The 144,179-nt window shown below is 40.4% G+C and overlaps 9 protein-coding genes across 19 annotated transcripts in view; 3 read left to right on the top strand and 6 right to left on the bottom strand.

Annotated features, from left to right (window-relative positions):
• ndrg4 (NDRG family member 4) overlaps positions 1–27,913 on the bottom strand; it is a 38,980-nt gene extending 11,067 nt beyond the window's left edge. For 2 of the 6 annotated variants that reach the window (XM_087798164.1, XM_087798167.1), the window contains exons 1-5: positions 27,780–27,913; positions 10,869–10,959; positions 9,401–9,574; positions 7,730–7,768; positions 388–493 (exon numbers count right to left, since the gene is read on the bottom strand). In XM_087798164.1, coding sequence (XP_087654290.1) covers positions 388–493; positions 7,730–7,768; positions 9,401–9,574; positions 10,869–10,946 — 397 coding nt within the window. In that variant the 5' untranslated portion in view covers positions 10,947–10,959; positions 27,780–27,913. Of the gene's footprint in view, positions 1–387; positions 494–2,195; positions 2,320–7,729; positions 7,769–9,400; positions 9,575–10,868; positions 10,960–27,779 lie in introns of those variants that run through there. The other 4 variants (XM_087798168.1, XM_087798169.1, XM_087798165.1 and 1 more) reach the window with 3 other exon arrangements.
• An 11,760-nt stretch (positions 27,914–39,673) lies between these two features.
• Positions 39,674–44,663, bottom strand: gins3 (GINS complex subunit 3). The gene is made up of 3 exons (XM_087797464.1): positions 44,420–44,663; positions 41,558–41,791; positions 39,674–40,012 (listed from the first exon to the last, which is right to left on the bottom strand). Exons 1-3 carry the CDS (start codon positions 44,588–44,590, stop codon positions 39,782–39,784), a joined length of 636 nt encoding a protein of 211 aa, XP_087653590.1. The 5' UTR covers positions 44,591–44,663; the 3' UTR covers positions 39,674–39,781.
• A 1,610-nt stretch (positions 44,664–46,273) lies between these two features.
• On the bottom strand, positions 46,274–82,275 carry znrf1 (zinc and ring finger 1). Its single transcript, XM_087797925.1, has 5 exons — positions 81,511–82,275; positions 56,769–56,864; positions 49,846–49,951; positions 49,695–49,759; positions 46,274–48,541 (listed from the first exon to the last, which is right to left on the bottom strand). Exons 1-4 carry the CDS (start codon positions 81,914–81,916, stop codon positions 49,702–49,704), a joined length of 666 nt encoding a protein of 221 aa, XP_087654051.1. The 5' UTR covers positions 81,917–82,275; the 3' UTR covers positions 46,274–48,541; positions 49,695–49,701.
• A 5,046-nt stretch (positions 82,276–87,321) lies between these two features.
• LOC148074291 (D-lactate dehydrogenase, mitochondrial-like) lies at positions 87,322–93,120 on the bottom strand. The gene is made up of 11 exons (XM_087797336.1): positions 93,007–93,120; positions 91,399–91,511; positions 91,181–91,322; positions 90,955–91,096; positions 90,713–90,872; positions 90,445–90,644; positions 90,167–90,295; positions 89,977–90,104; positions 89,816–89,906; positions 89,265–89,376; positions 87,322–88,226 (listed from the first exon to the last, which is right to left on the bottom strand). The coding sequence occupies exons 1-11, from the start codon at positions 93,088–93,090 to the stop codon at positions 88,037–88,039; spliced, it is 1,491 nt and encodes a 496-aa protein (XP_087653462.1). The 5' UTR covers positions 93,091–93,120; the 3' UTR covers positions 87,322–88,036.
• An 869-nt stretch (positions 93,121–93,989) lies between these two features.
• LOC148074290 (D-lactate dehydrogenase, mitochondrial-like) lies at positions 93,990–101,731 on the bottom strand. Of its 5 annotated transcripts, none has more exons than XM_087797337.1 (12): positions 101,646–101,731; positions 101,540–101,591; positions 99,238–99,350; positions 99,021–99,162; positions 98,789–98,930; positions 98,519–98,678; positions 97,152–97,351; positions 96,400–96,528; positions 96,206–96,333; positions 96,043–96,133; positions 95,684–95,795; positions 93,990–94,352 (listed from the first exon to the last, which is right to left on the bottom strand). In XM_087797337.1, the coding sequence occupies exons 1-12, from the start codon at positions 101,651–101,653 to the stop codon at positions 94,157–94,159; spliced, it is 1,473 nt and encodes a 490-aa protein (XP_087653463.1). In that variant the 5' UTR covers positions 101,654–101,731; the 3' UTR covers positions 93,990–94,156. The 5 variants fall into 5 exon arrangements, with proteins under 5 accessions (XP_087653463.1, XP_087653465.1, XP_087653466.1 ...); XM_087797339.1 differs by lacking the exons at positions 101,540–101,591; positions 101,646–101,731 and adding exons at positions 99,420–99,553; positions 101,464–101,525; XM_087797340.1 differs by lacking the exons at positions 101,540–101,591; positions 101,646–101,731 and adding exons at positions 99,420–99,550; positions 101,464–101,514.
• Positions 101,732–102,189: 458 nt separating this feature from the next.
• arpin (actin related protein 2/3 complex inhibitor) lies at positions 102,190–106,427 on the bottom strand. Its single transcript, XM_087797300.1, has 6 exons — positions 106,274–106,427; positions 105,498–105,573; positions 103,907–104,039; positions 103,628–103,834; positions 102,557–102,720; positions 102,190–102,482 (listed from the first exon to the last, which is right to left on the bottom strand). The coding sequence occupies exons 1-6, from the start codon at positions 106,363–106,365 to the stop codon at positions 102,474–102,476; spliced, it is 681 nt and encodes a 226-aa protein (XP_087653426.1). The 5' UTR covers positions 106,366–106,427; the 3' UTR covers positions 102,190–102,473.
• Positions 106,428–109,206: 2,779 nt separating this feature from the next.
• slc12a3 (solute carrier family 12 member 3) lies at positions 109,207–129,410 on the top strand. Its single transcript, XM_087798262.1, has 26 exons — positions 109,207–109,438; positions 109,517–109,648; positions 110,058–110,133; positions 110,204–110,299; positions 113,516–113,655; positions 114,659–114,769; positions 114,832–114,943; positions 114,997–115,127; positions 119,203–119,287; positions 119,346–119,503; positions 121,202–121,309; positions 121,372–121,495; positions 121,557–121,658; positions 121,724–121,879; positions 123,329–123,428; positions 123,580–123,691; positions 123,765–123,893; positions 123,946–124,052; positions 125,352–125,434; positions 125,491–125,562; positions 126,637–126,723; positions 126,793–126,904; positions 128,650–128,736; positions 128,802–128,934; positions 129,001–129,068; positions 129,131–129,410. Exons 1-26 carry the CDS (start codon positions 109,247–109,249, stop codon positions 129,267–129,269), a joined length of 2,952 nt encoding a protein of 983 aa, XP_087654388.1. The 5' UTR covers positions 109,207–109,246; the 3' UTR covers positions 129,270–129,410.
• Positions 129,411–131,203: 1,793 nt separating this feature from the next.
• On the top strand, positions 131,204–139,250 carry herpud1 (homocysteine-inducible, endoplasmic reticulum stress-inducible, ubiquitin-like domain member 1). Its single transcript, XM_087797845.1, has 8 exons — positions 131,204–131,526; positions 132,777–132,854; positions 133,504–133,578; positions 135,767–135,951; positions 136,186–136,296; positions 137,028–137,390; positions 137,459–137,567; positions 137,631–139,250. The coding sequence occupies exons 1-8, from the start codon at positions 131,383–131,385 to the stop codon at positions 137,802–137,804; spliced, it is 1,239 nt and encodes a 412-aa protein (XP_087653971.1). The 5' UTR covers positions 131,204–131,382; the 3' UTR covers positions 137,805–139,250.
• Positions 139,251–140,306: 1,056 nt separating this feature from the next.
• The window catches only part of cetp (cholesteryl ester transfer protein, plasma), a 7,455-nt gene continuing 3,582 nt past the window's right edge, over positions 140,307–144,179 (top strand). Inside the window, exons 1-6 of one of the 2 annotated variants that reach the window (XM_087797137.1) lie at positions 140,307–140,385; positions 140,495–140,733; positions 142,418–142,529; positions 142,588–142,719; positions 143,167–143,237; positions 144,078–144,168. In XM_087797137.1, coding sequence (XP_087653263.1) covers positions 140,583–140,733; positions 142,418–142,529; positions 142,588–142,719; positions 143,167–143,237; positions 144,078–144,168 — 557 coding nt within the window. In that variant the 5' untranslated portion in view covers positions 140,307–140,385; positions 140,495–140,582. Of the gene's footprint in view, positions 140,386–140,443; positions 140,734–142,417; positions 142,530–142,587; positions 142,720–143,166; positions 143,238–144,077; positions 144,169–144,179 lie in introns of those variants that run through there. The other variant, XM_087797136.1, reaches the window with a different exon arrangement.

Here is a 144,179-nt window from a genome sequence, read left to right as displayed (position 1 = left end):
GGTTAACATCGTGATCGTGGTTAACATCGTAATAGTACCTAGCATTGCTATAGAAGTAAACATTCATATTATAACTAACACAGTGATTATAAGTAACATCGTGACTGTAGATAAACATTTCGGTCGTTGTGATCATTGTTAAAACGAAACCGTACTTTGCGTTCGTACGAAACACCGTCAAAGATGGAGTTCACTGCAGAAACAAAACTTTTTCTCCATCAACAAACGTTCACACCTGACTGGAGTATCTTAACACCTGTGACACGTCGGCCAATTATCACGTCTGAACAGTGAAGCAACACCTCACACAGAGCAACATCTGCGACACACACACACACACACTCACGCACACACACACACACACTCACACAAAGTATACACACTCACGGTTCAGTCCCACGTCGTGGTAGGTGAGTATGGCGGGCTTGTTCCCCTTCGGAGCGCCGCGGATGACCACGTGAAGCATTCCATACGGAGTCTCGACATCGTGTTCCTGTCGACAAACACATCGTTTTAATTCATTCACACTCATTAGCGCAGACGTCACTTTGATGGATTCATTCTGTGATTAAGAAATATTTAAGTCTCTCGACTGTTCCACAAATTCAACAGCTTATATTATATTATAATAATATATATTGAAGCCTCATTATATTTCTGTCAATCTGTTTGCATAACCTTATCACCTGTATTTGTTCGGGTGACACGTGCTGAGTGTTCTATTCAATAAAGGTCAAGCCCGAACACTCAGGAAACGTGTCAATAACTTCTGTCTGTAACTTTCACCCCATGAGTCAGACATAACACCAACTGAATGTTACCTTATAAGGACTTGTGTGCAACAGTAGACAACGGCCTTGTAAGAATATATGCGCGTGTTTTCACACTCGTAACTCAGAGCTCTGTACACCTCTCGTTGTTATACGTCCTGTGTAACATCTTTAATAAATCTTTTTGCCAGACTATATTGGACCGGACTTTTTCTCTCACTAACTCAAGGATCCCAACGAATCTTCAAGACTACTTCAATATATATAATGACAATAAGAAGGATGAATTGATTCATTCTGTACGTCTTAATCCAGCAAATAAACAATTACAAACTATCATATTATATTATAATGACTGATGATACTATATTAGCTGCAGGTGTTTATACTTAAAACGATCTTCATTATAATGATTCATTTAGACATTTTTAATTGTTTTTGACATTCGACAAAATTAAGTATATTAATACGAAAATATTAATCCATAATAATTATAATTACAAGAAATTAAATAACTTGTTTAAAAAAATAAAAGCTAGTTAATCAAAATAAAATAAAAATCCTATGATAAATATCACAATAAATGAAATCCAATAGTTTAATACATTCTATAATTTAGTGAGATTGTTATTAATTAGTGCTAAAGTAAGTCAAAGGTTAATATTATATCGACAACAGACTCAATAAAGAAATTGTTGATATTATTGTTAAAATGATTTTTTTCCCCCAGAAATCCTTGGAAACTGATCCGATTAAAGATTCATGAATTAAATATTTAAGGAGAAGAAATGACCCACATTTTGTCAGAGAAGCAGCCAAATTTAAAATGGAGGTTTATTTTTGCTGCGCAATAGAGGCACGCACACACAAAGACACACACACGCACACACACACACACACACACACACACACATAACTAAACCATCATCACATCTGTTGAGACTCGTCGTCATCTTCACGCCTGCAAACCATCTTCACACTGCAGCGTCACAACAAAAACAAGGAAGCAGCCAAACATCCTGCAGCAGCAGCTCCTCATCCCTGCATCATCATCATCATCATCATCATCATCATCCCTGACTTAATCTGAGCGGATTATCCAAATAATTCCGCGCTTTGACATGTGCTCTCTGACATTTTTTTGGCAAACGTGAGAAGGCGAACGCAATCATCTGAAAACAAATAAACAAACCTTCAAAGTAAGAGCGTTTGATTCCCTGAACAAACACACCTGGATCCTCTGGATTATCTTAATCTCAGAGCATCTCACAGTAAACACACTGGAGGCGTCGCTCTGCAGCCTCAGCATCTGCAGTGTGTCAGTGTGTCACAGACTCTCCTGACGCAGCACATTTTTTCTCCCCCCTCACCCCCTCAAACACCCCCATAAATAGAGATTATTGACGGGATTAGAAACACACTCACCCCGTCCCAGCACTCGGGCATGGCTGAGCTGTGTGTTCGCTGATGAGGAGGAGGAAGAGGAGGAAGAGGACCTGCTGGCGAGCCCTCGCGGATGCTGCAGTGCCTTTGTCTGCCGAGCCTGGACTCCCTCCCTCCTTTTTACGCCGCTCCTCACCCCTCCTCCCCCCCCTCCTCACCCCTCCTCACCCCTCCTCCCCCCCACCAAATTCCTCCCATTCCCATAAAGCCAGATGACGATTGGCTGAGAGGAGCAGACGCCCCGGTACCAGATTGGGTCTCCTGTCAGTGTTGACTCGCATCAGCACCAAAATGATCATCAACAGAGACCAACACAGCCGGCCGAATCATTATGACCGCCTGCCTAACAGTGTGTTCTTGACAACAGAACTGATTCATCGTCGGTGCAAACAAAGACGACCTCCAGGTAGACTTGAGTTTTAACTCGAATCTGTTGATACGATACGTATCAAGATACAGGGACTACAATACGATATACTGTGATACTGTAGTAACAAGTATATATGTGAAGTATTGTCCAGTACTTGACTCTGGTGTTGTGATAGTGTAGTAACAGGTATATATGTGAAGTATTGTCCAGTACATGACTCTGGTGTTGTGATAGTGTAGTAACAAGTATATAGGTGTAGTATTGTTGAGTACTTGACTCTGGTGTTGTGATAGTGTAGTAACAAGTATATATGTGTAGTATTGTCGAGTACTTGACTCTGGTGTTGTGATAGTGTAGTAACAAGTATATATGTGTAGTATTGTCGAGTACTTGACTCTGGTGTTGTGATAGTGTAGTAACAAGTATATATGTGTAGTATTGTCCAGTACTTGACTCTGGTGTTGTGATAGTGTAGTAACAAGTATATATGTGTAGTATTGTCAAGTACTTGACTCTGTTGTTGAGATAGTGTAGTAACAAGTATATTGTGGAGTACTTGACTCTGGTGTTGTGATAGGGTAGTAAAAAGTATATATGTGTAGTATTGTCAAGTACTTGACTCTGGTGTTGTGATAGGGTAGTAACAAGTATATACTGTATGTGTAGTATTGTCCAGTACTTGACTCTGGTGTTGTGATAGTGTAGTAACAAGTATATATGTGTAGTATTGTCAAGTACTTGACTCTGGTATTGTAGTATTTACAGACCACATGACTCTTGACGAAGTCGTAACTGATTTCATTTGTTTTCAAACCAAAATATGTCCAAACATCAACTTTAAAAGCTGCTGGAGTCACTGTATCCTCTCGTCCTCAGTCATCGCCGTAGTCTTGCAGGACTTAATTATTACTGCAACTGCGGAGGACGTAATGACTGCTGCCATCTAGTGGCTGAAAGTTTCATTTCAACAACAAAAATGAACAAAATATTGTCCTACAACTATGATGTAAATTTAATTTAATTTTTATTTTAACTTTTTCTAAATATAAAGCATAAAATAAGTATGTTTGGGTACTGTTAGTGTAAGAATGAATCCCTATGTTACCATTTACACACAACTGCCCTTTATTTTTCAGTTACAGATGAACCCTCGACAACCTGAGACAAATATGAACCGTCAATTTGACCTGTGCTAACATGCTCACAGTAGAGATAGCATTGCAACACGTCTGATACAGGGACAGGTCAGGGTACGCAGGTGAGGCAGTGCCTCTCAATGCGCAATCCATCACAAACTGTGTTGATACATTCAATTGACACGGTGGCCGTATCTCTAACTGCCAATATAATGCTCACAGATACCTTTATTTGCCTTGATTTTCCACAGTCTGGCTCATGCATTTAACCATAAATGTTTAATGTTTGTAAGTTTCTTATTTAGTTTTGCTGATCGGAAATACAAACACAGTGAAAAGGCAAAGTTTGAGGCACAAACTAACGAGCCTCATCAAACTACGTCACATCTCCATTGAGGCGGAGAGACTTTAAAAACCAAAGAAAATAAGGTTTTACAATAAAGTAACAGAGGTTTGTGTGTCGAAGAACAGAAACATGGACTTAATCTACAGATAAAATTAAGACAAGAAACTGTTTTAATTTCAATCGTATAAAAAAGAGATAAGACTAAGAAAAATACAATAGAATATTTACAAACCAAATTTGTCCTTTAATAAAATACTATTGTTTTTCTCACGCTAATATTGACCCAAGTAATACTCAACATTTATCATTTCACTATAATAAACATTGTTCTGGTTTGCGTTAATCTAGCCAATCAGGGAAGGCCTGACACAATATTAACCAATCAGAAGCAACAAAAGGCGGGTCTATCTGTCATTACAGCTAAAGTTTACGGTAAATTCCCCAAACGCCATTAAATGAGAGGAAATAAACGCTCGGCTTTCAAACGAAGAGTATTGGATCAGTTGTGTCTTCCTTGTAATCCTTTACTTTCACGGTCGTACTCTTTACTGTTTAAATCAACGTTTGCTAATATTTGTTAAATTATTTTTTTTATCTCATTCATTTATTTCTACATCTATTCATTGTTTAAAACGAATTTAGATTTTTAGCCAATTGAAAGATCTCAGATCATTAAATATGGTTAAATATTTTGAAAATACAACTTTAAATACATTGATAATTAAAATGTAATATTTCAGCTACGACTCTTATGTCAACATTAAAGATGAAAGATTTATGAAGCTATGAATTAATATTTATCTACAATCGTTGACTGCCATAGATCTAGAGGACGTAGACCAACGTCCCACAACATATCACAACAATTCAACATAGACTTGTCGAGAAATTTTGGATTAAATCATATATTTTTTAAAGTCAAACATGTGTGAAAAATGCTGTTGAGGTATGAAATAACCAGAAGTCAATTGAATAAGTTTCTGTTTTGAGTTTATACATATGTGTCATAGATGTGCAAATGTGGATTTTCTTTTTTAAATCAGTCAATTTAGATTGAAATTAAAGCATTAAAAAAAGGCATTATTAGTGTTTAAAGTTCTAAATACCCTGCAAGTTTAAAACAAGAAGAAAAACATTTCTGTAATACTTTATTTGACGCCTATATTGATATAGTATATTCATAGTTAGTGATGCTGAGGTGATATTATTGTATAACTACAGTTACATAAAAACTTGTAAATGTTCATAATGCTTCATAACATAAATCATAACATACTATAAATTATTTAATTATATATATTAGAACAGCCATTATTATACATTATTAACAATTGCAATGTCCGTATCGATGAGTGTTATAAATATGTGTATGTACTTTATTTATACTACCCTGTGCAACAATCATTGTAGGCGGACCAACAGCTTATCAATAAAGAGGAAAAGAATGAGAGCAATTAAAAACAGTAGCAATTAAAAACAGTAGAGCAATAAAATAAGATAAAAAGTGTCAGCATACTACTCTTTGGATATATATATACATATAACCTTGTTGAACCTCATTATAACACATTTAAAATACATTTAAAATGTGTAATTATCGTAAAATAATGTCATTTAAAATTTTAAAATCAAATCATTACAATTCATTTAGGTTAAAAAAAACAGTTGAATGAACGTATTTGAAAGCATAATATAAGTATATAGTATATTCTTTAAATCTTAAATGACCCAAATCAAAAAAAACTTAAAAAAGAACTACAAGAAAAAAGCTTAGAAAATAAGGATAAAACTCACTTCAAAAGGAAGATCATCATTAAAAATGTTGAAAGAAAGGAGTGAAGAGTTAGAAAAACACATGCATAACATCTTCTAATTATAAAGCTCAGAGTGAGAAGGCGTGGAGTGAGTGAGGCGAGAGAAGATCTGATGTCGAGCGACGCCTTCACAGTGAAGTAAGTGACGCCCGGTGCACTTGTTACCTGTCGTTACGGTAGTGAGAACAATAACAACTCTGCAGGAATCTTATAAAAGCATTTGTCTGAAGAAAATATACACTTTTGTTCATTTTTGTGTTGCAATTAAACTTCTTAGCAGTTATCATGTGCTCCAAAGCTAAGGGTTCAGTGAGATCCTGGTTGATGACTGAGGACGAGAGGATACAGTGACTCCAGCAATTTTTAAAGTTGATATTTGGACATATTTTGATTTGAAAACAAATGAGCAGTTACGACTTCGTCAAGAAGCATGTGGTCTGTAAATACTACAACACCAGAGTCAAGTACTGGACAATACTACACATATATCCTTGTTACTACACTATCACAACACCAGAGTCAAGTACTGGACAATACTACACATATATACTTGTTACTACACTATCACAACACCAGAGTCAAGTACTGGACAATACTACACATATATACTTGTTACTACACTATCACAACACCAGAGTCAAGTACTGGACAATACTACACATATTTACTTGTTACTTCAGGATCACAACACCAGAGTCAATTACTGGACAATACTACACATATTTACTTGTTACTTCAGGATCACAACACCAGAGTCAATTACTGGACAATAATACACATATATACTTGTTACTACACTATCACAACGCCAGAGTCAAGTACTGGACAATACTACACATATTTACTTGTTACTTCAGGATCACAACACCAGAGTCAATTACTGGACAATACTACACATATTTACTTGTTACTTCAGGATCACAACACCAGAGTCAATTACTGGACAATAATACACATATATACTTGTTACTACACTATCACAACACCAGAGTCAAGTACTGGACAATACTACACATATTTACTTGTTACTTCAGGATCACAACACCAGAGTCAATTACTGGACAATAATACACATATATACTTGTTACTACACTATCCCAACACCAGAGTCAAGTACTGGACAATACTAGACAAATATCCTTGTTACTACACTATCCCAACACCAGAGTCAAGTACTGGACAATACTAGACAAATATCCTTGTTACTACAGTATTACAACACCAGAGTCAAGTACTGGACAATACTACACATATATCCTTGTTACTACACTATCACAACACCAGAGTCAAGTACTGGACAATACTACACAAATATCCTTGTTACTACAGTATCACAACACCAGAGTCAAGTACTCGACAATACTACACATATATACTTGTAACTACACTATCACAACACCAGAGTCAAGTACTGGACAATACTACACATATATACTTGTTACTACACTATCACAACACCAGAGTCAAGTACTGGACAATACTACACATATATACTTGTTACTACACTATCACAACACCAGAGTCAAGTACTGGACAATACTACACATATATACTTGTTACTACAGTATCACTATATATCAGATCGTTGAGCCTGTATTGTTATATGTATGTATGTATACATATCATATTCTTACCAAAACATAGTTGCCATAGTAACGCACACAAACACAACTTTGACACAATAAAAACATCAGCGTTTGAAAACAAAGTCACCGGATGTTACAAACTAATGTGCTTCTCACTCTCCACAGACTCACAATAGCGGTGAACACACAACTGTGATCAGCCTTTGACAACAACAGGTCAGGTTGAGAGACAGAGCTGAGCCAGAGGACAAAAACAAGTTTTACCTTCCAGTCTCCAGGAGGCATCAGCTGCTCACAGCTTTCCTGCAGACACACGAGAGGAAGCGTCAACATTCGTGCAGATTCATTTGTGTTTGGTTTCTGTGACCTTGTGTTTGTCGTGTTTCTGACACAAATGTTTTCATCCGGCAGTGAAGACGTGTAGTTGCTACACTTGGCCACAGGAGGGCGGTCTTCATGTATAGCTCCCTCCCTCTTTTTTTTAGCTCTAGTCAGACAGCGTCCCCTAGTGGTCAGTCGAGATAGTGGCCATGTTTTTCAATATACATATATAAAATACATTTTTTAAAATGTGATAAAATAAAACAATCATCTTTTGAATACAATTTTCTCAAGTTTTCATGATCATAAATATTCATTTGGCGACTAAAATAATTATAATATAGTTGAAAAAAATAATACACAATATATAGTTTAAAGAAGAAAATTAATATTTAACACTTTTTGATGATCAACCATTACTTTGGTCAGAATTATATTTCGCTCGTTTCACCACTAGATGTCACTGCATTTAACCTTCGTTTCGATACTAATCTCGGCCACAAGAGGGCGAACGAGGACCGCGATTTAGAAGGGAGTTGAAAAGAATCTCCATAATTGCATAAATATTTAAATATTCAGAATGCAAACTTGTGTTGGTAGTTTTTTATAAACACAACACAGGATTATTTCTGTGGTGACGTTACAGTGTGTGTGTGTGTCTGTGTTTATGTGTGTGTGCATGCGTGTGTGAGTGCATCTATGTGTATGTGTGTGTCTATGTGTGTGCGTGTGTGTGCATGCGTGTGTGAGTGCATCTTTGTGTAAGTGTGTGTGAATGTGTATGTGTGTGTGTATGTGTGTGTGTGTATGTATGTATGTGTGTGTGTGTGTGCGTGTGTGACTATATGTGTGTTTGTATGTGTGTGTGTGTGTGTGTGTGTGTGTGTGTGTCTATGTGTGTCTATGTGTGTGTGTGTGCGTGCGTGTGTCTATGTGTGTGTGTGTGTGTCTATGTGTGTGTGTGTGTGTCTATGTGTGTGTCTATGTGTGTGTGTGTGTGTCTATGTGTGTGTGTGTATGTGTGTGTCTATGTGTGTGTGTGTGTGTGTCTATGTGTGTGTGTGTGTGTCTATGTGTGTGTGTATGTGTGTGTCTATGTGTCTGTGTGTGTGTCTATGTGTGTGTGTGTGTGTGTGTGTCTATGTGTGTGTGTGTGCGTGCGTGTGTCTATGTGTGTGTGTGTGTCTATGTGTGTGTGTGTCTATGTGTGTGTGTGTGTGTGTGTGTGTGTGTGTCTATGTGTGTGTGTGTGTGTGTGTGTGTGTCTATGTGTGTGTGTGTGTGTGTGTGTGTGTGTGTGTGTGTGTGTGTCTATGTGTGTGTGTGTGTGTGTGTGTGTGTGTGTGTCTATGTGTGTCTATGTGTGTGTGTGTGTGTGTGTGTCTATGTGTGTGTGTGTGTGTGTCTATGTGTGTGTGTGTGTGTGTGTGTGTGTGTGTGTGTGTGTGTGTGTGTCTATGTGTGTCTATGTGTGTGTGTGTGTGTGTGTGTCTATGTGTGTGTGTGTGTGTGTGTGTCTATGTGTGTGTGTGTGTGTGTGTGTCTATGTGTGTGTGTGTGTGTGTGTGTCTATGTGTGTGTGTGTGTGTGTGTGTGTGTGTGTGTTCTACTGACCGATGGAACCCCGGGGCTCCGGCGGCGCGTCTGCTTCAGCCAGTGTCGAGCGATGACGTGCCAGCGGTGAAGAGGTCGGTTGCTGGAGGAGGAGGTGTTGTTAGGAGGAGCAGGAGCAGGAGTGACCGGAGTCTCCCCTGAAGCCTCCTCTGAAGCCTCCTCTGACTTCTCCTGCTGCGGAGGACGACGATCAGTGAGCGATGATATGAAGCATCAGCTACATATCTGTTCAAAACTATATATATTTTCTTAAAGCAAATTCTCATTATTGCATTATTCAAATGATGCTCTTGATACTAAACTATACTATACTATACTTTTTTCAAAATAAAAGTTTGTAACGCTTTCATTTTTGGTTACAAACCCACTGATTCTTTAAGTCACATCACAGATGAGTCAAAGTCTTGCAGGAGCCAAGGTCTCCAGCAGTTTGATGAGGTTTTGTTGGTAGTGAGATAGTGGTGAAGTGAACTAACACATGATAGAAAGTGTTACAATGAAGTTTGTTTTACACTGGAATGTCAAGTGAAGGACATTTGAAACTCAATGCTATACTTGCTAGCTAAGCTAGTGGCTAATAGTGCTAGCTTAGCTCATGGCTAACAGTGCTAGCTTAGCTAGTGGCTAACAGTGCTAGTTTAGTTCTTGGCAAACAGTGCTAGCTTAGCAAGTGGCTAACAGTGCTAGCTTAGCTAGTGGCTAACAGTGCTAGCTACGCGCGTGGCTAATAGTGCTCGCTTAGCTAGTGGCTAACAGTGCTAGCTACGCTCAAGGCTAATAGTGCTCGCTTAGCTAGTGGCTAGCAGGGCTAGCTTAGCTAGTGGCTAATAGGGCTAGCTTAGCTAGTAGCTAACAGTGCTAGCTTAGCTAGTGGCTAACAGTGCTAGCTTAGCTGCAATGAGGTGAAATGTAGCACCCTGTAACACTTTGTATATGTTTAAGATTAGAATGTTAATTGGGTCAAATGACAATGAAATAAGAAAATATAATTTTTAATATCAGACATTTTCATGACAGGAAAACAAGTTGTCTTTATGTGGCACATGAGTCCATCTTCATGTTACGGGGTGCTCACCATGAAGTCACCACAGATGTTCACGGCTGAATGCATGGAGAACGTTAAAATAAAACCAAACATATTTAATGAGTTTGACGTCGACAGTGAAGTGGATCGAACGAGAACATTTGATTGACAGATGCAAGGAAGACGACCGTAAATACATCTCTTTTTTAAAAAAAATGTGAGACTCCCTGTTAGGAGGAGACCACAGGGCAGACCCGGGACCAGAAAGAGAGACACATCTGAATCAGAGACTCGTCGACCTCTGTGAGGACGAAGCATTACATAAGATAAGGAGAGTTTGCCGGTTCAACTCCCTTTAAACGACGAGATAACGACGCCTCTCTTTGTCCTCGCCCAGCGATCTAATGTCTCGCCTCCTCTCACCCACATCTGTCCATCACTGACCATGTCGGCGTCCGGTCCTTTGGGCTCCGGCAGCAGCGGCTTCTCCTCCGTGATCTGTTGCTCCTTCATTCCCGCCATCCTGGACTGCAACCTGCGATCGCCATGGCAACAGAGACGGAGGTTAGAGTCGTCGCGTCAGACGAGCAGCGTCGCCCGCGGAGACGACGAAAAGTCTGAGCACAAGCAAAATCAGAGTCTTTCTCACGCCAGGCTGGTTCAAACCGGATTTCTAACGAATGACACGCAGCAATCAGCCAAAACATTATGACCACATGGAGAGAGGGAAAAAAAACACTTGTTTATTTCAGCTGCTTGTGTTTATGGTGTTCTTTCCGTCACTACAAACTTGTGAGACCAGAGAACCATAAGTCAATGTCAAGTTTTCCGGTGTGGATAGAGCTGAGCTAGAAGGCAGAGTCATCCATCTCAACGCGAACCTCTCGTGTAACTGTAAAGGGTCGTGACCTTTTTTTTTAATTTACAGAGACAGAGACGAGAAGATCATTAATCCTCGAGAACCGAACCCACAGCGTCACTTCAGAAAATCTTAATTCACATGTTGGAATAAAAAATAATAAAACAATACAAGTACGTTTTGATGTTTTTAATTTATCTTAAAATTCTTTCATTTTCTCCCATTTATTTTTCTTCGCATGAAAGCAAATCTATGAGACTACATTTCCCATGAGCACTTGCTTGTAGCAGTTGATTGAATGTTCTGTTTCCAGACTTCCATTGATGAATGAAGGATGAAAGTGATGAAGTCATGAGTCAGATTGTAATGAAATATGATGTGACGGCTTTGTTAGTAACATAACTTTAACTTTGTGTTTTATACGGTAATTACCCCCCCAGTCTCGAAAAGCGCTATATAAATAAATATTACTTACTTACTTACTTACTTACAACCAGTAGATCGTAATCCTGGATTACGGACTATCTTACTGATCGACCACAGTATGTCAGGCTGAAGGACATCAAGTCTGACACTGTGGTGTGCAGTACAGGAGCACCTCAGGGGACAGTACTGGCCCCTCTCCTCTTCACCATCTACACTTCAGACTTCTGCTACAACTCAGAGCTGAGTCTCGTCCAGAAGTATGCTGACGACACTGTTATTGTTGGATGCATCAGGGACAACAGCGAAGACGAGTACAGGAGTCTGATACGTGACTTTGTGGACTGGAGTGAGAGGAACCACTTGCAGCTGAACACCTCAAAAACCAAGGAGCTGGTCTTGGACTTCGGGAGGTCCAGGACAAAGCCACGTCCAGTGTCCATCAGAGGCGACGAGGTGGAGATAGTGGACAACTATAAGTACCTCGGTGTGTGGATGGACAGTAAACTGGACTGGTCCTGCAACACAGACCATGTATATAAGAAGGTTCAGAGTAGACTGTACTTTCTGAGGAGGCTTCGATCATTTAACATCTGCAAGAAGCTCCTCTGCATGTTCTACCAGTCTGTGGTGGCCAGTGTCCTGTTCTATGCTGTGGTGTGTTGGGGTGGAAATGTGTCCAAGAGGAGTGTCAACAGGTTGGACAGGTTGATCAGGAGGGCTGGTTCTGTGGTTGGAATGAAGCTGGACTCACTGGTGACAGTTGCTGAGAGGAGATCATTGAACAAACTACTGTCCATCATGGATGATGACAGTCATCCTCTGAACACTGTCATCAGTGAGCAGAGAAGCAGATGGAGCACGAATGCTCCTACCCAGGTGCAACACTAATAGACTCAGGGACTCATTCATCCCTCGGGCTATTAAATTGTACAATTCTGAGTTCGGGGGCAGGAGTGGAGTGAGAGTATCTGGATGTTCTGTTCCATGTTAGTCTTTGTATCCTTTGTCTTTGTTGTTTTTCTTTGATTATATGTTCTTTATCTTTATCTTTAGACTTAGATTGTGTCATCTTGTTCTTCCTCTTTATGTTCTTCTTCTTCTTTTTTTTTTTTATGTATTATTTTTTATTGTTTATGAAAAATTGCTGGCTATTGGTAAACAACAATTTCCCAAAGGAGACCTCCTGAGGGATCAATAAAGTTTTACCTTACCTTACCTTACCTTAGATATGTAACATGTTCACACCATCAAGAGCTCAAGAGCTTTTACAGTGAAAATAAAAATCACACAAAACACCTCAAGTCACAGTATACGAGTCATTCAACTAGTATCATCACAAGTTATTGTAGTACAAAAATATGAAGGTACTCAAAACTACCCAGAGCTGCTTTAAAATCCCTTAAAATCATTAAAAAACAGCATTTTTATTTTCATAATTGATGTTAAGAATAGGAGTCAAGTTCTCAATGTTTTTATTATAGCGAGAACAATCAGCGAGTGCAGACCTTCTGCAAAACAACTCATCTCCTCTAATCCCTCTCGTTCGGCAGCTTTTTTTGGCATTTGAAATATCGCTGAGAGCAGAAGCTCCAACAACACATTTTAACTAATGCATATCACACGGAATTTCAAAAGATTTGTGGACCCGAAATTGTCATTTCCTGAATGTTGTCATTTTGGGATGGTTCCTCTCACTTTTAATTCAATAAAAAGATCTGAAAGCAAAAATGATGTCCAAAGATCAGCTGGAGTCGACTGTATCCTCTCGTCCACGGTCATTGCCGCGATCGTTTTTATTGTTCCTTTAACCTAATGACTGCTGCCATCTAGCGGTGGGAAGTTTAGTCGGCACACCAAAATGAACAAACACTAAGAATATTTTCACATAATTGTAAATATTTATTGAAATATTTTACAATAACTTAATTGAATATGAATGAACGAGAAAACAATCTATGATACACGGGGCAACAAATACTATAGATGTACTATATGAAGTATGATTTAGTTCCTCAACAATGACTGAAGACAGTGGAAGCATCATCGATGTTCATCAGAGAGTCAGAGACGTAAACAAGAGGAAACAAAAGTGTGTTTGTACGAGTGAGTCAGCGGATCCGTCACTCGAGGTCCGGACTTCAAACCCGGTCGGTCTGCCAGAGCGTCAGTGGGTGAGGAGTTATTTAGCAGCTTCTCACACGAGCGCTGCCAACATCTCTCCGACCCAAAACTGTGTTTTTTGTGCTCCGGCTGCGAGGGAGGCAAAGAAGTCCAGTCAAGTTCACGGACGAGAACAAATTGAACCTGTCCTCTTTTTTCCCTCCTGCTTTTTTTCCCAGACGTGGTTTCCATGACGACGGCGCTCAAGTCCCACAGGGTTTGTTTTTTTTCTGGCTCACCTTCCACTCCCTGTTTTTTTTGTTTTAAATCTCACGCGTTATGAAACGAAATGACACTCCGTCGGCGAAAGCACGACTTCACCGTGACGAGAGACTCCCTGTGGGGGGTCTCCATGATGACGAGCCCCCCAGGTTCACATCAGGTAGCAAGAGCTTCGCTGACCGACCGTGACCGTAGTCGGACGCTTCGTGTCGATCACATCTTTCCACGCCTGAGCAGAGGAGTGACTTCTGAATGGATATGAGACGCAGTGACTCATCGTCAAAAACACAAAAACATTCCACAATATCAGTCCAGTTCTGGTGATTAAAAAACAAGGTCTAATTCCTCTCGGATGTTTTGCACAAATCGGTCTAAATCTGCGACAGCGAGCGCCTTCGCCGAGATAATCCATCGCAACTCACAGGTGTGTTCAAGATGTTGATCAGACACCATGATTACTGCACAGGTGTGCATGAGACGCTCACCCACACACACTTGCTGTGTCTCAAATCGCATACTAGCGTACTAAAAGTTAGTATTTTTAGTGTGTTAGTGCGTCTCAATTCTTAGTATGCGAAATTTAGTGCACCATGCACACTAAATTGGCGTACTAACACGCCCACAAAACTGAGCATGGTTCGATGGATACTAAACACACTAAACGGCTATCTTATTGACGTTTTAAACGGAAGTTACGTCATATATAAATGCATATATATAGTCATATACTTACAGGTGCATTTTCAGCAGCAGTAGGAGGATAAACACGTCTTCGCTGCTGATACCAGCTTAAATATCTCGCGATTATTAAGATTCTCATATTTTTTCTTTATTTCTTTTTCCAAAGTTGCAATACGTGCTGCATGCAGGTGGCGATAGCGTTCCAACAGCTGGTTGAAACATCGTTAAACAGTACTAGAAGAAGAAGCTGTCGCGTCATTTCCTGTTAGTGTGTAGCAGCAGTGTTTGATTTGAGACATACTATCTGTGGAGAATTTGCGTACTAGTTAGTATGTACACTAAACTGATGCATACTAACTTCTAGCATACTAAGAGTAGTATGCGATTTGAGACACAGCACCACACACACTTGCTGTGTCTCAAATCGAATACTTCTCTTAGTATACTAGAAGTTAGTATGCATCAGGATAGTGTACATACTAACTAATTCTCCACAGATAGTATGTCTCAAATCAAACTCTGCTGCTACACACTAACAGGAAATTACGCGACAGCTTCTTCTTCTAGTACTGTTTAACGATGGTTGCAACTAGCTGTAGCAACACTAGCGACACCTGCTGGCAGCACGTTTTTGGAAGTTTGGAAAAAGAAATAAAGAAAAAAATGAGAATTGAAATATTCGGGAGATATTTACGCCGGTATCAGCAGCGAAGACGTGTTTATCCTCCTACTGCTGCTGAAAATACACCTGTTAGTATATGAATATATATATATATATATATATATATATTTATATATATATATATGACGTAACTTCCGATTACAACGTCACTAAGATGGAGCCGTTTAGAGTAGAAAACTAAACTAAAAATACTAACTTTGAGTACGCATGTATGCGATTTGGAGACACAGCATGAGTATTTTTAGCACATAAGTGCGTCTCAATTCTTAGTATGTAAATGTAGTGTTCCATACACACTAATTGTCACTAAAACGCCCACAAAACTGAGTATGGATCGATGGAAACTATCTATCTTAAACGGCTTCATCTTAGCGATGTTGTAGACGGAAGTTACGTCATATACTGTGTGTGTATACTGTATATATATATATATATATATATATATATATATATACACATACATATACTTACAGGTGCATTTTCCGCAGCAGAAGAAGGACGACACGTCTTCGCTGCTGATACCGGCATAAATATCTCACCAATATTTGTAATATTTATTGAAACCAAACGTGCTGCCAGCAGGTGGCGTTAGTGTTCCTAGAGCTGGTTGAAATCATCATTAAATAGTAGTAGAAGAAGAAGCTGTTGTGTCATTTCCTGTTAGTGTGTAGCAGCAGAGTTTGATTTAAGACATACTATCAGTGGAGCATTAGTTACTAGTTAGTACGTACACTATCCTGATGCATACTAACTTCTAGAGAAGTATTCGATTTGAGACACAGCAAGTGAGTCATTGAATGTGAGTCAGGTTGAGACCACGATGAGGCCAGCAAGCATGCAGGTGAGCGACCCAGAGACGCTTCCGGACGGTTTGTGCGGAAATTCTTTGGTTATTGCAAAAATTGTTGCAGGGGTTGGACTGGACTTGGTCCTGGGTTGCTGTGGCTAAAGTCTGCGCTTGTGAGGTGCGTTGAATGTTCTGCCAAATTCTCTGAAATTCCTTTGGAGGCGGCTTATGGTAGATATATGAACATTCAATACAGGAGCAACAGCTCCTGCTGTCACTATGTCGATTGCACACTCCCTCAAAACTGACATCTGTGGTGTCGTGTGATACAAGTGAACGTTTCAGAGCTGCCTTTTATTGTGGCCAGTCCAAGGCACACCTGTGCAATAATCATGGTGTCTAATCAGCATCTTGTCAAGCCACACCTGTCAGGTGGATGGATTTTCTCTGCAAATGAGAAGTATTTTCAAAGATTTAGACATGTTTTTTGAACAATATTTGAGAAAAATGGCTATTTTGTGTATGTAGAACAACAACATTGAATGTTTTCCTGTAATAAAAATGTCTCAGTTTGATATTAGAAATTATATTTTCTTATTTTATTGTCGATCAACACAATTGACATTCTAATCGTCAACATACACAAAGATACAAAGTGTTACGGGGGTGCTACATTTCAGCTCACTGCAGCTAGCACTGGTAGCCACTAGCTAAGCTAGCCCTGTTAGCTACTAGCTAAGCTAGCACTATTAGCCACTAGCTGAGCTAGCACTGTTATTCACTAGCTAAGCTAGCACTGTTAGCCACTAGCTGAGCTAGCACTGTTATTCACTAGCTAAGCTAGCACTGATAGCCACTAGCTAAACTAGCACTGTTAACCACTAGCTAACCTAGCACGGTTAGCCACTTGCTGAGCTAGTACTGTTAACCACTAGCTAACCTAGCACTGTTAGCCACTTGCTGAGCTAGTACCGTTAACCACTAGCTAACCTAGCACTGTTAGCCACTAGCTAAGCTAGCACTGTTAGCCACTAGCTAAGCTAGCAAGTATATCATTGAGTGTCAAATGTCCTTCACTTGACATTCCAGTGTAGAACAAACTTCATTGTAACACTTTCTGTCAGGTGTTAGTTCACTTCCTTTCTATCTCACTACCAACAAAATCAACCTCATCAAACTGCTGGAGACCTCGGCTCCTGCGACCCCTCACATGACCAGCTCCTGGACTGATGAAGCCACGTAACTCTTTGTGAAAGTGTGTCTAACTGCATCTGTCAGGGTCAATACCGGAGCCACGTGGAGGGAATCATCTGATCATCAAATCAATACCTGGAAACTGGGTCGGCCCGAAGAGAAGCTCTGGCCTCACATGAGATTAATTAAAAGCCTCAGTGACGAGGGTCAGTCATTAATCAATTCCAGTTTTTTTTTTTTCCAGAGCAGCGCAGAACTCCTTCCTGGTTCAGCGTGGTCGCCTCACATCAAGAAGGTTGCTGGTTCGACTCCAGGCCGAGCCAACCTTTCTGTGAGGAGTTTGTATGTGGCGTGTATTACTCCGGGCACTCCAGTTTCCTCCCACAGTCCAAAAACAGTTTTATTGAGAACTTTGGGGAAATTGTCCATAGGTATGGGTGTGTGTGTGTGAATCGTTGTCTGTCTTTGTGTGCCCTGCGACAGACTGGCGTCCTGTCCAGGGTGTCCCCTGCCACTCGCTCTATGATACTGGGATAGACTGCGACCGCGGGAAGGGATAAAGCGGTAGAAAATGAAGGAATAAATGCTGTACAAGGCAATACAAACCTTCAAGGGAAGAAGATGGATCACCAAATAAACAAATGTTTAAATGTATTGATTATTCATGAGTTTAAAAAAAATGGCAAACATTTCTTTGGGGTTCAAACGCACATTTTTAAGTTTTATTTATGGTACAAAGTGACCTTAAATTGTTAGACAGTTCACTCATTCAAAATACGCTGGAGATACTAAGTCACTTCAAAATAAATTAGACCAAAAATGGCCATTGTTTACTAAAAATGTAAAGATGGAAATGAGTTCAAAGAGATTAAGATTGCATCATACTTAGAAGTTCTAGTCAACAAGAGCAAATCAATATCACAAATGTGCTTGAGACCTTAGCTCCCACAAGGCTATTAGTTATGTAGTGTCTTTGATATGACTTAAAGAAACAGTGTGTTTGTAACAGAACATGGGAGTGTTTTGTTAAAGTCCAAACATGGTTCTCCAAAGTCTCCAAGTGCTGTCTTTCGTGAGCTTCAAATGACTACTTCTTCTTGTTAGCGTCTGAGATCTCCGTGAACGAGAGAGTCAGGAAGTCTGCACAGATGTAGAGTCTGATGTCAAAATAAAGAAGTCCTGCTGAACGTCATCAGTGAGATTCGGCCGAACAAGTCACTAAATCGTCACGTCGTTTTCCCACACTGTTCTCAAGCCGACCCTAATCTTCACCATGAAGTCCTGAGACTTTCCTGTTCATGATTTTTCAATCAGAGCTGAGTGAGTGACAGACGCTCCATCAGCCTCCCCCACACCTCGCATGGCTGTGTTCACCCAAACATTATCCAGGCTTTGAGATTAACCACACGAGGCAAGTTTCACCTGGTTTTAGGTAAGAATAGACTAAAAAAAACACTGAAATTAAGGCCCCATTGTAAATCTAACTGTGGGCACTACTGTGGTTCAGTAACGTACGCAGGTGCCTTTTCGGTCTGGTTGGGTTTTTGAAGTCTTTATTATGGCTGAGAATATGTATAAAAGTTTGGATTCTGAGTAAAAAACCTTCCAAATGTGGCTGAACAGAATCAAGGATATTTTCTCCGACGCTAACATTTCACCTTGAAGGCAACAGTTCTGTCGGTAAAAGGAAGAACTTGACAAGAGCATGAATTGTCGGGGACTGTGGGTTAAGTTACCGTCTGAATGAAATCTAAACAATTGGAGATGTTTTAAATAATCACCTGACAAACTGGATCATTGCTTTATAAACTAGATAACCTGCTGCTTCTGAGTTTCACAAACATGTTTTTTTTACTCACTCTGGCAACTACCTTTCGTGTCTGTCGATGTTCTTGTAAATATTTGGCTCCCATTCTTTTCACTGTAAAAGTTCTTGATGGTGTGAACATGCTACATATCTACTGGTTGTGCTGGTGGGGCACCTCATCAGTATCATCCTTCATTCATCAATGAAATTAAAACGGAAAATTGGTCCAACTGCTACAAACCGGGACATGGCAACTTTTGCCACGTTTAGCAAGTGCTCATGGGAAATGTAGTCTCCTGCCGGGGCTATACACGACCACTTAAGTCCACTGGCGTCGCTCGACTTCAAATCGCTGCCTTAAAAAAGTATGTCTATTTGCTAGGAGGGGTCTAAAGTTAGTGGAGAGTCAAAATGTCGACTTGAAGAATGCGGTCCTCGTGGACAGTGGCCGGACAATTAAGCTAAACATGTATTTTGATGCGGTCCATCATGGCATCATCGACCACTGTCATCCTGTGTATGGATTTATTTTGTTTGTCATTAAAGTCTGCGACATCAAGGCTTCTGGACTCACGTTAGCTCGGCCTAAGTTAGCTCTTCAATCACCGCTGTCAGGATTGTCAAAAACAAAATCACGGTGATGAACGAGCGACTTTGTTCCACACTTTAAATCACGGAGCCGTCACAGTTAAGTTCATGATAATTAAACCCAAAAAAATGGTTAAAAAAAACTCCAAGAATGAAACGTCTTAAACCCCCTTGACAACCTGTGCCTCTGAGCAAGAGCATCTTTAATGGTCTCTGACCACAGACCAGACCTCTAAGACATTCATCTGACCAAGATACCTTGCAAAAGTGATGGCTGGGAATTTCACCAGGAGGAAGATTTAATTCAACAAAAAAAGATACTTTTAAATTGGTAAAAAAGAAAACCTCTCTGGAGGGTTAAAGAGTCGACGATGAATGTTGAATATTTAAACTGACACAATCCATCACCGGCGGGACGCTATAAAGACAGGGAGGATTCCGTTGGGCAGCGATAAATAATTCAACAATCCATCCCAAAGTGGAAATAGGAACTCATATCAGGAAGTTTGAATCGTTAAATATGGAACTGGCGTGATCTGATCTCATGTAGATCGACTCAAATATTCACACTGTAAATAAAGATGACATATGGATGAACGAGTGAGGAAAAGCTCCCAGAGGCAGGAGTTGAGTAAAAGTATCATGATGTTCTGTTCTATGTTAATCTTTGTATCCTTTGTCTTTGTTATTTTTCTTTGATCGATGTTCTTTATCTTTAGACTTAGATTGTATCATCTTGTTCTTTCTCTTTATTTCTCTTTGTTCTTGTTCTTACTTTATATTTGTTTATTTCTATGAATAATTGCTGTATTACTGTGGCTAATTGGAAAAAACAATTTCCCGCAGGAGACCTCCTGAAGATCATTAAATTTCTAAAGTTCTACCTAAAATGCAAACCTCCACCAATGTCGAAGGAAGCTTTACTCTCCTACTGCTGATGCTTTTGTCGCAGATACCCTTCGCATCAACTAAAGCAGTTTTCCTCGCTAGTTACGGTCGGATTAACTTCTTTTTTATTTTTAAACACGTTTAAAAATCAAGAGAAGTACTTTAACCGATGGCCCACATCCCCCTCGGTGATTCCGGCAGGTCGCCACCAGGACAGATGGACGGACAGCATGTGTGAGCGCCGAGGGGAGAGGATTGTGGTCACCGGACCTTCACCGACAGAACAGGGAACCAGATGTCACAGGGGGCAACGCTCGGAGGCCAGGCCGGGTGGACACGAAAGTCTCTTCTGGCTGAAAAGGATATTTTTAAATCTACGTTCAATCTGACAAATGGTCAATTTGTGACGCGGCGTTAATCTGCGGTGATCTGCTGAAAACCCAACCTGTGCTATTTCTGGTCCGGTCTGTGCAGACCGAAAACTATTTTAGGTCCGCAAATAATCTGATGTTTAAAACCGTCAGCGTTGTTTATGAGGCAGAGCCGTCGAGATTTAAACAACATCCATCTTCCAAACAAGACATAGAACTTTCTGTATTTATATATGGTGCCGACGTTAGGTAGTAAAATGATCATGTCAACGATTTTTACTTTCTAACTAGGGGTGACAACGTTTACCATATTTTTCCACACATGTAAACAGAGCTTCAAACAGTGGAGTAACCGATTACAAGTTGGGTATTTATGATCTCTTTCTTTGTTTTCGCTCTATAACTGCAAGAATTTTCTGTCTCCATCCAAAACCCTACTAATCCTATTAGATCTAAATCTAATGTTAGATTAAAATTAGTATACACTATACGTATACGCAATACTTAAATTAATGCTAAAAGATAATCAAAGTATAAAGCATAAATTACTCGCTTGATCTAAGAGCGGGTACGTGAATACACATTTACAATCAACATACCACTCAGACTGATTCAAACTACGAGGCAAGCTTGGATCAAAATTAGTGATATGAGACCAATCATTTAAAACATCTGTTTATCTGCAAATCACACCTTAAATCGTAGATCAAAGAACGAAGCAAGACACCCGGGAAAGGGGGGCTAAAAGACGGAACCCCCCACCAAGAACATTTGAATGATTAGATTACAAGAAATCAAATTAGTATTGCTTTCAATGGGGGATCGGGACACAGGGAACTTGAAAGGACCATTTGGCAGAAAAGGACGACCCCCTGGGCAGGAAATTTGCCTTAAATATAGCGATGTTTCTACAGATCGGGACCTTTTCTCCCGGGTCTATTGACCTGTACAGTCGCCGGGACAAAGTGTGACCGATCTATCGTAAAGCTTGTATTTTGTTTGACTTGGAGCGGCGAATAAATGATCCGTGACACACTCTTGATTGTCCATCTTTCTCCACGAAGTGAAGTATAAGAACCGGGACGAGAAGTGACGTCGTGTTGGAGCAACGGAACGGACTCCGTATTTTGATCGTTTTACTAATCAAAGCCATTCCAGTAGTTATCAGTGAAAACGTATAGTGTAACATAGAGTAGCCAACACAACAGATGAATCCCATCAGAGTAAAAACTAAAGTGTAAAACAGTGCTTCATTTCAAAGACACCTCGCAAAGATTGGACAAATATCAGTTTATCATGATTAATTCACATGTCAAATATGAGATAATTATGTATTTCATGGGTAATATTTCTTCATCATTAATAGCTGGCTAAACTCAATGTAGTAAATCACTGCTCTGTGCCCCGGGTGTTGGGCTCACGGAGCACTTAAGGGACCATTGCACCGTTTAAACCTTGGTTTCTAGACATGAAGAACGTACATTCCAACACCAACCGTCGCCCCATTACATGGCTGAGAGAGTAGAGCCACAACATAACTGGTATTATCGTCATATATAACCTTCGCAACACGTTGGTATGTACATGACAAGTCGAACGGTTCGAGGCAGATCTCCAGCTCTGGTTCGCTGACCAGCACTGGGCACCAGCTTGCACAGGACAGCAGACCCAGCAGGTGGTTGACGAAGTGCCAACATAACAATCGACCGACCCGTAGTAAAGGTTGAATCAAATATGAACCGTCTTCCAGGCTTCAACATTGAAGTCGACACTCGATAAGCAATACGTCTCCAGAGGATCCGCTTAATGAACCCGCTCGGCTCTCTCTGGCACAGCAAAGGAGAGGATGTCGTGCTGACACTGACCATTAAACATGATCCGGACCCGTCGGACCACCCGCCGCTTTCCACTCCTCGAAACCAAAACATCTACATGTCTCGACGAAAGAGTCTGTAGCACTAAAATTCTGTGGTTCAGACTCACTACATCGTCACAAGGATGGTTGTCTGTTGCTTTTCTAGAACTTATTCTAAACCATCGGCAACATTTTCCATTTGCAACAACGATAGAGCAGCGTCTCTTCCTCCGACTGGTCCTGAAACATTCGGTAAAAGTCAAGTGTTGACGCTGCGTGTTCACCGGCTCTGATTGATGCTTCTGAATGTCAAAGTAATTTTCACCGCGGCGTACCGGCTTCCTGTCTTACTCAAAAGCATGTGCAGCGGTATCGGCTAAAAATACCGTCGTATAAATAGATACTCGCGGATGATCTTCCTCTGTCCTGTTTGTTTAACGACCAGCACACTCCATCCAGGATTTGGGAGCATTGTTGGAGAATGTCCGACACCTGGGCCGAGTCCAGACGGAGGTCCGCGTGGATCTGGCACCGCGGTTGTAGTGGTATCGGCCTCACGAGGTCTACTGAAATGGCATGAAGGATGAAAGATCTTCCAGAACTTTTGTGTCGTCTCACACAAAAGCAGGAGAAACTCTGTGTTCACCGGTGCTGGGGCTTTGAGTCGATAAAGCTTCACTCTTGCTTCGAAACTCAAAATTACATTTTCATCCGGAATGAATGTGTTCCATCAAAAACACAATTTTCATTCAGTCTTTTTGGATTTTTATTTAGGAGAAAGGAGCTCGCCAAAGGGCCACTAATGGTTTTTGCTCAATGGAAATCCATAACTCAACTATTCAGCTTTTTAGTCGTTGCTGCAATGAAAGAAAAATCCACTAGAGATCGTTGTCGTTGAACAGTTTCTAGGAGATTTGGACTTTAGTGAGTTCCTTGAACGCACTTGAGGATCGGTGGCACCTGCTGACAAATATTCTAGGTGGTGCTCTTTTCCAGTATATCTTTCTGCCTATCCTGTATATATCATGTAGAAATCAACACTTTAATCACTTTAAGCTAATGATGGATAATAATGCTTATTATGCTCCTTCTTTAGATTCAAATGGAAACACATTTTAATTATATATACATATATCATCCAGAATAAACTAAATCATTATATAAACTAAATGAAAGCTATTAACAACTTGTCCTCTGGACCAGAACATCAGAGATACTTTTACCAAATTATCCCAAACAAACCCAATGTGGCCCCGGGGCCACATATAGACCACTAGACGAATACATCTCGATTTGGCACTAAATGTTCAAATGACTAGGGGTTTAGAATTTAAAAGTAGAAATTATTAATTTCCTATATAAGCTCAAGAGAGCAAAACACAATAAATAGAAAGAATCAAGAAGTAGAAGAATAAATTAAACAATGTTTCAAATCTTATCAAACCATCCTGACTGGTGTCATGTTGAACATGTTTTTGTTTAGGTTGTTAAAGGAATGAAAAATGTTTATTTTTTCAGAATTTGAATTGTTATCCATAAAAATTAAAAATAAAATGAGTAAACCTGTCATAAATCTATGAGGCTTCACTTATCTTAACCCCAGAATCGTCATTAAAAATGCACCTTAAATGTAAGAATTCTCATTCATAGGGTTAACATGTGTTGGGTTTACCTTTGAGAAGTTATCAGAATGAAATGGGATTAAACATTTATGAAAGAAAAGACATTTAATTTAATTTTAGAAGACTCTCTAAACTATGGAAATCAAAATATCTGACGCAACATTCAAAATATCTCAAACATGGCTCCTACAATGTAATAACTGCACTGGTTCAATGTTAGCATCAAACTCTAAATGAGTTAAGTTGACTTGGCAGGAAATAGTTAAAAAGTAAATAAATTCTTTATTTAGGTGAGAAACGTTCGGAAAGTCTGTCACCATCACCTTAGCTGTTCGGCAGAGAATAAAGCGCTTGATGAAGGTCCGATGAATAAATAATTGGATCTATTCATTAGCGCCATCACACTGTGGCCTCCAGAGAGAGTTGTCGTCTCGCGACGGGAATATCTTGGCGTCGCGGTTGAGACGAATGAAAAGGAAACAATGCTAATAAAGACTCCCAGGAGCTTCGGTTATCAGACCTTCAGCTAATGAACGACCTGAACAGATTGGTGTCGAGGTTCTATGAACATCATTAAGGGGGTGTGGTATGTGGCCCTTTTGGACGGCAGAATCGTGACCCACATCAGACTCTCTTGTTATCTAAACTCACCGACAGCGATAGACGGCGGAAACCTGGAATCATAGAAACGGAATGAGAGATTGCGCTGAAAAACCAGATGCACCGTGGAGAGGGTTTTTTTTCTTTTTGCTCGCACGTCATATTGGAAATGTTATCAGTGGGATGCAGGTGTCTGAGGAACCATCGTAAGCCATTGGTTCCACCGCCTCAGCAGGACGCAGATACTGGCAGATGACTGACGCCACTAATGGGGCTGGGTTTGTGAGGAGCGAGCCCACCGATCCACTCGGTCATGATGACATTTTACGTGAGCGAAACATTTTAATATAAGCAATCACTACGAGTGTTAGATCCTGGGAAATCCGATTAAGTGCAGCACATGCTGGCCTGCTCAGTGTCTGCGAACAACAAGTGTGTGCCAGCGAGATAGCAGTCCGAACTCTACGTTTAGTGTGTTTGATCTGAGATTCATGTAGAATAATAAAAGCACAGAGACGGTGCATACCTCGGCCAACGTCTGAATTTAGTGTTACTTTATGAAAAAAAAAAACTGTGTACATAAAATCAATTAAAGTTTTGAAAGCTCTCCAATTGTTAGAACAAATGTGTAAGACATTAGGTCGACATAGTCACGTGAAAGTTGACTCATTTAAAGGGCACCTAATGTGAAAACCCAACTCTCCTGATTCACATGTAGTAAATGTTGAAGTGTTCAAAATGCAGTAGTTCATTCATCATGAAGTTGCTCCGTTTTGAAGTTATTACTTAATAAAGTTCTCGTCTGAAATCTCGCCAAATGAGTTTACGGTTTAAAGCAAACATTGTGACATCACTCTGGTGCAGTTGTCCTCCCCTAGAAGCTTAAATCAGTTAAGTACCTACATGTTAATAAACTAAATAAATATTTATGTAAACATGGTGAGTTACTTCTGCCTTTAGGTGTTTTTGTAACGTGTACATTTAGCAGCAAACCTTATGTTTATTATTCATTTTTAATGTACAAAACGGGAGTTTTAGAGGTGCGTTTGAAATTTAGTTCGAGTCCTTGAATGCAACTTGTGTTTTTGTGACCAATCAGAGCAGAGTGGGCGTGGCTTCTTGGACGAGACTTCTTCTTAGCCGAAACAGCACATTTTAAGTGGGCGGGGCTTAAGTGTATTTTCTAATGTAAATATCTTTATTAAATGAGGGTTTTGTGCAAAAAGAAACATACTGATGAGTATAATAGAGAACTATTAACTATTAACTATTAACTATTAATTATTAACTATTTAAGACACACTTAAATCAGCACATTAGGTTCCCTTTAATAGCCAATCCTTAAAAAAGTAAGAAAATGCATCCACAACTTGTTACGTTATTATGTTTAAAAACAAACAAATGGGGTTAACTCAGCGTAGGTGATTATAAATGTCACCTATAGCACTCCCCAAAAAAGATCCGAAAACATCAATAGCCGCTTCGGTGACGACACACAAGCTTCCTTTTCTGAACCGTCTGATTCTCACCCACACAAAAAAAGTGTTGGTGGAATTCATTATAATGAGGCGACAACACACTGTGTGTATACGTCGTGCTTCCTTCACCGTTGAATGACACGAACATGAACGTAAGCAGATCATCCGCTTTAATGCTCTTCATGTACCTCCCAAAAAAATACAACGTCACTCAACGAACAGGCGTAGTTTCTGCTATGACATCAACCGAGTGATTTCCCTCAAAGAAAAGGTTTCCTGGTTTTATAGCCTAAGAGATGGTCTGGCCAAGAAAGAAAGGGTCACAGGTGAATTTTCAGGGATCATACTGATAAAAAGCTTCAATATTGGGGACCAGAACAAGAGTGTCGCCCCCTGTTGGTGGCTCGAGCAGCAGACAGGGATCAGAGTGGGGCATCCCTGCTGGTCTACACGGTGCAAAGTCAGAGACACCGTTTTCAGTCTGACACCTGTTACCTTTTTTTTTTAAAAGCCATAACTTTTCTTCTGGATCGTGACTTTTCACACATAAAGAATGCGGCAGCCATGGAAACACTTCTGCAAGAGAAGGTGTGTAACATGGACCCTGGATCTGTTATTCTTGACAAAAAATATTACCCACGACAGCTTCAGCCTTGAGTGACGCCAGCAGAATAAATCGATGGAAGGAAGGATGGCAAAAAAAACTGCTCAACCCAGCCCAGTTTTTAACAGACTTCCTTGACTGTCATCGAGGCAAATGTATGATTGTGTCGCCTCTGGAAGCAGAGGATGGTTTCAAAGAGCTAAAGAAATCCAACGTCAACACCACCAAGTAAGGACATGCATGAAGAGGAATCGTGTCCATCCTTCTGCTGCCACTGTAAATGGATATCTTTGTGTGTCAGTGGTGGCCACGGCCATCAAACACCATTCAGGGAAGAAACTGGCAAAAAGAAGAAGTGTTTGGAAAGGGGGGGGGGGCGCAGAGAAAAAAGTCCAGAACACAAAGCCTTTCACAAACATTCTCCCAATTAAAGCTCTTTTCCTTTTCTAGCGCCGTCGCTCCAATATTTGATCAACAAGCTGCTGGACTCGACACAACATCAAAAATCAAACAGATGGAGATTCTTTCTACCTGCGATGGAATTTCAAGCGTCTCCGCTCGGCGTGGTCGTGCTCGGGCGGCGTTGTTGTTTTGGATTGTTCCCCCTGTGGCGGCCTGAGAGCTGGAGGTGTCTGTGAATGTGTCTGCAGGAGCTCCGGGTGAATGAAGGGAAGAGGAGAGAGAGAGGGGCTGTGTCTACCTCCCTCCCCCTTTTGTGATACACTGAGAGCACGTGGCCTCGGCGGCGGCGAGGAGGCGCTCACGGATGCGAGCGAAAGGGAGGTGACGGGGGGGGGGGAAGAATAAAAATGACTGAAGAGACGAGAGTGATTGTGTGGAGGCTGACGGAGCATGTGTTCACAAACCAGAGATGAGTCGGTGGAGAATGAAGCCATGAATTTTAGAATACTTTTTTTTTTTTCCAGACATGAATCAGACATGAAGCCTCTCCTGCTCATCCAGCCAGAACGCCACGTTAGTGCTTATCAGCTCAGAGAGACGTGGAGCGAGAGAGAGCAACACCACTGCCTACAGGCTAACACAGCTTTTTTTTTGTCTGCACGCTGTCGTCATAATAGTCGAGCACGTTTGGGAAACTGGGGCAGGAAAAGTGACTCGGTGGATCGATGATTTTGTAAATCAATACAGGATGACGCTGCAGACACGTTTTTAAAGTGTGCAAGAGGGGAACGTTTGAGGCAGATGTGCGTTGAGCTTCGGTTTGTTTGTGTCCCTGATGGAGGACACTTCAGTCCGAGTGTGAGGAGGTTGCAGAGGGAACAGAGGTTCTGGTACTTCTGGATGAAGCTGTTGATCAGGACCAGAGGAGAGAAATCCTTCCAGACTGTTGCTCCTAAAGCTTTGGAACCATCTCTGTGTTTGATGATCTACTGACTCCTTCAAGAAACATCTGAAGACTTTCTTATTCGTTCAGGCTTTTCCCTGATTTTCTGGGACACCCGTATTTTTCTCAGTGTTATCCTGATCTTTTTAGTATATATTTTTTGAGTTTTTTTAAATTATTGTTTAAGCGCTTTGTGACCCTGGTCTAAAAAAAAGCGCTCTATAAATATAAATTATTACTTACTAAGTCAGCCATTCATTTAACCAGTATTCCTCATCGCTTTATGTTTCCCAACACCTGCCATGTATACTTTGGATATATATATATATATATATATATATATATATATATATATATATATATATATATTATTTTTGTATAATGATCTATCAAGAGCAATGGTAAGGAATCTACTCATGCAACTCTGACAATCATCTTCTGACCACATTACTGGATATATTTCCTAATATTTAACATTTCATTGATAGCAATAGTTCTTAAAAAAAAAACATCCTCTGAACATTATCAATGATGTTAGTTTGTTGTTTAGAAAATGATTTAAATACAATCCTCTATTCATTGTCTTCTTTTCTAAAATCCAATTCAAATTTTTGTTGAAGATATTTTGCTAATAGTCATAAAGACATACAGAACAGACGTACCCATTACTTCCTAGTTAAAGGTAAAAGTGTATATAAAGTAAATTATTTACATTTGTAAATGAATGTAAATAATTAAACAGGAGCTGAAAGTGAACGTGGAAACATCTCTACGACTTTTGACTCCATCAAGGACCGACTATAGTTCCTCGAGCATATCAATAATATTTAGACAGAAATGGAAGCGAATCGAAGGTGATGTGGGAGTTGCTGATAATGTCTGTAAGTATTTTAAGACTTTTTATGGTCAGGCGTGTCAAACTCAATCAAACAATCTTTCAGCACTTTGGTCACAGGCCAAAGGTATTTTATATTTTTTCAAAATCCCTTTCCTTCAACCTCCTAAAACGTTCAAAACAGGAGTCCATTCCGTCGCTCCATAACCGGGTCTTATACTTCGCTTCATGGAGAAAGATGGACAATTGAGGTTTTAATATAATTGCAAGTCTCGGTATAATAGTTGACATGTTCCGTATCTTACCACTGGAATCTTTATACATCACCAAATCCACATTAATCTACTTTGATTTTGAGCCAACCATCCAATGGGCCACATAAAGGGACTTCAGGGGGGCATATATGGCCCTCTGACACATTTAATTGTCATTTACTGTCCGACACCTCCATGGCTGTGGTCCTGAACCCCACTCACCGACACCCACAGAGGTTCCTGAAGATGATGTCCTGGGCAGGAGGGGCTGAACACCGGCTCTCTTCATCTGATCTGTAGGAAAAGAAAAACCCCACAGGGAGGGAAGCTGCTGAGAAGTTTCTCCAGCAGTTGACGTTTCATTTCTGTTGCTGGAAGGAGACGACTTTGAGCGACGAGACTCTGATGAATTATTACAACATCTGATACCAAAGTCAGATTTATAAACACGTTTTTTTTTCTTTGCAGAAACGTGTGGACTACCTGAGAGCTTAGCTCAGTAGGTTCATTCAACCAATCATAGACTAAAACAGAATAAAAGAGTCGAACATTCCATTTTTCAGTGTGTCCCGTTTTATTGTCACCTTTGTCTCTATTCTGGTTTATTTAATCTGATATGAAGACAAATGACTTTAACCCTGAATTGTTTACCTAATAAAACAAATAGTGATGAGGGTCAGAACCTGATAACTGAGGTTGTAGTTAAACGTCACCGGAGCATCATCTTCAAATGTGAATCATGTTAAAAAAAAATTGATAAATAAAATATTTTAAACCAAATTTTTCAAACAGAGATAAATAGTCTTTCAAATACAACTTTTTAATTTTGAAAATATCCCATTTTCACCACTAGTATTATCTGATCAATACAAAATTCATTTTGAATTTATTCAACTTAATTAAATACATACAAAAACATACTGAGTATCTTGTCATGAAGCCATGATTTTAATAATGAAAAGAACAGACATTTGGTTTGTTGATCCATTCTATTTCAAGATTCATCATATTAAATATAACTACTAATACCTTTCTTCTTCTTGCCAAATGACTGGAGGAGGAAGAAGACATTCTGGTTCAGGAGCTTTATTTTTTATAAAAATAATTGACTGTTTGCAACATTACAATTATTACAGAAATTACAAAAACATGTATGCATTTTTATTTATTGTTTTCAGTTTGTTTTTTTACTTTAACATTCATAAATAATTCACAACATGGACAATTTAAAACATGTCAGTTATTAGCATACACACAGCTAGCATTAGCAAACACACAGCTAGCATTATCATAAACACAGCTAGCATTAGCAAAAACACAGCTAGCATTATTTTTTATGAAAAACGTTGTTTTTTTTTTACAACCGTACAGCATCAAAGCGATCACCAATGGTGATTTAAAAAATGTAGTTAAGTAAAGTTATTTAACTAACTTATTATAAGTAATTATTAATTAACATTATTAATTTGTAAACATGGCTATTATTAACAAATCATGAATACATGTTTTGGGGGAACAGTGACTCCGGGCTGAGCTTTATTTGTATTTAGTGATAATTAAACTAGTCCATTGATGGCGTACAACAGTTTTCAAAGTCAAACGTAAACACAACCTGACGATTCACTGACACTCGTATAGAGGCTAAAAGCAATTAACAGACAAAGCAAATTTTATTCATTAAAAAGACTTGGTTAAAGTCAACATACATGTAGGAAACTGATGTTTTCTCCCTCACAGAGCACACCTTATAGGTGACATTACCACATTTCCAATGAATGGATCCACAGGTCCATTGGAGCGAGCTGGCTCACTGACCGGCCCAACTTTATGGAGAATACAATGCCAGGCTTGCTCTTATACCTCATTCATACTAAAACGACATTTGATTCTGGTACAACCGTGGCTTGTTTAAACTGCCTAGAAATGCTTATTATAACAGGTCTCTCTTAAAAATAAGATCCTGGGTCTCAAGGAAGAATTTAACCTGTATAAATAAAGGTTAATAAAATTAAATAAATCGACCCCCCAGCTATATATACTTCAGAGTCGAAACTGTTTCCTTCAACTCGAAAAAATCTCTAAACTTAGGAAAATGTTGTCATAACATGATCTGGATCTTATAATCCATGCGTTTGTCTCTTCTCGTCTGGACTATTGTAACAGTTATCTGCAGCCCGAATTCTGAGCTGCTCTAGTAGAAGAACTCACATTTCTCCGATCCTTAAAACTCTTCACTGGCTGCCAGTTTCTTTCAGGATCAACTTTAAAATTCTGGTTCTTACTTTCAGATCCATTCATGGTCAGACTTTCCATCAGTGATCTGATCCAGACTTACACCCCAGCTCGGGCTCTGAGGTCTGTGGATCAGAATCTACTGATGGTTCCTGAACACGCTTCAGGACCAGAGGAGAGAAATCCTTCCAGACTGTTGCTCCTAAGCTTTGGAATGATCTTCCTCTCTCTCTGTGTTTGATGATCTACTGACTCCTTCAAGAAACATCTTAAGACGTTTTTATTTGTTCAGGCTTTTCCTTGATTTTCTGGAACTCCTGTTGTGTTATCAGTTTTATCTTGACCTTTAAAGTATATACTTTATTGAATATTGTTTTGATTGTTAGAGCGCTTTGTGACCCTGGTCTGGAAAAGCACTATATAAATAAAAATGATTTACTTACGACCATCTTTTCAGCGATAAACATATTTTAGGAGGATTAATAATCTACCTCAGTGTCTCACTGGATTCTCTGCTTTTTAATAAACTTGGTTATTCCAGCATATGACCACAGTCACAAATAACTGGCAGAGAACTTCTTTGGCTCGGATACAGCTCACAGACCTTCTGATCCTAACAGTGTGTTCATCTCTAATGTTGCATCTCAGGAGATCAAGATCAGTGATGTTGGTAATTGACACGGCATCTTGAGGACAGTGAATGTTTCGGCGTAAAGGAGCTTCTCCTTAAGGTGAGGAGGACTTGTATCGTAAAAAATCAAAAGCAGTTTTATTTTAGGAGTCACTTCAAGCACATGTAGTTCCATCCAAATGACAGTGGAAACTGAACACTCGCACCTTCACGCAGCTTCGTCCGGGCATCAATCTCAACAACCGTTTTCCCTCCTTCCTGTTAGCGTCTTCTTATGACCTACTTTAAACAAAGGGCTCTGTCTCAGCGCCGGGCTGACAGGTTTCTAGCACATTTTAATAAAAAAAAAAGGTTTTGATGTGAAATATTAAAGTCTGCCAAGTACATGTTTTTGTTATCATGAAATGTGTCAGTGAAGCATAATCACACTTAATATCTACAAACTAGCAACATGTTGTTGTGTTTACATATATGCAGGAAAGGGTGAAAGTGAATCCGGCCGAGTCTATAGTATTAGTACCGGTGGCACAGGATCCCAGAAGCAACAGACATCTCTACAACTGGAGCATCCAACATCTTCCTTGTAGTTTCCCTGGGTGTGGTGACAAATGTATACCGCATTTTCCGGACTATAAGTCGCAGTTTTTTTCATAGTTTGGCCGGGGGTGCGACTTATACTCTGGAGCGACTTATGTGTTATATTATTAACACATTATTACCGGTATTATCATTTCACATTTTTTATTTTCACACTAAACCGCAAGAGGGCGCTCTAGGCCTGTGTTGATAATTTCGACGTAGAAGAGGAAGCGCCGCATCTTCTACCTCCGGAGTTAGAGTTGTTTAAAAGTGACACGAGGATGAAGATTTCATTGGATTTTAGTTATTTGGAGTGAAACGGATGGTTTGGTAAACTTCCTAGTTATTTATGCTATAGTTCTCTGAATAACTCTTAATATGTTATGTTAACATACCAGGTTCTCAGTTCATGTAACGTAACATACAATTATTCAGCTGTTGTTGCCTCTATTCTATTTTTATTTTAAATTGACTTTCAAGATGCCATGTCTGTCTTGGTGTTGGATTTTATCAAATAAATTTCCCCCAAAAATGCGACTTATACTCCAGTGCGACTTTTATATGTCTTTTCCTTCTTTATTATAGCATTTTATGTCTGGAGCGACTTGTACTCCGGAGCGACTTATAGTCCGGAAAATACGGTACTTGTCTTTGGCTCACGTATAAATAAAATCATCATAAAATTCTGGATTAGAATTGTGTCCTCATCTTTCTAGGGGCCTCCACCACCATTTCATTTCAGCTACAAAGTAAGACTAACCCTATTGTAAAAGATGATTAGAGAAAGTGAAACAAGTTCCTTGTTTATCCATAAGATGATCTTCAGGCCAGGAAGGTGTATGTTATGTCTTTCGGGATTTTTGAACCTAAAAAATGGTATCTTCGTCTTTACCTAAAACACTAACAAGCTTAAAAGCTAGTTTGTGGATCAAGTGTCGCTTCACACAAAGCTCCTCGACTACCTGGTCAAGGTGACACTTGAATCTACGTTTACAGCAACAGACAATGTCGGGTCCCTACAGGTAAATATGACATCGTAGTCTCTCGCGTAACAGACATGGTACCCACTTGTAACTATCTTGAAATAGTTAAAAACAAAAACCTATCAACAGCTTTTCTTGCCTTTTTCCAAAAGACTTCTTTTAAGTGTGTTTTTCTGCTGCGTACATGAAAGTGTTTCTGTGCGCTGAATGAATTCCTCCAGTGTTCTCGGGCCACAACAGAGGGCCGCCCTGCAGCGAGCCTGGAGACTGTTGCTGCTCAGTAACCAAGCAGCCGCCGACTCAATCTCGGCAATCTCCCCCTGCGTCTATCAACAGTCCCAAAACCACCTGCAGCCAAAAAACAGGGACTCTCTGCAAGTTTAAATTCACCAAAAAAATCATTCTCGGACTTCATGAGAGCCGTTTCCTTTAATAATAAATGTGGAATCTTTGTGACGGGAGAGAAATCTCCTGACCTGAATTTAAACCGAAGCTCACAAAAGTGCAGCTAAGGAACTGGTAAAGCATTCAGCGGCGCGTTTGTCTTTGTGTCGGGATAACGCTCTCCTCAGCTCACAGTAACAACCAGCACAGAGTGTCCCTCACTCAGAGTTCACAACAGCCCCCTCCTCCACGTCCACTCAGAGATGTTTGAAATTCATGGAACTCGAGTGTCCTTTTGACAATGTTCAGGACCAGACTTGACAAAGTTTTTTTTTTACAAGAGTACAGGTCAGAAGAAGTCGATGGACGTATGGAGGTGATGAATGCAGTTTAGCAAATATTTTAGACGCCAGCACACTCTCTTTCTGTCCAGGCAAGAAAGGGTAGGGGCGTCAAAGCTGAACAAGCCCCTGAAGATGTTTTGAGGAGGATCAGGTACAACATGTAGAGCATCAAACCATCACAACCTCGCTGTGATGGTAGATCCGATGGAGGCCCATCGTACACCTTAGATCTTGACTCCTAAAACCAGCAGCAGGAGAATATGTTACAGTGTGTGACCATTGATCATCTCTGAGAACATGAAGCCATTGTCTTGATTATTACTTCCTTTAGTACTTCCTTTAAACCAACATGTACACATGTCTGTAGTTATCATTCTGAAGCGTGCTATTGAACTTTTGCTTGCAGTTCTTATGTGTATGTTATTTACATGCTTTTAATGTGTCATTAATTGTATTGGAATAATAAAATTCCCACATTAGCCACAGGGAGGTGATGGAGCTCAATGGCACCGACAAAGACAAAAGCACTGGGATTGGAGCATAGTGGGCCAAGTTCAAATTGGCCAAGACGGATTAGGCTTTGGAGCAACAACAACAACAACATGGTAGAAGGCTACTGCAGTTCCTTGGTTCACCACCAGGAGGAGGAAGTGGACAGGGGCCCTACGTCGTTTCACAAGCAGAGCGAGGTCACAGGTTAAAATGAATGTTGTTGGGACGAGGAAACAAAGACACATGAAACAAACTTTGAACTGTTGAATGCAACTTGTAACTGGGAAATGCAAGTGAAGGGAAGTCAGAGATTTTCACTTAAAATTGCAGCAAGCAAAAGTAAGTAAGCAATTTATATTTATAGAGCGCTTTTACAGATCAGGGACACAAAGCGCTATAATAATCAAAACAATACTCCAATAAGACAACACCGAGAAAACACATGTGTCCCAGAAAAACAGGGGATAAGCCTGCACGAATAAGAAAGTCTTCAGATGTTTCTTGAAGCAGTCAGTAGATCATCAAACACAGACATCGTTCCAAAGCTTAGGAGCAACAGTCTGGAAGGATTTCTCTCCTCTGGTCCTGAACCGTTCAGGAACCATCAGTAGATTCTGATCCACAGACCTCAGAGCCCGAGCTGGGGTGTAAGTCTGGATCAGATCACTGATGGAAAGTCTGACCATGAATAGATCTGAAAGTAAGAACCAGAATTTTAAAGTTGATCCTGAAAGAAACTGGCAGCCAGTGAAGAGTTTTAAGGATCAGAGAAATGTGAGTTCTTCTACTAGAGCAGGGTCAGAATTCTGGCTGCAGAGTTTTGTATCAACTGCAGGCAAGACAGATCCTTTTTATTAAGACATGTAAACAAACTGTTGCAATAGTCCAGACGAGAAGACACAAACACATGCATATATAGTGCATATAAGGAACCTGTTAAATCCCAGATGGGAGACTATCTTAGCATCTCAACAGGGCCCAGAACTCTTGGTCAACTGGGATGTCTTTTAGAGCGAGAATATCGGAGAACCATAGTTGCATCCTTTTTTTTTTTCCACTCGCTCTAGCCGTGGCTGTTCGGTCAACCCCTTATATCCCTCCAGCTTTGAAATCTATTTTTTCATCCCAGCTTTCTGCCACCTGCTGCAGATAATGAAGCCCGGGCAGCAGCGAGTCCAACACCCTCGTCCTCCTCCTCCTCCTCGTCAGACAGCGTCGCATTGTACGAGCTGCCAATATGGGCGGCTGGGGGGTTGACAGGGGAGATAATACTCATTTGGGGAGCAGAAAGGAGCCACGGCTAATCTTCACACCTCAGCGGATAGATGGTGCTGCTCTTCAACACTGTGTTTTCTAAAGCTTAAAGAACCTGCAGTGAACTTGGGACTGTAACTTTGTGCAGGTATAGCCAATTTAAAACCATTAGAAATGCCTTCTAAGCAAACATATATTTTTTTAAATTGCCATTAGGGCAACATCCAATTTTCAGTTTGGAGATAAACCCCCATGAGGGTCTGATAAATACAGACATGTGGCCCCACAGGCCATACCAGGTCTGCCCTTCCACGATGTGAGCTATGGCCCTAAGTACACCAACGGCGAGAGGAGGTGACGTGGATCTGAAAATAGAAACTGTCAGCACGGAGACGAAGTGATGTGATTACTTGTAACAGTGACAACAGACAGAAAAGAAATGTCCTCACAATGTGGGAAAGAAGCTAGCGGGGATCAGAGAAAGAGTGAGATCCAGCATAGTTCTTCTCATGTACACAAACGATACCACAACAAATACCAAATGTCAGAGGCTCTTAGTGGAGACAAAGGCCAGAGGCAGCATTAATGTCTCATCTGTCAGCTTCTTGGACTCGTGCCCCGAGTGTGTCCTTTACTTCGCCTAAACCTTTGTCCCAAACAAGCTCACCAGGATGCAGACTTACCTAACAGAGGATTTTTGTAGGAGTGCCAGCAGGGAGGTGGAAGATGCCAGTGATGGGTTTTTTTTTTGCCAAGGTGGATTTATGACCCTTTAACACTTGTTGTTTACAAGTTCAGACCAAAAACTTAAGATGATTTAAATTTAAAAAACTTTTTTTTTTAAGAAAAATGAAAACAACAAAGGCTCATTTTTAAAGGGCACCTAATGTGAAAACCCAATTCTCCTGACTTATTCACGTGTTGAAGTCATCTTCTTCAAAATGCAGTAGTTCATTCATCGTGACGTTGTTCCGTTTTGAAGATATTACTTAATAAAGTTCTCGTCTGAAATCTCACCAAACAAGATTACAGTTTAAATCAAACATTATGACATCACTCTGGTGCAGGTGTCCTCCCGTAGAAGCTTAAATCAGTGAAGAACCTACATGTTGATTGTGAATATTGACTTTAAAAAATCAATATTTATGTAAACATGGTGAGAGTTACTTCTGCCTTTAGGTGTTTTTGTAATGTATACATTAAGCAGCAAACCTTATTTTAATTATTAGTTTTTAATGTACAAAACAGGAGTTTCAGGACTGAGTTTGGAATTTACGTGAGTCCTTGAATGCAACTCGTGTTTTTGTGACCAATCAGAGCAGAGTGGGCGTGGTTGCTTGGACGAGACTTCTTCTCAGCCAAAACAGCGCATTTTAAAGTGGGCGGGGCTTAAGCGTATTTTCAAATGTAAATGTCTTTAGTAAATGAGAGTTTTGTGAAAAAAGAAACTGATGAGTATAATAGAGGTCCCTGAACAATTTAAGGCACACTTAAATCAACACATTAGGTGACCTTTAACCATCATGACTGCAGAACTAAATAATTGCAATGGAGCAATTTACTAGACAACTCACTTAATGACCAACATTAGTCTTGCTATGTAGAAAAATGGTTAGAGATGACTGTTGCAATCATTTCCATCATGCCTGAAATAGTGAGAAAATGTTATGAAGAGTACAGGAGAAAAAAAACTGGAAACAGATCCCAAGCTGAGCCTTTCTCTAATTCAGTAAACGAATATGGATCATGGTAGCCTGAGACACTTTACCTTTCACACCAGTTTAAACAACGATTAGAAGGAGTTGGAAACAATTTAAACATCTTAAGTGCTGCTCTTAAAAAAAAGTAATGACCCTGTTTTGTTACCCTTCTCACGAAGCAGGCTTTGTAATCCCTAATACACTTGGAATAGAGCCACTCGGTATCTAAGACCGAAGAGCAAGTTAACATTTTTACTGAAACCCAGGGAACAACTCCTATGTAGCTTGAAGATTAACTCGCTGTGCCATAAACATTTTAAACATTGATTAAGACAAAAAAACAACACTAATGCGTCTAAACAACAACAAAAGGATATGATGAACTGAATCAATACTTGAAACTTCAAAACAAACTTAATTCAAAAGAGAAAAGAGAGGGTTTTTAAAAACAATATAAGGTTTAAAAGGTAGGATCTTGATTTAAAGAGAAAGTATGACTTTGGAATAATTTGGAAAATGCTACCGTACGATAGCATCAGTCTAGAGAAAATGTATCTCCCAATTCTTTCTCAATGCCATTGCATTTCTGAAGGTAAGAGATCTTCCGTTTGTGAACCAGAACATTCAAGATAAAAAGCAAAAGGTTGAAACAAAAGGCCAAAGTCAGAAGTTAGTCTGACAAAAGCGATCAATAGTTGCATCCCGGAGGCACCGATCAATACTTTCATTAGCAACAAGTACCAGCCTTTTATAACAACAGGCAATCCTCTGACCCACAATTGACTTTGGACCTTTGAAAACACCACAGTTCAGAAATGCATGGTCGTCTGCGTACTGACCAATCAAAAATGGACGGACGTCAAACATGTACCGGTCGAGAGCTTCATCCATGAACATCATCGAGAGTGTAAACAATGAACACAAATATAGTCAATAACTCATAATGGGTACCAACAAGATATCCACTGAAAGCGCAACATATTTGCAAAGAAAATAAAGGAAGTCCCTCTAGATAGTTCACAGCTCTCATTTTCACGCTCCAACACTTTAATATCTTCACAGTTCCGACCTAGTGGTGAAGAAACCAGGAGCTTGACCACGTCAATCAAGACCAGCTAACGTTTGGCAGGAAAAGTGTCGCGTTTGACTTTACACTGGCGTCTCTTCCGCACAGTGTTGACTGCTTAACGTGTTAATGCAGCATTCGTATGAATATTGCAACGTAAATATGGATATTAAACCAGTGTGTGATGAAAACATGGTTCAGAACCATCATGAAGCGCTACCATCTCCTAGATAGATTGCAGAACTGAGTAACCTTCCTTTGCACTGGCGTTCATCTTACACCTATGTTGAAACATTATAATCTCAACATCCAATCAAACACGTGTGTTACAAAAAAGGTATTTATTGAACAACATCATCATGAAATACACACACACACACTCACGACAAAGGTCTGTAAAAGAGTTCATGTCCTCAGTCCTGTCCACGAACACATCATTGCGGGACATCGTTGATCTTCCTCTTGCGGTAGTTGAGGACCAGCGTGGAGGCGGTGAGCTGCGACGTCCGGCCCTTCTCCCAGCTCTGGAAGCCGTTGAGGCAGCTCTGACCGGACTTGAACAGAACCTTCTCCAGAGAGTCCAGCCGCTCCTGCAGCGCGGACGTGTCCTCGTTGTAGGCGTTCTGAGACGAGTCCATGGTCCTCCTGAACCGACCGACAAACGTCTGGAGGCGGCACAGTAGGAGGACTGAGAATGACTGATGTTCGTTTGTGTTGTTAGTCGAGGGTTAGTAGTAGAGAAGACAGACTGTCGTGGCTATAAACGTCTGTGTATTGATTTTCCTACCACACACTCGCCGGAGAACTATTTTATCTGGGTGAGCAGACGTTTAAAAATATTTTTTATAGATGAGGAGTAAGTGTTGGACCAAGAAAGAAAGAAAGAAGAAAACCAATGAGGTTCCTGGATATAAAAAAGTTAATAAGTGAGTTACTTAAAGTACAATAATTCCAGTCAAATCAGCTCATGCACAACATTAACAGTAAAGTATTTTTTATGATACAGGAGAAGAAAGTCTGGGGCGCCCCCCGCTGAAGCCCCCGGGGACCCAACCCCATATATAAAGAGGAAGAAGACAAATACTAATAAAACCTGCCAAATGTTCGACTTGATTTCTCATTTAGAGTTTGAAAAGCTGCATTTAATGTAGATTTAGTGATATTAAAATGTAGTAAATAACAGAAGTCAAACCCTTGTAGTAAATCTAAAAATCCTCACACAATAAATGGTAAAAGTATTGGTCCTTGTGAGGATTTTAAAAATAATTTCCGTTCATGCATCATTTTACTCACCTGGTCACAATACTTGCGTGTATATATATATATATAAACTATTTTTTTTAATGATTAACAAACTAAAAGACTCTAACGAACAACAAATATCTGATACACTACATAGAGAGTCGTCAGGAACCACTCTTCATGATTTTAAAAATGATTCATTCAACCCAATTTTGACAGTTTTTTAAAAAAAAAACTTGTATTCAAGACATAAAGGAAAACAATCAGTGTGTTATCAAATACTGTACATCCTTCAAGAAACAACACATATTCCTTCACCGTTCGTGAGACCAGGCCAGCCTTCCCTACAACGAATGTTAAAATGGATTTTCTAATAATATTCATTCATTCAGCAGCAGATTCAATGAGAACGTTTACGCCTCTAGACGTTTTAATTGATCGGGCTGCGCCCCCTGGTGGTACAGCGATGAAATACAATGGCAACAGTCCTGTTTTGTTGTTGGTTTTCTAGGTCAGGGTTACGTAAACGACATGCATGTGTAAAACATAATACAAGGTTGTCTTCTGATCTTTTCTTAGCTTCACGAGGTGTTTAAATATCCTGCTACACATTTTCAATCTGTTTTGGGTTTTTTTTGTTAAACGATTTGTCACGTTGTATGTTTTTTTAATACAAACTGAGAGGAAAACATTCCTTATAAAAATGTGTTTTATATTTATAATGTTACCATAATTTCACCATTAACCATAATATGACACATTATACTCATAATAATAATAATGTCTGAGTGTATTACAAATTAACAATGTACCGTGTATAAATGTAATTATAAATAGTTTATGAGCAGAAGAATAACTTAAAAATAGACATTTGCAACATGGCATACTTTTTCATTTCTGTTAAAAGTTGATGAAAGTTTTGGTTTCCAGACGTATAAAGACTTTTATTATCTGAGCGCGAGTCTCACCTGTAGCAGCGTCTGTGCAATATCTGGGTTCTCTGGAGTTTCAAAGTGCAGCAGCTGAGAGCCCAGGCCGTAATAGTAGGGCCCCATCTTATGAAGGTCCACCACATTGGGGTCAGCATTGAAGACGGTCCTCCAGCCCTCTCTGTAGATCTTCGGGAGCTCCACGGACAACACTCTCCTCTTCTTCTCATACAAACCTTTGGACAGCCACAGCGGGAGCTCCATCTTTGTGTCCTGGAGGGACACAAGTATTTTTAGAAGGATGCCAACTGTGTGAGGCCTTTGTTTTTTATTTAAATTGCACTTCGCCGCAGCCGTCTTGGTGCTTGACTCGTGCTTTTCCATTGCTTATTTTGTATCTTATTTCATCCTTTTATTCTGAACGGACACCACAAATGTCTATGTTGTGTTGACAACACTGGCTACAAATTCTGTTATTTTATTAACATTTCTTTTTCAGTTGCATCTCAGCCACACTGCATTTGTTGTCTTCAATTCAACTTTAATATATACAAATATTATTTATTCTGAGGATGAGGAAGAACATGATAACAGATGGTCTGAAAACCTTTAAAAACATGGGTATGAGTTTTGTGCGAATTTAGGCACTTTATCCTTCGTACATTCCAATCATCGTAGAATTAATCGCAGACTTGTTCGTCCCTTTCCAAGCCCTCATTTGCATATTTAAATCATATTTAAATTAAGCTCATCATTTCTTTCATTTTTTTTCTGAATAGCGTAAAATAGCCGATTAAAATATTCATTATAAAATGATCGATGTTGTTTAAATAAATACAGATCATCAATTTGGTGAATGAGAACGTTTGATCTCGTGTAACTACAACTACTGTGTGTTCATTTATGATCAATATAAAGATCGTTCATGATGAACATCTCAACTTGACTAGTGAGTGACGTGTATCTGATCAGCTGATCTGGGCGTATACGACCTACAGACTTTTTGGGTATGCATGTACTTTTTACCACTTTTTTAAGTATTGATACATAAGGACTTTGACGTAAAAGGTGGCCCAGCACGTTTTTTGTGCGTAAAACCCCCTAGTACATGAGCCCCCCCTGGTCTTTCTCGCTTGACAGAATTATTGGCGTATTTTAAATAAAATGGCGTATTATGCAAACAATATTGGAGTATTACAAGTGTCTGCACAGTAATAATGTACTTTATAACAGTATGGTCTATTATATAATCATCATAATTTACCAATAACTTTCAATTAGTGTGTGTGTGACCATGCTGAAGGTCAAAACCTCTTCATTCAGTGCAAGTTATCAATTTCCAATAATCCATTTCTGTGCAATAATTATTAGCATTAGGCACTTTTGTTCATGTAAGCTTTAACATTTTATTTATTGTATTTTGGGTTAATATCATAATGCACAGTGTTCATTGATGTACATAGTAGATTGTATTTTATTTTTGTTTCATTCTTTTTTATTGTTTCTTGAAGTGTTCTGTTGCTGGTACTGTTACATGTATGTTACTGCACATGTGAATTGACCCACTGTGGGATCAATTAAGTACAATCAATCAATTAATGAAAACAAGGGATTATGGGGCAATTTTTTGAGTGAAACAGTGGCATGTAGGGTTGTAAAAAAAAAAAGGTTGAGATGAATAGCAAGATATAAAGCATTTATAATTTTTCACGATACTGTATTGATATCCGACATGACTGTATCGATTTGTTCATTTTGTTTCAAATCATATTTTATTCTTTACGGTAGTTCTTGAATGGTTTGCGATTCAAAAAAGTGTGTTGAACATAAAATAATTAGATTTTCTTATTTACAATCCAAATACAAAAATATTCACAGTGTTTGTTCATTTTTCTGTTGCAATTAAACTTCAGGCCACTAGTTGGGAGCAGTCATTACGTCCTCTGCAGGTAAAGTAACAATAAAATCCTGCAAGATCCCAGCAATGACTGAGGACGAGAGGATACAGTGACTGCAGCAGATTTTAAAGCTGATGTTTGGACATATTTTGGTTCAAGAGTCAAGTACTGGACAATACTACACATATATACTTGTTACTACACTATCACAACACCAGAGTCAAGTACTGGACAATACTACACGTATATACTTGTTACTACACTATCACAACACCAGAGTCTAGTACTGGACAATACTACACATATATACTTGTTACTACACTATCACAACACCAGAGTCAAGTACTGGACAATACTACACGTATATACTTGTTACTACACTATCACAACACCAGAGTCTAGTACTGGACAATACTACACATATATACTTGGTACTACACTTTCACAACATCAGAGTCAAGTACTGGACAATACTACACATATATACTTGTTACTACACTATCACAACACCAGAGTCAAGTACTGGACAATACTACACACATATCCTTGTTACTACAGTATTATGATATACCATAGTATTGACTCTGTATCGTTAAATGTATCGTATCGCTCGATTCTTGCCAATACAAACTTCGAAGTAGTACTTAGAAAAATAAATAAATAAATCACCATACCAAATTAGAGACGTTCAAAGAAGATTAGAGGAAAATAAAACTTAATTCAGAAATTAAAATTATTTTTTAAAAACTAGGTTATTATAATATGTTTGTTTGTCAAGGGTTGTTTATCAGTTTACATATTATGTTTTATTATTATTCTATTACCCGCCAATAAACATGTTTAGCTAACAACAATCGTAAAGGAGGGGTCAGTGTCGTAAAATGTTGTCTCAAACGCACGGGAGGACAGACGTAAACACAAGAGAAACACAAGATAAACACAAGATAAACACACGGCTGTGACAAACACACCATAATAACTAAAAAAACGACAGATGACGAACCTCCAGGATGTCTGGAGAGTCGTTGGACTTGTCCAGGAAGCCGAGCCGAGGGAAGCTGCACTGAGTGCGGTTCGGGAGCCTCTCGTGCGAGAGCAAGATGTCGTCGAGCGACAGGAAGTTCTCCTGCATGGAGATCCCCGGCGGCACCGGAACGTACGACTGCGTGTCCATGTCGTTGTTTAAAAATAACGAAAATAGTGTTTTTTATTTCAACTCAAAGCTGAACCGAAGCGTCATCTGCTTCTCTTCGGGTTTCACTTCCGGGATTTTATTTTGGCGCCGATTCTTGAGGACCAATCAGAGAGAAGTATGAGCAAGGACCAGAGTAATCAATTCAATATAAATAAATGTGTTCAAATAACGTTTAAATTGATTTTCTTCCATTTAATTATGCTTTTAAAATAGTATTTTAAAAAAATTGCTATGAAACTTATAAAGATGATACAAAGAAAAAGTTAATTTATCTAGTACTGCGTTGATGTATTTCGCCAGCAGAGGTCAGTGTTACACCAGAATTATTACTAACAATAGTTATTTGAGGCGTTAACGCAGCAAATCATCCATCTTTTTTAAATCCTGCATAGCCTCCCACCTTTTATTCTTCAAGTCATTATTTTTCATAACCTACTTTTTCTTCTTTCTCTTCTTCATCTCCAGCTTCGCTCATTTATGTTTCGCTGGGATCTGTTTTTCTTTTCTCCCAAATAGTCTTATCTAGACTGTAGAGTGCCTTAAGATAATTTTCTTATGATTTGACACTTTAAATAAAAGTGAATTTAGTTCAATTCAATTGAACATTCACGCTTACATTTACCAATTCTATACTTTATATTTATTTTTCATGATAATGTAGTTCGGTCTCTAACTTTAATTCTCAGAAATTTCCCAAAATACCAGTCAGAAGTTGAAAATAAACTCCTAGCTTTCATTTTAAAACATTCAATCAGCTGCTTCTGCCTTGTAATCCTTTAAAATAAAGAGAAACCTGGGTGTTGTATTTGATAAAGACATGTCTCTGGTAACAACACTGCAGAAAACTGACCACAAGCTGTTTCCTTAAACTGAGAAAAATCTCTCAATTTAGGAAAATTATGTCATAACACGATCTGGATCTTATAATCCATGAGTTTTGTAACAGTTTATTTTGGTGTCTAAACAAGAACGAGTGTTATCACCTGCAGTTCATACAAAACTCTGCAGCGAGAATTCTGAGCCGCTCTAGTAGAAGAACTCACATTTCTCCAATTCTTAAAACTCTTCACTGGCTGCCAGTTTTAAAGTATATATTTTAACTGTGTATTGTTTGTGATTGTTAAAGTACTTTGTGACCCTGGTCTAAAATGTATCTTAAATAACCTTTACTTACTTACTTACTTTACTATCACGGTCATACTCGGTTCTGTTTAAAATGTTTGACATTAATTTATAGAATTATTATCCATTATTTTGTGCCATATTTATTATAAAAATGTGGATGTTCGCCCGTTCAATGGGTTTCATTTAAAATTGCAAGTTTAAAAATGCAAAATAATAAACTATATTAACATTTGAATGTAAAATTGTATATAGATTGATAATTAAAACATAACGTTTCTATATATATGTCATTGTCAAAGATGACTTTATGATGAATATAACATGCAGTAAATATCACAAGTTACAATCAATGACTCAATGATCTCGTCTAGTCTACGATCCTTCAAAATATCACAATATTTCAACGTAGACTTTTGGAGAATCACAAGAACAAGACGTACAACAGTGACGGAAGAGTTGATTGGTCATGTCTAGACAGGGATTGTTCATATGGATGATTTAATTCAAAGTAAATAAGGGACACAGAGACACAAGGACTTCATCTAACACAATTTATTCCACCATTAGTTTACAGTAGCTTCGTTAATGCAGTATTTTGTCTTCGTACGTCAGCTCTTGGCATTCTGAAGAGTGAGTAACACCTCACATGATCTTTATATTAAACAAATATTGTTAAATATGAACAAATGAATAAATAAGCCCATTTCAGTGCGACTCTCTTTTCTTCAGTTTTTTTTTTTTTTGGGAAGGGGGGGGTCTACGTGGCTGACAAGTCCAGGCGGCCACACACACACACACACACACACACATCAGCAGAAAGACAAGCAGCAAAAGACCTCTTGAGTCACACGCTCACCGACAGCCACACATTTAGACGCACACACACACACACACACACGTTTTTTTTTTTTGAGGCTGAAAAAAGATGCAAAAAATCTGGCAGGTCTAAAAACCGAAAAAGAGGAGACGAACGGAGCGATGTTCCATGAGTCATTTTTTTTTTTACAATATGTCATGTCGCTTCTCTCTGTAAACATCAGCAAAGTAAAGGGACGACTGCCAGTCGCACACTGGGGACATCTAGACTGTAAACATGTCACTACACAGACGCACACACAGTAGCACTGTCCCGGTCAGCCCTCTGATCACACGCTCACTCATTCACTCACTCACTGGGGAGGTCACAAATGTCACTGCTGACCACTCTCAACCCGGACCCTCCAGGAGAACTGAGCATGCTCAGTAAGGCTCCATGTCCCAGCCCTGCCCCCCCCCCCCCCCCCCCCCCTCGACACACACAACTCTGTTGAGGATCAAAAAATGTTGCTATTTTAATCTGGCGTATGAGAGTCAGAGCGCCGTTTACACGACGCCCCCGCGGAGACGGTTTAAAGGTCGTTTCCGGTTGAGCGCAGGATCTAAACCCACTTCAGTCCAGTCCCGCTGAGGATCTGGTCCAAGTTTTTTAGACTCTTACGTTATACTCTGAATGTACGTTCTACTGGTTAAGGCGTTCGAGGCGCTCGCTAGCCAGACTGGCAACTACTTAGTAGGTCGAGGAGGAACAAAAAAAGACAAAACTTTGATCATCTTTGTGACAATTGTAATTCCAAACCCTCAAAAGTTGCTTCTGTGGTCCAGCAGTACCCAGCCTTTAGATCCCAGCTATCTAGGGCAATATGTGGCTGACATCCTGCACATGATTATATATAAATAAAAAATGTTTATTTATTCAGGACTTAATCTTTTACGATATTTTCACGAACAGATTATTTTTATCTATTTATTTTCAGCTTGTTGTTCACCATTTTCTCAGCAAAATATGTTTTTTGTCATAAACATTTTCACTTCTTTCTTATGACTCGACTTCCTTTTTTTTAATTCCAAACTTTTCGTCAAGAAGTAGGTAAATAAATGTTCCGAATGACCATCTGGATCCACAAGTTTTTTGAGGATTTTTTAAAACTCTTTGTTTCTTCTCTCCTGGACCAGTGTGTTGTACTAGCAGGTGAAGGAACACTACTGCCACCTGCTGTTTACGTGATGCTAATGGCTATCAAGCTAATTTCAAATGCTAAAAAAAAGTTGCTTAAAAATTAAAAGTTGGGAAATCAAGACGGGTGACTAATTACAATATGGCTGATAATCTCTTTTTGTAGTTTCCAAATAGTTTTTTTTGTACCTTGTAAAGTTTTGTTTTATCGTTGTAGCATTAACCTTTGACCCCTGAGGTCTCAGACCTTCAGTCGCTGACAGGAGGCGTCTCTCGCCGTCTCCACTCCAGAGGTAGAGTCGGACGAACATGTTTTTGATCCTCAACAGAAGAAAAAGGACGAACGTAAGACCCGCACGGGGAAGATGACATTCTGTTGTGTAGCAGGTGGCTCCCCCTGCTGGTCGGAACACGACAGCGGCGAGACGAGCGAACCCCACCAGGCGGCGTCCGTGATCACGTGGCGAGATTGTGCAACTTTTCCACTCGGTGAAAAAAGTCCAGAGCGTTCGGTTGTTGCCCCGTTTCCCCCTCTTGTCTTAAGGCCATGGGAGCGCTGGACACGGATGGACCAGATGGAAGGCCTGACCTGAGGGGGGCGACTCGGGTCGGCAGCACTGGGGGGGTCGGGGGTCAGGGGTGTCTCAGCGGGTGGCGGCGGTGGACGAGCGATGGAGAAGGTCGGCCCTTTATTGTACATCAACGACACAGACACACTTTTTTGGTTCTGTTGAATCATGTTCCGGGTCAAGATGGAGGAGTCGGGTTGACGGTCTGGTGCCCAGATGTTAACGCTTGGATCACCAGGCGTCCTTGAGACAGAGAGGGGTGCGGTCATGTGAGAAGATACTCATTTTTTATAAATAAATGATTCAAATTATGTTCTTGATACGAAACTAGATGTTTTTCAAAATAAAAGTTTCATTTCTACAATAAAAATAATCTTTTATGTTCGTCCTGCACTTTAACATTCAGTAACTCTTCCATTTCTGTTTCAAACTCACTGTTTCTTTAAGTCACATCACAGATGAGCCAAAGTCTTGCAGGAGCCAAGGTCTCCAGCAGTTTGATGAGATTTTGTTGGTAGTGAGATAGTGGTGAAGTGAACTAACACATGATAGAAAGTGTTAAAATGAAGTTTGAATTACACTGGAATGTCAAGTGAAGGACATTTGACACTCAATGCTATACTTGCTAGCTTAGCTAGTGGCTAACAGTGCTAGCTTAGCTAGTGGCTAACAGCGCTAGCTTAACTAGTAGCTAACAGGGCTAGATAAAGCTAGTGGCAAACAGTGCTAGCTTAGCTAGTGGCTAACAGCAGTAGCTTAGCTAGTGGCTAATAGGGCTAGCTTAGCTCGTGGTTAACAGTGCAAGCTTAGCTAGTGGCTAACAGCGGTAGCTTAGCCAGTGGCTAACAGGGCTTGCTTAGCTAGTGGCTAACAGGGCTAGCTTAGCTATTGGCTAACAGGGCTAGCTTAGCTCACGGCTAACAGTGCTAGCTCAGCTAGTGGCTAACAGTGCTAGCTTAACTGGTGGCTAACAGTGCTAGCTTAGCTAGTGGCTAATAGGGCTAGCTTAGCTTGTGGCTAACAGGGCTAGCTTAGCTAGTGGCTAACAGGGCTAGCTTAGCTAGTGGCTAACAGTTGTAGCTGCAGTGCGGTGATATGTAGCACCCCGTTACACTTTGTATCTTGTGTATGTTGAAGATAAGAATGTCAATTGTATAAATCTACAACGAAATAACAAAATATAATTATGAAACATTTTCAAGAAAACACTGCATGTTGTCTTCATGTCTCACACCTTCACGTTATGAGGGTGATCACGATGAACGAGTATTTCAATATTTATGAGTCCAACAGGGTGCGAATGACTAAATATCTGTTTATCTCACGGCAGCTGCTTCACAAAATGACTCGACACACAGTTGTTGTTGTTGTTGTTGTTATTCCGAGTGTGTGTCACCTTGACGTCAGTCGGAAGGATGTTCAGGGCAGGAGCGGTTGATCTCGAACCAGGAGTCTATACAGCTGTGGAGACACGTCACAGGTGAGCCACAGGTGAGCCACAGGTGAGCCACAGGTGAGCCACAGGTGAGCCACTCGGACAGACTCACCTTTTGTGGTAGATGCAGAGGCACGGCAGTCTGGCGATGGTGTCTCCTTGCTGCAGCTCCTCCAGACAGATCACACATTCGCCGGCGTCCCTCGCCAACACGTCGTCTGCACGGAGACACACTTAAGTCCTACATCGGTGCACGAGTCCTCTACTGTCGCACGTATGGATCCAGACGACAAACATCAAAAAAGCTAAAGCTTAACAAAGTAGGTTCTTAACTACAGGATGTGATGCATCTCCACAAAGTGTCTAATAGTGACGACACTTTAAGTACGTCAGACACTTCACGTGTGTCGGACACTTTCTTTACGTATGTCAAACACTTCCTGAACGTCAGTCACTTTCTGTACTTAGGACACTTTCTTTACTTAGGACACTTTCTGGACTTAGGACACTTTCTGTACTTAGGACACTTTCTGGACTTAGGACACTTTCTGTACTTAGGACACTTTCTGGACTTAGGACACTTTCTGAACGTCAGACACTTTCTGTACTTAGGACACTTTCTGGACTTAGGAGACTTTCTGTACTTAGGACACTTTCTGGACTTAGGAGACTTTCTGTACTTAGGACACTTTCTGGACTTAGGACACTTTCTGAACGTCAGACACTTTATGTACTTAGGACACTATCTGTACCTAGGGCACTTTCTGTACTTAGGACACTTTCTGAACGTCAGACACTATCTGTACTTAGGACACTTTCTGAACGTCAGACACTTTATGTACTTAGGAGACTTTCTTTACATAGGACACTTTCTGTACTTAGGACACTTTCTGTACTAAGGACACTTTCTGTACTAAGGACACTTTCTGTACTTAGGACACTTTCTGTACTAAGGACACTTTCTGTACTAAGGACACTTTCTGAACGTCAGACACAGCTTTCTGTACTTAGGACACTATCTTTACGTCATAGTATGTTGGACACTTTTTGGGCCTTGGTCACTTTATGTCCTTAGGACAGGTGCTGTACTTGGTACAGTTTCTCTATTTGGACATTTTCTGAACGTTGGACATTTCACATACGACGGACACTTTCCGTACATAAGACACTTTCTGTATGTCAAAAACTTTCTGTACGTCAAAAACTATCTGTACGTCAAAAACTTTCTGTACTTAGGGCACTTTCTGTAAGTTGGACACTCTCTGTACTTGGTACACTTTCCATCGGAAATCTTCTCCCTAAAATGCCATATTTTACCACAGTAATCTTCAAAATATATATATATATAAGTTTAACGTTACATTTTTCTTACAATTCTATAATTAATTTTCATAAATGTTTCATTTTTTTTTATTATACACTGTTTTAAGCTAACAATAGTTTGCTTTAAGTATTTTTCACAAATGTTTTTTTTTTTACACTTTTTCTAAATTGATTTTTACATTTTCCCTTTTTGTGTGATTCTTAGTCTCGTAAGACCTGATGAGGCGACACTAATGACTTCACTCGCTCATCGAAAGTAACATTTCATGAGAACTGAGGCAGAAAATGAAGAAGTGGATCAGCATCCAGAGGTTGTAGCAGAGTTGAGTTGAAGGCAGAAATTGGGGCACACGAGGACGGGGGGGTGCAGACGGAGTAAGAGACAGAAACAAATGCTTCGACTGCAAATCAGCTCAGTTCCTCACGCAAACTCCCATAACCTCGTCTCGCGGCTCCGTCTTCTATTGTTCCTCCTATTCACGCCCGGCTACCAACACGCCCCGAAAACACCCCGATACTCGCGGAGAGCGACCATCGTTTGCTGCAGACAATGGATGAAGCAACACGAGAGTCTGAGCTTCACGTCAAAACACCGACACGATCCCCGTGAGTTCTGTCCGTGACCCGAAGGGACTTCAGCACAAGTGGAGCAGAATCATGCTGCGAAACCACTGGACATGGAGGTCGCCCAAGGTCGCGGACGACCGAGAGGAAGACGAGACGCTGAGATGATAAAGTTCTATCGTATGTTTGTCGATGGACAGAGATGTGGCCATAGGTGGGTTTAGTTGAAATAAAACCAATTTTTTTTTTGTTTAGTTATTCAATTCGAGACACATTTTATTGGAGCTTAATAAATCTACTTGAAGTGGTTTGTTTCTTTGTGTTGATTAGTTCTGTTATTTCTGAATAATTTTCTTTTTAACTGATTTATTCGGACTGTTTTTATGAGTAATATGTTTTTCCTGAATTATTCAAATCCTGGTAGAAAATATAAGGAGTAAAAAACGAATAAAAAAACAAACTCCAAACAGAGTGAACATTACCTAAAAAATAAAAACAAATTACTCTGTAAACTACAAACTATGAAAACTAACCCAAAAATAGAAATACTAACAAAAAACAAAAACAACAAAGAAAACGGAACAAATTACTTCAGAAAACATATGAAAGATTACCCCAAAATACTTCAATAATAAATAATTCTAAAAACAAGAAATATTACAAAAAACTGGAACAAATAAACCTCCAAAAACAAAGGTAGATTAAATATATATATATATATATATATATATATATATATATATATATATATTTATATATATATATATATATATATAATAAATCCCAAAACATGAAAAACATTACCTTAAAGAAACACTAGAGCAATTGAATTTCATATTGAATCACAGTCGACAGATGTGATGATGGAGGAGAGACAGACGTGATGATGGAGGAGAGACAGATGTGATGATGGAGGAGAGACAGACGTGATGATGGAGGAGAGACAGATGTGATGATGGAGGAGAGACAGACGTGATGATGTAGGAGAGACAGATGTGATGATGGAGGAGAGACAGATGTGATGATGGAGGAGAGACAGATGTGATGATGGAGGAGAGACAGACGTGATGATGGAGGAGAGACAGATGTGATGATGAAGGAGAGACAGATGTGATGATGGAGGAGAGACAGATGTGATGATGGAGGAGAGACAGACGTGATGATGGAGGAGAGACAGATGTGATGATGAAGGAGAGACAGATGTGATGATGGAGGAGAGACAGATGTGATGATGGAGGAGAGACAGACGTGATGATGGAGGAGAGACAGATGTGATGATGGAGGAGAGACAGACGTGATGATGGAGGAGAGACAGATGTGATGATGAAGGAGAGACAGATGTGATGACGGAGGAGAGACAGATGTGATGATGGAGGAGAGACAGATGTGATGATGGAGGAGAGACAGATGTGATGATGGAGGAGAGACAGATGTGATGATGAAGGAGAGACAGATGTGATGATGAAGGAGAGACAGATGTGATGATGGAGGAGAGACAGATGTGATGATGAAGGAGAGACAGATGTGATGACGGAGGAGAGACAGATGTGATGATGAAGGAGAGATAGACGTGATGATGGAGGAGAGACAGATGTGATGATGGAGGAGAGACAGATGTGATGACGGAGGAGAGACAGACGTGATGATGGAGGAGAGACAGATGTGATGATGGAGGAGAGACAGATGTGATGATGAAGGAGAGATAGACGTGATGACGGAGGAGAGACAGACATGATGACGGAGGAGAGACAGATGTGATGATGGAGGAGAGACAGATGTGATGACGGAGGAGAGACAGACGTGATGATGAAGGAGAGACAGACGTGATGACGGAGGAGAGACAGATGTGATGACGGAGGAGAGACAGATGTGATGATGGAGGAGAGACAGATGTGATGATGGAGGAGAGACAGACGTGATGATGGAGGAGAGACAGACGTGATGATGGAGGAGAGACAGACGTGATGACGGAGGAGAGATAGATGTGATGATGGAGGAGAGACAGACGTGATGACGGAGGAGAGACAGATGTGATGACGGAGGAGAGACAGATGTGATGACGGAGGAGAGACAGATGTGATGATGGAGGAGAGACAGACGTGATGATGAAGGAGAGACAGACGTGATGATGAAGGAGAGACAGACGTGATGATGGAGGAGAGACAGACGTGATGACGGAGGAGAGATAGATGTGATGATGGAGGAGAGACAGACGTGATGACGGAGGAGAGACAGATGTGATGACGGAGGAGAGACAGATGTGATGACGGAGGAGAGACAGATGTGATGATGGAGGAGAGACAGACGTGATGATGAAGGAGAGACAGACGTGATGATGAAGGAGAGACAGACGTGATGACGGAGGAGAGACAGATGTGATGACGGAGGAGAGACAGATGTGATGATGGAGGAGAGACAGATGTGATGATGGAGGAGAGACAGACGTGATGATGGAGGAGGGACAGACGTGATGATGGAGGAGAGACAGACGTGATGACGGAGGAGAGATAGATGTGATGATGGAGGAGAGACAGACGTGATGACGGAGGAGAGACAGATGTGATGACGGAGGAGAGACAGATGTGATGATGGAGGAGAGACAGATGTGATGATGGAGGAGAGACAGACGTGATGATGGAGGAGAGACAGACGTGATGATGGAGGAGAGACAGACGTGATGACGGAGGAGAGATAGATGTGATGATGGAGGAGAGACAGACGTGATGACGGAGGAGAGACAGATGTGATGACGGAGGAGAGACAGATGTGATGATGGAGGAGAGACAGATGTGATGACGGAGGAGAGACAGATGTGATGATGGAGGAGAGACAGACGTGATGATGAAGGAGAGACAGACGTGATGATGAAGGAGAGACAGACGTGATGACGGAGGAGAGACAGATGTGATGACGGAGGAGAGACAGATGTGATGATGGAGGAGAGACAGATGTGATGATGGAGGAGAGACAGACGTGATGATGGAGGAGGGACAGACGTGATGATGGAGGAGAGACAGACGTGATGACGGAGGAGAGATAGATGTGATGATGGAGGAGAGACAGACGTGATGACGGAGGAGAGACAGATGTGATGACGGAGGAGAGACAGATGTGATGACGGAGGAGAGACAGATGTGATGATGGAGGAGAGACAGACGTGATGATGAAGGAGAGACAGACGTGATGATGGAGGAGAGACAGACGTGATGATGGAGGAGAGACAGACGTGATGACGGAGGAGAGACAGACGTGATGACGGAGGAGAGACAGACGGGATGACGGAGGAGAGACAGACGTGATGATGGAGGAGAGACAGATGTGATGATGGAGGAGAGACAGACGTGATGACGGAGGAGAGACAGATGTGATGATGGAGGAGAGACAGACGTGATGATGGAGGAGAGACAGATGTGATGATGGAGGAGAGACAGACGTGATGACGGAGGAGAGACAGACGTGATGATGAAGGAGAGACAGACGTGATGATGGAGGAGAGACAGATGTGATGATGGAGGAGAGACAGACGTGATGATGGAGGAGAGACAGACGTGATGACGGAGGAGAGACAGACGTGATGACGGAGGAGAGACAGACGTGATGATGGAGGAGAGACAGACGTGATGACGGAGGAGAGACAGACGTGATGACGGAGGAGAGACAGACGTGATGATGGAGGAGAGACAGACGTGATGACGGAGGAGAGACAGACGTGATGACGGAGGAGAGACAGACGTGATGACGGAGGAGAGACAGATGTGATGATGGAGGAGAGACAGACGTGATGACGGAGGAGAGACAGACGTGATGATGAAGGAGAGACAGACGTGATGATGGAGGAGAGACAGACGGGATGACGGAGGAGAGACAGACGTGATGATGGAGGAGAGACAGACGTGATGATGGAGGAGAGACAGATGTGATGATGGAGGAGAGACAGACGTGATGACGGAGGAGAGACAGACGGGATAATCCTTCAGACAGGTATAAGGAGCTACAGTCACTGATTGACCTCTGACCTGCAGGTGGTCATAATGATAAGTGCAGCTAACGTTGTACACGCCGGACACATCCTGGTTGCCCGGCAACGATGAAAGATTGACAGCGCCAACGTCGTCCGGTCGCCCTTAGTGACTCTTTGATTGACATGAACTTGTCTTTCTGACGACTGTGCACATGTACTGCGAGTGTGTAGCTGCAGGTCACCTTGTCCCGGTGTGTGTGTGAGGTGTGTGTTGTGTGTGTGTGTGTGTGTGTTGTGTGTGTGTGTGTGTGTGTGTGTGTGTGTCACTAAGACAAACAAATAAAGAGCTGCAGGTTGATAGAGGGAATAATAACCAGCTGCTGCTGCTGCTGCTGCTGCTGCTGCTGCTCTGCAGTGAAAACGTTGTCGTCTCTCAACCATCACGACATGACTCGCTCATAATTGTCGCCTCATTACTCGTGTCCTCTTCATGAACAGTTTACACAGTAGCCATTAGCGCTGCTGTGGCCCTGAGAGGACCAGATGTTCATTGAACAGCTCTTCACCTCGGACTGGTCGGTGGTCGTAATGTAAAAGAGAGTCAGGAGTCGATTCACTGATGTGTGGATCGTGAGTTTGGATCATGGAGTCATGAGACGAGTCACGAGACGAGTCACGAGACGAGTCACGAGACGAGTCACGAGACGAGTCACGAGACGAGTCACGAGACGAGTCACGAGACGAGTCACGAGACGAGTCACGAGACGAGTCACGAGACGAGTCACGAGACGAGTCACGAGACGAGTCACGACACGAGTCACGAGACGAGTCACGAGAAGAGTCACGACACGAGTCACGAGTCACGACACGAGTCACGAGACGAGTCACGACACGAGTCACGACACGAGTCACGACACGAGTCACGACACGAGTCACGACACGAGTCACGACACGAGTCACGAGACGAGTCACGAGACGAGTCACGAGACGAGTCACGAGACGAGTCACGAGACGAGTCACGAGACGAGTCACGAGACGAGTCACGAGACGAGTCACGACACGAGTCACGACACGAGTCACGAGACGAGTCACGAGACGAGTCACGAGACGAGTCACGAGACGAGTCACGACACGAGTCACGACACGAGTCACGACACGAGTCACGAGACGAGTCACGAGTCACTCACCGTTGTAGGAGAGTCGAGGTTTGCTGAGACACATGATGAAGTGAACCTCCATCTCATTAGAGGCCACGGACTTGGAGCAGACAGGACACTTGAAACCTGGAAGACAACACAAGTTAGGACTTGCAGTTCAACTCTAGCGTGACTTGATAGTCCAACATGTCACTTGATTGTCAATCATGTCACTTGATTGTCAAACATTTCACTTGATAGTCAAACATTTCACTTGATTGTCTAAAATATAACGTGATAGACTTACATATCACTTGATAGACTTACATATCACTTGATAGACTAACATATCACTTGATAGTCAAAAAAGAATCTCAGTAGTCAAACATGTCACTTAGTAGTCTAACATGGTACTTGATAATCTAGCATATCACTTGATAGCCAAAAACATATCCCAATAGTCTAACATGTCACTTGATAGTCCAACATGTCACTTGATTGTCAAACATGTGACTTGATAGTCAAACATTTCACTTGATTGTCTAAAATATAACGTGATAGACTTACATATCACTTGATAGACTTACATATCACTTGATAGACTAACATATCACTTGATAGACTAACATATCACTTGATAGTCAAAAAAGAATCTCAGTAGTCAAACATGTCACTTAGTAGTCTAACATGGCACTTGATAATCTAGCATATCACTTGATAGCCAAAAACATATCCCAATAGTCTAACATGTCACTTGATAGTCCAACATGTCACTTGATTGTCAAACATGTGACTTGATAGTCAAATATTTCACTTGATTGTCTAAAACATAACGTGATAGACTTACATATCACTTGATAGACTAACATATCACTTGATAGACTAACATATCACTTGATAGTCAAAAAAGAATCTCAGTAGTCAAACATGTCACTTAGTAGTCTAACATGGCACTTGATAATCTAGCATATCACTTGATAGCCAAAAACATATCCCAATAGTCTAACATGTCACTTGATAGTCCAACATGTGACTTGATTGTCAAACATGTGACTTGATAGTCAAACATTTCACTTGATTGTCTAAAATATAACGTGATAGACTTACATATCACTTGATAGACTTACATATCACTTGATAGACTAACATATCACTTGATAGACTAACATATCACTTGATAGTCAAAAAAGAATCTCAGTAGTCAAACATATCACTTAGTAGCCTAACATGGCACTTGATAATCTAGCATATCACTTGATAGCCAAAAACATATCCCAATAGTCTAACATGTCACTTGATAGTCCAACATGTCACTTGATTGTCAAACATGTGACTTGATAGTCAAATATTTCACTTGATTGTCTAAAACATAACGTGATAGACTTACATATCACTTGATAGACTAACATATCACTTGATAGACTAACATATCACTTGATAGTCAAAAAAGAATATCAGTAGTCAAACATGTCACTTAGTAGTCTAACATGTCACTTGATAATCAAACAAGTCTCTTGATAGTCAAACATGTCACTTAATAGACAAATATGTCACACGATAGTCTAACATGTCACTTGATAGCCAAACATGTCACTTAATAGTCAAACATGTCTCTTGATAGTAAAACATGTCTCTTGATAGTCAAACATGTGACTTAATAGTCAAATATGTCACTTAATAATCAAATAAGTACCTTGATAGTCAAACGTGTTCACTAATAATCAAACGTGTAACTTCATAATCAAACATGTCACTTGATAGTCTAACATGTCACTTGATAGCCAAACATGTCACTTAATAGTCAAACATGTCTCTTGATAGTAAAACATGTCTCTTGATAGTCAAACATGTGACTTAATAGTCAAATATGTCACTTAATAATCAAATAAGTACCTTGATAGTCAAACGTGTTCACTAATAATCAAACTGTAACTTCATAATCAAACATGTCACTTGATAGTCTAACATGTCACTTGATAGTCTAACATGTCACTTGATAGTCACAAACACATTAACACACAGTCATACGATAACTCGTGGTCAGACTGCGATGGTCACATGACACAACAGTCCTGTCACTCAAACGCTGCAGCTGTCATCATAGATGTTCTTCTGTGTGGTCATAATTTTACGGCCCACTCTCCGGGTCACCTCTGAGGGTTCAACACAATATTGAGGACACGTCTCAGGAGTCTGCAGAACATGATTTCAAGGTCAGAGACCGTTGTGTTTGTTTACTCCTGAGCAACACACTTGTGCGACGCTGCCGAGCTCGTGAGCACAACACACGTCTGTCCATGTTTGGAAACAAGGATCCTGGAGCCTCAGCAGCAGCAGCAGCAGCAGCAGCAGCAGCAGCAGCAGCAGCAGCAGCAGCAGCAGCAGCTGACCCACTTCTACACTCTATTTTCAGAACCTCTGAAGGGAAGCAACTCCTCTGAGAGAAACACATGAGAGAAGAAGAAGAGAGAGGTCAAGGTTCAAGCATCCTGGACACATGTCTGTGTCTTTACCTGTGTGTTTGTGTGTGTCTGTACCTGTGTGTTTAGGTGTGTCTTTACCTGTTTTAATGTGTGTGTTTACCTGTGAGTTTGTGTGGATTTTCCTGTTTGTTTGTGTTTGTTTAACTGTTTGTGTGTGTGTCTTTACTTGTTTGTTTGGGTGTGTCTTTACCTGTGAGTTTGTGTTTGTCTTCACCTGTGTGTTTGCGTGTGTTTGTACCTGTGTGTCTTTATCTGTGTGTGTGAGTGTGACTTTACCTGTGTGTGTGTGTGTCTTTACCTGTGTGTTTGAGTGTGTCTTTACCTGTGTGTTTTTGTGTGTCTGTACCTGTGAGTTTGTGTGTGTCTTCACCTGTGTGTTTGTGTGTGTCTTCACCTGTGTGTTTGTGTGTGTACCTGTGTGTTTGTGTGTCTTTACCTGTGTGTTTGTGTGTCTTTACCTGTGTGTGTGTGTGTCACTGTGTGTCTTTACCTGTTTTTACGTGTGTGTGTTTACATGTTTGTGTTTGTGTGTGTCTGTACCTGTGTGTTTGTGTGTGTCTTTACATGTGTGTGTGTGTGACTTTACCTGTGTGTGTGTGTGTGTGTCTTTACCTGTGTGTCTTTCCCTGTTTGTATGTGTGTTTGTCTGTCTTAAACATGTGTGTTTGTGTCTGTGTGTGTCTTTACCTGCATGTTTGTGTGTGTATTTTACCACTGTGTTTCTTCACATTGTGTGTTTGTTTACCTGTGTGTGTTTGTGTGTCTTTACCTGTGTTTGTTTACCTGTTTGTGTGTCTGCAAATGTGAGTGTATTTGCATGTGTTGTGTGTTTGCATGTGTATGTGTTAGTATGTGTGTGTGTGTACGTGTGTTATGTGTGTGTGTGTTTGCACATTTGTTTTTGTGCATGTGTGTGTGTGTGTGTGTGTGTGTGTGTGTGTGTGTGTGTGTGTGTGTGTGTGTGTGTGTGTGTGTGTGTGTGTGTGTGTGTGTGTGTGTGTGTGTGGTACTATATTTCATATTCTGTCAGAGCAATAGTTCATATGGGGACAGACATAAAACAGAGGATGTGACGTGAATTAATAGTGATGGCGCCTCAGTGTGTGTTTGTTTGTGTGTGTGTGTGTGTGTGTGTGTGTGTGTGTGTGTGTGTGTGTGTGTGTGTGTGTGTGTGTGTGTGTGTGAGTGTGTGTGTGTCATTGTTTTAAGTGTGTGTCTCAGATCCACACACTTAAAACAATGCAGCAATGAGATTAATGTTTTGTGAACCCAGTTCTATGGCAGGGTTGTTGTTTTTAGCAGTAGAGAATTCAGTAACAAATGATGTAGTAGTAGAAGTATTAGTAGTACTATCAGTAGATAATACTCTTGCTCACTTTCCTCTTCCAGTAGTATTACTAACAAAAGGCGGGGTAATGCTACTATCAACTTAATAGTATTATACAAAGTTATCTGGTTGTTATTGTAGCAACTGATTGTAAATAGAGAACCGAAACATTATGACCAGCAGCATCCCAGCTAACTTAGTGGTGTGTGAGGAATGGAGCTGGTTCTGCAGACGTGTCTGAGCATCAAGTCATCCGGAGCAGATGCTGCTCAGACGGACCGGTCCGAGTCGTGGTCTGGATCTGCTGCCTCACCAGCTCCATCTTCTCCTGGATAAGATCTTCGTGAGATTCTTCGAAGCACAAACGCTGGTCATACGTGTCGGCGAACTAGTCGAGTGAAACATTTCTAGATGAAGCATCCGTATATTTCTCAGTCAAATACACACTTGATATACACATAACCAGAATCACTAGTACTTGTATACAATACTTGTTATTTGTTCAGTGGACTACCTTGTAGTACTAGACTAGCACTAGCAACAGGAGGAGTACTCCTGATCGTACTAGTAGAACGAACAACAGTAGACGTAATAGTACTAATATTTAGTTACAAAGTTCAACAGCTGTTGGTTGTCACTGTTTACTAATGTATGGTTTCAGTAGTAGAACCATGAGTATGTAGTATTAGTAGTAGAAGTTGTCTAGTTGTGCTAAAAGAAGTACTAGTGAGAGTAGAAGTTGTACTAGAGTGGAAGAATGCAGACGAGAGATGCAGACGTAGTACTAGGCGTAGAAGTAGTATTAGAAATTACGTATTGGTCGTTGTGGAAGTAGATCTAGAAAAATAAGTATCAAAATATATAGAAGTAAAATTAGCAGTGGAAGTAAAAGTAGTAGTAAAGGTGGAAGTAATAGATGCGGAAGTAGTACTACTAAATAAGTAGTAATAGAGGTAGTACTAGTTGTAGATTAAGTAATAGAAATAGAAGTAGTAGTAGACATGAAAGTAGTATTAGTAGTGGAATTAGTACTAAAGGAGTACTAGTGGAGAGTAGTACTAGAAGAAGTAGTAGCAGACATAGATGTAGTAATACTGGTGATAGAAGTAGAAGTAGTATGAGTAATGGATATAGAAGTACCAGTGGAAGTAGAAGTAGTACTGTTAGTGAAAGTAGTATTAGAAGAGTAGTGGAGAGTAGTACTAGAAGAAGTTGTTGCCGACATGAAGTAGTAATACTAGCAATAGAAGTAGAAGTACTAATAGTAATGGAAATTCAAGTCGTACCAGAAGTGGAAGTAGTAGATGCAGAAGTAGGACTACTAGTAGAAGTAGTTTGGTAGAAGTAATATGAGAAGTAAAACTCACTGTGGAAGTAGAGGTAGCACTAGATATGAAACAGTGGTGGAAGTAATAGATGCAGAAGTAATACTAGAAGTAGAAGTAGAATATTAGAAGTAGCTAGTAGTATTAAACAAAAGTAGTAGTAGGAGTGGATGTAGTAGTAGTACTATAAGTGGAAGTAACATAGTCGTAGTAGTACTAAAATAAGGAACTCGTTGTAGAAGTAAAAATAAAAGTAGTAGACAGGAGAGGGAGGAGATCCACGAAGTCTAGAAAAGGTTTATGACGATCGCAGTGATGCAGAAATCACAAGCATCCTGAGGGGGGCAGTAGAGAGAAGAGGCTGCTGCAACACAACAAAGATGGTGGCCGGTGCGATCCATCATCTCAGTCGGTCGACATGTTTCTTCAACCCTTCATCCGTCAATCATTATTATATAGTACTCCATCCATCATCTAGTCACCTGTGTGTGTCATGTGATCAGGTGACCCTGAGATCAAACCCTCTACACATCACAGCGATGGAGGAGGAGGGGGTCACGCCATGGGGTCACGCCATGGGGTCACGCCATGGGGTCACGCCATGGGGTCACGCCATGGGGTCACGCCATGGGGTCACGCCGCACCGTCAACCCGGGCGCACGGTTACGGATGAAAGCTGGTGCTGCACGTTCTGAAGAACGAGTAGAAAATCTTCAAACGCCGATGTTGACTTGCGAGCGCTCCCGGAGAGGATTACTGCTGCGGCGCGTGAAAGCCGACACTCGTAGGCGCGCCGTAACCGTCTGTAACCATGACGACCACGTCTCTAACTTCACTCCGTCAAATCATGACGACCGCCTCGCTGAAGGAGAAGACTCTGCTGAACACAAACTTTAAGATCTTAGATCAGGAGTGTAAGACGTCGTTGTTTTACTACAATCAAACTTTAAACTTACAGATTTCAAACTTATCACAAAACTTAATAATTGGTATTTGTTCAGTGGAGTACCTCGTAGTACTAGACTAGCACTAGCAACAATAGGAGTACTCCTGACTATCGTACAATTAGAACGAACAAGAGTAGAAGTAATAGTACTAATATTATAAGTTACAAAGCTCAACAGTTAGTTGGTTGTCACTGTTTACTAGTGTTTTGTAGTAGAACCAAGAGTATGTAGTATTAGTAGTAGAAGTAGTCTAGTTGCGTTAGTAATAGAAGTACTAGTGGAAGTAGAAGTTGTACTCGAGTGGAAGAACTAGATGCAGACGTAGTACTAGGCGTAGAAGTAGTACTAGAAATTACGTATTAGTCATTGAGGAAGTAGATCCAGAAAAAGTATCAAAAGATATAGAAGTAGAATTAATTGTGGAAGTGGAAGTAGTACTAAAGGTGGAAATAACAGATACGGAAGTAGTACTACTAATATAAGTAGTAATATAAGTAGTACTCGTTGTAGATTTAGTAGTAGAAATAGAAGTTGTAATAGACATACAAGTAGTACTAGAAGTGGAATTGGTACTAAAGGAGTAGTGGAGAGTACTACTAGAAGAAGTAGTAGCAGACATAGATGTAGTAATACTGGTGATAGAAGTAGAAGTATTATGAGTAATGGATATAGAAGTACCTGTGGAAGTAGAAGTAGGACTAGAAGTGAAAGTAGTACTAGAAGAGTAGTGGAGAGTAGTACTAGAAGAAGTAGTAGCCGACATGATGTAGTAATACTAGTAATAGAAGTAGAAGTAGTATTAGTAGTAGAAATTGAAGTACCAGTTGGAAATCGAAGTCGTACTAGAAGTGGAAGTAGTAGATGCAGAAGTAGGACTACTAGTAGAAATAGTTTGGTAGAAGTAATATGAGAAGAAGTACTCACTGTAGAAGTAGAGGTAGCACTAGAAATAGTAGTAGTGGTGGATGTAACGGATGCAGAAGTAATACTAGTATTAGAAGTAGAATATAAGAAGTAGCTAGTAGTAGTAAACAAAAGAACTAGTAGGAGTGGATGTAGCAGCAGTACTATAAGTGAAAGTAGTATAGTAGAAGTAGTACTGAAATTAGTACTTGTTGTAGAAGTAAAAATCAAAGTAGTAGACAAGAGAGAAAGGGAGGAGATCCAAGAATTATTAACAATAATAATTATAATTATAATATTCAAAAACATCTTTTAAGGCTTTAAACTCAAAGTAAGAAAGTTTAAACCTCTGCACACACAGACTCAGATAAGAAGGTAAAACTCCACTAAAGATAAGAAAACTCTCCAAGAGTAACTCAAAACACCGTCGCTTGCATCAAAACACACGACGGCGTCGCAATCAAACGCCGCCGTCGCTCGGAAGAGACGATCCGTCTCCATGGGAACAAGAGAACGAGTGGAGCGAGTGGACCTGAGAGGAAGAGTTTGGTAACAACATGGAGGAGACGAGGCGGGAGATCGTCCAGTGTTGTGTATCTGTGTGTGTGTGGAGGGGGGGGGGGGGTCTCTACCCTCGTCATCGTCGTCAAGGGTTACCTAAGGTTGTTTACCCCGACAAACTCCCAGGATGCTCAATCAAGCCCAGAGCGTCTCTCCTGCCGATCAGCACCAGCTGCTGTGCGTCTATAAGTGTCGTTTGGACCCACGTTCCCGGGAGTCTCGCGTGGATTTCCAGGAGACACTTGGACACCAAGTACTAGCAAATACTAATGCCTCAGTATTTGAAGTACTAGTCTCGCAATTAAACCGGGGCCCTGCAAGTCAGGTGCATCTGGCCCCGGCGGTCCTTGAAGGTCAGACTCGAGAGTGTAGGGGTGGCAGCGTTCGTTCCTGGAGTTCTCCAGGGAACCGTCTTTGCAACATTTTCATCCGGGACTGGAACATATTTTCGATGTGTATCACGACAAAACTGTTTGTCTCGCGGGTTCATCTGCTCATATGGGCTTCCAAGCATTTCATCTTATGGCGCTTGAGTCGACTTTCATTCGATTCTTCACCAGGATTACAAACGTTCGACTTGTATTTAACAACAGATTTCCTTTAATCATGCATCACTTCAGGGACGCCTGGTTCCACCGGACCGGAGCGTTTAAAAGCATTCACTGCCGCCGTCCTGCTGGGAGAACGACAACAAGCTCGGCACAGTATATAAATAGTAACACTTGTTTTTTTTCTCTCTCTCTTTGTGTGGAGAGATGAAGGACAAAAACATTTACTTCAATGTTTGGACTTAAAGTAGCTGCATACTAATTCAAAGTATTTGGTTTTTCAGGAAGAAGCCCAGAGAACAAGTTGTGATACATCTTGTAGTCAATATATCACAATATTTTGCAATCGATATATTGCATACAATGATATATTGCATACAATGATATATTGCGATATTAAACATACTTAAGGATAATGATATACATTAACATACACATTTATGGTATATCTTATAAAACAATATTGATAAACATCACTCATATCGATGTATCCCGATGAATATCTAAACCTATATATAGTGTACATATATGTATATATATATGTATATATACATATATATATATATATATATGTATATATATCAACTAACACATATAACACATTTAAGAGGTGTGTATTGTCAAGAATCTGGCGATACGATAAGAATTACAATACAGGGTCAACGATACGTTATATCGTGATAGTGTAGTAACAAGTATATATGTGTAGTATTGTCCAGTACTTGACTCTGGTGTTGTGATAGTGTAGTAAAAAGTATATATGTGTAGTATTGTCCAGTACTTGACTCTGGTGTTGTGATAGTGTAGTAACAAGTATATATGTGTAGTATTGTCCAGTACTTGACTCTGGTGTTGTGATACTGTAGTAACAAGTATATATGTGTAGTATTGTCCAGTACTTGACTCTGTCGTTGTGATAGTGTAGTAACATGTATATATGTGTAGTATTGTCCAGTACTTGACTCTGATGTTATGATAGTGTAGTAACAAGTATATATGTGTAGTATTGTCCAGTACTTGACTCTGGTGTTGTGATAGTGTAGTAACAAGTATATATGTGTAGTATTGTCCAGTACTTGACTCTGGTGTTGTGATACTGTAGTAACAAGTATATATGTGAAGTATTGTCCAGTACTTGACTCTGGTGTTGTGATAGTTTAGTAACAAGTATATATGTGTAGTATTGTCCAGTACTTGACTCTGGTGTTGTGATACTGTAGTAACAAGTATATATGTGTAGTATTGTCCAGTACTTGACTCTGGTGTTGTGATACTGTAGTAACAAGTATATATGTGTAGTATTGTCCGGTACTTGACTCTGGTGTTGTGATAGTGTAGTAACAAGTATATATGTGCAGTATTGTCCAGTACTTGACTCTGGTGTTGTGATAGTGTAGTAACAAGTATATATGTGTAGTATTGTCAAGTACTTGACTCTGGTGTTGTGATAGTGTAGTAACAAGTATATATGTGTAGTATTGTCCAGTACTTGACTCTGGTGTTGTGATACTGTAGTAACAAGTATATATGTGTAGTATTGTCCAGTACTTGACTCTGGTGTTGTGATACTGTAGTAACAAGTATATATGTGTAGAATTGTCCAGTACTTGACTCTGGTGTTGCAGAATTTACAGACAACATGACAAAGTCGTAACTGCTTTCATTTGTTTTCAAACCAAAATATGTCCAAACATCAGCTTTAAAAGCTGCTGGAGTCACTGTATCCTCTCAACCCCAGTCATCACAGGGATCTTGATGGATTTCGGTGATGACTGCTGTGATCTAGTGGTCGGAGGTTTAATTGCAACACAAAAATGAAAGACACAGTGAATATTTGCATGTTAATTTTATATTTAAAAAAAATGTAATTATTATATATATATATATATAGCGAGAGAGAGAGAGAGAGAGAGAGAGAGAGAGAGGGAGAGAGAGAGAGAGAGAGAATCCAGGAGAGTCCAGAACTCTACTAGTAGAGATTGGAATTCCACAAGTATCTCTACTAGTTCATACGTAAAATGTCAAATGACTTCATGTTTTAGATATCTGATAACCCCCTGTTAATACACATTGTAACATGTTTTTCTTGCACAGATGTCAAACATGCTATATACTACTCACTATTTTTACTCAACAATGGTAGCCCTAGTTACCCTCACTAACATCTACATCTACATACATAACCCTACATAAATAGTAACCCTACTGCGAGTACACACATTCAATACTCCGATCCCAATTCACTAGAAGAATTACAATCTCAACTAGTAGAGTTCCGGACTCTCCTGGATTCCAGTCTCTATTGTGACGCTCAGACGCTCAGACGCTCAGACGCTCAGACGCTCAGACGCTCAGACGCCCGTCAGACTCTCGCATCTGGTGAGTTCCGAAGGAAAAGACCGAGGATACGCTGTAGCGCCACGGTCGTCACGGCAACGAAAACTCATTCCCGAAGCTGAATGGACATCATCGCCCTCGGCTGAGGCTCGTTCTTCGACGTATGCTAAGTTCCCTCGTCCTCAGCAGCTCTCCGGGATCAGCCATGCGGAGGAATCCGGGATACATCGCGCTGACCTATATTCCTGAATCACGTTCATTGGCACAGATGTTCCTCCTCTTCCTCCTCTTCCTCCTCATCCTCCTCCTCCTCCTCCTCTTCCTCCTCTTCCTCCTCCTCTTCTTCTTCCTCTTCCTCTTCCTCTTCCTCATCCTCTTCCTCCTCATCCTCCTCTTCCTCCTCCTCTTCCTCCTCTTCCTCCTCTTCCTCCTCATCCTCCTCATCCTCCTCTTCCTCCTCATCCTCCTCCTCATCCTCATCCTCATCCTCCTCTTCCTCCTCATCCCCCTCATCCTCCTCCTCCTCTTCCTCCTCTTCCTCCTCATCCTTCCCTTCCTCCTCATCCTCCTCTTCCTCCTCTTCCTCCTCATCCTCCTCTTCCTCCTCATCCTTCCCTTCATCCTTTTCCTCCTCTTCCTCCTCCTCCTCCTCTTCCTCTTCCTCCTCCTCTTCCTCCTCTTCCTCCTCCTCCTCCTCCTCCTCCTCCTCATCCTCCTCCTCATCCCGCCGTCTTTGTGTTTACAAACCCACCGCAGCCACAACAGACAGCTGTGGCGACGGAACCGTGTCCTTGTGTGGCCCTCGACGTCCATCATTCATCGGCGCCGTTGTTGCGAGCTGTCGGAAGACATGTGGGAGGGCGGAGGAAAGATTTATTCCCGAGTGTAACGTCGTCTCCTCCCGACTCCTTCGACGGAACATTGATAGGCATTTAGCGTCGTGTCGGACATCAATCTGCCAGTTAACCTCGGCCTCTGTTATTAGCCGGCTAGCTTACACGGGTCGTGTGCCGTGTCTTAAATCACTCCTCTAAGTGCACTGCTTTACAGTACGCACACTGGAAATGCAGACAGTGTAGTACTGTCTCAAATCAAACTCTACTGCTACACACTTACAGTGTAGTACTGTCTCAAATCAAACTCTACTGCTACACACTTACAGTGTAGTACTGTCTCAAATCAAACTCTACTGCTACACACTTACAGTGTAGTACTGTCTCAAATCAAACTCTGCTGCTACACACTTACAGTGTAGTACTGTCTCAAATCAAACTCTGCTGCTACACACTTACAGTGTAGTACTGTCTCAAATCAAACTCTACTGCTACACACTTACAGTGTAGTACTGTCTCAAATCAAACTCTACTGCTACACACTTACAGTGTAGTACTGTCTCAAATCAAACTCTGCTGCTACACACTTACAGTGTAGTACTGTCTCAAATCAAACTCTACTGCTACACACTTACAGTGTAGTACTGTCTCAAATCAAACTCTACTGCTACACACTTACAGTGTAGTACTGTCTCAAATCAAACTCTACTGCTACACACTTACAGTGTAGTACTGTCTCAAATCAAACTCTGCTGCTACACACTTACAGTGTAGTACTGTCTCAAATCAAACTCTACTGCTACACACTTACAGTGTAGTACTGTCTCAAATCAAACTCTACTGCTACACACTTACAGTGTAGTACTGTCTCAAATCAAACTCTACTGCTACACACTTACAGTGTAGTACTGTCTCAAATCAAACTCTGCTGCTACACACTTACAGTGTAGTACTGTCTCAAATCAAACTCTACTGCTACACACTTACAGTGTAGTACTGTCTCAAATCAAACTCTACTGCTACACACTTACAGTGTAGTACTGTCTCAAATCAAACTCTACTGCTACACACTTACAGTGTAGTACTGTCTCAAATCAAACTCTGCTGCTACACACTTACAGTGTAGTACTGTCTCAAATCAAACTTTACTGCTACACACTTACAGTGTAGTACTGTCTCAAATCAAACTCTACTGCTACACACTTACAGTGTAGTACTGTCTCAAATCAAACTCTACTGCTACACACTTACAGTGTAGTACTGTCTCAAATCAAACTCTACTGCTACACACTTACAGTGTAGTACTGTCTCAAATCAAACTCTACTGCTACACACTTACAGTGTAGTACTGTCTCAAATCAAACTCTGCTGCTACACACTTACAGTGTAGTACTGTCTCAAATCAAACTCTACTGCTACACACTTACAGTGTAGTACTGTCTCAAATCAAACTCTACTGCTACACACTTACAGTGTAGTACTGTCTCAAATCAAACTCTACTGATACACACTTACAGTGTAGTACTGTCTCAAATCAAACTCTACTGCTACACACTTACAGTGTAGTACTGTCTCAAATCAAACTCTACTGCTACACACTTACAGTGTAGTACTGTCTCAAATCAAACTCTACTGCTACACACTTACAGTGTAGTACTGTCTCAAATCAAACTCTGCTGCTACACACTTACAGTGTAGTACTGTCTCAAATCAAACTCTACTGCTACACACTTACAGGAAATGACTCGACAGCTTCTACTACTTTTTAACGATGATTGAAACCAGTCGTTAAAACTTTATCGCCAATACTTGACAGAGCTTTTCTGCAATTGAAACACGTTATTAAGTTGTGTTTCATTGTGTTATTACTGTTGTCGTGTTGTTTTGTTGTAAAATGACTGTCATCATCATGATGGACAGTAGTTTGTCCAGAGATCTCTTCTCACCAGTTAGTCCAGCTTCAACCACTGAGCTCCTGATCATGATGTAGACACTTGGACACATTCCAGCCCCAACACACCACAGCATAGAACACTGGTCTCCACAGTCTGGTAGAACATCCAGAGGAGCTTCCTGCAGATGTTCAATGATCCTCCTCAGAAAGTACAGTCTACTCTCAACTTTCTCATGGTCTGTGTTTCAGGACCAGTTTGCTGTCCAGCCACAGTACAGTCCAGAGGTACTTATAGTTGTCAAATATCTCCACCTCATCGCCCTTGATGGACACTGGACGTGGTTTTTGTCCTGGACCTCTTGTTTACCATAACTACATCTTGTTTACCATAACCACACCCACTCTGCTGTGATTGGTCAAAAATCGTGGTTTGTCACCGTTCGTCATCAATACCGGAAGTCTGCACCTCGAAGGGACTTGTTGCATAAACAAAGCGGGGGCGTGATCACAGCTGGCTGGAGGAGGAGTGAAGCCATTATTACGTCCTAATGGACTCTCGTAACCTCTCGTTCGCCCAGATTTCAGAGCAACTTTATAAAGTAATAAGTTGAAAACATGGTCATGATGAGGAACTCACTGCATCTTGGAGAGAAATATTCTACATCTAAGAGAGTCAGCAACTATCTCCACCTCGTCGCCCTCTGATGGACACTGGGAGTGTTTTTTGTCCTGGACCTCCCGAAGTCCAAGACCAGCTCCTTGGTCTTTGAGGTGTTCAGCTGCGAGTGGTTCCTCTCACTCCAGTCCATAAAAATGGATATAGTTTTCCTTTTGTTTGAATACTTCATTTATCTACTCGACGAGTCATCAAGCAGTATTTTGTAAACAAGTCTATCTCAACGGCAAGAGTTTACCACGTTTGTTTTAAAATACAGTTGTTTTCTTTTTGCTGGATTCCCAATGTATCCATTTTTTTTAAAGTTTTAACAGTCTAATGACACTTCTTTGTCTTGTCTGTCCCCCTTGGTAGCTGGGACAGAGCCAGCCCTCTGCCTCAGGTTCCGACTCTTCGCTCCTGACGACGACACGTAACAAGGTTGCTGAGTAATTGCTCTGCGCCTCAGATGGGTGAGTGACCTCTGGTGACACGGATTACTCGCAGCTTTGTGGTTCACGCCAGTTCATCAGGTTTAGGCCAACTGTGCGCACGTGTGAGTCGGAGAGGATTAGCTTTTTTCCTGTAGCGCTCGCGCGCTCTGGCCTCAGATGCACGACAGTTTGGCACTTGTTGTGCGTCGGAAACAACTGTTGCACGACTTGTAAATGCAAATATGAACCTTTGAAACATGACCTTCAACACAACGTGCTAATGCTAACAGGCTGGTGGTGCAGCCGAGGATGGATCGTAGAACTTGGTCAACGTGATCGTACACTTCTTTAGATGCGAACTAATGACAACACAACGTCCAGGACACACAACAACAGCATCTCTTAAACAACAACACAACCACTGATGCCTTCAAGGAACCTGGACAACACTAGGACAGAAATATCTTAGCAACGTCAAACAGAAAAGTAACTTATGACTAACAAATGATGTGTTGATAATAAGTGTGTTGAATAGATGTGTGACTCTATTGTATATCAGTGTGTGTTTGTTTGTACAAAACTCTATATTCATTGAAATATTGACATTAGAAAGTGATCGTAAGCCACGCCCACTTTCTAGGGATGAAATCTTGTTGACCATGACGACACCACTCTGCTATGATTGGTCACACATCGAGGTTTGTCAACAAGAGTCATCAATACCATAAGTCTGCAACTCCAAGGGACTTGTTGTATAAACAAAGCTGGCAGGTGTGATTACAGCTGGCTGGAGGAGTGTAACCTCTCGTTCACCCTGATTTCAGAGAAACTTTATAAAGTAATAAGTTGAAAACATGGTCATGATGAGGAACTTAGTGCATCTTGGAGAGGAAGATTCAACATCTAAGAGAGTCAGGAGGGTTCGAATTTCATTAGTTGACCTTTAATTGAGCGTTTTTTGATTTTTTTGGCACCTTAAAATGTCCGTTATAAAAAAGGTAGTCAAGCATGACTCTGATCTGCAGGTTGAATAATCAAAGTCAGATGATAAAGTTGATCTTTTTGACATATTGACAATAAGGAACTTTGATGATGGACTTGTTGTCGAGTCAGTGTCAGTGTTTGTAGCTGCTGTGGTAGAACTTGAAACATTCCTGAACTGAAAGTAAACTGATTTATTGATGTGAAACATTGAACAACTAGTCTTTGAAATCAAGTCAAATCACTTTCTAACTCCAGAAACACTCGACGTCTCACTCCCTCTCAGGGAACTCGTCGCTGTAGCTGGTCAACACTGACCGAAGACGAGATGTTTGAAGTCAAAATCAAACCCTTTCAAACTCTCAGACCAAGTCACAGCGCGTCTGATTCAAACACTCAAATCATGGCTCGGATAAACGATCGAGCGGTGAAGTGACCCGCGTCAGCAGCCGCCTGTCGCCGCCACGGAAATCTATTAGAGCAGTCGATGAACACGAGTGTTTAAAATGCTTATCCGGTTTGTTGACGGCAGCGAGGGAATTTGAGGCTTAGTTGGGCAGGATTTAAACCCTTTGGTGTTGACGGTGTATTGAGTGAGCCGACGTCCAATTGAGATGTGATGTCAATAAAGACGGAGGGAGGTGGAAGGACCGGGGATGGATGAAGCATCTGGAAACGCACTTTTGTTCACGACTCTGTGAACACACTTTGAACTTAGATCGACTGAAAATCTGGACTTGTTTATTGTTTATAATCTGTGCATCTGCCAGTGTTGAAGATAAATCAACTACAACTTCAATTCTGTTTTTCTATGGAGCACTTTTGACTACAGAACACCAGGAAAAATGAATAAATATAAATAATTATGAGCTCAAAATGACTGCCATGAATTGCTCTGTCTTTGGACTAAGCCTGATTTTCTTTCTTTTTGGCCTTATTCGTCCAAAAAGGAAGTAAACGATTCTACCTTATTACTGGGCCTCCCACGTTTTTAAAATACTTTTAGCCCTAAGCAGCTTCTGCGTCATTTAAAGTGAAAATTCAATATTTTAATGTACATTTCTGAGCCTTTGCATTTTTTATTCAAAACACTTTTCACTATTTGGTATCTTACAATAATCCCCGGGCAACGGCGGGTATTTCGGCTACTTTTTAAAGGTCAACTAATGTGAAAACTCTCTTGACTCACGCACATGTTACAAATGCTAAATCTTCCTCTCCAAAATACAGTAAGTTCCTCATCATGACCATGTTTTCAACTTGTTACTTTTGAAGTTCATCGGAAATCTGGACGAAGGAGAGGTTACGAGAGTGGGGTTCATTATGACGTAATAATGGCTTTACTCCTCCTCCAGGAAGCTGTAATCACGGGCGCTTTGTTTATTCAACAAGTCCCATGGAGGTGGAGACTTCCTGGATTGATGAGGCGCAGTGACAAACATTGACGATTGACCAATCACAGAAGAGTGGGCGTGGTTATGGTCAACAATATTTTACCTCCAGAAAATCAAACTGTTCTCAGTGGGCGGGGCTTAAGATCATTTTCTAATGTCAATGTTTAAATGAAAAGAGAGTTTTGTCCAAACACACACTGATGATCCAATAGAGTCAACATATATTTAAGACACACTTAAATCAATACTTTAGGTAAAAGTCCTTTCAAGTGTCCTTTTATCAGCACCATCATGATCCTCCGACACCATGTGACGCATGCTTCTGTTCAATATTAATAATAATGCTTCGATATTAGCCGCGTTAGCTTCTCTGTGTCGACACAACAAGGAGGTAGTAATGACTCCAGCGATCACGAGTCAATCACCCGGGGGGGGCGGGGGGGGCACCAGTCCACTAAAAGCTTCCTGTGAATCCGCCCGCTCGTGTCAACACGACGCGCGACCTTCATCCAGCGTCAATATGATGTGACGACAAGTTTGTTCTCGTTCACTTGTTTACCAGACGCCGTTCGTCAGGAGAACATTTGAAAGATCATGTGAGACGGCGATTCACAGGAAAACACACGAGGCAGACATGACTAATCGAGTCGTGCTCCGGAGAATGTGTGGACGACGTGTCTGAGAAATATCAATGATCATGTGATGAGTTATTATTTGGAACCGCCTATGAAAACAGTAGAACAAACATGAACCTTATGTGAGGAAAGGAAGGGGAGTTATTTAAGAAATATAGTAAGTAAGTAAGTAAGTAATATTTATTTATATAGCGCTTTTCGAGACCAGGGTCACAAAGCGCTTAGACAATCAAAACAATACTCAAAAAAGTACATACTTTAAAGATCAAGATAATACTGAGAACAACACAGGAGTTCGAGTAATTCAAGGAAAAGCCTGAACAAATAGAAACGTTTTAAGATGTTTCTTAAAAGAGTCAGTAGATCCATCAAGAGCAAAGAGAGAGAAGATCGTTCCAAAGCTTAGGAGCAACAGTCTGAAAAGATTTCTCTCCTCTGGTCCTGAGCCGTGTGCGAGGAACCATAAGTAGATTCTGATCCACAGACCTCAGAGCCCGAGCTGGGGTGTAAGGCTGGATCAGATCACTGATGTAAGGAGGAGCCTGACCATGAATAGCTCTGAAAGTAAGAACCAGAATTTTAAAGTTTATCCTGAAAGAAACTGGAAGCCAGTGAAGAGTATTAAGGATCGGAGAAATGTGAGTTCTTCTACTAGAGCGAGTCAGAATTCTCGCTGCAGAGTTCTGAATCAACTGCAGTCGAGACAGATCCTTCTTGTTAAGACATGAAAACAAACTGTTACAATAGTCCAGACGAGAAGAAACAAACGCATGGATTACAAGCTCCAGATCATGTTGTGACAACATTTTCCTAAGTTTAGAGATTTTTCTCAGTTGAAGGAAACAGTTTGTGGTCAGTTTTCTGCAGTGTTGAACCAGAGACATGTCTTTATCAAATACAACACCCAGGTTTCTCAGGCTCAGTTTGACAGACTGACCTAAGTCACCCAAGTACTGACTCAACCCTGGAACCTTATCATCAGGAGCAATCACCAGTGTTTCAGTTTTGTCCACATTTAGCTGTAAAGTGTTTTCACTCAGCCATTGTTTGATTTCTAGCAAACAATTGACTAAGCTGTTCAGCCTCTGGGGCTCAGTTGGATCAAAAGAGCAGTAGAGCTGGATGTCATCAGCAAAAATGTGATAAGAAATATGAAGAAAATTACACTAAAAGAAGTAAAAGAAGATAATTTAACTATTGTTACGCAACTATTTCTTAATGGCTGATTCCGAAACAATGTGTGGATTTTTTTGTTAACAACAAAATTAGCTTTAGTTCGGTTTATTTTTAAATAAATACACAATTTAAGGATAGTTTTTCATTTTTGATGCTGAGTGAAGACACAATACATGATACTAACATGACCAACAATTGAAATGTGAGGATATTAGTAATCACTCTGTGTTTGCGTGGGTTTACTCTGGGTACTTAGGTTTCCATGTACTTGTGTACTTGTGAGTACAGAGGTTGATGACTTATGTCCCATAGGTGGGAGTGTATGAATGATTACAGATACTTTGACTTTGATACTCTGTTCTGAACGATCCTTTTTTTCAATAATATTTGTATAATATAAATTCTAACAAAAATAAAATAGAAAATCTTCGATGTTTCAACTTTGGTACATTTCTAGTTGAAAAAACATCACAACATCATTTACAATCATTACACACAACCATTCACACACACATTCATACCGATGGACAATTTCCCCAAAAGTTCTCAATCGACCTCTGTATGTTTTTTGGACTGTGGGAGGAAACCGGAGTGCCCGGAGTAAACCCACGCCACACGGGAAGAACATGCAACCTCCTCACAGGAAGGTTGTCTCGGCCTGGAAGTGAACCAACAACCTTCTTACTGTGAGGCGATCACACGATAGTACTGCCGCACTATGAAATATATAAATAAATACCGCAAAATTCCAAATTGGGTCCAATTAGAGAAAATGTTCAATATAAAAAAACATTATAATTTGGTTCAACAAAATGGGAAGTGCAGTAAAAACACGTCAGTTACTCCAACAGTTACTGAGGGGCAGACGAAGTCATTGCAGTTTTAGTTTGTTATATCCTGAGTATTTATCTCTGCACATAAAACCCTGTTTGTAGGTGTTACTGAAAATCATCTCCAGTAACCGTGTGTTTTTTTTCCCTTCATCGGGTATTTTTATCTTCAAGTTCCGATCAAGAGTGAGTCCGTCTAAGAAGATCGAAATGTTCTGACGCTCGGTACTACTGAAGCAGTTCAATCGAGTTCAATACCAAACCCTACCACTGCCTCTCGCCCCTAGTAGCTGGGACAAAGAGCTCATTAAACCTGTGGAAGTAAGTAAGTAAGTAAGTCATTTGTATTTATACTTTTCTTGTATTTATACTTATACGCTTTTCCAGACCAGGGTCACAAAGCACTTAAACAATCAAAACAATACTCAAAAAAGTATATACTTTAAAGGTCAAGATAACACTGAGAACAACACAGGACTACTAAGTACTAATACAAAATAAATGACTTGTAGAAATAACTAGTCTACAGTGTGCATAGACAGTAGTGTTTCGAGTCTTTCACTGTTTTTAAATGGAAATAAAATATAAAATTAACATTTTTCCAACTATATTGTTTAAAGGGTTTTTTTCTCACACTACACACCTGCAAGGATAAATGCTTCCTGAAACTTCATTCATGTAACAGAAGTACTTCAACATTTTTGTAAGTACTTATTGTTCCGTCTGTGATTCAGTCCCGAGTGTTTCGTGGACCAAAAATAAAGAGAATCGAGCCGGTTGAATGTGAATGATTCATCGACTCATTCACGCTCTTGAATAAAGCATCGGGGGGGGGTTTGATTTATCCGCCCCTGCTGGACTGATGCGACCTCCGCCTTCGTGGAGGACGGATGGACGGATGGATGGATGGATGGATGGAAGGATGGATGGACGGATGGAAGCCACGGTCGCGCTCGTGAAGCTGCCTCGCAAAAAAACCCGTCTGATTTAGGAGAAGCACCTCGTGAGGAAGCAGGAAAATCTTCTAAAAACGGCCTCCTGACTGACACTCGCGCTCGTCTGTTCTCCAGCCTGCAGTCGGGCGTCGGAGGAGGAAGGAGGCGGAACGTGCGAGCGCTTAGCAACAACCTGGAAATACACAATAGCCGAGAGGACGTCAGCGACGAGATGGAGCTTATAGATTTGAAGGGAGAGACGTCCTGCCGTGCAATTAAAATGGCCGTCGCGGCGTCGGGAAACGGAAGAGGATTGTGGGTCAGAATACCTACGAGTGACACACCTTTAATGATGATAAGAATAATAGATTTTATGTGCATTAACACATTACATTTGGACAACAAATCTCAAAGCTCTACAGTCTTGAAAACAAGATAAAGTCATTAAGAATTCCCACTAAAATAACAGGGATTGCTGATAACAAGGAACCAGAAAGTTTATTATCACATTAATCTTATCAAATAAAACTTATTTTGTCCGTTGACCTTTGTCTCTGATATTGAAGTCATTTAATACAAGTATATTTTCAATCTTTATCGATACTACACGGTCACGGAAAACTATGTTTTTGAAGGTCCATTAGATTGGACCTTTGTCATTAGCCCCGCCCACTGGGTCGTAGCTCTGGTATATTTCCTTTGATCGGCTGTCAATCAAATCAGCTTTGAAGTGGGTGGAGTAAATTAAATGTTGTGTAGAAGTGAAGGGGGATGTGTTAAGAAGTAATGTTGTGAATTGAAAGTATTTGACGTCTGAAAATGTCGTTTTATTTTGATAATTCACTGTATGCACTTTACTTTTATCACTCATTTCCTGCCAGAACAATCCTATCAACATCGATGCAACATCATGACATTTTTATCATTATCATTTGACAATTTTTAAAAAGTGTTGTAGTGCTTTTCGTGTGAGTCCTCTGGTGGATTTGGATCTATTTTCAAGGCGGAACATTTTAGTGCGAGTCCTGTTTAACGTTCAACTGATGTGTTGATTTAAGTGTGTGTTAAATCAACACATTAGTCTGTTGTATCATCAGTGTGTGTTTGTACAAAACTCTCTTTTCATTGAAATATTGACATTGGAGAATTATCTTAAGCCCCGCCCACTGAAAACCCTGTGACGGGTCAACCGTGGAGGTTTGTCACCGCACGTCATTGATCCCGGAAGTCTCCACTTCCAAGGGACTCGCTGTATAAACAAAGCGGCTGTGATTACAGCTGGCTGGAGGAGAAGTGAAGCCATTATTACGTCATAATGGACTCTCGTAACCTCTCGTTCGCCTGGATTTCAGAGGAACTTTATAAAGTAATAAGTGGAAAACATAGTCATGACAAGATCTTACTGCATCTTGGAGAAGAAGATTCAACATTTGAAATATGTGAGTCAGGAGAGTTTTGAGACATTAGACTTTAGACTTTATGGTGAAAAGATACAAAGAATAAAACAGTAAGCAAAGGCCGAGTATAAAACAAAGAGATTTTTATGTCGCTATTATTTGCTTTCATTGGGCTCTTCTTCCCCCCCGGCTTGTGCGGCGCTGAGCTGAATTTATGTGTCTGTTAAAGTCTTTGTAACGTTTGATAAAAAATATTTGTGAAGCTGTTGTAACGCATCATTTCCTAACGTAGAAAAGTATCATCAACACATCTTGTCGCTCCTGATCCTCCTACTGCCACCGAACCGGGACCATATTTGGCATCATGCTAGTGAAAGATTTATGAATCAAATCCAATTTTACAATTTTGGATATGTTTACGGTTTAGAAGCTCGATGGAGGACAGATGTGTGTGTGTGTGTGTGTGTGTGTGTGTGTGTGTTGGGGGGATTCTTTATTAGCACTTCCTCTGTCTGGAACGAAGCCCGAAGCGCTTATAGACTAAATACAAACTCCCCGGAGCGTTTCAAGAGGACAAAAAGGTGATTCCCTTCGACAAACTCCTCCCTGTTCGTCTGGTTGTTCGACAGCCGAGTCTCTTCCGACGCTGATGAACCAGATCAGAGGCTCGTCGTCGGTTTTTTCCTTTCCGGAGGAACCGCTGTCGCTCTCGGGCGGCCGAGCTCGCTTGTCACTCATCTTCAGACGGTTCTTAAAGGTTAACGTGCATCCGCCGGTGCTTCAGCACTTCCGACGCTCGAGAAGCCTCGACCTTTCAGCCAGACGACCTTTTAATGTCCGGGGTTGAGGGTTTATTGGCCGATACTGAATAAACATCATTAAACATGATTCAGCTTCCATGGGAGTCCGAGCTCGGGGAGTCGCGACTGTTGGACGCGTCGCTCACGACTGTCACGATCAATAAGTCGATGATAGTGTTGTTCAGCCTTCACTACATTCTATACATTCCTCGGACCGTTTTACCAGGAAGAACGAGTATGTCTACATTTTTTGAAGACTCTGGAGTAGATTTTTTTTTTTTTTAAATGTAAAATATCATGATTTTGTTTTCACGTCGACGATTATCTAAATATATACATTAATATCTAATTATAATAAATGTTTTTACATGTGCTTGAATAAATTCAAGTAAATTTGTATGTGGAAAAATAAATATAATTGCAAACAATTACCCTTTTAACAAAAATAAAATGAAAATAAAATAAATGATCTACTATTTTCAATCGTAATAATATAGTGAATCACAATGAGTGACAAGAAATCATGTTCAATATTGTTTTAAAAAATCCCAAAGAGACAAAGTTGTAATTGAATTAAACCATAAAATGTATAAATACTTCTTAATTCTTGAATCAAATGTAAAAGAAATATCATAAAGTTGTCTAATTTATTATTATTTTTAAATATATACATAAATATAATGAAAAGGAGATTAAATACTAAAAATGTAATTATAATTAATGTTCTTACATGAGATTTAATAAATATCAGTCATACATTTGTGGAGAAATACATATAAACGCAAACAATTACCCTTTAAAAAAACAAAAAAATGAAATCCAAAGAAAAGAACAACTAAATAATCTACTATTTTCCATCAGTCGTCTAAAAAAAACATACAAATATAAATACAATTTCACCTCAGTATTAATCACTATGAGGACACTAATAATAAATGACACTTCAATATTTAAGGGTAAGAATTGTGCCAAAACATTAAAACAAGTCTACTTTATTAAATTAAAAAGATGAAATACTAGAAGAAGCAACAAGAGGAAAGCTAGTCTTGTGAGAAATACGAATCAATCGTGTCATCAGATAAATGTGTGCTGAGGGCGGATGTTACTTTGTGTATTTACTTTCTGGGAGATTAGTTTCTAATGTTGTCACAACCTAACCGGTGATCAAGGCCAAGAGCAGAAACCCACTGTCAACGAGGAGCTCGGTCTCTTGGCTCAGCTCAGTCCTCTGACCTTTACCGCTGGATTGACTTGAGCTTCAGCATCTTCCTGATCTACAGAACCACATGTGGGTCAGTGTGCGGCGCCTCAGACAAGGACGTCCGAACCCCCCACCCGGTGGTCATGAGACCTGCTGGTGCTGCAGGAATTAATGTTGGCGTGTTTCTGTCTTGGACCAGAACCAGCCGCGAGCGTGTGGACCTTAAGCTACACCACTGTCGGGTCAGGCGACGATCAGAACACCTCTATCCTCAGCCGACTTCTCTCTGATCACACGCACTCTTCGACATTATTGTCGTCTTCAGAGCAGTGACACACAAATCAAATACACAACTCACACTGGGGTTTTTTTTATAGTCTTGCTCCTAAATCTCCAACATTCTTGTCTCTCTCTCTTGTTTCTCTGATTCACTCACAACTGACACTTAAACTCAGACGTTCGTTAAAGATTTGTTAAAATATTTTAACTCTGGAACGTTCTTGATCAAATTAATGTCTTTAAACTTTACTATGATCCTTTAAGACTTTTCTCAGTAGCCGATGATCAAAAATGTTTATAATAAAATCACTTTAAACTAGTTAAAAATTTGAGTGACATTAACAAAGAAATTCTGACTCGAAAAGAACATTTATTGATCTCTGGAACGTTCTTGATCAAATAAATGTCTTTAAACTTTACTAAGATCCTTTAAGACTTTTCTCAGTAGCCGATGATCAAAAATATTTCTAAAAAAAATCTATATTTTTACCACTTTAAGTTACATTAACGAAGAGATTCTGCCTTGAAAAGAACATTTATTGATTTTTGGAACGTTCTTGATTTCAGACTTTTCCTCAGTAGCCGATGATCAAAAATATTTCTAATAAAATCACTTCAAACTAGTTAAAAATCAATATTTTTTTCCACTTTTACTTAAATTAACAAATAAATTCTGCCTTGAAAAGAACATTTATTGACGTCTGGAGCTCAGACTGAAGCCGCTTTTCTATCATTTTCTCAGAAGAAACTCCCCAGAAAAAACACTTCTCGATCTACCTGCTGAGTTCTATGAGTGTTGTGAGCATCGCAACATGAGTCAGCTGAAGGGTCTTCAGTCGCTCAGGAGGGGGGGTCACTGCACCTGTCACACCTGTCATGAGTCATGGGGGTCTACATGGATGTGAGAGGTGGTCTTACCGCTGTGCGCGCTGAACCAGCGTGGCGCGATGTGCAGGGGCAAGGTGTCAGCCAGCGACCCCCGGGACCCCAGGTACAGCACCCCGTCCGTGTGGTGGTGCCCCCCGCCCCCTGAATCCTGGTACCCAGTCCCGTGCGGCGGATGGGGGGCGGCGGAGTTGCCCCCTGACCCCCCGCCGCCGCCGGCTCGCCCGGAGTCCGTGGCCCGGTAGAATCCGAAGGGCGCGCTGGGACTGTGTTCGATGCCCATCCCGGCGACGGAGCTCACCGAGCGGCTCCGCAGGCCCATGGTGCCGCTCGCCCGGTAGTGGCCGAAGTGGGCCGCGTGTGGCACCGCGCTGTCATCCGTGGACACGCCGGGGAAGGCGCCCCGCGGCCGCCCGGCCGAGCTCTGCTTCCCCCCCATCCGAGGAGAGAACCGGAGCGAGGGTCTTGGGCGCAGTCAGGAGGGGGGGGCTCGGCTCGGTTCCGCCGACTCAGGCCCCCTCCCCTCTCGCCGTCTGAAGGAGTCTCGGCTCTGGTTCTCCTGCAGCAGCGCGTCTCCCTGGAACATGAGCTGGATCTGGATCTTCCTGCGCCCGCAGGAGGGTGAGGGGCGGGATGACGCCCCGGGACTCTCGCAGGTGATCGACTCCCCCCCTCAGCCGGGAACCGTCGTCCGCCTCATCCCCCGACAACTGTTGCCGTCACCAGCGCACGCGTCCCCGGGATGTCGGGGTGACGGTGAGCCGCAGACACGAGAACTCGCTGCTGCGCCGCAGCCGGACAATGGAGGCCCAGTGCGCATGCTCGGGGAAAAAAAGTCGAGCGAGAGACTCTCGTGCGCGTGATTCTTTATTCGTGAAAACAAAACTGTTTCTGTCTCTGGTTTCGTAACAGAAGAGACTTAAGGGTGAAAGTAAAAAATAATGGGGATCACATGTGAGTCTGACATCCATGATCACAATAATAAGGTCAAGGATGAGTCATAGGTCAATCATTTAAAAAAACGGTTCTGTTTTGTCTGAACTGATTATAAATGATCCGAAGTGTATTTTAAATCATGTTTCAATGTTAATAAAAAAAACAACAGAGAATTATCACCAACATATTCATTCAAAATTATTATTTGTAGAGCAATTTTTCATCGTTTCATTTTTTTTTTAATATCTGGAGCTTGTATTCCATGCGTTTGTGTCTCGTCTGTACTACTATAACAGTATATGTTCGTGTCTTTATTAGAAGGTTCTGTCTCGCCTGCAGTTCATACAAAAGTCTGCAGCAAGAATTCTGAGCCGCTCTAGTAGAAGAACTCGCATTTCTACAATCCTTAAAACTCTTCACTGGCTGCCAGTTTCTTTCAGGATCAACTTTAAAATTCTGGTTCTTACTTTCAGATCTATTCATGGTAAGTAAGTAAGTCATTTTTATTTGTATAGCGCTTTTCCAGACCAGGGTCACAAAGCGCTTAAACAATCAAAACAATATTCAATAAAGTATATACTTTAAAGATCAAGATAAAACTGAAAACACAACAGGAGTTCCAGAAAATCAAGGAAAAGCCTGAACAAATAAAAACGTCTTAAGACGTTTCTTGAAGGAGTCAGTAGATCATCAAACACAGAGATGGTTCCAAAGCTTAGGAGCAACAGTCTGGAAGGATTTCTCTCCTCTGGTCCTGAAGTTCAGGAACCATCAGTAGATTCTGATCCACAGACCTCAGAGCCCGAGCTGGGGTGTAAGTCTGGATCAGATCACTGATGGAAGGTCTGACCATGAATAGATCTGAAAGTAAAAACCAGAATTTTAAAGTTGATCCTGAAAGAAACTGGCAGCCAGTGAAGAGTTTTAAGGATCAGAGAAATGAGTGGCAGTAGTGCGAGTATTGAAATACATTCTGGATGTTGTTATAATTTAGTCTAGTATTTATCACTGTACATTATTAATGGAGATCATCTGATGGTCAGATTTATTTAAGGGGAGCAGTAATAGAGCTCGATGTCTTTTCATGTAAAAAAAAACAACAACACTTAACTCAATATATGTCTCATATAAAAATACTGTTTTTAAATGTTTAAGACCAAAAATGAACAAATTACAACACTTTTTTTTTTTAGAAAAGCTTAAACACAGATGCATGCAATTTCCCCGTCTTTGATAGAATGATACTTTGTTCTCTTTAGAGTCCGTTCAACTAAATGATCCGAAGTGTATTTTAAATCATGTTTCATAAAAAACAACATATAATTATCACCAACATATTCATTCAAAATTCTAATTTGTAGAGCAATTTTTCAAGATGATACAATCTATGAGGGATCAATAAAGTTCTACCTTACCTTAAGTCTAAAGATAAAGAACATAGATCAAAGAAAAATATCAAAGACAAAGGATACAAAGACTAACATAGAATAGAATATCATGACACTTTTACTCCACTCCTGCCCCCGAACTCAGAATTGTACAATTTAATAGCCTGAGGAATGAATGAGTCCTTGAGTCTATTAGTGTTGCATCATGGGAGGAGCATTCGTGCTCCATCTGCTTCTCTGCTCACTGATGACAGTGTTCAAAGGATGACTGTCATCATCCATGATGGACAGTAGTTTGTCCAGTGATCTCCTTTCAGAAACTGTCACCAGTGAGTCCAGCTTCAACCAGAGCCAGCCTTTCTGATCAATCTTTCCAACCTGTTGACATTATGCCTGTATTATTATTATTATTATTATTATTATTATGTAATTGTATTTTCTAATCAATTTAATTAATAAAAGTTGTGTCACAGCTTCAGTGGGAAACAAAGTCATTCATAGCCTCTGAAGGAGTGAACCCGGCCTTGAGCGACAAAGTTGTTCCTTCACTTTTAATTAACTCCTGTAACTGTAAAGTGGCGACGAAGCAGCTCTTTTGCTTTCGAGAGAAACCAGACGGACTCCGGAAAAGTATGTTTTGACTTTTGTGTCTCCTTGCGAGATTAATAAGAAGTAAATCTGGAGCCGGTTCTTTCGAGTTTCACCTCCAAGTCAGTTTGAGGAAATGATGCCCTTGATACTAAATAAAAGAAAATTACTTCCTTCTATAATCATCATTTATTTCTGTCCAGGACTTTTACATCCCATCCTGTTTCACGTCCATGTTCTGTTACAAACACACTGTTTCTTTGAGTCGCATCACAGATGAGTCAAAGTCTTGCAGGAGCCAAGGTCTCCAGCAGTTTGATGAGATTGATTTTGTTGGTAGTGAGATAGTGGTGAAGTGAACTAACACATGATAGAAAGTGTTACAATGAAGTTTGTTCTACACTGGAATATCAACTGAAGGACATTTGACACTCGAATGCTATACTTGCTAGCTTAGCTAGTGGCTAAAAGTTCTAGCTTAGCTAGTGGATAACAGCGCTAGACCCTGGTCTAGAAAGGCGCTATATAAATAGAGATTATTATTATTTTAGCTAGTGGCTTAAAGTGCGAGCTCAGCTAGAGGCTAACAGTGCAAGCTTAGCTAGTGGCTAACATTGCTAGCTAAGCTAGTGACTAACAGTGCTATCTTAGCTAGTGGCTAACAGTGCTAGCTCAGCTAGTGACTAACAGTGCTATCTTAGCTAGTAACTAACAGTGCTATCTTAGCTAGTGGCTAACAGTGCTAGCTCAGCTAGTGACTAACAGTGCTATCTTAGCTAGTGGCTAACAGTGCTAGCTCAGCTATTGACTAACAATGATAGATTAGCTAGTGACAAACAGAGCTATCTTAGCTAGTGACTAACAGTAGTATCTTAGCTAGTGGCTAACCTTCCTAGCTCAGCTAGTGGCTAACAGTGGTAGCTCAGCTAGTGGCTAACAGTGCTATTTTAGCTAGTGGCTGACAGTGCTAGCTTCGCTAGTGGCTAACAGTGCTAGCTGCAGTGAGGTGAAATGTAGCACCCCCGTAACACTTTGTATCTTTGTGTGTGTTGAAAATAGTAATGTCAATCGTGTCAATGAAATTTAAAACTGTGATATTTAACAGAGAGTTTTTTTTCAAAATGAATGTTGTCTTCATGTCTCACACGAGTCCACTCTTTGTTACGGGGGTGCTCGGGGTTCGGAGGAAACTCCTCTCGTCAGCAGACGGTCGTCATGAGTCACTTACTCACCGGCATATGTCGAATATTCGGGATTAGGCGAGTGGCTGACATGTTTTTTTGTTTGGATTACTTGGTCTAATCCCGAGTGTGTGTGTGCGTGTGTGTGCGTGTGTGTGCGTGTGTGTAATTAGGCCACTTCGATTCCACACAAACCCTTTGTTCCTTCACGCTCACACACAAGTGTCTCTGATCGTGTGGTCCACAGAAGAAAAAGGCAATCTGTGGATTTACTCAGGAGGCGTTAATCGTGGCTGCTATGGCGACTGCAGGACTATAAACGCTCGCCGCTTACAAGTGCACACACACACACACACACACACAAACACACACACATCAATTAGGATCTTTATGTTTCTTTTGGAGCAATTAAACCCTCAAATCAAGCGTCATTTACAGCCATTAGGTTCACAGGTTGTGTGGCAGCGGCTGATTATCAAGACAAATATTAACTGTTCCTGGAGAACAAAACCGAGGCGGACACACACACACACACACACACACACACACACACACACACACACAGGGATGATGAAATCGTGTCTCGCTGATAACAAACCGTGAGTCAGCAGAGACGTTACAGCCGCACACACAGAGACCCGAGAACGACAGGAAATGACAGTGGACAAAGAAAGACACACATCTCTGCGTCTACAGATTACATTATGACCACCTGGCCCGGTCAGATGTAGGTCACAGAAATGAAGCTTCTCAGGCCCCAGGATCGACTCAGGAAGTAGACTAATGAGCGTGCGAGGAAGCCGGGCGGCGCCCTGACTCGCCGGTGGATGCTTCGCCCTCGTATGGACGCACAACATGGTGACACAAATGCACATTTCGCTGCAGATTGTGGAGCAGAAACACCATTTTTTTTGGCCTCTGTGCAGAAAAGTTGGTTCAGAAAACTGGTGACGACTAGATGTGTTCAGGTGCTGTCAGAAATGTAGGACAATTCAATTGTTAGTACATCCCAGTGTTTAGTACTCGTGTCAAGAGTCTCATTGATGATATGAACAAATATTTTATATTAAGTGTTAAGATTAATTACGCGGTTCTTACTGGGATACTTTTTAATACACAACATTATAAAGCATTATTTAGATCAGGATTTGTATCTGTTTTATTACGTGTTACACTTTTCATGGCGTAATGTTTTTGTGACAGTTTTAATTTTTATTAACCTTTTACCCCAGACTCTTTTTTTTTAAACAAATGAAAATTGCGATTTATTATATTATTTTTTGTCTTTGGAATATTTCGTCATACGAACAATCACTTATAATTATACACATTTATTATTATTCATGATTACAAAAAATGACGTTTTACCTTTACCTGAGGGCTTCGTTCATATTTGTCTATTTCAAGAAATGTTTCGCTGTCGCCATCTAGTGGTCGACTATGGAATCATTTTAAAAATGATTTAATTGGAGAAAAAACACTAGAAATACGTAATAAAAGGTAAGGTAAGGTAAGGTAAAACTTTATTGAAATTGTTTTTTACCAATAGCCAGCAATTTTTCATAAACAATAAAAATAATACATAAAAAATAAAACAAGAAGAAGAACATAAAGAGAAAGAACAAGATAGCACCTAATGCAACAATTATCCTTTTAATAAGTTCATTTTCTAACAATTTGATTCATTTTTTCATTCATATATAGTTGAAAAGAAAATAATTTTGTTTGTTTTTTGATAATTTAGTTGTAGCTTTTCTTCCTATTATCGTGCTGCATTTGTAAATGTATAGTTTTTAGGTTCTTACTATCCGTTTTTAAAGATCAATACGTGAAAAACAACACCTAAATTCAAAGAGATTCAAAGCTAAACTTTAAAAAGAATCTTATGACATATGTGATACAATATTATTTGATTAAAATGTGACGACTGTCGACCATGATCCACTGTTTATAAAAAAGAAAATCAAACTAGATAGAAACAAATGATTAAAAAGAAAACAAGCTCATTCCTCCAGAGAAATAAAAAAATACAGTCGAAACCATTAATAAAATAATGTCACATGTTCTTTAATAAATCACAGTTGATTTATTTAAAGCAGAGAATGAAGTCACTTGTTTTCTTCTTTTTCAATCGTTCGTCGATAACTCTTACGTCGGTCATTTTCTGACCAAAATATTGTTTCATTGATCGCAAATGAACCTGCAAAATGAAAGCAAAACCTCCTTGGCAGAGGTAATAAGTAAGAGCCAACAACAACACAACGACTGTTGTCTCTTCGTTCCTCCCCTCGTTCTTGTCTTGATGCCTTCATGTGCATCTTTATGTCGCGCCCTAAGATCATGTAAATGGTTTTCTGGACAATAAGTTCCATTATTTTGGAGGTATTTTGTCTTTAAGCAAACACAGAATCAACCAAAGTAGGTCATTTGCTCTTTGATTGGTGTGAGAAAAAAAATATATCTCGCTCAGTGAGTCGTGTCCTCTCTCTGCAGCAGAACCTTCTCGGGGTTCATCAGGTTTTTGGGGTCCAGGGCGTCCTTGAGGTCGTGCATGACCCGGACCGCGGCGGCTCCCAGCTCCTCCCGCAAGAAAACCCGCTTCCCTAAACCCACGCCGTGCTCCCCGGTGCAGGTGCCGCCCATGACCAGAGCTCGCCTGCGGTCGTGACAACATCAGCGTCAGTTACACGGCGAGGCAACGCCGGCCTTGAGCAAGACGTTAGTGCGGAGAAGATGGAGATCGAGTGACGCAACGGATCACTCTTCGCTCATATTTTCATAATTTAATAATGATATTGATGATCATTTATAGCTTCAACATGACTGCGAGTGTAAACAACTAGTTAAACAATTAAACTCCTTTCACACTCACTTCCGCTCACTCCCTCTCAGTGAACTCATAACTGCATCTTTACACACACGCACGTACGCACGCACAGACACACACACACACACACACACATATAGACACACGCGCACACACACACACACACACACACACACACACACACATATAGACACACGCGCACACACACACACACACACACACAAACACACACATATAGACACACGCACACACACACACACAAACACACACATATAGACACACGCACACACACACACACACACAAACACATATAGACACACACACACACACAAACACACACATATAGACACACGCACACACACACACACGCACACACACACATATAGACACACGCGCACACACACACAGACACATATAGACACACGCACACACACACACATATAGACACACGCACACACACACACACACACACACACAAACACACACACACATATAGACACACACACACACAAACACTCACATATAGACACACGCACACACACAAACACGCACACACACACATATAGACACACGCACACACACAGACACACACAGGAGTGAACATGGAGACACACACACACACACACAAAGACACACACAGGAGTGAACATGGAGACACACACACACACACACACACAAAGACAAACACAGGAGTGAACATGGAGACACACAGACACACACACACACACACACACAGACACACAGACACACATTCTATGCTTTCAGACTAAACATAATATCGTGTCATTTGTGAGAACAATTTAAAAAACATGGAATAAATGTAAAAAAAAATCAACTTCATTAAAGCCTAAATAGTTGTGATCTCACCTGGCCAGCCTCTCGGTGAACAGGTGGACCCTCTGCACCTCATCCGGGTCACTGGGGTCCATCACCATCAGACAGTGGAAGTTCCCGTCGCCCACGTGACCAGCGATGGGACCTAAGGGCCAGGGCGGAGATCAGGTTCTGATTTAAGTGAGAGGGAAGTGGAGCTAAAATGAATTAGTCCTGGAAGTCGTTATTAGAAAGTCGAAGGAGGAGAAGAAGAAGAGAGTGAAGGTCGGGTGGAACAGAAGGAGCAGAGACAGTAAAAGAGACGCTGATAAGGACAGTCGTGGTCACTGCCACGATGGGAGATTTAAAGTAGGGCCACAGTCGAGAGGTGCTGGAAAAAAAAGGCAATTATTAGCTTAAAATTAATTTGAAAAGAAATGTTATCATATAATCAAATTAATTCCTACCCAAAATGATCAAATGACAAAGACAAGGCCATACTTTGCCGAGGTCAGGTTTCAGGGATGAGTGAGTTAAAAAGAGGCACATGGAGAAGAGACGTCAAGAATGATGGAGATGAAGAAGACGATGGATGATGTTCAAACCTGTGAGGTTGTTTTCAATCAGGTCCTCCTTCGTCTCCACGATGATCTCAGGCAGTCGAGACAGAGGGACACACACATCTGTGGAATAAGCCTACAAACACACACACACAAACACACACATCTTTATATGTTCCTGGTCACATGTTCTACATGAACTCTACCTTACATCCCGGCCGGAGCGCCAGAGCAGCATACCAGGCGTCGTGTCTGGCTTTCCACAGCTTGTTCCGGGTCTCGGTGTCGGTCGCCCACTGGAAGTCTGAGCCGTCGTTACTCTGAGTGATGCTCTCTGAGGAAAAACAAAAACACACTTCCTGTCGCTCGTTCATTGAACGCATCACTCGAACTCACCCGTCGTGCCGACCTGCTCCTCCAGGCTCCGCTCGGACCCGTGGAACTCCAGGAAGAGAGTCGGGGTCACCGGGTAGGACAGAGAGCTGAACCTGTTGCAGGCGTCGATCATCACGTCGTCCAGGAACTCTGAGGGAAAAAAAACACAAATGAAGGAGGAAAAACACAATTATCAAGTTATTTTATTTTCTGTACCTTATATAAACAGTCAATTATTTTAAAAAGCATCTTAAAAAGATTTATCAAAACTGGCGTAACCTACAGGTGTCGACTCTCACCGATGCGAGCGATGGGAACTCCTGCCTGCAGGACCTGCACGGTGCTGTCCACTGCCGCCTGGACCGACGGAAACGAGCAGACGGCCGACACCATGGACTCCGGGATTCCGTAGAGCCTTAACGTGGTCTTGGTGATGATCCCTAGAGTCCCCTCGGAGCCCACGAAGAGGTTCGTCAGGTTGTAGCCGGCGGACGTTTTCCTGGAGCGGGCGGGAAACATTAAAAACCGGGGACCCGACTGAGGAAGCGGGACACGAGGACGGGGTACCTCGGACGTCGGCGCTCCCCGGCCGTGTGGAGGACGGTCCCGTCGGCGAGGACCACCTCCAGGTTCATGACGTTCTCCCTCATGGTCCCGTAACGGACGGCGTTGGTGCCGGACGCGCTGGTGGCGGCCATGCCGCACAGGGACGCGTCCGCGCCGGGATCTGGCGCGATAGTTAAACCCGGTCAAGAATCTGAGCGACTCATGCTTCGTGACACAGGAAGACTTGTTAGGGTGAAACTTACCGACGGGGAACCACAGTCCAGTGTCTCGCAGGTAACTGTTGAGGTTCATCCGTGTCACCCCAGGCTCCACCGTCACGTCAAAGTCCTCCGGGTGGAGGTCCAGGATCTGATCCATGTTCCTCAGACTGAAGCACACGCCACCCTGACCAACAAGAGTCACACCTTAAAGTCTTCCCTTCGACAACAACCTCGACTTAAAAAGCTAGCCAAGAAACGGTGTTCGCACCTTCACGGCTGCGACTCCCCCCTCCAGGCCGGTCCCGGTGCCGAAGGGAATGATGGGAAGGTTGTGCTCGTGGCAGATCCTGGCGAGGGCGCTGACCTCCTCCACACAGCGTGGGAACACCACCGCGTCCGGGGGACGACAACTGCCACGACAACAGAGCGACTAAGTCACTCGTCCGGGGTCTTCTCAAGGAGCTGGTCCCCGACACGACCACTGACCTGTGCACCGACTCATCTTTGCCGTGTTGGTGTCTGACGGCTTCACTCACGGAAACACCGTCGGCGCCACAGATGGACCGAAACTTGGAAAGAACTCCGTCCAGCAACGACTCCTGGACACGGATAGTTTAATGCATCCCATAATCTAATGACAGTTTATCTTGCGATACTAAAGCAAAACCTTACAATATCCCCTTTAGGGCTGAAGGTAAGGGGTCGACACCCTATTTTTGAGAACCCTACAACTCAACGGTAGATGCTTTAAAAGGGATTTTTTAACCCCGACTGAGAGGCTGCTTGGCTGCTTCCCCTTGACAAATCCTTAACAGCGGTTTCAGCATCTAATGTGGATCAGATGCCACCGATCGGACTGAAATCAATTGTCCAGAAAAATGATTATACTTCAAGGGCGTTTCGGGGTTACACCACCTTACAAGAAGAGGGGTGGCGAGTGCCCGTAGACCACCTGACGCTTCAGAAACAGCCCGAGCAGTGACTCGTACAATGTTGTTGTTGATTTCTTTTAAAGAAACCGTAGGGTCATCAGAATGACAGGCTAACTTGTGTTTTCTACCACAGTCGCCCGGAGCTCATGGACTTTCTTGGTCCTGCCGATCCGGATCCTGGACCGATCGGGGAATCCCCAGGTGTGGGTGAAATTATGAGGGCGATAAATAATAGCGTTTCCCAAACATGGACGACACCATTTGAGCCTGACAAAAAAGAACTGCGACAGCTCACACTCATGACGCTATTAAAAAAGTATTTATATTATTTCACGATATAAATCATCGGGAAGAATATATTAATAAAAAAATAACACCTAAATACTTATATATGTATCCACACGTATTGCTGCGTTGTGTAAATGGTGTGACGTCACATGACCAAAGTACAAAATAAATGTTTCCTTTTGTTAATTTTAAACAAACTGATGTTGAAATGTGACGAGTCACTAGTTCATCTTTCAAAGAAGAAGTTTTTAAAAACACTGACAGCGGAAGTTTCAAGTATAAACAAAAGAGTCTAAAACCACAACAATGAATTAGAACAAAACCTCCATTTAAACATTGAAGGTCAGATCCTTATTTTCTCCTCATAAATATATAGAAGAATCTAAAACACTTTTAGTTTTCGTTATATTCGAGAGACACGTCGTTCAAGGACTGGTCGTCTGTCTGTCTGTGATGCACCGCCGATCTTTCCAGGGTGTCCTCGTTTGTCTTCCAAAATAATTTAAAGTAATTTAATTTACATTTTTATTTAAAAGTGTTCAAGGAGACGTTTTGGGAAATCTATCTCGTCAAATAATATCTAAACGATTATATGTTTAAATGGTTTATATTTTACTCTCCGTACACACAACTGTGCAATAATGATTTTTTTAAAAGAGATTCAATTGATTATTAAAGAATATAAATTATTGTTTTCAAACTACATCTGTTTGTTGACTTTGATTCTGTTTTTTTTTAATGTCGATATTAATCCCGTGTCGTGAAGTTTTCAGCTGAAGCTAACATTCAAAACAAACACAAGCTAACTGGATAAAATGGCGCCACAATAAAACACGAACTTAAAGAAACAAACACAAGAATAAAAGCTTCTCACTCCGGCTGGAGCTGCTGAGCTCGAGGGGAGACTCCGGTGGAAGCAGCGGCGGCTCAGCAGGTTTCGACCCCAGGATCGGAGCATGACTGACCCGCGACAGGTCTGACCTGACGAGCTGTCCCTGAACGCAGCACCAACTTCCTTCTGTGCTTTACAAAATAAAACAAACGTTTATTTCTAAACGTCCGAACAAGCAGTTAGAAATAATGAAGTACTTTCTTGCTCTTTATTTATAGAAGGACTGAAAACGAGATTTAATGCGAAAGGGTTCACGTCGGTGCGGGTATTTTCCCGTGTGTCCGTGAACGCAGCAATGACTTCTCATCGTCACAGCTGACGTTTAGTAATAATAACATGTTTATAATATGTCTAATTTAAATAATAATATTAACAATAATACATCGTAATCATAAAGCCAATATATTTTAAATAATCATTTATTTAATCCAAACGAAAATAAATACAACGATTCTTTAATATTTTAATGGACGTCTTTTCAAAACAAATGTCTAAAACATAAAATGCTTAATAAACTTCAAATAACTACGAATCACTGAAAAAGATCAGTTCGGAAGCAAATTTTATTTACCTGACATTTTTCTAAACTAATAATTGATGAACTTGAGGATATATCTATTGATTTTTATCTTCAAGGAGGGCAACAAGACCACAATTAAAACAGGTTTATATTTATTTATTAAAAAATTCATATATATATATATATATGTTATATTGTTGAGGCAAGTTTTGTATCTACCATGAGAAATATTAAGTTTAATGGAACCTAAAAACAATAGGATCCCTTTAACAAGTTAAATTATTACTCATTTTTTAACCTTTTGCATCATATTAAAATAATGTCATTTACTTTTCATTAACAGTTTAAATGTTAAATTAAATGTGAGGAATTTATTTCCAGAGGTTCAGGAGAGGCTTAACTTATAAAAGGTTTTGAAGTATTTCTCACGAGATAAGAGGCACAATCGTTTTTTATTCTGGATTTATTTGATGCTCACTTTGACGTTGCAGAAACATTTAATGATGAAAATGAACCATCAGACAAACATTGAAAGCAAAACATCCTTTTGATCTCTGCTGATGTTTCCCTCCAGACGCTTGTCTGACCGTAGAATCACTTCCTTCCCTTCGCTCAGTGAGTCGTGTCCTCAGCTTCTCTCGGCGGCAAAACCTTCCCGGGGTTCATCAGGTTTTTGGGGTCCAGGGCGCCCTTGAGGTCGTGCATGACCCGGACCGCGGCGGCTCCCAGCTCCTCCCGCAAGAAAACCCGCTTCCCTAAACCCACGCCGTGCTCCCCGGTGCAGGTGCCGCCCATGGCCAGAGCTCGCCTGCGGTCGTGACAACATCAGCGTCAGTTACTCGTGAGCAAGACTTGCTTCAACTTTATTAGATGAAATATGAAATATGAAAATGTTTTGACTCAAACATGTGAAACAACTCGTCTTCTAACTATAAACAAATCACTTTCTAACTCCAGAAACACTCTAACACTCAACTCACTCCTCCTCAGTGAACTCATCACTGCAGCTATGTGATGCTAATGGTTACATTTATATTTAGCACAGAGCTCGACTGATCTGCTTTCAGGTGTTTTTTTTAAAATATTTTAAAACATAGTGGGTCTCGTTCATGACACGTGATCAGAAGGAATTTTTGTGTAAAAAAGTGTAAACAACAAGAAACTTTTCGTAGCTACTATCAAAATCTACACGTTCTCTTGACCATGAGTGTTAATTTAACAATGAACTTAAGTCAAGTTTGTCACTATTGTTACATTTTTATTTCATATATACGTTGCCTTAGAAATGCGAGATATTAACATTGACAAAAAACAAAATAAGAACGGGTTTAAAATCCAGATTATGTTCATGATTGTGAATTATCTATTTGAATTGATGTTTTTTTAACATTCTTTTAACAGGATGAATGTTTATTTAAAAATAACATTAATCATAAGAATACACACAGAGTTGATAATATTCTCGTCAGCAGGTGATATCGTGATCTCTCTCCTCCTGTGACTCGAGTGTTTGTTTTGTGTGTTTATTTAAAAATAACATTAATCATAAGAATACACACAGAGTTGATAATATTCTCGTCAGCAGCTGATATCGTGATCTCTCTCCTCCTGTGACTCGAGTGTTTGTTTTGTGTGTTTATTTGAATGAATGAGTGCATTATTTCTGCGGACCGACCTACACATTAAAACAATAAAAATAAAACGGCACAGCCTACAATAAAGTGGCAGTTTTAAGGGGCCGTCAAGTAAAAATAAAGCAGTGAAAAATGTAATTATTAAATCAACCTTAATATGCTAAAAACTGTATTTTATACAACTTTTTGTACATGATATAAAAGCACTTATTTTTAACTTAAATATTTTGATAGGAAATTATAGACAAAATTAAAAAAAACATATATTCATATTTAGAGACAAGTTTTAAATAACGGAAATAATTAAATTAGCTTCTACATGACCTTTGACCTCCACATAAACATAGTCAAAGGGCTCGCACTTTGCCCAGGTCTGCCCAAAAGAGTTTGCGTTTAACTGAATTTCACGAATGACTTATATTGATGAGTAAACTTTACCAAAACACTCTTAATTTTTGACTGAGAATAATTTATGATTCGGTTAAAAACGTTGTTCTGATCTCACCTGGTCAGCCTCTCGGTGAACAGGTGGACCCTCTGCATCTCATCCGGGTCACTGGGGTCCATCATCATCAGACAGTGGAAGTTTCCGTCGCCCACGTGACCAGCGATGGGACCTAAGGGCCAGGCGGAGATCAGGTTCTGATTCACTAGTATATCAGTGTTGATGAAGTAGATTGATTAGTGGCAGCAAGTATTTGAGGTCGATCGTTAGAGAGGTGAAGAAGAGAGTGCAGGCAGGATGGACTACTTGATGGTCACTGCCATGATAGGATATTTGAGGAAGGGGTAACATTTCCAGTGGGGCCACAAATGTGGAAACATTTTTTTTTTTTATTGAATCTATGGTAATAATCTTCAAACCTGTGAGGTTGTTTTCAATCAGGTCCTCCTTCGTCTCCACAATGATCTGAGGCAGTCGAGACAGAGGGACACACACATCTGTGGAATAAGCCTACAAACACACACACACAAACACACACATTTGTATAAGTCCTGGTCAAAGCATGTTCTACATGAACTCTACCTTACATCCCGGCCGGAGCGCCAGAGCAGCATACCAGGCGTCGTGTCTGGCTTTCCACAGCTTGTTCCGGGTCTCGGTGTCGGTCGCCCACTGGAAGTCTGAGCCGTCGTTACTCTGAGTGATGCTCTCTGAGGAAAAAACACACTTTAGCCGTGATGTCGCTTGTTCATTGAACGCATCATCGAAAAACTCACCAGTTTTGCTGACCTGCTCCTTGAGACTCTGCTCGGATCCCTGGAACTCCAGAAAGAGAGTCGGGGTCACCGGGTAGGACAGAGAGCTGTACTTGTTACAGGCGTCGATCATCACGTCGTCCAGGAACTCTGAGGGAAAAAAACACAAATCAAGGAGGAAAAACTATTAAAAAATAGAGATTTTCAACACAAACAATCCAATTATTTTTGTGTATTTGTCAGTTTGTCTCAATGGTTTTTGTCTTTTTTTTCCCAAAAAATGTTCTACATCTGTTTTAATAGTTTTTAAATTTGTTAGTTTTAAGAAGTTTTTTTTGCTAGGCATTGCTAGTAAAATATCTCGAATGAACACTTTTTGGAAAGAGATCTCAATTACCCTCCGTTAGCAACACTTTCAAACCAGTCATTATGTCAAATGTATTTCCATCATGGAATGTGTTTCTGGCATTAGTATCTCTAACCTCCCCATCCAGAACAACAGGATGGGGAGGTTGGTGTTGGAACAAAAACACTCGCCTGCTTTGAACAGTTCTACTTCATATTGGTGCTCCGCCCTCTAACATCTTCGCTATTGGCTCCCGCTTCGGATCTTGGCGAAGAGTGAGCTGTTAGAGGGCTTTGCACCAATTCGTAGAACCTGAGATTATGATAGATAACTCAGGGGTTTTTACTTGATCATTCGACTTAATGTTTTCTAAAACAGGAGAAAGATTAAGATAACAGTAGCGTAACCTATAAGTGTCGACTCTCACCAATGCGAGCGATGGGAACTCCCGCCTGCAGGACCTGCACGGTGCTGTCCACTGCCGCCTGGATGGTCGGAAACGAGCAGACGGCCGACACGGTGGACTCCGGGATGCCGTAGAGTCGTAAAGTTGTTTTGGTGATGATCCCTAAAGTCCCCTCGGAGCCCACAAAGAGGTTCGTCAGGTTGTAGCCGGCGGACGTTTTCCTGGTGAAGCGAGAACATTGAAGAAGAAGAAGCTTTAAGGCCATCGAAGCAGTGACACAAGGACATTCGTTCTAGTGCAGCTCTGGGCATCTCTGTTCTGCCCCAACGAAGACACAAGAAAAATCGCATGTTCATTGAATCACAACATGAGAGAACAAGGTGGTGGTTTTGGACACATGGTTTCCAACACAGAGGAGCAACTTCAGGGCTTTCTCCAACTCAGTCATCCAAGCGTGGAGGGAGGAAGTTTGGACGATCCAGTGAATGAGTTATAGGTGCACAAGCTTTTCGCCAAGTTCATCTCCCAGTCTGTGCCTTAGTAAGTAAGTAATTTATATTTATAGAGCGCTTTTCTAGACCAGGGTCACAAAGCGCTTAAACAATAAAAAAAAACGACTAAAAAAATATATACTAAAGAGGTCAAGATAACACCAAGAAAAACACAGGAGTCTCAGAAAATCAGGGAAAAGCCTGAACGAATAAGAAAGTCTTAAGATGTTTCTTGAAGGAGTCAGTAGATCATCAAACACAGAGATCGTTCCAAAGCTTAGGAGCAACAGTCTGGAAGGATTTCTCTCCTCTGGTCCTGAAGCGTGTTCAGGAACCATCAGTAGATTCTGATCCACAGACCTCAGAGCCCGAGCTGGGGTGTAAGTCTGGATCAGATCACTGATGGAAGGTCTGACCATGAATAGATCTGAAAGTAAGAACCAGAATTTTAAAATGGATCCTGAAAGAAACTGGTAGCCAATGAAGAGTTTTAAGGATCGGAGAAATGCTAGTTCTTCTACTAGAGCCTTAGGTACACCCTGCTCAAATATATGTTTCATATCTTTAGTATAACTCTGGTAGGCTACAAAGATGAACCATGAGGCTCATTGGGATTAATCTACCGGGCTTCCTGGTCAAGAACTGCATTCAGTTTGCGGTTAAGCCGACAAAACGCTTCACGACAGCAGAAAACAGCTTCCAAACAGCAGAAACCTAGCTATCATAAATCCAAATAAGTAGATGTCTTCCCTACGTAGAAAACCTGACACATGATCTTCCACTTGTCCCAGGAATCACGCCGCAGACCTTCCTTCAGGACACCAGGTATTAGTGGACCCACTTCATTAAAGAGGAATTCTGATTCTGGTTATGAGAAAGAAGAACTAGACCAGATACCTCGGACGGCGGCCCTCCCCGGCTGTGTGAAGGATTGTCCCGTCAGCGAGAACTACCTCCAGGTTTATCACGTTCTCCCTCATGGTTCCGTAACGCATTGCGTTGGTGCCGGACGCACTGGTTGCAGCCATGCCACACAGAGACGCATCCGGTCCAGGGTCTGACGAGTAAGCAAGGGGGGTCATGTTGTTTTAGTCTTGATGGTTAAACCCGGTCAAGAGTCTGAGCGACTCAAACTTGTGTGTGTGTGCGCGCTTTGGTGAAACTTACCAACAGGGAACCACAGTCCAGTTTCTCTCAGGTAACTGTTGAGGGTCTTCCGTTTCACCCCGGCCTCCACCGTCACGTCAAAGTCCTCTTTGTTGAAGTCCACGATCTTATCCATTTTCCTCAGACTGAAGCACACGCCACCCTGACAGACAGAGTCATACCTTAAAGTCTTCCCTTCGATCACAACCTTGACTTAAAAACGGCTAATCTAGCCAAGAAATGGTGTTCGCACCTTCACGGCTCCGACTCCCCCCTCCAGGCCGGTCCCGGTGCCGAAGGGAATGATTGGAAGGTCGTGCTCGTGGCAGATCTTGGCGAGGGCGCTGACCTCCTCCACACAGCGTGGGAACACCACCGCATCCGGGGGACAACAACTACCACGACAACAGAGCGACTAGTTCACTCATCCGGGGTCTTCTCAAGAGCTGGTCCACGACACAAACACTGACCTGTGCGAGGACTCATCTTTGCCGTGTTGGTGTCTGACGGCCTCACTCACAGAAACGCCGTCCGCGCCACAGATGGACCGAAACTCGGACAGAACTCCTTCCATCGATGACTCCTGGACACGGATAGTGTAATATATCTCAAAATCTTTAATACGTTTATATGCCTTATTGACCGTCCTTACCAGTGGTTTCAGCATCACATCTCGCTCGTGCCACTGACTGGATGGACATACATTGATACATTTAGGCCTTCACTGTCGCCACTAAAACGATCAAAACATGGAGTCCGTTCCGTACCGGGTCTTATCCTTCGCTTCTTGGAGAAAGATGGACAATCAGAGTGTGTCACGGGTCGTTTATTCGCCGCTCCAAGTCAAACAAAATACAAGCTTTACGATCGCGACCGGACACACTTTCTCCCGGCGACTGTACAGGTCAATAGTCCCGGGAGAAAAGGTCCCGATCTGTAGAAACATCGCTATATTTAAGGCAAATTTCCCGCCCAGGTGGTCGTCCTTTCCTGCCAAATGGTTCTTTAAAGTTCCCTGTGTCCCCATCCCCCGTAAAGAGACATCCTTATTTGTTTTCTTGTAATCTAATCATTCAAATGTTCCCGGGTGGGGGTTTCCGTCTTTTAGCCCCCCTTTCCCGGATTTGTCTTGCTTCGTTCTTTGATCTACGATTTAAGGTGTGATTGGCAGAGAAACAGATGTTTTAAATAACCGGTGTCGTATCTCTAATTCTGTTTCAAGCTTGTCTTGAACCAGTGTAAATCAGTCTGGAGTGAAATTTTGAATGTGAATGTGTATTCAAATGTTTAAGCTATTAGATCAGTGTTTTTTAAACTGGGTTCGACCGGACCCTAGGGTTCGCTGAGTCGGTCTCAGGGGTTCAGCAGAGCCTCCGCTGCTGAGGTCCGGTCACACCCGAATTATCGTATAAATTTGTGATGACACACCGCTATCACTGGCTGCAGATGATCATGCTTCACTGTTTGGACAATCCGTGCTGTGGTGAATTTAGTGCTCAGTAGTCAACGTGCAACTGTCGTGGTAGTACGTGGTGTGATTTATTTGTTACTTTAATCCATACTAACTATTTTGGGAAAAAGAAGAAAGTTGTCGGACGAATATGTACAACATGGATTCACATGTATACGGAATGTGATGGGAGTGAGCGTACTATCTACATGATTTGCAGCGCCTAGTTGAGCAACTCTAGTCTCGAGCAAAACTAAAGGAACACTTCTTGAAGCTGCAAGGAGATGGGGAATACAGAAACATATCATATACATATCTATGTCTTGAATTTGAAAAAAAACCATTTTGTTTTTCACCAAATAAATGTAAGGATATACAGGCAGAGAGGACGTGTCAATGGTGATGGATACGAGCGACGTCAGCCCGGCCCTGATTTAACCCTACAGCAGATTCGCTGAAGCTATAAAATCCCAGATGTTTTTTGTCATGGAATGTAGAGGGGGGGGGGGGCTTTTGACGTCACATGACTGAAGTACAAAACAATCTTTTCGTACAGTAAATTTCAAACACACCATTAAAATGCACGAGTGAATAGTTCAAGAACACTTTTTAAAACACAGAGACAGCAGAAGTGTACACGAGAGATATTAGTTTAAATTTGAACACACCCTGCAAGATGGAACGTTTACGTGGTTCAAGCCAAATTCAGTCACGTTATATAATGTTTTAAAATCCCTTCCCCCTCTTCTGTACTTCAACCTTTTTTTACTTTTTATCACATATTTTCCACAACTACTATATATTGCCATATTTTAATAGCTCATTATTATTGTATTATTATTTTTAACATGTGTACCGTATGTTTAATATTTTCCTATGAAATTAAAACAGAGATTTCCCTTTTTATCTTATCTTCATTCAAATGCATTTCTATTAAATTGTGTTTCTGGAAAGGTTTTCTGACATCTCCCTTTTCCCCTTACATATTTACACATTCTATTCTATATACACAAAACTGCGTGATTATGGTTTTACTGAAGTTATTAAATAAAAAATAAAAAGACTGTTTACAGAGGAAGGAACTTTTGGAAGGTTTAGAATCTTGATCTGTTGCTTGCCTTTTTTATTTTTTCATTATTAATCACGAGTCATAAAGTTTTTTTGCAAAAGCTAACTTTTTTTTTTAAACAAACACACGTTAACACACATAAACAATAAAATATTATCTTTAAAACAAGTGTCTCACTGTAGCTTCTGAGTTTCTGCGTCTGTGGTGGATGAAGCTGCGTCAGAAAGTTTCGACTCCAGGAACGAAGACTGACCTGCTGAGCGTCCCTGAGTGTCCCTGAACGCAGCACCCGCTCCTTTCTGCGCCTTACAAAAATTAAAACGTAAGTTTTAACGTAAAGTTTATTTCTAAAAGTCTACCTTAGCATTGAGAGCGAAGGCCAAACAAGTCTTTTCTCGAAGCAAATTCAAAGCCGGACTGCAGAGAACGAGGTTTAAGTCTGAAGGGTGTCGACGTGGTTTCGGATATTTTGGCGTGTGTCCGTGAACGCAGCAATGACGTCATCGCATCTGGAGTTTTTAATGAGAACATTATAATCTGTTCGGTGTGAGAATTTAATTTTGAATCCTTCTTTAGTAAATCTCTAATAAAAATGAATAAATCACACATTTTCACACATTTAAACAACAAACACATTTCAACAAATCTATAAAATACTCATTACACATTCAACGAACAACTACATAAAGATTAAATCTGGGGGAAAAAATGGTATAAATTTCTTTAAATATAAATTTATTTTTAAGTTTATTGTGTCTAAATATTTACCAATTCAGTCAGTTTAGAAGCAAACATGTTTTTAAATGAATTTATTTTATTCTAAACTTTATTTAAAGTTAAAATTGACAAACTTAAGGATATATCTGTTGATTTTTAACTTCAATGAGGACAAAAATAACACAATTGAACCATTTTTTTGTTTATTAAATAACAAATATAAAAAATTGTAAAGTTTGCATCCAACAACACTCTATAAATGAATTAAAAATGTGTCTTGATTTGCTGAAATGAACCAGAAAGTTTGATTAAATCATCTTGTAATACAATAATAATTAAAATAATTACAAGACACACAAGAGTTCATTTGACATCAACAGGAAGTCAAAGTGTGAGTTAAACTTTTAAGCCCCAAAAATATCCCAGTAGCCATGAAGTGTTCAAGAGAATCAGTTTGACGTCGTTCTTCTTCAATCGTCCTGAAACAAGAGAGAAATAAAAACTCATCGATGAAGTGAAAATGATGGGCGGCGTCACGAGGGCGGCTGCTCACCCACTCGTCGTCCTGAGCTCCTTCTCCTTCTCCTCCGGTCGTCTCACCGGCGGCGGCGCTGGATTTGTTGGCCATGATCTTGTCGGTCCACGACGCTCCGGCGTCCTCGTCGCCGGCAAAGTTGCACTTGGTCACCGAGCCGGCGTCCAGTTTGGCCAGAGAGACTGACGAGCGGAAAACTTTATTATATTATAAGTATATTTACTATATTATCTGTGACTTTAGACTTGAATGTACTTTTTAATATAACTATAATTATTTAACTCTAAATATATATAGTAACCTTTTTAAGAAATAAATACAGTTAATATTCCTAATTATTTCAGGTTAATATACAGAAACTAAAAAGTTATAATTTGAAATTTTCATGAAAAATAAAAAATATTTTTTCTTTTAAAAATAAATACATAATTAATAAATAATTAATAAACACGATTTTCCTTTTAATACGTTTTAATTGGAATCCACAGTTTTTTTAAACTAGAAATGTAATTGTTAAAAAGAAATAGTAACATTTATTTTATTTTTCAGGTAAAAGACCTTTTTAGTAAATACTTTCAATTGATCATAAAAATATATATATTTAGAAAATACTGTATTTATTTTTAAACATAATTGTGAATATATCAGTAACTTTTAGAAATGTTATTTTGGTAAATATATAAAATTAAAAGCATTATGTTTAACATGAATAAAGAAACTACTGTAAGAAAAAAAGAAAAAAGTCATTTTTTTTAAACTAGAAATGAAATTGTTGACAAAAAATAGTCACTTTTATTTTATTTTTCAGGTAAAAAAACCTTTTTAGCAAATACTTTAAATTGATCATTAAAATATATATATTTAGAAAATACTGTATTTATTCTTAAAATAAAACATAATTGTGAATATATCAATAACCTTTAGAAATGTTATTGTGGTAAAAGTTTTAACATAAATAAAGAAACTATTAAAAAAAGAAAAAAGTAAAAAAAGGATCAAATATGTCTAAAACAATGACACAGAAAGAAAATACAAACAAAAGAAAGAAAAGACGGTTCCTGACGTTGAAGTCGCAGCCTGATGACTCACAAATGAAGGGACCGTCTCCACGGGTCTTCAGTCGCACCTCCTGACCCGTCTCCAGCTCGATCCTGCTCATCTCAGACTCGGGGTACCAGAAGGCGAAGGTTCCCGCGGGTCGATGTCTGTCGGTCACTCTGGTCAACTCGGGTTTGGTCACCAGAGCCGACAGCTGATCCTCTGACAGGACGCTGGACTCGCCCTTGGCCTCCACCTCTGTCGTTTCCCGGGTCAAAAAAGACTCTCTCGGTCAAAGACGACACGCGGACCCGGATCACGGAGACTCACTGTAGGACGACATGAGGAAGCCCGTGTTGACCTTCTTGCTGTCGCTGAAGTTCGGCTCCATTTCGGTCCCGCCGGCGTCGAACTTCCTCCGGTGGATCCGAGTCGGTTTTATGTAGAGAACATAGAAGCGAACCTGAGGACACGACGACTCATAGTTACTATTGAGTTGTGTTATCTCAGGGTCAAGGTGACCCGAAGGCACGAAAACAAATGTGTCTAAGGTATGGCTGTGTATTTGCTAGAATCTGGCGATAGGATTTATATCACGATACTCGTGTGACAGTATGATATATTGCGATACTGTAGTACCAACAATGTATTGTTTATTTTAAAGATACAGCACTTTTTCTGGCTTTCACAACAAAAAAATGATCAAATACTTTCTTTAATCAAATGTGAAAGTGTTTGTAGGAAAGTGCTTCTGAAAATATGAACAAAAAATGTAAATTTAAATTAACAATAAAGTGCATTAACTCAAACAACCTGGAGCAACATGCAATACCCAGTATCTGTCAGTGTTGAATTGTTTAACTTTAAACTCTGTTTTAAATACAAAATCAGTTGTAAAAACCAGCTTTAAAAACTGCTGGACTTTCTTTTTCACTCACTGCTACTGTTTTGATGTTACTTTGTCAAGGAGGAAATTACGAATGTTGCCCACTGGTGGCCAGAGGTTTAATTGCAGCAAACAAATGAATAAATGATCTGAATATTTGAGTGTTAATTGTAAAATACAACATCAGATGATTGCCTTGTATACACACACTATTGAAATATATAATATTGAAACCATAATATAACCTTGACTCAAAATCAAATGTTATTTCTTTTTTTTTTTTTTTTAATCGATTTTTAAATTGTATTTAATTTTATTTATTTTGTCGATACAGTGCTATTGAATATCAATACAGTATCGAGAATAAAAATATCACAATATATCGTTATATCAATATATTTTTTTACGCCCCTAGTTTAAGGTAACCCTTGTGTTGGCTCTGGGTCATCTTGACCCTTGAGCAATTTAGCTCAAATATTTTGGTTAGAGGCTTTCAAAAGTCACAAGTTCTCTGATGTTTTTGTCCTTCTTTTAGCTGTTAAGCATCATTTTTGAAATCTGATGTTAGCACCCTTGAAAGTCTAGGTTTGTTAAAGGGACATTAAAATATTTAAAACTAAAATATATGGTTTTTGCATTTTTTATTTAAGATATTTACTTTCGTATTTTATAAAACTGCCCTGGCAAGGCTTTGTTTAAACAAAAAGTCCCTTCGAGGTGAAGACTTCCAGGGTTGATGACACAGGATGACAAACCTCCATGTTTGACCAATCGCAGCAGAGTGGGTGTGGTTATGGTCAACAAGATTTCATCTCCAGAAAAACAAAGCACGTTCAGTGGGCGGAGCTTAAGATCATTTTTCTAATGTCAATATTTCAATTAAAGGATTAACTTAAGAGACACTTGAGTCGACACATGAGTTGGTCTTTACAGACACGTGAGGCACTTATGTTGTTGTTGTTGTTGTTGTTGTTGTTGTTGTTGTTGTTGTTGTTGTTGTTGTTGTCGAGACAACTGTGTGTGTCGCTCGCTCACCTTCTCCTGTTTGACGTCAATGATCGCGTGTCTGGAAACGTCAACGAGTTTTCCTTCCAGGAGAACTCCAGGACCGCTGAGAGGAACAGCAACAGAATTACTTTTACTTTGTTCAAAATACAAACCTCAAAACTTTTGAGTATTTTTGATTCTCTCCACATCTTACGACAATCAAACAATAGCTGTTCATGTCAGGAACTGAAAGAACCAGATGTTCTTTTTTAATCAAAACATTTTCATATATATATATAAAAAAAAGCTAAATACTTTAAATTAATGGAATAGTGTTGATTTAACTGTTGGAAAAATAAAATAAATCAACATCACGACTGTTTCCGCAGAGTCAAGAAAATAAAACATTATTTATTCTAAATGTATTATTATTTGTACTGAGGAGACAAAGTCAACGATATGATATACTGCGATACTGTAGTAACAAGTATATATTTGTAGTATTGTCGAGTACTTGACTAACTATACTTTAAATAAATGGAATAATCTTGATTTAACTGTTTAAAAAAATAAAATAAATGAACATCATCCGCATTAAAGAAATAAAAAACAACATTATTTATTCTAAATGTATTGTTATTTGTATTGAGGAAAAACTGCATTATTTGTTTTTACTGAAAATGGAAATATTTCCCAGAGGTGACGATCAAGAGTTAGTTTTCGTAGTTTCACGTGATAAATATATAGAGAAAACCATTTAGTTTTGAACATGAAAAAACGCAGAAGTGAAGAAAAGTGTTGTAACGTGTGTTTAAAGCTCATACCTTTGGTGAGCAGAAGAACAAAACACTCCATCGAACTTGTCGTTGTGAACTGGTTTGTTTTCCAGCGTCGTGTTGTAATAAATTCGACTCATTTTTCCTTAAAAATACCTTTTTTTTATTTATTTTAGCCTCAGAAAGAATCTCCTGCTCGACACTTCCTGTTTGTGTGCGTGGGCGAAGTTTGACGCCGAAGTATTTCTGCCAGAAAGTAGAATCACAATATGACAAATCAGAAGATTTTTATTTTCCATCTTAAATTTAAAACTTTTCAAATGAAATATCATCATGAGTGCAGAGTCACGATGTCACCGCGTGTGTGAATGTGTGTGTTTATGCAAAGCGAGTGTGTAAACTTGTCTCGGACAGTTAAGCAGCCGAACATGAAAGTTAAAAACAAGATCTCAGATAAAAGTTCAAAGTACAACATAAATGTTCGTCACGGTTGAACGACGGTTTAATCATTAAACAGGTGAGTAAGTAAGTCAAGGTCATTACTCAGCAGGTTGATGGTGAAGGTCAGAACTCTCGTCGTAACTGTGAACATGATGCTAACATAACTAGCTTCTTCAAAGGATGCTTATTAACATCAACTAGCTTCTTCGAAGGATCATATGCTAACATTAACTAGCTTCTTCAAAGGATTCTTATTAGCATCAACTAGCTTCTTCAAAGGTTGCTATGCTAACATTAACTAGCTTCTTCAAAGGATTCTTATTAGCATCAACTAGCTTCTCCAAAGGATGCTATGCTAACATTAACTAGCTTCTTCAAAGGATGCTTATTAACATCAATTCGCTTCTTCAAAGGATGCTATGCTAACATCAATTATCTTCTTCAAAGGATGCTTATTAACATCAACTAGCTTCTTCAAAGGATGCTTATTAACATCAATTATCTTCTTCAAAGGATGCTTATTAACATCAATTCGCTTCTTCAAAGGATGCTATGCTAACATCAATTATCTTCTTCAAAGGATGCTTATTAACATCAATTCGCTTCTTCAAAGGATGCTATGCTAACATCAATTATCTTCTTCAAAGGATGCTTATTAACATTAACTAGCTTCTTCAAAGGATGCTATGCTAACATCAATTATCTTCTTCAAAGGATGCTTATTAACATCAACTAGCTTCTTCAAAGGATCCTATGCTAACATCAACTAGCTTCTTCAAAGGATTATTTGCTAACATCAATGAGCTTCTTCAAAAGATGCTATGCTAACATCAATTAGCTTCTTCAAACGTTAATTAGCTTTTGTGAATGACGCTACGCTAACAGGTAGCTTCATTAAAGGATTCTGTGCTAACATCCATTAGCTTCTTCAAACTTAGCACTCTTATTTGTTTCAGGGGTGTTTACCATTTTTTACCAACTACTTATATTGTTTTGATGTCAGTAAATCACTCCTAACCATCGCTAATACACTTTTAAAATCATTTAAACACTATTATATACATGAAAAACCTAATGGTTTAAAACACACTTAAAACTATGTATGTGACTATAACAAATTGAACTAAATAAACATGAATTAAAAAAGGTAGAACTAATTTTGTCCATAAAAGTCTTAAATTAAAAATTAAAAATTGACTTTAGGAAATTAGATATAGAATGAATATAAAATAAAAATGTATTTATAGAAGAAAGGAAAAGCTAGAACAACAAACAATTAAAAAAAAAAAAATCAACCACAGCGGCACCTAACAGCTTGAATGAAGAGTCTTTGGAAGATTGTAATTTTTAACATATAGAACATCGACATTAAAACAACTTATAAACTGATTTAACGGTTTTACCAATTAACTAAACTAATCAGGGGGATGTGTATTTTCAAGAATCTGCTGATACAATACAATACAAAGTCAACGATACGATACACTGCGATACTGTAGTAACAAGTATATATTTGTGATATTGTCGAGTACTTGACTCTGGTGTTGTAGTATTTACAGACCACATGACTCTTGATGAAGTCGTTACTGCTTTCATTTGTTTTTAAACCAAATATGTCCAAACATCCGCTTTAAAAGCTGCTGGGGTCACTGTATCCTCTCGTCCTCAGTCATCGCCGGGATCACGTTCGATTTCATTCTTCCGTTAGTTGATATAAATAAAAACATTACTTGAAAGTTGAAACTAAATTACTTAATAAATAAATATATTCAGTTATTTAAATCGATACAGTGCTGTTGAATAATAATACAGTATCTTGAAAGAAATATTGCGATATTTAAGTGTATCGATATTTTCTTAAACACCTACAAATAAGATTTACTTGTGAAGTAAAACATTTCCACATGACTCTTGACGAAGTCGAAACTGCTTTCAATTGTTTACAAACCAAAATATGTCCAAATATCAGCTTTAAAAGCTTCTTGAGTCGACTGTATCCTCTTGTCCTCAGTCTTCACAGGGATCTCGTTCGATTTCATTCTTCCGTTTCATTCTTCCTCCTGCGGAAGACATAATGACTGCTGCCATCTAGTGTCCGGAAAGTTAATCGCAACAAAAAAAGTAATAAACGCTTTGATTATTTTCATGTTAATCGTAAATAACAAAAATCGAAATTATTATATTTTATACATATTTTATTGATATATAAATCATAAAATAACAATGATATAAATAAAAACATTACTTGAAAGCTGAAACTAAATAACTTAATTAATAAATATCTTAAGTTATTTAAATGGATACAGTGCTGTTGAATATCGATACAGTATCTTGAAAGAAATATTGTGATATTTAAGTTTATCCATATTTTCTTACACACCTACAAACAAGTTTTACTCGTTAATTAAACATTCCCAGAAGACGCTGGACGACTCGTACATTTGTAGTTCGCGGTCAGAAGGTCGTCGTCGCTGACCCTCGACGAAGAGCCCGGAGCTCTTCCTGCCTCGGTATAAAATCCCCGGACCTGGACTCTCTCCTCCAGAACCAGCCATGGCGTCCTCACCTTGACTCGCCTCAATGGAGACGCCGGCAGCGGGAGACGGGGTTCCCCCGTCGCAGGGATCCGTCGACTCTGCGGGGTCGGAGGTCATCAGCGGGTACCAGACTCTGGACGCCCCCCCGAGCCGAGACTTCTACGTCAACACGGAGGTCTGGGGAAGACGCAAGCGCTTCAGGCCTTCTCTGTACCAGCTCTACTCCGGCCCGCCGGTGAGTTCCGGGTGTCATGTCGAGCCAACCTTTCCAGGGTGTCCCCTACGTCTCAAGAGAGCAAAACTGTGTCCCCAGGATGACTCCGGGCCCCCGCAGTACGAGGAGACCACCGGGCACATGGGGGACATCTCGGAGGAGGAGGAGGAGGACGAGCAGAAGGAGCCGCCACCGGAACCGACCCGCTTCGGCTGGGTCCAGGGAGTCATGGTGAGTCCGGAACCGAAGACCAAAATGAGAGGAATATGATTTAAAAAATTTAAAATTATACAAATTAATTCCAGGAATTTGTTTTAAAAAAAAAACACAAAAAATTGTGAAAAGAATATTGAAAAATAAATAAATAAACTTAAAAGTTGATTGACAAGAATAAAACAGATATTTATATTAAGGAATTAAAATTATCAGTTTGATGCAATACATTATACATTTTTTAATTTTTTTTTTAATTATTTAATTATTGAAGATATTTATGGATAAAAGTTATACCTTAAAATAAATCTAAACAATACAATTAATGCACACACACATTTTAATGTAAGTAAATATCGTCGAAAATACAGTAATAAATGAAAATATGATTTAAATGTTACAATAAAAACCCCTGACCTTGCTCCAGATCCGCTGCATGCTGAACATCTGGGGGGTCATCCTGTACCTGAGGCTTCCCTGGATCACGGCTCAGGCCGGGATCGGTGAGTCCGGGGCGTCGCGTTCCTGCGTCAGAGTGTGAGCGAGGTGACTGTGTGAGCGTCTGTGTTGAAGGTCTGACCTGGGTCATCATCCTGCTCTCGTCCTGCATCACCGGCATCACCGGACTCTCCACGTCCGCCATCGCCACCAACGGGAAGGTCAAGGGAGGTCAGTTCTCCACAGTCCTCGAGGTTCTGGACATGTTTCTGTGGAGCTCAGTCATCCAGGAGAGACTTTTCATATGTTCCGATACGATATACTGCAATACTGTAGTAACAAGTATCTATGTGTAGTATTGTCGAGTACTTCACTCTGGTGTTGTGATAGTGTAGTAACAAGTATATATGTGTAGTATTTTCGAGTGCTTGTCTCTGGTGTTGTGATAGTGTAGTAACAAGTATATATGTGTAGTATTGTCGAGTACTTCACTCTGGTGTTGTGATAGTGTAGTAACAAGTATATATGTGTAGTATTGTCGAGTACTTGACTCTGGTGTTGTGATAGTGTAGTAACAAGTATATATGTGTAGTATTATCGAGTACTTGACTCTGGTGTTGTGATACTGTAGTAACAAGTATATGTGTGTAGTATTGTCGAGTACTTGTCTCTGGTGTTGTGATAGTGTAGTAACAAGTATATATGTGTAGTATTGTCGAGTACTTCACTCTGGTGTTGTGATAGTGTAGTAACAAGTATATATGTGTAGTATTATCGAGTACTTGACTCTGGTGTTGTGATACTGTAGTAACAAGTATATGTGTGTAGTATTGTCGAGTACTTGTCTCTGGTGTTGTGATAGTGTAGTAACAAGTATATATGTGTAGTATTGTCGAGTACTTGACTCTGGTGTTGTGATAGTGTAGAAACAAGTATATATATGTAGTATTGTCGAGTACTTGTCTCTGGTGTTGTGATACTGTAGTAACAAGTATATGTGTGTAGTATTGTCGAGTACTTGTCTCTGGTGTTGTGATAGTGTAGTAACAAGTATATATGTGTAGTATTGTCGAGTACTTGACTCTGGTGTTGTGATAGTGTAGAAACAAGTATATATATGTAGTATTGTCGAGTACTTGACTCTGGTGTTGTGATACTGTAGTAACAAGTATATATGTGTAGTAATTTCGAGTACTTGACTCTGGTGTTGTGATAGTGTAGTAACAAGTATATATGTGTAGTATTGTCGAGTACTTGACTCTGGTGTTATGATAGTGTAGTAACAAGTATATATGTGTAGTATTGTCTAGTACTTGACTCTGGTGTTGTGATACTGTAGTAACAAGTATATACAGTGGGGCAAAAAAGTATTTAGTCAGCCACCAATTGTGCAAGTTCTCCCACTTAAAATAATGCCAGAGGTCTGTAATCATAGGTACACTTCAAATGTGAGAGACAGAATGTGGAAAAAAATCCAGGAATTCACATTGTAGGATTTTTAAAGAATTTATTTGTAAATTATGGTGGAAAATAAGTATTTGGTCAATAACAAAAATTCAACTCAATACTTTGTAATATAACCTTTGTTGGCAATAACAGAGGTCAAACGATTACTATAAGTCTTTACCAGGTTTGCACACACAGTAGCTGGTATTTTGGCCCATTCCTCCATGCAGATCTTCTCGAGAGCAGTGATGTTTTGGGGCTGTCGCCGAGCAACACAGACTTTCAACTCCCTCCACAGATTTTCTATGGGGTTGAGGTCTGGAGACTGGCTAGGCCACTCCAGGACTTTCAAATGCTTCTTACGGAGCCACTCCTTCGTTGGCCGGGCGGTGTGTTTGGGATCATTGTCATGCTGGAAGACCCAGCCACGTTTCATCTTCAAAGCTCTCACTGATGGAAGGAGGTTTTGGCTCAAAATCTCACGATACATGGCCCCATTCATTCTTTCCTTAACACGGATCAGTCGTCCTGTCCCCTTAGCAGAAAAACAGCCCCAAAGCATGATGTTTCCACCCCCATGCTTCACAGTAGGTCTGGTGTTCTTGGGATGCAACTCAGTATTCTTCATCCTCCAAACACGACGAGTTGAGTTTATACCAAAAAGTTCTACTTTGGTTTCATCTGACCACATGACATTCTCCCAATCCTCTGCTGTATCATCCATGTGCCCTCTGGCAGACTTCAGACCTGGACATGCACTGGCTTAAGCAGGGGGACACGTCTGGCACTGCAGGATTTGATTCCCTGTCGTTGTAGTTACTGATGGTAACCTTTGTTACTTTGGTCCCAGCTCTCTGCAGGTCATTCACCAGGTCCCCCCGTGTGGTTCTGGGATTTTTGCTCACCGTTCTCACGATCATTTTGACCCCACGGGATGAGATCTTGCGTGGAGCCCCAGATCGAGGGAGATTATCAGTGGTCTTGTATGTCTTCCATTTTCTGATAATTGCTCCCACAGTTGATTTTTTCACACAAAGCTGCTTGCCTATTGTAGATTCACTCTTCCCAGTCTGGTGCAGGTCTACAATTCTTTTCCTGGTGTCCTTCGACAGCTCTTTGGTCTTGGCCATAGTGGAGTTTGGAGTCTGACTGTTTGAGGCTGTGGACAGGTGTCTTTTATACAGATAACCACTTCAAACTGGTGCCATTAATACAGGTAAGGAGTGGAGGACAGAAGAGCTTCTTAAAGAAGAAGTTACAGGTCTGTGAGAGCCAGAGATCTTCCTTGTTTGAAGTGACCAAATACTTATTTTCCTTTCTTTAAAAATCCTACAATGTGGATTCCTGGATTGTTTTTCACATTCTGTCTCTCACAGTTGAAGTGTACCTATGATTACAGACCTCTGTCATCATTTTAAGTGGGAGAACTTGCACAATCGGTGGCTGACTAAATACTTTTTTGCCCCACTGTATGTGTAGTATTGTCCAGTACTTCACTCTGGTGTTGTGATAGTGTAGTAACAAGGATATATGTGTAGTATTGTCCAGTACTTGACTCTGGTGTTGTGATAGTGTAGTAACAAGGATATATGTGTAGTATTGTCCAGTACTTGACTCTGGTGTTGTGATAGTGTAGTAACAAGGATATATGTGTAGTATTGTCCAGTACTTGACTCTGGTGTTGTAGTATTTACAGACCACATGACTCTTGACGAAGTCGTAACTGCTTTCATTTGTTTTCAAACCAAAATATGTCCAAACATCAGCTTTAAAAGCTGCTGGAGTCACTGTATCCTCTTGTCCTCAGTCTTCACAGAGATATTGTTCGGTTTCTTTCTTCCTTTAGCTGCGGACATAATGACTGCTGCCAGTCCAGCTCAGTTTTACCACTTTACTATGTTAGAAAGGATGGAGAGGGAACTCTGGTTTCCTCCCACAAAAACCTTTTTAAAAGGTTTTAATGGGGGTCGCCAGAGATCCAGACTCTCTCCATGTGTGCAGGTGGAACCTACTTCCTGATCAGCCGCAGTCTGGGTCCGGAGCTCGGCGGGTCCATCGGGCTGATCTTCGCCTTCGCCAACGCCGTCGCCGTGGCGATGCACACGGTGGGCTTCGCTGAGACGGTGGTGGACCTCATGTCTGTGAGTCCTGATGCTGGTGGTCATGGAAGTATTGTATTAAACATTTATTTATTTTTATTTTACTGACATTTTTATTTTAATAATTGAATTTGTATATTGAATATTGAATTTATTTTTATTGAATAATTGAATTAAAAAACTATTTTCAAAATAATTATTTTTTAAACATTGTTTTATATGATACAACTTAAAATAGATTTTCTAAATTCAACTTTTTTTCATTCATAGCATCTTAAATACAAGATAACATTTTTTATAATAGTGTCACCAGAAATAACAAAAGCGTACGGTCATGTGATCTTCGCATCATTCGGTTACTTTTTTGGTATTGTCGTTATTTTATATTGAATTTAAAAGGCTACAGATTAAAAAATGTAATTAAAATATGCTATTTTTAATTACTACAGTATCGCAATATATCGTTATTACTACAGTATCGCAATATATTGCGATATATCGTTGTTACTACAGTATCGCAATATATAGTTGTTACTCCAATATCGCAATATATTGTTGATACTACAGTATCGCAATATATCGTTGTTATGACAGTATTGCAATATATCACAATATATCATTGTTACTACAGTAACACAATATATCGTTGATACTACTGTATCGCAATATATCGTTGTTACGACAGTATTGCAATATATCAAAATATATCATTGTTATAACAGTACCACAATATATCATTGATACTACAGTATTGCACTATATCAAAATATATCATTGTTATAACAGTACCACAATATATCATTGATACTACAGTATTGCACTATATCGTTTTCTAAAATGTTAATATCAAATATATGTAACCTTTTAATATACAAAGTATTCAATTAAATGATACAAATAAAGATATAGATTAATGCTTAAAGATAATATTTCAATAAAATAATTCAAACTTTGAACATGTGTAAAAAGTCAGTCAATATTCTGATGGCACTGATCCTGGTTCTGGTGCCGACCGAAGACCTCGTTGACTCTGCTTGTGAACCAGGAACACGGCGCCGTCATGGTGGACCGGCTCAACGACATCCGCATCATCGGCATCATCACGGTCACGTTTCTGCTGGGACTCACCACCGCCGGGATGGCTTGGGAGTCGAAGGTCAGGAACCCGTGAGAGACTCGAGACACGACCCAGTGACTGTGCAACATCTTCTTCTGAAGGCCCAGATCCTGTTCTTCCTGGTCATCATGGTGTCCTTCGTCAACTACTTCGTCGGAACCGTCCTCCCAGCCTCACCGGACAGGCAGGCCAGAGGCTTCTTCGGCTACAGAGGTATTTATCCGGACTCTCTGGTCTTGAGCAGTGACTTGACCGTCCGTCTGCAGCCGACATCTTCGCCGCCAACTTCGTGCCGAGCTGGACCGGACCTGAAGGAAGCTTCTTCGGCATGTTCTCCATCTTCTTCCCTTCGGCCACCGGCATCCTGGCAGGTGCCAACATCTCCGGAGACCTGAAGGTACGGACGAGGGGAGTAAGAAGATATAACGATAAAACGATATATCTGGATATTTGTATTCACGACACTGTATCAACATTCAACCGCACTAACTTTAATAAACATCTAGAGACGCATCACAACAGAGAACACGAGCAGATCGAAGAAACAAAGACGAAACAAAGCGAAGCCGTTAACTTTGCTGTTCTGTAGAGACGACAGAAACGTTCAGTCGACGCATGAAAGTCGACCAAACGTTCTTGTTAGTATAAACGTTGACGTCATCATTAACACTAACAATAACAAACGTTCTTGTTAGTATTAATGATGACGTCATCATTAACACTAATAATAACAAATGTTATTGTTAGTATTAATGTTGACGTCATCATTAACACTAATAATAACAAACATTATTGTTAGTATTAACGTTGACTTCATCATTAACACTAATAATAACAAACGTTCTTGTTAGTATTAACGTTGACGTCATCATTAACACTAATAATAACAAATGTTATTGTTAGTATTAATGTTGACGTCATCATTAACACTAATAATAACAAATGTTATTGTTAGTATTAATGATGACGTCATCATTAACACTAATAATAACAAATGTTATTGTTAGTATTAATGTTGACGTCATCATTAACACTAATAATAACAAACGTTCTTGTTAGTATTAACGTTGACGTCATCATTAACACTAATAATAACAAATGTTCTTGTTAGTATTAACGTTGACGTCATCATTAACACTAACAATAACAAACGTTCTTGTTAGTATTAACGTTGACGTCATCATTAACACTAACAATAACAAACGTTCTTGTTAGTATTAACGTTGACGTCATCATTAATACTAACAATAACAAACGTTCTTGTTAGTATTAAAGTTGACGTCATCGTTAATACTAACAATAACAAACGTTCTTGTTAGTATTAACGTTGACGTCAACGTTAATACTAACAATAACAAACGTTCTTGTTAGTATTAATGATGACGTCAACGTTAATACTAACAATAACAAACGTTCTTGTTAGTATTAAAGTTGACGTCATCATTAATACTAACAATAACAAACGTTCTTGTTAGTATTAACGTTGACGTCAACGTTAATACTAACAATAACAAACGTTCTTGTTAGTATTAATGATGACGTCAACGTTAATACTAACAATAACAAACGTTGTTGTTAGTATTAATGATGACGTCAACGTTAATACTAACAATAACAAACGTTCTTGTTAGTATTAATGATGACGTCATCATTAACACTAATAATAACAAATGTTATTGTTAGTATTAATGTTGACGTCAACATTAATACTAACAATAAATAAAGACTGACGCCGTTGAGTTACATGTGTGACGTCAGCGCTAGATTTAAATCCAACAAACTTCAGGACGATCGATGATGACACGAAAATACAATTAACAAGTTTAGTCATAACACAGTTAGTGCTTTACTAACTTACTTTTAAACGCGTGTCAAATCAGATCAAAATCATTTTTCTTATAATATATATTGAACATCAGCTTGTTTGGTCTCATTTTGTCTTTAAAACAAAGTTTAAAGTTAAACACTGACAGATACTGGATATTTCATGTTGCTCTAGGCAGTTTGTGTTAATGTACTTCAATGTTAATAGTTTATGTAAGTTTACAAATGTGTTAATATTTTGAGAAGCACTTTCCTACAAGTACTTTCACATTTGATTAGAGAAAGTATTTGATCATTTCTTTGTTGTAAAAGTCCCAAAAAGTGCTGCATCTTTGAAATAAACAATATATTATTCTTACTACAATAATACAATATATTGTTGTTACTACAGTATCGCAATATAGTGTTGATACTACAGTATTGCAATATATTGCAATATTATTGTTACTACAGTATTGCAATATATCGCTGATACTACAATATCGCAATGTATCGTTGTTCCTTTAGTATCGCAATATATTGTTGTAACTACAGTATCGCAATATATCACAATATATCGTTGCTACTACAGTATCGCAATATATCGTTATTACTAAAGTATCACAAAATATATTGCAATACATCGTTATTACTACAGTATCGCAATATATCTTTGTTACTAAAGTATAGCAATATATCGCAATATATAATTTTTCCTACAGTATCGCAATATATCGCAATATATAATTTTTCCTACAGTATCGCAATACATCATTGTTACTTCCGTATCACAATATATCGCAATAAATCGCAATATATAATTTTTCCTACAGTATATATCGCAATATATAATTTTTCCTACAGTATCACAACACATCATTGTTACTACAGTATCGCAATATATTGCAATATATAATTTTTCCTGCAGTATCGCAATACATCATTGTTACTACAGTATCGCAATATATTGCAATATATAATTTTTCCTGCAGTATCGCAATACATCATTGTTACTACAGTATCGCAATATACCGCAATATATAATTTTTCCTACAGTATCACAACACATCATTGTTACTACAGTATCGCAATATATTGCAATATATAATTTTTCCTGCAGTATCGCAATACATCATTGTTACTACAGTATCGCAATATACCGCAATATATAATTGTTCCTACAGTATATACCGAAATATATAATTTTTCCTACAGTTTATATCGTATTATATAATTTTTCCTACAGTATCGCAATACATCATTGTTACTACAGTATCACAATATAATCGCAATATAAAAATTTTCCTACAGTATCGCAAGATATCATTGTAACTACAGTATCGCAATATATAATTGTTCCTACAGTATCACAATATATCATTATTACTACAGTATCGCAATATATAATTGTTACTACATTAGCACAATATATCATTATTACTGCAGTATCGCAATATATAATTGTTCCTACAGTATCGCAATACATCATTGTTACTTCCGTATCGCATTATATCGCAATATATAATTTTTCCTACAGTATATATCGCAATATATAATTTTTCCTACAGTATCGCAATACATCATTGTTACTTCCGTATCGCAATATATCGCAATATATAATTTTTCCTACAGTATATATCGCAATATATAATTTTTCCTACAGTATCGCAACACATCATTGTTACTACAGTATCGCAATATACCGCAATATATAATTTTTCCTACAGTATAAATCGAAATATATAATTTTTCCTACAGTTTATATCGTATTATATAATTTTTCCTACAGTATCGCAATACATCATTGGTACTACAGTATCGCAATATATAATTGTTCCTACAGTATCACAATATATCATTATTACTGCAGTATCGCAATATATAATTGTTCCTACATTATCACAATATATCATTATTACTGCAGTATCGCAATATATAATTGTTCCTACAGTATCACAATATATCATTATTACTACAGTATCGCAATATATAATTGTTACTACATTAGCACAATATATCATTATTACTGCAGTATCGCAATATATAATTGTTCCTACAGTATCGCAATACATCATTGTTACTTCCGTATCGCATTATATCGCAATATATAATTTTTCCTACAGTATATATCGCAATATATAATTTTTCCTACAGTATCGCAATACATCATTGTTACTTCCGTATCGCAATATATCGCAATATATAATTTTTCCTACAGTATATATCGCAATATATAATTTTTCCTACAGTATCGCAACACATCATTGTTACTACAGTATCGCAATATACCGCAATATATAATTTTTCCTACAGTATAAATCGAAATATATCATTTTTCCTACAGTTTATATCGTATTATATAATTTTTCCTACAGTATCGCAATACATCATTGGTACTACAGTATCGCAATATATAATTGTTCCTACAGTATCACAATATATCATTATTACTGCAGTATCGCAATATATAATTGTTCCTACAGTATCGCAAGATATCATTGTAACTACAGTATTGCAAAATATCACAATATATTGCAAAATATCACAATATATTGCAATATATCGTATCGTGATACACATCGTATCTCAAGATTCTTGCATATACATGTTCCTAGTATGGACTAAACTTCTAACTCTTCGTGAGCGTAACTCAAATTCGTCCGAAACAGAATCCGACGGTCGCCATCCCGAGAGGAACCCTGATGGCCATCTTCTGGACCACCATCTCCTACATCCTCATCTCCGCCACCATCGGTACTTCAGCTCTGTTAGAGGACGACGGTGTCATGAGTCACGTGGTTGGTGTCTGTAGGTTCCTGTGTGATCCGCGATGCTTCGGGTCTGTTGAACGACTCTCTGTCGCCCTCGTCTGGTGAAGCCTGCGTGGGCCTGGGCTGTCGGTTCGGGTGGGACTTCAGCGACTGTGTCGACAACAACACCTGCAGCTTCGGCATCAGGAACTACTATCAGGTAAACACTCGTCAACACGTAAATTTGAACGTAAACTTTGAAACTATTTTTTATTTACTTGTTTTTAAGCATTTTTTAAATCATGGACTTCATTAACTTGTACATTGAAGGTTGAATTAGTGTAAGATTTTTTTTTAACCCCTGCATTATCTCAGGGTCAAGGTGACCCGGGGGCCCGAAAACAAATGTGTTTGTGGTATCCCTAAGATAACACAAGGGCTGAAAAAATATAATGAACATTTTCAAAATCAGTGATGCATTTTTTACACATTACACAATTTTATCATCGTCAAAGTGATGACTGAGGACAAGAGGATACAGTGACTCCATCAGCTTTTAAAGCTGATGTTTGAACATATTTTGGTTTGAAAACAAATTAGTTATAAGTAGTTACGACTTCGTCAAGAGTCATGTGGTCTGTAAATACTACAACACCAGATTCAGGTACTGGACAATACTACACATATATACTTGTTACTACACTATCACAACACCAGAGTCAAGTACTGGACAATACTACACATATATACTTGTTACTACACTATCACAACACCAGAGTCAAGTACTGGACAATACTACACATATATACTTGTTACTACACTATCACAACACCAGAGTCAAGTACTCGACAATACTACACATATATACTTGTTACTACACTATCACAACACCAGAGTCAAGTAATCGACAATACTACACATATATACTTGTTACTACACTATCACAACACCAGAGTCAAGTAATCGACAATACTACACATATATACTTGTTACTACACTATCACAACACGAGAGTCAAGTACTCTACAATACTACACATATATACTTGTTACTACACTATCACAACACCAGAGGCAAGTACTGGAAAATACTACACATATATACTTGTTACTGCACTATCATAACATCAGAGTCAAGTACTGGCCAATACTACACATATATACTTGTTACTACACTATCACAGCACCAGAGTCAAGTACTGGACAATACTACACATATATACTTGTTACTACACTATCACAACACCAGAGTCAAGTACTCGACAATACTACACATATATACTTGTTACTACACTATCACAACACCAGAGTCAAGTACTCGACAATACTACACATATATACTTGTTACTACACTATCACAACACCAGAGTCAAGTACTCGACAATACTACACATATATACTTGTTACTGCACTATCATACATCAGAGTCAAGTACTGGACAATACTACACATATATACTTGTTACTACACTATCACAACATCAGAGTCAATTACTGGACAATACTACACATATAAACTTGTTACTACAGTATCACAACACCAGAGTCAAGTACTCGACAATACTACACATATATAATTGTTACTACACTATCACAGCACCAGAGTCAAGTACTGGACAATACTACACATATATACTTGTTACTACACTATCACAACACCAGAGTCATAACTCGACAATACTACACATATATACTTGTTACTACACTATCACAATATATCATATTTTTGCCCCTGTATCTTGTCAATACAAACCTCTACCTCTAGAGTCAACGTTCAAGTCATGTGTGAGTCGCCAACAGTTAGTTCAATACCAAGCAAATCTTTCTATGGTAAAGAACTTCAGTCGCTCATACTTTTGACCAGGTTTGACTTATTGAACTCAAAATGACATTTTCCTTAAACTCTGTTTGTGGTTCCAGTCCATGAGCATGGTGTCGGCCTTCGCTCCTCTCATCACGGCCGGGATCTTTGGTGCGACGCTGTCCTCCGCCCTGGCGTGCCTGGTGTCGGCTCCCAAAGTCTTCCAGGTACCGACGCGGACTCTTGATCAGGTCCCGGTGCCAGAGGTTCACCCCTGGTCTCTCTCCAGTGTCTGTGCCGAGACCAGCTCTACCCGTTCATCGGTCTCTTCGGCAAAGGTTACGGCAAGAACGACGAACCGCTGCGAGGCTACCTGCTCACGTACCTGATCGCCGCCTGCTTCATCCTCATTGGTCGGTTACCAGAACTTCAGTCTCACGATCTGGACCCATCTGAATGTTTTATGATTGACAGCTGAGCTGAACACCATCGCTCCCATCATCTCCAACTTCTTCCTCTGCTCCTACTGCCTCATCAACTTCAGCTGCTTCCACGCCTCCATCACCAACTCGCCAGGTGAGCTACAGGTAAAAGGTCTGAGAACATTTATAATCCACCGTCTTGGTGTCTCTTCGGTCCAGGCTGGCGTCCGACCTTCAGGTTCTACAACCAGTGGTTGTCTCTGCTCTGTGCTCTGTGTTGTCTGGTCATCATGTTCCTGCTCACCTGGTGGGCGGCGCTCATCGCCTTCGGAGTCGTCTTCGTGCTCCTGCTCTACACACTCTACAAGAAGCCCGGTAACACACACGTGTGCAGACACACACGTACACGTAGAAAAACACACACATGCAGACACATGAGCACACACACACACACGCACATGTGCGGACATACATGTTCACAAACACACACATGCAGACACATGAGGACACACACACACATATGCAGACACACACGTACACGTAAAAAAACACACACATGCAGACACATGAGCACACACACACACACGTGCAGACACACACATACACGTTCACAAACACATACATGCAGACACATGAGCACACACACATGTGCAGACACACACATACACGTAAAAAAAACACACACATGCAGACACATGAGCATACACACGTGTAGACACACACACATAAACGCACAAAAACACACAAACAAACATACAAATGCAGACACACAAACACATGCACATACATAGACAAATTCAACACAAAGGAAGACACAAAAACACACAGGAAAACACAATATCACACACACAAGAAGACACACTAGCACACACACGTGCAGACACACACTTAGGTGCACATAAACGCAAAAAAACACACATAAAAATGCAGACACACAAACCCATGCACGTACATACACAAATTCCACACAAAAAAAACACAGGAAGACAAAATAGCACACACACAAGAAAACACACTAGCACACACACGTGCAGACACACACATGAACGCACAAAAACACACACAAACGTACAAAAACATACAAATGTAAACACACAAACACATAGATACACAAATGCAAACATATTCAAACAAACACACACAAAGAAAGTCATAAAAAAACACAGGACGACACAATAGCACACACACAAAACTCCCAAACCAGAAGACCAAAAGCACACACTCACACAAATGCAGATGAACACGCAGACACACACGCGCACACAAATGCCGACACATGCAGATGCACATGCACACACATACACACATGCACACACACACTCACACAAATGCAGAAGAACACACAGACCCAAAAGCACACACTAACATAAATGCAAACACACACACAACCACACAAGCAAACACACACAAATGCATATATAAGCAACAACACACTACACATAGGCACACAAGCACACACAGACACAAATGCAGACACACACACACACAGTTAAAACACACAAGCACAAAATCAGACACAAAAGCAGATACACATGCAGGGCATACAAACACACACACATATATATCCATATATGCACAGACAAACATACAAAAACATACAAGCAAAGGCTCAACACAAATGCAGATGAACACATGCAACACACGTAAGTTAGCGAGAAACCACACACTCTCACACAGAAAATACACACACATGAACACATAAGTCCATATGCACTTACAGCCACAAACACACTCACAGACACGTCACAAACAGACACACACAAACACTGCCTCGGTTCAGTCAGAAGTGTGTTTATGACGGACACGTTGCTCTCGGCCTCTCAGGGGTCAACTGGGGGTCCTCGGTGCAGGCCAGCTCCTACAACATCGCCCTCAACCACTGTGTGAGTCTGAACCAGGTCCAGGACCACGTCAAGAACTACAGGTGCAGCTCATCACACACGCGTGTCGCTTCAGGTCCATCTTAGTTCAAAGATTAGATTCGCACAAACGTCTCTGGTAAAGATTTCCCAGCATGCTTTGCTGCTTTCTGAAAGTAAGAGGATACCGGATAGGAAGTTGTTTCTTTGTTCCAGACCGCAGTGTCTGGTCCTCACCGGGGCGCCCGGCAGTCGTCCGGCGCTGGTGGACCTGGTCGGCGCTTTGACGAAGAGCCTCAGTCTCATGATGTGCAGCAACGTGCTGTGTGTGAGTGTTGATGCTACACACCGTCGCTACACACCACTCCGACTTGAAAGTGTGTGTTTTTTTTTAACCCTAGACCTCCTCCTCGGACCAGAGGGGAGGTGTCGACGCCCACCAGACCTGGTTGAACAAGAGGAAGGTCAAGTCGTTCTACACGGAGGTGGTCGCTCCTGACCTGCGATCCGGGGTCAACATGCTGCTGCAGGTGAGACGGAACATCATGAGACACACACGCATTAATGTGTGTCGTCCACTAGGGGGCGGGTCTGGGTCGGATCAAGCCCAACGCTCTGGTCCTGGGCTTCAAGAGCGACTGGCGCACGGACTCGCCGCAGGCTGCAGACGATTACATCGGAATACTGCAGTGAGTAGTTACGTCGTCAAATATTACGTTAAACGACGTTCTTTTATGTTGGTCCTGCACCTTTGAGTTCCAACCCGTAACACTTCCATGTTCTGTTAAAAACACACGGTTTCTTTAAGTCACATTTCAGATGAGACAAAGTCTTGCAGGAGCCAAGGTCTCCAGCAGTTTGATGAGGTTGATTTTGTTGGTAGTGAGATAGTGGTGAAGTGAACTAACACATGATAGAAAGTGTTACAATGAAGTTTGTTTTACACTGGAATGTCAAGTGAAGGACATTTGACACTCAACGCTATACTTGCTAGCTTAGCTAGTGGCTAACAGTGCTAGCTTGGCTAGTGGCTAACAGTGCTAGGTTAGCTAGTGGTTAACGGTACTAGCTCAGCAAGTGGCTAACAGTGCTAGCTTGGCTAGTGGCTACCATTGCTAGCTTATCTAGTGGCTAACAGTGATAGCTTAGCTATTGGCTAACAGTAAGTAAGTAAGTAAATAATATTTATTTATATAGCGCTTTTCGAGACCAGGGTCACAAAGCGCTTAAACAATCAAAACAATACTCAAAAAAGTACATACTTTAAAGATCAAGATAATACTGCGAACAACACAGGAGTTCCAGAAAATCAAGGAAAAGCCTGAACAAATAGAAACGTCTTAAGATGTTTCTTAAAGGAGTCAGTAGATCCATCAAGCGCAAAGAGAGAGGAAGATCGTTCCAAAGCTAGTTTAGCTAGTGGCTAACAGTGCTAGCTTGGCTGGTGGCTACCATTGCTAGCTTAGCTAGTGGCTGACAGTGCTAGCTTAGCTAGTGGCTAACAGTGCTAGTTTAGCTAGTGGCTAACAGTGCTAGTTTAGCTAGTGGCTGACAGTGCTAGCTTGGCTGGTGGCTACCATTGCTAGCTTAGCTAGTGGCTAACAGTGCTAGTTTAGCTAGTGGCTAACAGTGCTAGCTTGGCTAGTGGCTACCATTGCTAGCTTAGCTAGTGGCTAACAGTGCTAGCTTAGCTAGTGGTAAACAGTGCTAGCTTGGCTAGTGGCTGCCATTGCTTACTTAGCTAGTGGCTAAATGTGCTAGCTTAGCTCATGGCTAACAGTGCTAGCTTAGCTCGTGGCTAAAAGTGCTGGCTTAGCTAGTGACTAACAGTGCTGGTTTAGCTAGTGGCTAACAGTGCCAGCTTAGCTAGTGATTGATCTAAACTACCCATTTTACAGGTACTGACCACTGCAGACTGCAGTATTCAACTACAAGAGGCTGATTGTTGACGTGTCAGCATGTTCTAACTCAGCGTGTGTGTGTTTCAGTGATGCTTTCGAACAACAATACGGCGTGTGTGTCCTCAGGACGCAGGAAGGACTGGACGTGACTCGGACGTGTCAGTCTTACGGTAACAACAGGTAGAAAGTCTCGTGGAGACAAAAGAGTCATTTGTCGTCTTTTCAGTGAACCCGTGTTTCGATGAAGTGAACGAGAAGATCGGTTCGTCTCCTCCTCGACTCAGAACCATCAGCACAGGTACTGACTTGATGCACTCAGAGAAGAAAGTTCCTGAAGTGATGGAAGTACATCAGTGTCATCACAATAATAATAGTTACATTTAAAATTGACATTTTGAAACTATTTTTATTGAGTTGTTTTAATCATTGAATTCAATTATTTCTATATTGAAAGATTGTTTTTTTTCAATTGGATATTAAAACAAAACACAAAAACACACACAAATACAGACACACAGGCACATTCACACACGTGCAGGCACAAAAGCACATGCACATACATACACAAATGCAAACATACACAAACAAACACACACTTAGTAGGACACACAAACACACAGGAAGACACAATAGCACACACAAGTGCAGACACACACAAACATACACAAACATACAAATGTAAACACACATACATACACAAATGCAAACATACACAAACAAACACACACTTAGTAGGACACACAAACACACAGGAAGACACAATAGCACACACAAGTGCAGACACACACAAACATACACAAACATACAAATGTAAACACACATACATACACAAATGCAAACATACACAAACAAACACAAACAAAGGAAGACACAAAAACACACAGGAAGACACAATAGCACACACACAAGAAGACAAACTAGCACACACAAGTGCAGACGCACACATGAACGCACTATAACACACACAAACATACACAAACATACAAATGTAAACACACAAACACATACATACACAAATGCAAACATACACAAACAAACACACACTTCGTAGGACACACAAACACACAGGAAGACACAATAGCACACACACACACACACAAGAAGACACACTAGCACACACATACAAAAAAAAACACACAAACCAGCAGAACCAAAAGCACACACTCCCACAAATGCATATACAAACAAATACACAACACAGTCACACAAGCACATACTCAGACACAAATGCAGATTTTTGAATTTTTGTAACTAGAATATCAAACTCTATGTGAAAAATAAGTTATTACAATAAATTATACATTTATTTTGAAAACGTATTTATTTTCTATTCTGATGTCACTGATTGACTTCCTTGTACATTCGTCCACAGCTGCTGTCGACTCTCAGTCCACGTCGTCGTTCCAGAAGAAACAGGACAAGAAGACGATCGACGTCTACTGGCTGTCGGATGACGGAGGTGCGACCCGATCTGGAGTCTCGTTTCTACACTTCCCGGGGTCACCGAGTGACCTCGCTCTCCTTGCAGGTCTGACCCTGCTGCTGCCCTACCTGCTGACCCGCAGGAGGCGCTGGACCAGGTGCAAGGTTCGAGTGTTCGTGGGAGGAGACGCAGAGAAGAAGGAGGAGCAGAGAGAGGAGTAAGAGTTTTTATTGTGAGCTTAGATATAAGGTTCATATTGACTTCGATAAACGCTCGGAGATGCATGAAAGGTTTTACCAATCGAGCTTTTATGAGAGTTTGTGAAAATATACGACAAGTACAAGTTTTTATTGACCTTATTCAGAATTTCAAATGTTCTTAAATTACTAAATGAATATAGTGCCGCTCCATAGTATTACTCAGAGAGTAAGTTAGTAAGAAATAGTTATTTGTAAAGATCTTTCTAGACCAGGGTCACATAACTCCTTAACAATCAAAACAATACACTTAAAATATATATTCTTTAAATGATCAACACAGAGACAAACACAGGAGTCTCAGAAAATCAGGGAAAAGCACAAATAAAAAGATCTTGAGATGTTTCTTGAAGGAGCAACAGTCTGGAAGGATTTCTCTCCTCTGGTCCTGAAGCGTGTTCAGGAACCATCAGTAGATTCTGATCCACAGACCTCAGAGCCCGAGCTGGGGTGTAAGTCTGGATCAGATCACTGATGGAAGGTCTGACCATGAATAGATCTGAAAGTAAGAACCAGAATTTTAAAAATTGATCCTGAAAGAAACTGGAAGCCAGTGAAGAGTTTTAAGGATCAGAGAAATGTGAGTTCTTCTACTAGAGCGGCTCAGAATTCTCACTGCAGAGTTTTGTATTAAGTGCAGGTGAAACAGCTCCTTCTTGTTTCCATTAGAGTGAGGGTAAAGCAAGAGACTCGTAATGTGGTTTTGTGGTTTACCAAAGTCGTACTAAAACATTTTGACGGAGCTATACCACATAAAATCAGTCCAAGGTCAGTAAGTACAGCCAGGATTAATCGACTGTGGATTTTTGAGAACATGTAAGGATTTCAAGTTGTATTATGTAAATAAAGATCTGATACTCATCTGCTATAATTAAGTATGTGTGAATGGCTGTCAAAGCGCTTTGTGACCCTGGTCTAGAAAGGCGCTATATAAATAGAGATTATTATTATTATTATTATTATTATTTGAAGTTGATCTACAAGAACACGTTTTTGTTTGAGATCTACTTTCAATGTGGGCTTTGATGTCACGGGATATTGATTGATTGATCCGTCATGAAGCGCAACTGCGACAGAAAGTTCTTAAATTTCCGTCACGTACCCGTTTATGCCACGGTTAGAAACTTTTACTACATGTTTAGAAAAACCTGTTAGTGTTGACAACCCTGTTTATGATGCATTACAGACAAATGTTACACAAACACAGATCGCAACTGACTCAAAAGTCACGTGAGAAAAGAGTTATGGGAGTTTTCAAACTATTTTGTGAAGCTTGACTTGTGAAGCTTTGAGATTTGTAAGTAAGTGATAGTTATTAGTGCATATTTATTCTTATATTACAAACGTTTTAATGGAGTTACACATTGTAAGTTCACGGTACAAACACAATTACATATTTAAAACAACTTTTCACACATTACTGACCGTGTTGAGACAATAAAAACACGTTTAGGATCTTCATCCTGGACCATCAACTTCCGAATGTATTATGGCTTATATCTAGGACTTCTTTTTAAAATCTTACTTAAACATTATTTACATTTGAAACCTTTGATTTTATGTTAATATCTTCCTCCTTCCTTATGCTTTTGTATTCACTTTATTTTATCGAATTCATTATTTGAAGTTGAGCTCTTCTTGGATCTTCTTGACTCCATGCTGGTGCTTCTTGTAACTGATCCTGACGGTGATCTGTGGTCGTCAGGGTGTTGGCTCTGATCAAGAAGTTCCGTCTTGGGTTCAAAGACGTGGAAGTTCTTCCAGGTTTGCTCCAGAACCCTCAGCCTGGCAGGTGAGTCAACGTCGTACATGACGTTCATCTGATCCTCGAGGTCACACGACTGCTTCCGTCGCCAGCGTCCGTCAGTTCGAGAACATGGTGGCCAACTTCAGGATGGAGACGAACCCCAAGAACGACTCGGCGCCACCGAGTCCCCGAGATGAGCCGTGGAGGATCACGGATCAGGACCTGGAGAGGAACAAGGCCAAGGTGACTGGAAACACCAGGAAATAAATGTTTCTTTTAAACCTTCCTCACGTTTTTGTTCTGTGTCAGAGTCTGCGGATGATCCGTCTCCACGAGGTCCTGCAGGAGACGTCCAGAGACGCCGCGCTCGTGGTCGCGTGAGTAGATTCTAGTCTTCGTGGGTCTCTTGAAAAACCGTCTCACCGCCTCCGTGTCGCAGCACCATGCCGGTGGGACGGAGGGGAGCGTGTCCCAGCGTCCTCTACATGGCCTGGCTGGACTTCCTGTCACGTGACATGCAACCTCCGGTTCTGATGGTCCGAGGGAACCAGGAGAACGTTCTGACGCTCTACTGCTGAACACAATCACGTGATTTATATCATCCTCAGAAATCAGAGAAAATAATCACTTCACTATAACTGCTTTCATAACTTACTAAACTACTGTTTAAATGAATCTGATAAATAATATTCTGAACAATAAAGATTATTTTGCTGTGACTTTGTGTGAAGCTTAAATCGCCGCTAGAGGGCAGCAGACACTGAATGAATGTTCATAAATCAGAGGCTTTAAAGGACACCTAATGTAAAAAACCCAACTCTCCGTTTTGAAGTTATTACTTAATAAAGTTCTCGTCTGAAATCTCACCAAACGAGACTACGGTTTAAATTATACATTCTGACATCACTCTGGTGCAGGTGTCCTCCCCTAGAAGCACTAAATCAGTTAAGAACCTACATGTTAATAAACAAAATAAATATTTATGTAAACATGGTGAGAATTACTTCTGCCTTTAGGTGTTTTTGTAACGTGTATATTAAGCAGCAAACCTTATTTTAATTATTCGTTTTTAATGTACAAAACGGGAGTTTCAGGGTGAGTTTGAAATTCACGTGAGTCCTTGAATGCAACTCGTATTTTGTGACCAATCAGAGCAGAGTGGGCGTGGTTGCTTTGACGAGACTTCTTCTCGGCCAAAACAGTACATTTTTAAGTAGGCGGGGCTTAAGCGTATTTTCTAATGTAATTATCTTTATTAAAAGAGAGTTTTGTGCAAAAAGAAACTGATGAGTATAATAGAGTATAATAGAGGTCCTAGAACAATTTAAGAGACACTTAATTTAACACATTAGGTGCCCTTTAAACTCACAGGAAGGCACCGAAATATTTAAGCAGTCGTGGCCTAAAGTAAATTTTTATAAACTGAACTATCTGTAACAGGGAGTATGAGTCTGATAGTGATATTGTCTTTTTATTCTTGGAGGCCCAATCTATCATTGCTCTTATTGAAAGTTTGACGTCAATCCTCTCTTTTCCTTAACGTATCTTTAACACCGAAATATTTTGAGTAAATGTACCAACATGGACATTTTAATAATATTAAAATCACAGTCATATTTCAAGTAGAAGTCATTGTTTTCAAGACATGACCCAGTTAAAAAATCTAAAAGAAAAAGAAAATAAATATTCAAATCATTTCTGTTCTGTTGATTTTTACTGTCTGAAAGGTGTTTTACAAAAAGATGGTATTTTTTCTCTGATGAAAGATGAGTCTGTGACTCTTGACACGACGGACGCTCGTCTCAGTCAAGTTTATTCCAAAAATAAACCTTTAAACTAGTGGAAATGAGTGAAACACAAACTCTTCATGGGTTGTATACACTGTTCCGTCGGTCAATATAAATTGCTTGGTTCTGTTCGTGTGTTTGTTGTTTTATTTTCTACTGCCATCATGACCCAAATAAATCCAATGTTGTGTTTAAAACTCTGGTAATAAAACCTTCTAACTTTCTGGGAGTTTCTGGTCTTGTATCTTTGACAGACAAAAGGGAGGTGCTGATCCACATCCCAGGCCTTGAAGTTTACAGAATCACAACACCTGCACAGAACAATAAACACACACACACACACGGTGTAACTTTGTTTATTTCCCATCTATGTTTAGCCAGGTTTGATGATTATCTGTCAATCATTACAAGACTTTCTCAGATGTAATATGACTATGATGTCATTTACTTTTTATTGTTTTACCGACATGTACATCCGTTATAACTGCCTTGCAAATAAAGCAACACAACGTGACGAGAACGACGAAACGTGAACGATGACGTCACATTAACTTGCGTGAATATGCAAGTGTTGGCATTTAAAGACTGCGCATGCGTAAACAACGACCTCCACGTCCGAGCGAGCAGGAGCGGCGCAGCCAATCAGGAGCGTCCGATTGTGCTCGTTCGTCCAATCGACGAGGAGCTAATGTCACGTGCGCCACGGGAGCCTATCGGCAGTGGCCACAGTGTGTTTGGAAACAACATTGTCGCTCTGACATTTTTCCAGCTCCAGCACCAGAACTTTCGCACCTCCAGGACCGAACCCGAGCCTCGAGTCCCACCGGGAGAGATCGTTCGGAACACACGCCGTGTGTTGTTCGTTGTTTTCGTCGACGAGGATCCGAACCCGAGAGACGTCAACATGGATTCCGGTTCGGAGACGATCAGTCTTCACGTCAAGACGCCCAACCAACTTCTGGAGGTCGTGGTCGTGGAGGGAGTGCGAGTGAGCTGGACCATCGGGGAGCTCAAGACCCACCTGTCCACCGTGTACCCGACGGAACCGGTGAGCTGACCCGCTCGGCCCGCCCGGTCCGTGCGAGCTAACGAGCCACAAAGCGACGATAACTCGTGGAATGTGAACAGCTGTTGTTAGCATGTTAGCATTAGCTCTGTTGTCAACAGTGACGAGGAAGCTTCTGATTTACCGCCAACAACTCTTTAGTTTTTACTATATTTACAACAAAATGCTTCACTTGAGGACATTTATTTAAGATATTCGCGGCTATTTCCATAAAATCTGGTAACATTCTCGCGTCTCCACGTTATTGTGATGCTAACATGACTTCCGCTCAGAGAACAACTTGAATACAAACAATATTATTATTAATAACACAAAATTACAAGTATATATCGAGGTTTCGCAGAGATGACTAGTATTGTTAATTTATAGCTCGTCAGTTTTTACTATAATAATCAATAATATTACTTATATGTATAATAAAAGAACAATTAATCTGTCAAGATATAAATTATTAAATTAAATTATTTGAAGACAATAGTTGAAACCTTTAAAAAAAAAAAAAAAAAATGTTTTAATGAAAGATTCAAGAGGTACGAAACATAAAGTTCAATATTCTAGTTCCAATAATTAGAAAATACATTTTCTGAATCCTGTGGATTTAATTGATGGCCTTTTAAATTCAAATGTATTTATAATATTAAAAATGTATTTGAAGGCACATTTCTGGAAACTAAAAGTCATGGTATATATATATATATATACATATATATATATATATATACCATGACCTTTAGTTAATAGTATAATATATAAACAAGGAAAGCACATTTAACAAAAAAAACATTAAATCATGAAACCATCAGCAATGAAAAGTTGTTAAAATGACAGAAAAGGCACGATAAGCATTTTTGAACAGATGAGTTGAGAGTTGAGATCTAAACTGGTTTAACACGTCTCTCACTTTAAGTGGTTATAAGTTCAGACAGTTATTTGTCAGAAGTTCAGATGTCGCTTCAGTGACACTAAAAAATGACATCAGTGTTTAGTCTCTGATAACGTTACATGTCACACTGACTTTATCTGATCGCGTTTTAATACGGTTCGTCATCACACCATCAGTGTGAGCTCTAAAGAGGGCATACAGAGAATAGGTCACTTAGAAACAGGATGCGAGCCGCAAACACAAAGACGTGTGTGAGGCACACCCAGAGACACAAGGGGTGGTTTGACTTGTGTTGCCTTTATCTTCAGTTTCAAAACTATCACTGGATTCACTGGACTTTTCCCTGCAGGCTGCCGGTGACCAGAAGCTCATCTATGGAGGGAAACTGCTGCCGGATCATCTGTGCATCAGAGAGCTCCTCAAGGAGGTGACCGTCTCACTCGAGTCATTTTACAACCCAATGACGGACTTTAAGTTGTCGTTAAGTCAACATCTGGTTCATCACACTTTGATTCAGTGATAGATATTGAATCTTCTGTCACACGAAGAGATCTTTTCCAAAATAAGTTAAAGAAAGTAACTTGTTTCCAAAGAGAACAACACTTTATAAGTGTAATATAAGATCTTTGTGTCTCTCATTTGTTTGATAACAATCTAAGTACTCAAACTGGTTTTCAAGTTAAACCATCTATACTTTTCTAGATTGAGGACTGTTGGAAATGCCCCTTGAGTTTCTGTTTCTCACTGTGTTCTGCTGGTCACGTCAATATTATGAAGAATAAAGAGCTGGTCATGCTTCATAGAAGCAACTTGTTTCACTTCCCACATTTGAAGCATTTGCATGTTGTTCCTACTCTCGATGTGACAGTCGGACTAAGAGGAAGTGTTTGAAACAACACCTGCATTTGGTAACAACAGTTTGTTACACTTGGACTGCAGGTCATCTATAATTGACGTAGAAACACCGCATCACTTAGATTCACTGCGACCTCCTTGTTTGTGTCTTTAAAATACACCCAAAAACGGCTCTGTTCACTTCAGATCGATGTTTAACCGACGTTTTTTTTTGTCCTCAGCCCGACTCCACACTCACTGTGCACCTGGTGCTGCCGCCTCGACTGTCCACCTCCTCACCTGGAGCCAGACCTAAGGTGACTTTCCTCAAGTGTGATTGTTGAAGGTGCTTCCTACATGCTTACAGTTAAAACTGGAGTAAAACAATGAGCTTTCTGCTTACAGGGAATTTGAATAAATGTGTTGTTGGTTCTGGTTCGATTTGTTTGTGGACAGTGAGGACGAAGGATTTGTAAAGTTTCGCCCTGATGCCCTCATGTTTCAACGCCTACCATGTGATCCATGGTGGCTGTTCTGGTTTCTAATGGGGGATCAAGGCGGTTCTAGCAGGTTTACCACTTCTACAATAGTACCTGAAGAGTGTTCTTTTAACAGGTTTTTCAAAGTAATAGTTACTTTTTGCTCCGGGGGGAATAGAAGAGGATGATTCTATAAACAAAAAAATCAGGTGATCTGACACACCAAGGTCGCGATGACCAAGTCAAAAGTTTGCCCCCTGGTGTTTGCGAGGATAATGACGAGCTGCTCTAGATTAAAGTAGTCCAGCTGTTGAATGATGATTCAGTCAAAGAGGTTGTAAATTGAATAATCATGTCATCGGTAGGATGTGCATCCGTTTGTGATCAAGATCAGTCTGGTTTTGATGTGTATCCAGACTTGTCAGAGAGTAGACAAACTCTCAGTAGATGCAGCGTGGACGGTGAAGTCGTCCCAGTCGATCAATGGCTGTGATTCACGGTGAAGTTCTGAAGCATCAGTGACAAGAACCAAGTCGAGCAAAGGTGTTGTGTAGGCAACATTTACTCATAACTGTCTGGTTAATAAAACCATAAACTCAAACAAAAACACCAGCATCCCCTCCTGTGTGATACAACCAGAGGAACCAGTTCACACCAGTCCTCCGACAGCTTCTGTTTGCTCTTCTGCTCAACAAACTCTGCTCACCTTTCAAACCTCCAGTATCGCAGCTGACGTGTCACCATGTGCTGCGACTCACACGGCAACGTCTCGCTTCTGCTGACACTGGCAGGTCGTAGCTAAACGTAGATGATTCACGTGAACAAGTGTCGCCACAGAAGTTTAACTTCTTCTCCTACCAGAGTGAGGGGTTGACGTCCACAGCAGGACTAGGGTGTGTCTCAAATCGCATACTTGCGTACTCAAAGTTAGTATTTTTGGTGCGCAAGTGCTTCTCAATTCTTAGTATGTAAATGTAGTGCTCCATACACACTTAATTGTCACTAAAACGCCCACAAAACTGAGTATGGTTCAATGGACACTAACCACCCTAAACGGCTCCATCTTAGTGACGTTGTAAGCAGAAGTTTCTTCATTTATATATATATATATATATATATATATATATATTCATATACTTACAGGTGCATTCTCAGCAGCAGTAGGAGGATAAACAAGTCTTCGCTGCTGATACCAGCTTAAATATCTCGCAAATATTTCGATTCTCATATTTTTTCTTTATTTCTTTTTCCAAACTTGCAAAACGTGCTGCCAGCAGGTGTCGCTAGTGTTCCAACAGCTGGTTGAAATCATCGTTAAATAGTAGTAGAAGAAGAAGCTGTCGAGTCATTTCCTGTTAGTGTGTAGCAGCAGAGTTTGATTTGAGACAAACTATCTGTGGAGAATTAGTTACTAGTTAGTACGTACACTATCCTGATGCATACTAACTTCTAGTATACTAGAAGTACGCTGTAAGTGCGATTTAAGACACAGCACAAGGCTGCGTCCCAAATCGCGCACTTCTGCACTTACACCTAATATTTTGAGTGCACAAGTGCGTCCCGATGAGAAGTGTGCGAAAATGTAGTGCGCAATGAGCACTTAAATGGCCAGAAAATTGAGTGTGGATCGATGGACACTTTCTACCCTCAACGTCCTCGATCTTAGTGACGTAGATGACGCTAAACGGAAGCTACGTTGCTAACGACGAGACTTCGAAGCCGATACCGACGTAAATGTCTCGAGAAAACTCTTATTTTACCACAAAACAACACAACATCAGTAATAACACAATGAAACACAACTTAATAACTCGTTTCAATTGGAGAAAAACGCTGTCAAGTGTCAGTGATAGTGTTTCAACGATTTGAATCAGCGTTAAAAAGTAGTGAACACATAACCAGGTTTTTTTTTTTTAGATATTAGAATTTATCAATGGGTTCATCTTATCATGGAGAAGATGCTCGTGTGGACAGTAGAGGTCCTGATTGTTGTGACACGCTTTAATCCTCGGGTTTTCGTTTCCAGACACGAGAGGCGGCCGACCAGCCGAGCACCTCCAGCTCCAGCACCTCCAGCTCCAGCCCAGGAACGTCTCCTGCTTCCCCCACACTGCGACAGAGGAGGCACGCGTCGCCCCCTGCAGGTCCGGCCGCGCAACCGCCCAGCCCACCGGCTCCCTCGCCTCCTCCAGAATGTCCCGTCACGCCACCGTGAGTGAATACTAGATCGTTTTGGAAACGTTCCTTCCTCTATTAACGAAGAAACGTTTGACAAAGTTGTAGTTGAGTAACTTTTTAACCAGAGTCATGTGAATGATCTCCTTGGCAGAGGTACATACCGTCTTGTTCGGTTTCCAATACAATGATTGACCCACTAATACGTATGTTTAATCCAGGAAGTTCACAAGTTATTAAACAGTTGAAAACCTCTGGTCCCGCCTCCAGGTTCGGGGCTCCACACCTGACCCCGCCGGCCTTCCCCAACTACTCCCTGTACAGCCCCCAGCAGCTGCTGTGGCTGCAGCACGTCTACGCTCGGCAGTACTACATGCAGTAGTGAGTACGACGCCTCAGGACTCAAGAGAGAAACTCCAAAATCAAACCAAATTTTCTTTATAACGATGCAAACACACTCGTGTCACGAGGAATAAAACACAAACTGGATCATCAACAAGTGTAAATATTGGCTGAAAATGTGACGCTTTATTTATTAATATAAATGTGAAGATCCTTAACTACAAAAATACTTATTCAATATATTTTGAGGGAGAAAGGGAACATTTTTTTACTAAATAGAAAATGCAGATTTCTATTTATTTATAAAAAAACAAAACAAGTATTTATATTTGTATGCTTTGTATACATATTTATTTTTTATGTATTTATTAAAATGATGTATACAAATGTAGGTGTTAATTGTTTATTCGTGTAGATATTGTATAACATTTCTATTTATACAGATTTACTTATAAAAACCTTATTGATTGATTTATTTTAATAGAATTGTTTTAATTTATGCAGACTTTATGTTTAAAGTCTATTAATTCTTGTAAATTTGGTAAAAAAAAAAGTTTTGTACAAATATTTTGAGGAAATGTGCCTTTTTTCACTCATGCAGAAGTTGTTTAAAAATGTACCTAAACATTTTAAATGTACTGACAAAATGAAGTTGCTCTGCATTAAAACAAGCAACAGGCGTCGACACAGGTTCTGCTCTTCGCTACAAACGTCACAGCGCCCCCTACAGTTGCAGTTTCTCTAACGTGTCATCCGTCAACTCCTCGCAGCCACGCCGCCCTCGCGGCAGCCGCCGCCCCCTCCGCAGGGACCCCGACCGTGGTCCAGCACCACCCGGTCCCCGCCCACCAGGTGCCGGTCCCCGCGCCGCTCGCCAACCAGAACCCCATCGACAACCTGCCGGTGAACCAGAACCCGGCGCAGGACGCCGCCTTCATCGACCCGGCCAACCAGAACCTCCGCATGAACGCCCAGGGCGGCGCCGTGATGGAGGACGAGGACGACCTGGAGCGCGACTGGCTGGACTGGCTGTACTCGGCCGCCCGGCTCGGCGTCCTCCTGATGATCGTGTACTTCAACTCCAACCTGAGCCGCTTCCTGCTGGTGATGAGCACGCTGCTGCTCATGTACCTGTGCGTGTCCTCAACACTAGATGGTACCGACAAGCTTCAACTCACTCTTGTGTATCTCCTTCCTGCAGACACACCGCCGGCCTGTTCCCCTTTAGAAGACCAGCCCAAGGAGCCAATCCCCAGCAGCCCCAGGAGGTCCAGCAGAACCAGGAGAACGACGAGAGAGACCCGAACAATGTAAGCTAAGCACACGCGTGTAGAGCAAGTTTCGATTCCTAAACTGATGTGGTCTTGAACAAGGAGGAGCAGGAGGAGCGACCCGCCGCCGAGGACGCCGGCGCCGCAGAAGCAGAACCGATGGCGGCGGTCTTGGTTCCTCCTCACCAGGTGTCAGCCATGTGGACCGCCTGGGTTTTCTTCAAGACCTTCTTCTTGTCGCTCATCCCTGAAGCTCCTCGGGGCGTCGCCAATTGACCCGCCCGGACCCGACAGAGACAAACTGCGCCGGGCTCTGGTGGCTTTTTACCTGAACACAAATGGACTTTTGTTCTGAACAGAAGTAGAACCAAGCGGGGGGGCGCTCCACCCGCCATGACTTGGAAAGTCAAAGGGACTTCATCAGGACGGCAGAGATCAAAAAGGATTCTTCTCTTGGTAGAGAGCACTTTCAGCTTTTGGTGTCGCTTCATCATGAGGTGGTTCCGACCCGGATCACGATGAGTCGCACACAAATGCATGTTTGTTTTTTTTTATTTAAAAGTAATCGAGCTTCTGTGTACAAAAAAGAAAGTGTTGATATTAATTCCGATGTTAATATTCTCTAATTAAAGTTAAATTGTAAAAGCTCAGCGACGACTGAAGAGGATCTGAATGAACTGTTTAAAGGTCCAGATGTTTGGGACTCGAGTGATGGAGGAGTTCGTGGAGGTCGAGTGGACGGATGTGAAACGAAGGTGTTGCACATGATTACTTCCTGGTTCTGGGAAAACCATCATAGTCTATATATAGTTTTTTCTTTTTCAATAAATAATCATTGACACATCTATAGAAGTGTAACAGTTCTATTGAATGGTTGAATTTCCTTTATTATAACTTTGACAGGCTGTTTTTTTTTTCTATTATTAAATAATGATTATTTTTCTAAAATAATTATAATTAATTAAATAAAAACACATTCACATACAGTGCATATTTTTTATTTATTTATAATATTTAGAACATGTTTGGAATTATTGTAATTATGATATCGAATTATTCTTTTAGTTTTTTTAATTCAATTATTATTTTAAAAAATCCAACATTTCAATATACAAATTATTGAATCAATTTATAGACTAAAGAAGACAAATCTCATTATTAATTGTTTTCATTATCCAAAAAAAAATGATGATGAATGGTTTAAAAAACATTTCATTGACGTTATTCAAAGTTTCAATGTTAAATTCAATCATTCAATATTCTGATGTCACTTATTTTCTTCCAAAAGTCAAGCATTAAATTGATAAATTCCAAAAAACCTCATCCTTGTATAACCCTTGTAAGGCCCGAAAACAAATGTGATTAATTTATCCCTTGTGTCGTCTCTGGGTCACAACGACCTCCACCACTGCATATGTATCTATGGAAGCCGGGGAGGTCGTTCACCTTGACCCTGAGACGACACAAGGGATAAATCAACGTGTTCTCAGAAAGTGCAACAAGAAAGCGCGGCGTCCCTGAACGCACCAGTAAAAGAGACTGTAAGTTGAAGACAAAGGCTCAAACTTCTCTGATGTGACAGGTTCAGAAAATGAGACAAGAAATGGAACAATGTCCTGAAATTACCCTTAAGAGGAGTTTGGATGAAATCATGCTGAAGCTAGAGTTCTGTGAGAAGTAAGTTGGCTCTGAAAGACAAATAAAAACCATTGTTATGTGTTATTAGTTTTGTATTTGTCATTATCGACCCGTCCTGCCCCCTCAGGTGACCTTGGTTGTGGAGTTGTTTGAGGTCCCTGGGAGAGTTCGTTGACCTCTGGTGTGGAAACAAGACAAACATTACAAGAGGATCCCACGCCGTGAAAACAAATGTCACGGATATGTACGATTCATGGCTCTGACCAGGAGTGTCCATTCATTTTTTACATTTTGACTGATCAAGGTCAGAAGTAACCATAACTATTTCCCGCCTAAAACATTGTTTTGTCAGTTTAAATTATTATTTTAAAAAAGTTAAAAAAGTTTCATTTATTCTATAAAAATCATTATTTATATTTGTCTTGCACTTTTACCTACCGTCCCATAACATCGTACAAACACACTGTTTCTTTGAGACACATCACAGATGAGTCAAATCCTCGCAGGTGCCGAGGTCTCCAGCAGTTTGATGAGATTGATTTTGTTGGTATTGAGATAGTGTTGAAGTGAACTAACACATGATAGAAAGTGTTATAATGAAGTTTGTTTTCAACTGGAATGTCAAGAGAAGGACATTTGACACTCAATGCTATACTTGCTAGCTTAGCTAGTGGCTAACAGTGCTAGCTTAGCTAGTGGCTAACAGTGCTAGCTTAGCTAGTGGCTAACAGTGCTAGCTTAGCTAGTGGCTAACAGTGCTAGCTTAGCTAGTGGCTAACAGTGCTAGCTGCAGTGAGGTGAGCTTTAGCTTTGAAAATTAGAATGTTTATTGTGTCAATCTAGGATGAAATAAGAAAATATAATTTCTATTATCAAACAAGACATTTTTATGACATAGCATTTTGTCAAATACTTTTGTGTCCAGCATGAGTTTATTTTGTCATGTTACAAGATGCTTAAGATAAATATATTTGTTGACAGTGAAAATATCACATTATACTAGATGTATGTCTGAGGTGAGAAATATTATCTGATGTTTAGTATAAAAAAAACCAAGTTAATTTCTGTTTCATTAAATCTGGACTTTGACTTCAAACTAAGGCTTCTCATCGCAGCACACAAAGAGCTCTGTGAGGACATCATGGATCTGCCTTTTGTCCTTATCTCAGGTCCCCCTGTGAGCGACCCCTCGATGAGGTTGTGATAAAGACGCACTGAGGTGACTAGTTCATGTTACTCTGTGGAGTCACTGAGCTCTTTGTCAAGAGATGCAACATTAGCCGTTTCTACGTAATGTTACTCATTATTGGACTCATTGAGCACAACAGGACTTTGCTCAGTTTGCCGAGAGGGAACACGGCGACAAGGACAAGTCACTGGATCCTGGGATCAGTGTGGTGCAGCGTCAAGGGGAAGATGTCCTGCCGTGTGTCTGCACCTCTTATCCTGCTGCTGCTGCTGCTTCTGTCGCTCTGCCGGACGTCGCGCTGCTGTCGGACGGATCAGGGATCGGCCTACAGATTCACCGGGGTGGCCTGTCGCCTCACCCGCCCTGCCGCCGCCGTGTGTGAGTGATGCAAACGTCTTCTGTGGTTGTGTGGTGGCAGTCTGCTCGGAAAACAAATAGTAAGTCAATAATCTGTTGAGTGCTTTTCCAGACCAGGGCCACAAAGCGCTTAAACAATCAATACAAATACTATAAAATATATACTTAAAGGTCAAGACACCACCGAGACAAACACGGGAGTATCAGAGAATCAAGGAAAAGCCTGCATGAATAAAAGTGTCTTCAGATGTTTCTTGAAGGAGTCAGTAGGTCCTCCTCTGGTCCTGAACCGTGTACGAGGAACCATCAGTAGATTCTGATCCACAGACCTCAGAGCCCGAGCTGGGGTGTAAGTCTGGATCAGATCAGTGATGGAAGGAGGAGCCTGACCATGAATAGATCTGAAAGTAAGAACCAGAATTTTAAAGTTGATCCTGAAAGAAACTGGCAGCCAGTGAAGAGATTTAAGGATCGGAGAAATGTGAGTTCTTCTACTAGAGCGAGTCAGAATTCTCGCTTCAGAGTTCTGAATCAACTGCAGGCGAGACAGAACCTTCTTGTTAAGACAAGATGTTTTCATGTCTTAACAAGAACTGTTACAATAGTCCAGACGAGAAGACACAAACGCATGGATAATAAGCTCCAGATCATGTTGTGACAACATTTTCCCAAGTTTAGAGATTTTTCTCAGTTGAATGAAATGGTTTCTGGTCAGTTTTCTACAGAGACATAGAACCATGTCTTTGTGAAATACAACACTCATGTTTCTCAGGCTCAGTTTGACAGACTGACCTCACCCAAGTACTGACTCAACTCTGACAAGAGTTTCACGTTCGTCCATATTTAAGTGCAAAGTATTTCCACTCATTGATTTCAAGCAAAAAATGTACTAAGCTGTTCAGCCTCTGGGGCTCAGTTTTATCAAAACGAGAGCTGGATGTCATCAGCAAACATGTGATAAGAAACATCAGGAAATCTCTGAATGATTTTACCGAGGGGAATCAAGTACAGCAAAAACAATAAAGGAGCCAGAACAGAACCTTGAGGGACTCCACACAACAGATCTGCCGATTCAGACCTCATTTGATTGGCAGATACACTAAAACTGCCCCCAGAAAGATATGATGAGAACCATTCTAACACAGACCCAGACAGTCCCACTTCATCCCTCAGTCTTCTCAGCAGGATCTGGTGATCAACTGTGTCAAAGGCTGAGGACAGATCCAAAAGAACCAGAACAGTGAATTTACCAGAGTCAGCCGACATCATGATGTCACTGGACACTCTCAGTAAAGCTCCGTAGAGTGATGTTTACGGAAGCCAGACTGAAACTTCTCATGGATGTCGCTCTGATCCAGGAACAAAGACAGCTGCTCAGACACCACCTTCTCCAAGATCTTGGACAAGAAAGGGAGCTTAGAAATAGGCCTGAAATTACTGAGGTCAGTTGCGTCTAAGCCTGGATTTTTCAGCAAAGGCTCCACAATGGCATGTTTAAATGCATTGGGAAAAACACCTGTGGAAAGGGAGAGGTTCACCATTTTGGTAACCCAGGGGCCAATTACATCATACACTTAAATAAAGAGCCTACAAGGAAGGACGTGGGACGAGCAAGTGGGTTCTTGTCCATACTGACAACCCCTATGCATGATCCATAACAGTGATCAGAAGATGTTTCTCTTAAAAAAACGTTTACATCCTGCAGTGAATGAAAAGACGACGAAGGTGATCGAGGCGGCATTCCAGCACGCCAGGTACCCCAACATGAAGGCAGAGAAATCCCTTCTTATCGGCAAAGTAGCCTACGGCCTTGACAAGTGAGTAGAAATGTCATCCCTACATCCGACTGAGACTGACGGATCTCCTTTGTCACAGCCTGGAGATCCACAATCTGGACATTGGTAGCAGCCGCTTTGACCTTCTTCCGGGCGAAGGCATTAACTTGGAGATCAACAACGTGTCGGCGGTCTTCAATGGGACCATCAAGTACAGCTACGGCAGTTGGCTGTGAGTCCATTTTTAAACATGAACACATTGTTGGTGTAAAAGTGTCATCAACAAAACAGAAACAGCACATTCTATTTCAGCTAAAAGGATTTTTGACCCAAGCTTAAAGTCTAGATCTGATTGGCTGTTGTGCTCCTTTACAGAGTCCTGGTAACAATGTGGTCAGACTTTAGATCAGGGGTGGGAAAAATGTTCCAGAAAGGGTAGGTAGGTTTTTGTTCCAACCAATCGGGAGGACACCTTTTTACCAACCAGGTGTCTACTCGGTTCACTGTCTGGTGTTGCTTTTTTCAGCTCAAATTAAGCATGCTTGGTTGGTTGAAACAAAAACCTGCACCACCAGGGCCCTTTGAGGGACATATTGCCAATGTCTGTTTAGATGGTCCTGGAGACAGGAATACAACACTTATTAAAACCCGTATTTTGTGCTTATTCTCAAACCACCAGGGTGAACGTCGACCACTCCATCACGTTTGAGATCGACTCTCAGATAGATCTGGGGATCAAACCAAGACTCTGTAAGTACGTGGGATTAAAAGAAGTAGGTCTACAGATTGGCTCCTCCTACCATTACTACAACTACTGAAGTATATCAACTACTATAATAACACTTCAGCACTTACTTTTACTACCAAATGACTTGTATTGCTAAAACTAGTTCAAAAGTGAAAACCTACGACTATTATACCTAATTTCCTGAACATATCTTCTTGTATAAAGAGAACATTTCTGTTACTACCACTATTACCAACATAAATTTTTACAAAATACAAGCTTTACGATCGCGACTGGACACACTTTCTTCCGGCGACTGTACAGGTCAATAGTCTTGGGAGAAAAGGCCCCGATCTATAGAAACATCGCTATATTTAAGGCAAATTTCCCGCCCGGGGGGTCGTCCTTTCCGGCCAAATGGTCAATCAAGTTCCCTGTGTCCCGATCCCCTGTAGTAGAGGGACATCCTGATTTGTTCTCTTGTAATCTAATCATTTAAGTGTTCTCGGGTGGGGGTTTCCGTCTTTTAGCCCCCTTTTCCCGGATGCGTCTTGCTTCGTTCTTTTATCTACTATTTAAGGTTTGATTGGCAGATAAACAGATGTTTTTAAATAACCGGTGTCGTATCTCTATTTATGTTTCAAGCTTGTCTTGACTACTTTATATTCTGATTATCTTTTAGCATTAATTTAAGTATGGCATATATGTATAGTGTATAATCATTTTTATCTAACACTCGTCACTGCCTAGCCAAGTGAAACTGGTAACTTCTGTCTAGTGAAATATTTTCTACTAGCACAGCTGTTTCCATTAGTACTACTTGAGTCTCTGTGCTTTTTATTGAATGTGGTTTACTCCGTCAGACTGTGGCACTGGAGGTAACGTGGCCGCGGACACATCCGACTGCTTCTTGAACTTTGACCGGCTTCATCTTCAGCTGCAGGGAGACAAGCAGTGAGTGACGG

This window comes from Callionymus lyra, chromosome 8, assembly GCF_982586985.1.
Source record: "Callionymus lyra chromosome 8, fCalLyr1.hap1.1, whole genome shotgun sequence".
Classification (NCBI taxonomy): Eukaryota; Metazoa; Chordata; class Actinopteri; order Syngnathiformes; family Callionymidae; genus Callionymus; species Callionymus lyra.
Note: the sequence above shows the minus strand (reverse complement) of the source record. Positions and strands in the feature narration are given on the sequence as shown.

What these genes read in the sequence shown, in the direction of transcription:
- gins3 (XM_087797464.1), bottom strand. Translation starts at nt 44,590, where the DNA reads ATGGACACGCAGTCGTACGTTCCGGTGCCGCCGGGGATCTCCATGCAG. An exon ending in ACTCTCCAGACATCCTGGAG is followed by an intron (nt 41,792 to 44,419) that starts GTTCGTCATCTG and finishes GTGTCCCTCCAG; the next exon opens with GACACAAAGATGGAGCTCCC. An exon ending in TTGCACAGACGCTGCTACAG is followed by an intron (nt 40,013 to 41,557) that starts GTGAGACTCGCG and finishes TGCCGCCTCCAG; the next exon opens with ACGTTTGTCGGTCGGTTCAG.
- znrf1 (XM_087797925.1), bottom strand. Translation starts at nt 81,916, where the DNA reads ATGGGGGGGAAGCAGAGCTCGGCCGGGCGGCCGCGGGGCGCCTTCCCC. An exon ending in ACCTCGACTCTCCTACAACG is followed by an intron (nt 49,952 to 56,768) that starts GTGAGTGACTCG and finishes GTCTCCGTGCAG; the next exon opens with ACGACGTGTTGGCGAGGGAC. An exon ending in CTCTGCATCTACCACAAAAG is followed by an intron (nt 49,760 to 49,845) that starts GTGAGTCTGTCC and finishes GTGTCTCCACAG; the next exon opens with CTGTATAGACTCCTGGTTCG.
- LOC148074291 (XM_087797336.1), bottom strand. Translation starts at nt 93,090, where the DNA reads ATGCTCCGATCCTGGGGTCGAAACCTGCTGAGCCGCCGCTGCTTCCAC. An exon ending in GCTCAGCAGCTCCAGCCGGA is followed by an intron (nt 91,512 to 93,006) that starts GTGAGAAGCTTT and finishes ATCCGTGTCCAG; the next exon opens with GAGTCGTTGCTGGACGGAGT. An exon ending in GGAGCAGGTCGGCACGACGG is followed by an intron (nt 90,105 to 90,166) that starts GTGAGTTCGAGT and finishes GTTTTTCCTCAG; the next exon opens with AGAGCATCACTCAGAGTAAC.
- LOC148074290 (XM_087797337.1), bottom strand. An exon ending in CACTCAGGGACGCTCAGCAG is followed by an intron (nt 99,351 to 101,539) that starts GTCAGTCTTCGT and finishes ATCCGTGTCCAG; the next exon opens with GAGTCATCGATGGAAGGAGT. An exon ending in AAAGATGAGTCCTCGCACAG is followed by an intron (nt 99,163 to 99,237) that starts GTCAGTGTTTGT and finishes TTGTCGTGGTAG; the next exon opens with TTGTTGTCCCCCGGATGCGG.
- arpin (XM_087797300.1), bottom strand. Translation starts at nt 106,365, where the DNA reads ATGAGTCGAATTTATTACAACACGACGCTGGAAAACAAACCAGTTCAC. An exon ending in TTGACGTCAAACAGGAGAAG is followed by an intron (nt 104,040 to 105,497) that starts GTGAGCGAGCGA and finishes TCGTGTCCTCAG; the next exon opens with GTTCGCTTCTATGTTCTCTA. An exon ending in CTTCCTCATGTCGTCCTACA is followed by an intron (nt 103,835 to 103,906) that starts GTGAGTCTCCGT and finishes GGGAAACGACAG; the next exon opens with AGGTGGAGGCCAAGGGCGAG.
- slc12a3 (XM_087798262.1), top strand. Translation starts at nt 109,247, where the DNA reads ATGGAGACGCCGGCAGCGGGAGACGGGGTTCCCCCGTCGCAGGGATCC. An exon ending in CGGCTCCCAAAGTCTTCCAG is followed by an intron (nt 121,310 to 121,371) that starts GTACCGACGCGG and finishes GTCTCTCTCCAG; the next exon opens with TGTCTGTGCCGAGACCAGCT. An exon ending in CAGAACCCTCAGCCTGGCAG is followed by an intron (nt 128,737 to 128,801) that starts GTGAGTCAACGT and finishes TTCCGTCGCCAG; the next exon opens with CGTCCGTCAGTTCGAGAACA.
- herpud1 (XM_087797845.1), top strand. Translation starts at nt 131,383, where the DNA reads ATGGATTCCGGTTCGGAGACGATCAGTCTTCACGTCAAGACGCCCAAC. An exon ending in CCGTGTACCCGACGGAACCG is followed by an intron (nt 131,527 to 132,776) that starts GTGAGCTGACCC and finishes TTTTCCCTGCAG; the next exon opens with GCTGCCGGTGACCAGAAGCT. An exon ending in ACGCTGCTGCTCATGTACCT is followed by an intron (nt 137,391 to 137,458) that starts GTGCGTGTCCTC and finishes TCCTTCCTGCAG; the next exon opens with ACACACCGCCGGCCTGTTCC.